The sequence below is a fragment of the Peromyscus eremicus genome, chromosome 11, assembly GCF_949786415.1.
Source record: "Peromyscus eremicus chromosome 11, PerEre_H2_v1, whole genome shotgun sequence".
NCBI lineage: Eukaryota > Metazoa > Chordata > Mammalia > Rodentia > Cricetidae > Peromyscus > Peromyscus eremicus.
This window is the reverse complement of record NC_081427.1, coordinates 72137447-72281625: the sequence shown is the minus strand read 5'-3', so window position 1 is coordinate 72281625 and position 144179 is coordinate 72137447.

Genomic DNA, 144179 nt, shown 5'->3' with positions numbered 1-144179 from the left:
ACTAAAGGCACACACTGTTTCAGTGCTTTTCAAATACTAATTTGTTCCGTTGTCTCTTCCCTTATAAAGTAGGCAGCGTATTCACTATCATCATCATCATCATAGTCACCACCACCACCACCACCATCATCACCACCACCACCACCACCACCACCACCATCATCACCACCACCACCACCACCATCATCATCATCATTCTAAGGAAACTAGCGTATTAAAGAGCACATACAAGGACATTCGGAGAAGGATGTAAGCTCAGGCAGGTAGTTGGCTCCCTTGGTCTAGTTCTTCTAGCCAACTTGTGGCGCTTCCTTTGAACTTGTTTGGTGCACGCTGACACAGCTTCTGTGAGTTTGCATGTGCAGCTTCCCTCTTGTGTCTGCTCTTTCAGCATTCCCTTACTCGATGATTGCTGAGCTCCAGGGGGAGGGCAGGCGATACAGATATCCCACTTAGGCCTTGGAACTCTTCAGTCTTTTTGCTGCACATTGACTAGCTGTGGGCCTCTGTTAGTCACTCAAATGCTGCAAACAAAGTGAAAAGAGCTGGCCCTTCTACAGATGTATCACGTTGGGAAAGACCTTTGCTCCCATCTGTCGATACAGATTGTATCCCTTTTTAAAGTTTGAATGTTTCTGTGTGTTCTGTTTCTCAGTGTGATGGACATAATGGTTTATCACATCTATGCTCAGAGAAGTTGTGAGCACTTACGATCTTTTTCCAGCTTAACATGGTCCTTCTTCGGCTGTGCAGTGTGGATGAAGGGTCTGTGGGCTTTCTGTTGTTCTCCGTCACATTTGTATATCCGTGACAGAACCTGACTCAATAAGCCATTTTTGTATCCAAAGAATCCTATCAGTAGATTTATCACCACTGTAAGGAAGGTTTTAAGACCAGATTCTCACTTTGTTCAGGTTTGCAAATGTAGACTACAAGATTGTTAGCTGATATTTCCAAAATGCACTTAGACGAGTTCTTGGAAGACTTTCAAAAGGCCCCGTGTCGCCCCCTCTCCTGAAGGAGTAGGCTGGCACCTCCTGGTCTGCACACGGACGGGCCTTTATGCTCATTAACTAAATAGGATATAGCTGGTTCAATTCAGAAAGTGAGATGGGTGTTATGACAAACACAGTAGAAGGTGTGATTATCATTGCAGGAACTCAGCTATGGAAGACATGTCACATTTCTTGCTTTGGGCTGACTATGATCCATCACAAAGCCATCTTGAAGGCCTGCTGATAAATTCAGTTCCAAATATAAGGCCCCTCACAAGCCCCTGAAGTACCTCCAGCACTCATTCTGTCAATCGGAATGCTTATTTCTGGTCAGAAGTTTGGTTGCTTCCCTTCTGTGCCAGGAATGTTTGCCAGGCTCTGAGTCCTGTACTTATATCAGCCTTACCCAGCATTCTGATCCCTCTCATGGTTGGACTCCTGCTGCTGCCCGGCTTCTGGACTGGTAACTCCTGACAAGCTTCCTGCCGCAGGGCTGAATTATGTTCCCTTGGAATTTATACATTGAAGTTTAAATCTCCAATAAATCATAAAGCGACTCTATTTGGAGAATGGATCTTTGAACAGGTCATCAGGTTTTAAAGGGGTCGTATGGATGGTCCTAGCCCAATCTGACAGGTGTCCTAAAGGGGTTAGGACAGAGACACACACAAATAAAAACTCAATAAAGACTCAAAAAAGATGACAGACATCCCAAGTACAGAGGATTAAGAATAAAGCCAATGCCATAGACATCTTCATCTCAGATTTCACCTTTCAAGAGTTTGAGAACATCACTTTCTGTTAGTTAGACTAACTAGCCTGGGATACTTTGCTATGGTATCTCTAGCAAATAATACATAGGCATGGCACAGCACATCTGGAGTCTGAGTGAACACGAGGAGATTTCTGGAACTTTCCACCTGTCTTGACTTTCTTCTATTCTCACTTGTTGGGGCATATTTGACCTTTTCTGTTTGGTTGACTTTATTTCTAGACCATCTTTTTATATAAACTTGACTTGAGTCCAGGCATAAAAAGTCCATCAGCATAAAACTTTCCTCCCAAAATTTAATAGTGAATAAGAAATTAAAGAAACTTTTGATTTGGAAAAATCATCAAGGTCAAGGCTTTAGTGGAAATTGCAAAACTGAAACTGTGGTGCAAATGGTAATATCCTATCACAAATAGCAGAGTCATTAATTAGCATAAGTTTCCTACAAATAATATTGGACATTTCATAATAGTGCAAGAACTCACACATTGGCTTCCACCCCTTCATAATTGTTGGTGTATATTCTTCTATTACATCTATTTAAAAACCCACAATAATGTTATTTTGATGTTATTTTTAGAAAATTTTAAATGTTATATGTATATTTATATATACATATATGTATAGTGTATGATAGTAAGTGCCTATGCGTATTTTCATGTTTATGAGTATATATATGTGGTGGTTGTGTGTGCACTTATGGGCAGAGGGCAAAGGTTGATGTCTGGTGTTCCTCAATGACTCTGCACTTCATTTACTGAGGTTATTTCCCTCACTGAACCTGGAGCTCACTGACTCAACTAGTCCAGCTTGCTCAAATCATGTCCTGTCTCCATCTTTTTAGTGCTGAGATTTCAGCTGAGCCACACTCCCACCCTGATTTTTGGCATGGATTCTGGGGGTCTAAATTCTGGTCCTCATGTTTATGTTAACATATATACAAGTATGTGTATATATGTATATGTATATGATGTATATGTATATGTATATGTATATGTATATATAATGTTTAGAGTTAAGGGCTTTGTTTTTCTTCTCCTTTTGAAAATCATTTTTCTCTAGGCTGTATAAGTGTTGGTTGATTTAAAAATCTTTGTTGATGCTTAGGAGCTGTCTCACTTGTTCCCTAGATTTCTAATTTCTGAGTGGAAGAGTATTTATACGGTTCTCAACTGTGTCATTGACTGTCTTTCTCGATGCTTTCGAGATTTAGCTTTGATTTTGATAGTTTGGCCTGTAATTGTTGGATTTCCTTCTTCTCCACTGCAGCTTCCTGAGTGTCCCCCTTTCACCACACTGGAGCATCTATACGGTTTTTGGATCTGTGGCTTGTCACCGTTTATTATTGGGGGCGCTGATTCTTAGCTGCTATCTACAGAGACTTCTCTGTCTTGGTGCCCTCTTTCCTGCTGGGCTTCTGATTATGCTGTGGTAGGTTCTTTGATAGTGCCCCACAGCTTATGGGTCTTTACTGGTAGTTACTCCCCAACTATCATGTATATTATTCCATCTTCAAGTTTACTGCTGTTTTCTCTGCTGGGAACATTTTCCTGATACAAATACTGAAAGTATTTCTTATCTGTATTTCCAAGTGTTTTAATTGAATCTTGAAAAATAATTACCATTTCTTCTGAAAATTTCCTGAATCCATAAAAACTGTCAAGCTTTTCCAATAGATCTTCTAATACGACAGACATCATTTTAAAGTTTTTATCCAGTGGTTCCAGTGTTTGGGTCAACTCTAGGCCTGCTTCTGATTCTTTACTTCATGACGGTGGATTTTTAAATATAAAATGTTTTATTGGTTTATGTTAATTCTATACAACAATGAGTTTCATCATGGTATTTTCACACATCTATATAATGTGTTTAGACATGTGAGTCCTGTTACCCTTCTTGTCCAGGAGGTACAGCTTCTCTTGAACATCTTCCTGCAGTAGCCCATGCTTTTGTCTGGAGCCAAGACAAGGAAGCTGCTGTTCACTAGTGGCTCCTGATGATTTGTGATGATGGCATCTTGTGGGAGCAGTTTCCTGCCTCCCTGGAGACAGACACTTTTTGCTTCTTTCTCTCCATTAGCAACAAAACAAAACAACAAACAAACCAAACCAACCAGAACTGGGAAATGAGCATTTGGGGCCTGTTTTGGAAACAAATAAGGAGCATTAGTCTGGAACCCAAGAGAAGGGAGAATTTCAAGTCTCTTTTCTAGATACTGGTACTTTTGCTTCGCACAGGAGAGAGAGGATTAGTGATGATGGAGATGGTGCCATTCAACACCAGCGACGGCCTCATTTGTTCTCCTGGTTTGTCCTCAATCTCTCTATGAGCACTTGGCATGGGAAGGAATTTCCAAGAGAGTGCAGACTCCTAAACCTTTGCATCAGCTAAAACCATGCCTCTAAACTTTATTAAACTGCTGTTTTCTTTTGACACACTTTTATAGTTGCCACCTCTTCCCCTCATGTTCTGCCAAGGTGTCCTATTTATAGCAACCTGTCACTGTTTGTAAATCCATGATGAGTTTTGTTTTCCACTTCAGCTTTCTAGTGAGAGGTAAACGAGTCAGCTGTGTCTCATTACATAGGAGCAGTAGTCATTTTTCTTGATGGTTTTATGTCCCAACCTAGACTGTGGATTGGAATTTTGAAGACTAAGATCCCTAAGTAGGGACAGGGGAAGGAATTGGAGAGGCATCCCAAATAGGAGAGCAACATATGAAAGTATAGGGAAGCATGGAAATGTCTGTATATGCTTATGCATTCTTCTTTTCTATTCTATTTTGAGAGTCTATAGCAAAGTGGAACTTAATTTATAAATATCTTCCCAATGACTAACTTGACAAGTCCACAACTGTTCTGTCATGGCAAAGAAGGCTACCCAATTTTTACTCAAGAGTCTTTTAGCTTAAACACACCTGAGTTTGATTAATTTAGGGAACTAAGTGATTATGGAGTAATTAACTTGATTTCTGGGTGTGACTTATATAATCAGTCTTGCAGTTCTGAGCATATATATTACACTGTAAAACCATTTCTAAGCTTAATCTGGGGTTTTGGTAAGGCAATTTGCACTCTGAGGCTAAAGTTACAGTATTTAACTATACTCTTTGGTTTAATGAGCTGGTATACTCTTCTGTGGATTAAAACCATTGATTTCTAAGGCACCTTAATCAAACTAAATAAGAGCAGTACCTGAATTCTGTCTTCCATGTGATGTATATTTTGTTCCTATACCGAGGTTTTTCTATGTCCACTGCTGTTATCCTCTATTTTATTGTGAGAATAGAAATTGGCCCCAAAATAGGTACTTCCGATGTTTTAAAACTGTGCAGAAGAATGCTTTTCATATAAAAATTTACTTACACAGTCACAAAATTAAACATTTGCATTAAAGACAGCAAAAATAATCTTTGAACTTCTTCCTATTAAGTGGTAGGTCTATTTCTACCAGCAATGAATGTGGTTGATTTCTCTAACCGTTTTGACTAACAGAGCATGCTGGAAATGATGGCACATCACTCTTTGCATGTAGGGCTTCAACACTGTAAAGTTTACCTTCGGGAGTCTCAAGTTTGGAGGTCTGTTCTAGTGACTAAGGGGTTGGAATACCTTGAGGCTGCTCTGCCGCAAAGAAGTCCGGGTTAGAGCAGGGCGGCGGCAAATCGAGACCGGTGCTGGTCACCGTCTCTTATCTCTTTCAGACTCCATGTGCGAAGAATCCAGACAAGCTCAGCTTCTAGTTGTATGCTCCCATCTGACTTCAGCAAACTCCAGGAACAGAATTGCTCAGGGTGAATCCTGCTTTAATTCCCAGCTCACAAAAACATGAAAAAAATAGTAAAATGGTAAGTTATAGTTCAGTGATCCTTTGCTATATGGCAGTGGATGAAATGAAATCTTAAAGGCTTATTTTCAAAACTATTTAAGATCACAACATTAACTTCTCATAAAGTGTGCAAGCTTCTAACTTAGTAACATACATTTAACATTCTACTTGAATATTTTAAGCTTTCTAAGAAAATTAATTTCTTCAATTATATTAAGAGTAAGTACTGACTTTTTCAATGAAAAGTTATTCATTGATGTCTGTTAGAACATATACTAAATATATTTTAGATAATATATCATTATATTACATTTTCAGTAAAATTAAATGCAATAAGTTTGAATAATAATTGTGTAATATATAACATAGGATTTATGTGGATAGTAAGAAAATGTTACATCTCACTGGTAATGCTCTGGACTCAAAGGGAGTACTTTTTCCATTTTGTATGATCATTTTATAAAGTAAAATATGCAGGCATGTGGAGAAAGTAATTCTCCCTAGATCTTTATCTTGGAATAGAAACATGATGTATTATAAATCAATTGATATCATATGTCTCTGTATCTATAAGTTGTGAATTAAAATTTTGTTCATTATAGAATTGTGATTTCACAAAATACAGAAGAGCTTTGTCATGTGAACTAGAATTTTTCTATATTCTTCATTTGAAAAATTATTCTTAAGCATATGAGAGCTAATGAAACCAAACTGTTTTATAATACACATTCTCTTTCTTCATTTTCTGCTGTCTTATGTCAATGGAAAGACTACCCCCCTCCCCCTCAAAAAAATAAGTGGCTCTCCTTATTGTGTACATGTGATTCCAGGGCATACTTTTGGTCTTAATCACTGAAATTATTTGGTTATCAAAGCCATACACTGGTCATGATTCGATTTTCATCCTTTTTAGACTGAGCCGTGATATTGCTCTGGCCTTGAAAACATTAAAATGGTCTTTGTTTGATATTCAACATGCAGTTTCAGAAAGTCATGTTCATTTAAAAAATTGAATCCAAGTGTTGGAGAGATAGAAGAGTCTTAACAAAGCTTAGGAGTAGAACAGTATTTTCTAAGGGTTGGTGGTGGGGTGAGGATAAAAATGGAATAAACGTTAAAACAGCTAGGGCGCGTGTGTGTGTGTGTGTGTGTGTGTGTGTGTGTGTGTGTGTGTGTGTATGACTGTAGAGGCTTTTTGTGCATGCATGCACATCCAACTCCCTTCTATAGAATGGATATAAAATATTGTTTAAAGCTGAGACTCCTGTTAAAGAAAAATCTTTAGACTCTCATAACAGGCTTTTTCTAAATTTGCTCTATTGGAAGACAATTTTTTTTTCTAATAGACTGTTTCTAATAAAGAGGCATCAGCCCATATGTTCTGTGACAAATCAGACTTGTTTTGGCAATGCAAATTTCAAAATTGAAAGTGTCTGAACACCAGGAGATTAGATGCCACCTGCCCTTACTTAACCTACCCCTCCTGGGTGGAGATATTTTTCTATGCTAAGTCCATATAAGAATAACACAACTATATGTTTTCAAAATAGAGATTAAGTTACCTTGTAATAAGTGTGTCCAGGATCTCATGCTGCTGTCTGACACAGCCAGTGAGTGGACAGTTTTTGTTCAGTTTCTGTAGATAGCTTCTGCTGTCTTTTCTTGCTGTGTATGTTATGAGGCGTGCTGGTTTGTCTTGTGTAGGGTTAGGGGACCACTGGAATGAGATACTAGGACATCATAACTGTAGGTCCTGACAGAGTGTTCCAGTGACCTGTGTTTCAGGAAAGTCTTTTTTTTTTTTTTTTTTTTTTTTTTTTTACATGAAGATGATCCAGATTCACATCACAGGACAGACACCCCATCCTAGAGAGAAGACACATACCTCATCCTAGAGGTTGCCATATAGTTTGTTCTTCACACTAAATATAACTTAAGTCATATGAGAATTATCAAGGCTTTTATTTAGGGGGAGGGGGCTCAGTAAATAATCAACTTAATGTCATTTCAAAGTACAAAATTGATGTTTCATGTGAAAAGTCACCACACACAAAAGTGAAATCATTTATCAACAAAAAAGATTCAATTACGATCACCTTGAACTTTCTTAGAATTATTATTCTGATATAGTTTACTAAAAGCTCTAGTTCTTGAGCATGGAATTCTTTGTTATCAGGTATCTTTAATAAATCAGCGACCATTTTTAATAATTCTGCCCCTGGCTAAGACATTCTTAGAAATCTCTTGTTGATATACCTTTGTGAAGGCCATGGTGAAATTCCTTGAGTTTTAATCATATTACCCCAGCCCACTGCTCTGCCCCCTCTTTGCCTTTTCTCTGATTGTACCCCATAACCTTGTGCTGGCATGATCAACCCTGGCAGCTGTGGACACACAGTCAGACGACTGCTGTCTTTCCAGCCTATGCTGTCAGGAGTTTGCTCCAGGGGCCAGTGACGATGAAGAATTCCGCAGGTCATCACCACTGACCTAGAAAACCAAAGAGGTTCTAGCTTTTGCCTGTGGCTTCAGGCCGTGACACAGCTCTGTTTCACTAAGCTATGTGTCCAGCAGCCTGAGACTTGGTACATCAAGACTGTTAGGATGCATAATCGGTGTTCTTCAATTTTTATATAAGTGACCCAAATAACACACAGCTGTTATTTCCCCCCTCTGCCTTTCAGTAACACAGCCTAAACACTGAGATTATATTGTGGAAATATGCAAGTCAATTTCAAGAATTATTTTCCTGCAGGTAGTATTGAGCCAGTGCCACACACTGCTTAAAGGAACACAGTCACCCAATGTGGTTTCTTGTTTGCCTGTTTCCCACTTCGATCAGAAAAACAACCAAGAAACACGGACAGGTTGGTTCTCTTGTGAGGCTGCTGAGCTGCAATAATGCCTACGATTCTCCACTGAGCTTGCGCTGCAGACATTTTAACGTCTTAAGTGTAAGGACGGGGAAATTACCACTCACTGATTTGTGTTTTTAAATTTGGAGTTTCTAAATTAAGCCTACTTAATGATGCAGGCATGCCCATTTCCAGGACTGGACCTGAAGTGGCTGTACTTGATGAGTAACCTTCAGGGCTTCCTGTGAGGTAATTATCATGCTGGGATGAGCTAATCTCCCATAGAAGAGTACACCTGCCTCATTCTGCTAACAAATAGGCCCGTGCCTTCTCAAGACTGTCTGAGCTGACTTATTATATCTCGCCATCAGCAGAGAGACTCATATCATCACTGGGCCAAAGGTGAATTGCCTAGAGACAAAGTTGGAATGAATTTTTTGCGGTCCCATTTCACTAGGGCTTCAAACCACTTCGTTCTGAAGAGTGGAGACCTTTAGCTCTGTCACATATTTATATATGCTTAGAATGCCAGAGAAGGGACTTACTGTAGATCTGCTCTCTGTGAATGTTTCAAAATAGTATTCCACAATAAGCCGGCTGCCTCTCAGACCTTTGTTTCCCGCTGCTGTCTCTCAGTGACGAGGGGAATACCACACTGCTTTTTAAGTTTACTTGTGTGTTTGGAAGTTGAGGGGGCATTCGTCTGTCATGTAGTAATCAATGAGCATGGGATTCTAAGTCCAAACACGTATAAGATCGAACCAGGGCAGGGGTTAGGGCTACTTGCATGCCTATTTCATCCTAGGTGGGGGGCATTTTTAGCTGATGTCTCTTTTCTGCATAAAATTTGGCTCTTAAAAATAGTTTTTCTTATTCCCTACAGCAAAAGAGGCTAATATTCTTTTAAAACCCAATAACAATTAAAACCCCCAATAACAATTAAAACCTACAATGAACAACTGCTCTGGCTTTGTTTATTGCATGCATAAATAATCATACTTCAATGAACATGTTAGTATCTATGATCTCTTCCCCGATTAGGTTGCCTCGAGACCGCTTGCTTTGGCTACTGTAAATGTGACATGAATTACACTCAGGAAAATGTGTCTAACATGCTGGGTTTGAAGTAAATTATTTTCTTCTAATATACCTACACAACTGTCACAAGGAATTACGCTGCAGATTTAGTGATGTTAAGTGTCAATTGTAATTTGGTGACAGCCATTTTATTGGCTGTGCGCGCTGCTCTGCTAGGCCTGCCTCTCAGTATGGAGGCCACCGTATCATTAAAAACCAGTGATCCTTCACTGATGACATAATTTGACTGGCAGAGAGGAGCGGAGAGGGGCTCGCTTCCACCTGCACAGAATCTGCTGTGTGTCAGAGATGAATTTGCCTTCAAATTAGAAACAGCACTGCAGATGAGGGCTGTGATTTTGCTCGAGTTCTTTTGAGGCGTTTTTCTGGAATGGTTACTGAGCAGCTGATAGAAGTCTCCTTTAATATGTCAAACATATATATTATGCAGCCTGTAAACATTTCAAATATTTTTAGTCATAGCTTACGGTGAGTTATCTACGAGTCACTATCGACCGAAAGGAGCCACATGCTTTTCAGCACATTCATCCACCCGTTCTTTTGTCTGAAACTCTGTCTTTGGCAAAGGGTCCAGAAATATAATTTGTGCAATAAAACGTCAACACGATCACCAAGAACAAAAAAAATCTAGCCATACAAACACACACACACACACACACACACACACACACTCCCCTACCCTTGAAACACCAGCCAAGGCCTGATATGAGCCCAGTGTTTCCCTAGGTAGAATAAATCATCAGAGTTATGTAAAAATTTACAGTAAGAACAGAAGTATACTCATACATTCTGAAAATTTTATAAACTGACAATTCAAGTTATGTGTTTTATGCTAATACACATTGTGGTAGGTTCTAATAAACTACGACTCACTCATAAATAGTAGAAAAGCTGACGGCACTCACACGCCAGCGCATACACAGACTTACACACATTCTGCACTTATGCAGGAAACAGGAAATGGGTTCCAAGACTTGCTTAGTGAATTTAAATCAATATAGCTGCATTCCATTTTCAGTATTTAAATTAACTTTTTTGCTGCAAGGCACTGCAAGTCACAAAGCACAGTACCTTAAAAGAAAGTGTATCACTCATAATTTTAGCTCATTTCACACCTATTTGACACTTCTCTTAGCCAGTTGGTTTCAATGAGAATGCTGACAATGTTTGCCTATTAGAGGTCTGCCTTTATATGTGGATACTACTCCTCTCAGATACACTTTATTACCTTCCAACATGAAACTGTAACCTTCCTTATACTACCAGTATATGCCAGGATTTCCCCCTTTCTTAAACAGCTTTATTTACTTATTAAAGAACCTTCTAGAACAACAAATTGGATAAATTATTCAGCCATACACATCATGGTCAAGCAGGCAAATGACTTATGCCATTTTTTTCCCTAGTGAAAATATTGTGACCATTTTGGTTCACAGTAAAGAGGAGAGTGTTCGTAAAAGCACACCTTTCTGAAGCGAGGTCACAAGTTTGGCAGATGTACTCCTGAGAATATCTAACTGTTGATCTGTTAACAAACTTTCATACGGTGAACTACAGACTTATTTTTGTAGGCTGGTCAGAGTGTCTCCACATTGACTCAAGAAAACGGAAACAGAGTTTGGCATCAGGATCAAGCCAGTCAAACCAGCAGAATGAGAAGCTACTTCCTGTCTCATCCTGTCATTGGTAAAACCTGTCAAGTTTCTGAGACTTAGATTTTTTTTTTTTTAAATCTGATGTGTCCTCTTTTACTGCTTTATTGATAGAAATGGGACTCATAAAAAATGCTTGATTACAGCATGGTAGACTAAAATGTGCCCATAAAAGATTATTTTTTTTTTTTGGTAAGCTTCAAATTAAAATGATTTTCCCCACCCCCAGTAAGGGGACTATAGTCTTAATTCCCTTAATACTTCAACTGTCAACATTTTTCTTTAGTGTCAACAAATTCCTGGATTGTCAATGAATCAAAGTATATCCATTACTACGGACATTAGATATTCAGAACTACCTCAAAACTTAAAAAAAAAAAAAAAATCAGGCCGTGCTCTATTTTGATAGCCATTTACTACAAGGGAAAACATCCTCTTGGTTCAAAGCAGCTGGTATAGTGCTTACTTTTGGACAAGGGAAGACTTGCCACACAGTGAAGACGTTTGGCAGTTTCTTCAGTGAAAACGGTTGTGGCTGAGCAAACAGTAGCTAGTACCTCAACTTGGGCTTGGGTGGGGTGTGTGAGGGAGGGGTGTTGTGCAGTGGGGGGTTCTATAGTTAAAACTGCTGCGAAAGTCGTAGAAAGTAAGCCAGCTAAGAGTGACAGAGGACCCAGGCATTGTGGTCTGGGAGCTCAAAGGAAGGGCAGATGCCTTGAAAGTGTCTGACCTTCCAGGCTTCATTTCTGCCGTGAAGAGTTGAGTCTCAGCAGCCCGGTTTACCCAGGAGTGTCAGTGAAGCCAGAAGGCGGAGCAGGGCCATTTCCCTCCGGGTCTGTTTGCTGCAATAACTTCTGTTCTCTGCCTTGCTTACCTTACAAGCTCTGAGTGAATTGTGGCCCAAACAACTGTAGCTGTGGCCACGTGGCGACATATTCCTTCTGATGTACATGTGGCATTTTGCCATAAAGAGGCACAGCACATGGATCTCCTGAGGAACATGCGTCAAGTTTATTTTCTGACTAGTAAATGAATAAATTTTTCTGACTCAGTTGGGAGTGAAAGAAAATAACCTGCCTTTGGAGCTATCCCATGATATGACTCCTTCGGAGTGGTTCATGTAATTTAACAACAACAACCCGGTCATCAGAGAACTCGGGTATAAGTCTAGAGCCAACTATAAGCTTCAAAGCCCAGGGAACTCTGAGCCTCTTGGGGCTTCGGCAGAAAGGGGAAACTGAGCAGTTCTGAGGGAGAGATCTTAGCTCAGGGAGATGCCAGTCCAATTCCCAGCTCCTGCTCTAGCAGGTTCATTCACTCTAAATTCTAAGTTTTAGGCTGTGAAATTACAATATATTCAGAAATGGTTTCATTATGCTGCTCAGAGGTTTTGGGCACTGGTTGAATCTGTCAACCACATATCCAGTGCTGTCGTAAAAGGATAAGGACTTGTGACGACTCTCCAGAAACCTTGAGAAGAAGCTGAAGTGAAAGGCAAGAGCGCAGGCCTCACACCAGTGTGATGGCAGGATTTCTAGATAAAAGGAAAGCCAAAGCCAATATAGATTTTTTACAATGCTTTTAGGGAATAAATGTCAATCTAAACCCAAATTTTCTTAGACTGAATTGTCATTGCCTACATGTAGAGCTGACCTTGGTCTCAGGGCATTCACAACAACCCCAGTTGGTGTAAGTGGAGCAGGCATAATGCTTAAGAATACTACATTTTCTCCTCAGAAGTATTCTGATCTGGGAGGTAAATTGGTCATCTTAACCATAAGCAAATCTCATTGAAGTGCATACATAGAAAAATAAAGGAAAGTGTGCATGTTTTCACAAGGACTGCATGTCTAGTTTATTAGAGCTGTGAAGTAAGTGGACAGGAACATGGACAAAAGAGCAGACCATGTTCACATGGAGACATGCTCAGACCGTAGATCTTTTCCACAAATTTTATAGTCTTTACTTCCTTTATAATTCCTTACTAGATCTTTGTAGAAGACATTTTGAGATGTTTTCAGTCAGATTATTTAGGATTACATATACAATTCAAAGTTTTTTTTTTTTTTTAAAAAAGCTGTAACATTTTGGAGAAAAGATCCTCCGGGAACTGGATTCCACATAACTTGTTTAAATGAGGGAGTTAGAAAAGCCTTCTAATTTTACTTGACTTCATAATAAGAATTACCTTGGGTAGTATATGAGGATAACTTTGAGTCTTCTGAGAGGAATCTATAATGATTTAGAAGTGAGTATGTCCAATAGAGTGCGTGGTGGGGATCTTGTTCTGTCAAAGTCAAAAGAAGCAGCCAACGAACTAACTTAAGAAGCATGCAACATGGACATGCTTTGTAAACATGGACAGTACTTACTTTAAAATATCTAAGCAAGGTTTTTCATAGCATTGTAGATTTTAGTTAATCATATTACTTACACTAATTTAGAAGTTAAAAATTACACTTCATTTCTTGACAGATTTTTATGATTAAAAAAAGGTCTCAAAAGCACATGCTGGCTAAGGTGAGGTAGATGTGAAGAACTATTATATTTTGGTATTTTTCTTTTCATGGCATGCATGAATTAATTACTTTAAAATGTATACATGAAATGATACGCTCAAGGTCTTTGGGAAAATAGGAAATGGAGAGAATTTCTGTGTTTTGCTAGGAATATTATCTTCTATTTTGATTTACTTATTTTCATGTAACAGAAGTCTAAATTGTTAATTGAGGAAACACCTGTTTTACCTGACTTTCTTAAGTGAACAGAGTGGATATTAGATGCCTTGAAGGAAAACTCTCATTAAACCAAGGATTCTATGATATGGGTTACAATGGCTGTATTATTGTATCCAAGAGACTATTATCCTGAAACTTCACTGCATCAAGGTCCTTGGGGCTTTGCTATAGAATTACTTCTAAATGGAACCATTTTGTAAAAACATCTTTCTGATGCTTCAGAATTTCACAGAAGTAAATGAGAAAAGATACTTTGTTAAAGATAAATGATTCAGAGAAGAAATATATTGGAAACAAAAGACTTTCTTGGAGTGGAAAGAAAGTAAATATACATGAAATAGAGTTGATTTTATTTAATCCCTATAAACTACCCGGAGAAGCAGCTTAAGTGGTAGATATGTTAAAACCGTGTGCTGCCATATTCTTGAGTTACCCAGTGTGGTATACCCCTCTTACACCATCACTGGTGGCTAGCCCAGCCAGAGTGGTTGAGTAGCAGGCTGCAAATGCTCTTTCAGAAGTTTGTACCTCATTTACAGAGAAGGGCATCCCGCGCTTCAAGGGAAGCCAATTTAGCGGAGTCTCGGGCACTGTTAGAATAACGGTCCTGACAGGACTGCCATGCTCATTAAACGAGAGATGACTCAATGGGAGAACCTCAGGGTTTATGATGACTTAAACATACGGGCTTCTGGCCAGTGAAAAGGCAAGCCGGACAGACTCTGCAAAGATTGTTTTTTATAACCTAAGCAAAGAACCTATTGCAACAAGGCCTCAATAAATATTTGCTTTCTTTTTCCATTGCTGTTCAATGTGAAATTCCTGAATATGTCTCCATCCCTTCACAGTTTGACATGAGGGATAATTTTTTTCTGGATTCCATAGCCTAAGAATTTCCTATCTATCTACCAAGGGCCACGGGAAGGCCCATTCTCAATCTTCACACACTATTATGGTCTTTGGGGGAGCAGTACTGCTCTGGCCCATGTCATTACATAGGGTGATTTTACTCAATCACAGAGTATCTGTATATTCCAGCCACTCCTTAGCTAAAGACAGATTTCTTCTGAGGACAACCAGACTCAGGCACACATAGTAGCCTACCCCCAACGCCACAGTAATATTTTCATTTCAACACGTTCTTGCACAGTTGTGTCTCTCTCCCAACATGAGGTAGAACCTGTTTCCTCCTCATGAAGTTCAAGGAACTCCATGACTGTGTTGACTGATAGAGTCTGGCAAAGTGATGTGCTCAACCTTCCTAATTCCGAGACCCTTAGCACAGTTCCTCATGTTGTGGTGATGCTCAACTATAAAATGATTTTTGGTGCTACTTCATAACTGTAATTTTACTACTGTTATGAGTGGGAATGTAAATGTCTGTGTTTTTGATGGTCCTAGGCAACCCCTGTGAAAGGGTCATTTGACCCCCAAATGGGTCATGACCCACAAGTTGAGAACTACTGTTCTGAAGTTTGTAATGCTCAGACAAAAGAAGAGGGATAGTTTCTGTGTAGCTTCTTTTTTGAGGATGTTTCCTGTTAGAACTCTGCTGGAGTGCAAAGTGGAAGTGCAGACAACTGGAGAAGAAATAAGCGCCCTCCCAGCCAATAACCCATTGAAATGAGGCCATGAAACTAAGCTGCTACCAAAAAGTGGAAATGAAGAGTAATGGGGACAGATTTTAGAGTCTCATTTACAACCCAGATCCCACAAAACATAAAACACTAGTTCATCTGTTTGTGGCTCCTAGTGCGGTAGTGAACAGTGGCTCTGGAGGTAAGTCATGGAGATGTGGGTATCTAAATGGTACAGAGCACAAAATCTGGGGGAGGAGAAGTGAACAGAATAGACACAGACCCAATCTTCACAGACAAACGAACACAAGCTACTGTCTTCATCTGTTTCTCTCCACTGTAGTGTGGACAGTTAATGCAGAGCACACAGCATCAACTAGGGCCATTCGTGGTTCCTCTGGTGCCAGCACCTCACTGCGCATTCCGCACTGGATACCAAGGTGTGGGGTTGTTAAGGTCTCAAAAGCACATGGCTAGTGAGTACAGAGCTGAAAGAGGTCCGAAGGCCTAGACTTTTCATCCTGTCCTTTGCTTAGTTGTTGCTGACTCCTTTCTTTTCTCTCCCCGGTTCCACCTGCTAATCCTCTGAGGCCTATTGTAAGCAACCAAGTGAAACAGAACCGAAGATTTTCTTCCTGTGTTGTGGTCAGTGAAGGAAGGGTCAGGAAGGAACCTTGGTTTCCCTTCAGCCAGAACACTGTAATTGAGTCCTCTCTGCACTTGCACAAGTGATTAACTCAGCCTGGAGCTTCCCTGAGCTTGACTTGCCCTCATCTCGCCTCTCCTTCCACAGAAGGAAGGGAAGCTCATTGCCATGGTGTGGCTGGGCTGCTGGAAGTTTCCCCATCCACATGGCTGAGGTAGTTAAGTGCTCTTTCCTCAACTTACCTTGCCTTACAGACCCACGTATTTACTTCTATTCTGAGTTGTAAAATCCTTCAGTTACAGTGAAGGAGACCCACAATAACATCCTTCAGTGCAACAACCTCTGTATCACTTGATGTGTGTTGTTCCTAGTTTGATAAGAATCTTAAAATGTATCCTTTCAGAGTGTTATAGATGTCACCTGGATGTCAGTAATTAACTTTCATTTAATGCATTACAAGTCATGTGACCACATGTTCAAAGTGTTAGCAGCAAATGTAATGAGATAATGGGAGAAAAATGCTTTCTTATTAAAAGTAATATTTGTTGTCGCAAGACGGAAACACATCCAGTTCCATGTTACGTGAAAAGGTGACTAAAGCTACATCATTTTTCTTCTCATCCCGATGATCGGTCTTTATTTCTGTAGTGCTATTTTGGCACCTTCCCACATGGAGATGAAAATAAGAAGAAGGTTGAAGAAGTAGGTTTTTGTTGTTTTATTTCTCTTTATAGCCATTCACTGGAAATAAATAAAGAAAAATGTGCTTGAGAAACATGCAACAAGGACTAAGAACTGTGTCTTTTCTATTGTTTGTTTGACTTTTTCTTATTTTTGAATTAAATCAATAATTTTTCTACTTTGGGCATCAAAACCTTGATTTTAATACTCATTTATATCTCCTAACAGATATCCATATATATCAATGTCAAAAGGGCTGTTAAATTGCATGCTTAGAAAAGAGTCAAAAGCTGAGTCAGATAAACTAGCTCTTAATAATAATACATGTATATACATACACATATGTATACATTGAATATTGAGATTAACTTTTAAATTTTCTCTACTGGAAAACAGTAAATACTTAAGAGATGTACTTTAGAGATTTTTCTCTTATATTAACTTTTTTCCCTAGCTTTATTACTTAAGTTTGTTCAAATAGTAAAACATGCAACCAAATAACTTCTATAAATGCAGTATACTGAGAAGTCAACAGTGAGAGGACCACTGGTTTGACCTTGGATAAATCAGAGAAATTTATTTCTAGAGATAAATTTTTGGTTGAGTCTTAAGAATGTGAAAGTAGCACTGGTTTGGTTCCTTATCTACTGAGAAAACATTGATTGACAGCCTTCCATGCAGGGCATTGTGGCAAATTCTCCTGAATATTGCTAAGACCTTGTATGAAGCATGGATTTTATTAAAGGCTAAAAAAGAAGTCTGAATACTTGGAGATGTAAAGCAAGACTTTCTTGATGTTGAATTACTGGCCTAGGATATTTTACTCCTTGTAGGAACTTGACTAGAACCATGATTTGAAGAAGGGGTACATATAGGATAATGTCTTGGGGGTGATGATGGGATTATAGGCATTCAAAGATAGCTGGGAAGGAAGTGTTTACAAATAAGGAAAAACTGAGTAAATGCAGTAAAAAATTAAAATTAATACAACAATTTTTTGCTGGAGGATTTCAGAAGTTTTATAATTTCACCAGTTTCAGTCTTATAGATATACTTTTTTTGCCCTCTATGTGAGTGTTTTTCTTGGCCTACAATGCACTGATAATAAGTGTACTTATAAATAATCATGCAGAGTACTGCATGAATCTAATGAATATGATAGCTTCATCCAACACTGAAAATGAGAAATTCCCCATGTACAAAGTCAATGTGTGAAATATGAGCTAGGTAAGATTTAAAAAAAATATATTTATTTATTTATTTATTTATCTATCTATCTATCTATCTATCTATCTATTTATTTATTTATTTATTTATTTATTTATTTATTTATTTATTTTATATCCCAGCTGCAGTTACCCCTCCTTATTCTCCTCCCAGTCTCTTCCCCCCACCCCCAGCTCCCCTCTTCCCCCATCTACTCGTCCTCTATTTCTATCCAGAAAAGGGAAGACCTCCCATGGATATCAACAAAATATGGCATGTCAAGTGGCAGGCAGACTAGGCAACTCAGGATGATGTATGGGGTCCCAAAGTCCAGCCAAAGAGTCAGAGACAGCCCTGCTCCCACTGTTAGAAGTCTCATAAGAAGACCAAGCAACACAACTGTCACATATATGCAGGGGTCTAGGTCAGATCCATGCAGGCTCCCTGGTTGTCAGTTCAGTTTCTCTGAGATCCTATAAGTCCAGGTTATTTGATTCTGTGAGTTTTCTTGTGATGTCCTTGACCTCTCAGGCTCCTACAATCCCTCCTTCCTCTCTTCAGCAGGGTTCCCCGAGCTTGGCCTAATATTTGGCTGTGGATTTGTTTACATCTGTTACTGAATAGAGGCTCTCTGATGACAATTGGGGTAGTCACCAATCTATGAGTACAGCAGAATAGTGTTAGGCATCATTATATAGGACATTTCTTTTCTTCCAGCCCTGTTTGGCTCTATCCTATGTCTCTGGGCCATCCAGCCTCTGGGTCCTGGCCCTCCAGGCAGTGTCAGCGATAGACTCACTCTCCTGGCCTTGGTCTCAGGCTGGAACAGTCATTGGTTGGTCACTCCCACAATCTCTGTGTCACCTTTACCTTAGTACATTCTATAGGCAGGACAGATTATAGGTTGAAGGTTATGTGGCTGGTTAGTGTCCCAGTCCCTCCATTAAAGTCTTGCCTGTTACAGGAGGTGGCCAATTCAGGCTATGTATCCCCTGTTGCTAGAAATCTTAGCTTGGGTCATCTTTGTAGATTCCTGGGAGTTTCCCTTGACCAGGTTTCTACCTTACCCTGAAATGACCCCCTTTCCAGTGGTCTCTTTCAGTACTCTCTCCCTTCCCAGATCCTTCATGTTCCCATCCCTACCCACCACCTGTATACCCATGAAATCTCTTCTATTTTGCCTTCCCAGGGATATCCATGTATCCCTCCGCTTGAGTCCTCCTTGTTACCTAGCCTCTCTGGGTCTGTGGATTGTAGCATGGATATCCTTTACTTAGTAGATAATATCCACTTATAAGTGAGTGTATACCATGTTTGTCATTCTGGGTCTGGGTTACCTCACTCAGGATGACTTTTTTTCTAGTTCCATCCTTTGCCTCAAAATTTCATGATGCCATTGTTTTTAAACAGTTGAGTAATACTCCATTATGTAAATGTACCACACATTTTCTTTATTCATTTTTCAGTTGATAGTTATCTAGGTTGTTTACAGCCAGGTTTATAGTCATAATAGCCAGTTTCTGGCTATTTCAAATAAAGCTGCTATGAACAAAGTTGAGCAAGTGTTCTTGAGGTATGATTGAGCACCCTTTGGGTATATGCCCAAGAGTGGTATAGCTGGGTCTTGAGGTAGATTGATTTCCAACTGAGAAACCACCATTTCCAAAGTGGCTGTACAAGTTTTCACTCTCACCGCAATGGAGGAGTGTTCCCCCTTGCTCCACATCCTCTTCCAGCATGAGCTGTCGCTTGTGCTTTTGATCTTAGCCATTCTGACAGGTGTTAAGATGGAATTTCAGTGTTGTTTGGATTTACATTTCCCTGATGTCTAAGGATGCTGAACATTTCTTTATGTGATTCTTGGCCATTTGAGATTCCTCTGCTGAGAATTCTCTGTTTAGATCTATACCTTAATTTTAAATTGGATTGTTTGTTTTTTTGATGTTTAGTTTCTTGAGTTCTTTATATATTTTGGAAATCAACCCTTTGTCAAATGTGGGGTTGATAAAGATTTTTTTTCCCATTCTTTAGGCTGCCTAGGTCAGATTTAAATCATCAAATTTCCATATTGTTGAAGTTTATACTTGAGATATCCCTTAAATACTTCTTAAAGTATTTTTACTGTATTGTATTCTGCAGAAAACACTGACTTATAACCAGGTGAACAGATGCCAAAGTGTAGAAGAATATTATGGGAATAAGTATTTTCATAAATTCTAATATAATTTTAAAATAGAGAAAAAGTCAAGTTCCATTTTCCGTAAGATTTATTTTTTCTAAGTAAATAAAATTAAATTATCCCTCATCGTGTTTGTACTGTTTATTGCTATGCGGCTGAGTGGATCAGAGTGTGAGGAAATATCTGCATTTGTGAGAATACAAAACAACTGACACATAATCACCTAAACTTTGGACAATCTTCTGAAACAGAAGCCAATATAGCAATGAAATCACAATGAAATTATAAATTTATGGAGGAAAAGCTGGGAGGTTAATTTTACCCTTTAAAACCTCAATGAAGCACAAAATTCAGGGGAAAAACTAATAATTATGACTAAGAATTGTAAGATTTGGAACATCAACTCAGCAAATGAAGACATTACCACATGGCAGACATTAGCCAATAAAAGGCATCCAATCACTCCAAAATGAGCCCATCAGGCAAAATGTGAGCACTATGGATTTCCAGAGACATGGTGCATTTATTAAAAGAATTCATTTATTACTTTCTGCTACTGAGCTCACTCAGTCCACATTCAGTGAGCAGAGACAATGCCTTCCACTTGGAGGGAGGCGCTAAAGAAGATTGAAAGCAAATCAGGTATACATCCTGACCTGAACGAGCTTACAGTTCAGTCCAAACGTGTGATGAGAGGACAAAACCCAGATGAATGGATGAACATAGGCGAGTCATCAAAGACTGAAGCCCCGAGATGGCAGAGAGAACAAGAGAGGCGGAGAAGTGGCTGCAGGAAGGAGTACAAACAAAACAAAGCCTTACATTTGCATAATATTCTTTGTGTTTATCTTAAAACCGTTCAGGTATACTCTGTGTCACTGAACTGAAAATGCCACCCCAAACCTTTACCAATTCGATTTCACAGCAATATACCTTATTATGGGACTCAAACAAGCACCTAGCAGTAAAACTTCAATGGATATACATCACATACCACTAGATGTAGACTGTCTTACATTAAAACAAGTACAGATATTTCCCATTTATACAAAATTGACTACAAGTGGCTGTCTCTTTAACGGGTGTTCTCCATGCAGTGACTCAGTGACCCTTTGTCTTAGCTAGGGTTTTTATTGCTGTGAAGAGACACCATGATCATGGCAACTCTTATAAAGGAAAACATTTAATTGGGTTGGCTCCCTTACATTTCAGAGATTCAGTCCATTATCATCACGGTGAGACATAGTGGTGTACAGGGAGATATGATACTGGAGAAGTAGCTAAGGATCCTACATCTTGCAGGTAACAAGAAGTGATCTGAGGTACTGGGTGGTATCTTGAGCATATATGCGACCTCAAAGCCCACCTCCTCAGTGACACACTTCTTCCAACAAGGTCACAACTACTCCAAGAGGGCCACACCTCCTATGGGGCCACCCCCTTTGGGGGCCATTTTTTCTTTCTTCCTTCTTTTTTTTTTTTTTTTAAATCTTCCAACTGTTTATTGGAAAGAATTAAAGAAAGATTTGAAAAAATTCCCACTGCCATGAACATAAATTGAGGTTTTCCAGCCAAGGCATAATTTGGAATCAAAACAAGAAATAAAAAAATCCAATAGTGTATTAACATTTTCCACTCATTTGCCACACTGACAGTGCAAATACAAATCTGGTCTAAAATGTACAGACTCTCAAGCAACAATGTACAGTCAACACCCCCCACCAACCCCCCACTGTACTAATACTGCTTCTTGTGCCAAGACCAGAGTGCTAGAGTGTTCATTGTGACAGTTCAGTGCTCTGACATGGAAATGGTCATGTGACAAGTTGTAGCTGATTAGCACAAATTAGTTGCTTGTCCCTGAGTATTTTGGTGTGTTCAGAAGAGTCCAGCTAGGGGTAGACACAAGTTTGATATGGTAGGGGACGAGGTTGGAAGGTTAGGATTCAATCAGATTTGTAAATACTTTATATGTCTTTACCTTTGTGTTATATGTAGTAGAAAAACAAAGACTTTTAAAAAGGCAAAGATATGATAGGCGATATGTAGAAAACTATCTGATTAAAACAACACACAAATGACAGGGTGTGGATGGCAGAGCCTTCACAAGACTGCTGGGGAAGCGGGACAAGTGAACAGGGTGTGAACCAGTTCTGTCACTGTATGACTGTGAAGGCTGAGGCAGTGTCCAGATTTGTCACATGTAGATGTATGTGGAACTACTTTGTCAGAGAATAAGTAACTATGACTCATCTTTATAGCTTGTTTGACTGGGCAGATGGTGATGCTGGTAATTGGCAAGATAGTATTTGCTTAGAAGCAGAAGTATTAGGGGTATACTTGATTGTGCTACTTAAGAATAAACTTAGGTGATACTGACTGATCAGGTAGAAATATGCACTTGAGTCAAACAAGGCAATCTATAGCTAGACATGACAACTGTAGAACTGTGGGACATCTAGGCATCCCATGGAGTAGAGTTTATTAAGAGGCGTCAGAGGCCATGCTGTTCTCTTCTAAGACTCCATTTATATTTGTTTCCTAGGGTCAATGTAACAAAATACCATGTGGTTTCAACACTGAGTCCCATTGCCTCACAGATCTGGAGGCTAAGTTTATAATCAAGTTGTCATCAGTTTGGTTCCATTTGAGAACTGTGATAGAGAATCTTTCATGAGACTCCAGATTCTGCTGAACTATTGAATTACTGGGAATTATGATATTCTGTGGCATCACTTGCTTGTGTGGTCCTTACTATCTTTCTACTCAAGGTCTTCTCATTAGAGATACTAGTCATATGGGATAGAGCCCACCTTAACCATCTCATTCTACTTTGACTATTTGCAAAGCCCATATTTCCAAACAGCTCTTATTTATAGGCCTCACAGGTTCGAACTCTAGCATATACATTTTGAGTGGAAAATTCAACCCAAAGAAAGTCTCATTGACCCACTGCTCTGATCGTGGTTTGGAAAAAGGCAAAAGAATCAGGCTGCAGTAGGTTAAGAATGAACAGGAGATATGAAAGACAAAGCTGTGTTTGTAGGCTATTTATCTGAAACTGCATCCATCAGGGGTGGGGATGGTGTGAGTGAGGACTCCATAGATGATGTAATTTCAAGAACAAACTACTTTACAGTTTGTCAACGAATCATTCAAAAATCTATGACATCCTAACAGTGCTTGCTTTCTGCAAGATTATTTCTTCAACCTAAAACATATGGGCTGCTTGCTTGGTGAAGAATGGCACACATCCCTGGAACATGAGTAAGTAGTCATTCACTTTGCATCTAGTGTAATGTGCTCTTTTCTGATGAAACTTGGAAGTTTGAGTTTGAAAAATGATGTGTCTAAAGAGTATGGACTAAGCAATTTTAGATATGGCAGAGCAATAAAAAACATTCTTTCCATGGATTCATTGGAGGTGCAAGGACACGGATTAACCTTGGGAGGTGTATTATACCATTTATTTTTTTTCAAAAGAAAGGAATGACTTGGTATTTAAATTCTCACTTTCACTTGGAGAGGGAAAAATATAAATCTAGGGATGTCTAAAAAATATTAAAATGTTCACAGAATTAACCGTCTGATAATATCAAATGTCATATTTCTACTTCATCACATATTGGGAGAAACTGAAATATGTAACCAAATGGTGGTATATCAGGTTTCCCCTTTAAGCATTATGATGTGTTAATTTTCTACCAAACTTTATGGCTATAAATATGTGCATACACTTTTTTATTTGGGTCTTAAATGGGTGATTTATGATTGGCAGTAGAATTAAAAAAAAACTAAGGAACTGTTTTTGGTAACATAATGTCAATAGTATTTATCTTTCAGTTATGGTTGTACTCCTTACATCACTTTTTAAATTTATAAAAACAATATGAGTTGAGAGGGCAGTTAATTGAATATGTTTCCTAAATCTTATACATCAAAATCAGTGATGTTTCCATAACATTCTGATCCAAAAGAGCAGTTACATATTTCAAGATCGTTTATTCTTTTTCTGACAGTATTTACAAGTGATGTGAACAGATATTGAAATTATCTTTACCCTGGTGAAAACTGGAGCATCTGACTATTTATAAATGCAGGCTTTTCATAAATGGACTCAAAGGTGACCACAGTGGCCACAGCCTTTGGGCTGTGTCAGCACTCAGCGCCGCTGCCCTGCTGTGCACGCTCTCCCTTTCTCCTTCCTGACTCCATTGGGGACTTCACCATTGCTTGAAATCTGGTGCCTGGTACTAGGCACTGAGCTCTTTTATTTCTCTGTCTGATGACTAGAACACCTCTTATTTTCCTCACATCTCTCCATTGTTCTGAAGATGAAGGAATAAACCTTGTTTTATGTGAAAACACTAAAAATGTTACCTCAGAATAGCATCTATGAAGTGAACTCTGGACTTGAAACGAGAAAGTAGGAGACTAGATGCTTTCTTTGCCTTGCTTGGCTAACTATAGCTGAATGTGCTTGAGCATGATATTTAATTTCCTTTTTTAAAAGTGTGTGTGTGTGTGTGTGTGTGTGTGTGTGTGTGTGTGTGTGTGTGTGTGTGTTGTGTATATGTGCTGTATATGTATGTGGTATATGTATGGGTGCGTCAGTCCATGGCCCATTGCATTCCTCTTCTCCTGCTAGTGATTAATGGCATCCGGATTCTAGACTGTGCATTTTTCAAACGAAAAGGAATTTGGAAATGAATTCAAGCACATGTGGTACTAGATGGAGTAGGGAAAGAAAGACAAAAGTTTAAATTTTCATTTCCATACATGTTTCAGAATGGTAAAAGCACTTCAGAAATGTGAGAAAGCAAGATTCTAGCAGCATACCTAGTGTTCGTAAATCCAAAGACAAATGTATGAAGAGTGGAGTCAATTATGGTTAGCTGAAATATACGGCAAATATTGAATCATAATAATGTTTCTGAGTTTTTGCTCTAGGATTTTTCTCATGGAGGAATAATTTTGTTAGGCAGTTATGATGGTTAATAAATACTACTCTATAAGTCTAGTTCAAATTCTTTTCTACGTTAGTTAAAAAAAGAATCAACTAATAACACTTCTATATTTATACTTTGTTTAAGTATATTAGAGATCATATGATTGACATATTTTTCCTGTATCAGTCAGGATTTAATCAGACAACAGAACTCACTTGAGGCATTTCAAACAGAGTTAATTTAATATAGTGCATCAGTTTCAAGTACTGGAAGGGCTGGAGATGCGGTTCACCTTGCGTTCCTTCTCTAGACCTCATAGCCACACATATTGGCATCACTGTTGCAGCTGCAACCAAGAGTAAAATCTGGAAAATGGGGCAGTTGTTTCCTCATTTTCCTGTTAGTGTCACCAGCTGGGGACATCTAAGAGAAAGTCACAGGAGTCCGGGAAGCAGGGTTACAGGTCACTGTCTTGGGAGTAGAAAACAATCAAATAAATAAATAAATAAATAAATAAATAAATAAATAAATAAATAACCAAAAAAGAAAAAGAATAGTAAGTGCAAGGGAGAAGCTGAGACAGGGCAGATACTCCATTGTCTTTTCTCACCTAGATAATTGGATTAGTTTTTGATAACCTTTCAATATTATTGATTGATCGAAGGGAGAATGCGCACTGAACTATGGAAAGGGAAGTTGTAAAATGGTACAGCTCATATCAGAGAGAAAGGAAGTTAGCTGAGCTTAAGATGTGGGGCCGCACAAAGGATGCAAATTGCAAGAGGAAGATGTGGTTTTGAATTCATACTTCATGGGATTCAGATCCTTTCAGTGGGATTAAAGTGAATGCAGAAAATCTGACTGAAATTGTGCCATTCATGGATGGAGGATCAAGATCAATCTAGGGCTGTGGAAATTTCAAATTCCTTAAAGAATTCCCCTGTTTATCATGGTATAGCACCAACTTGGCACCACACAATTAGAAATTGTTAGCAGAAACATGTAGTTTCCAAGACAGGGTCAGCAATACTTCTGGCTTCCTATGGTTGTGGCAGTATCTATACATTCTGTAAATTCTTGACTTTCCTACTATGGTGGTTTGAATAAAAATGGCCCCCATATACTCATAGGGAGTGGCCCTATTGGAGATGTGGCCTTGTTGGAGTAGATGTGGCTTTGTGAAGTAAGTGTGTCAAGGAGGTGGGCTTTGAGGTTTCAGAAGTTCAAGTCAGGCCTGGAGACATTCGCTCTTCCTGCTGCCTGGGGATCCAAATGTAGGACTCCCAGCTCCTCTCCAGCATCATGTCTGCCTGTGTGCCACCGTGCTTCCTGCATGCTAATAATGAGCTAAACCTCAGAATTGTAAGGTAGCCTCAGTTAAATGCTTTCCCATAAAGGAGTTGCTGTGGTCATGGTGTCTATTCACAGCAATAAAAACTTAACAGAGACACCTAGTGTGATGGTATTTTGTTTGTGCTCCAGCAAAAAAAAGCTTGCCTGGAGATTAGAGTGGGGAGCTACCCACTAGAAGTAGGGTGGTGGTGGCACACACCTTTAATCCCAGCACTTGGGATCTCATGCGTTTGATCCCAGTACTTGGGAGAAGGAAATAGGAAGTATTATGGCTTGGCGGAGAGAGGAAGTGATAAGGCCGGGTGGAGACAGGAGCTCAGCCCTCTTTCAATCTCAGGATTCCTAGAGGTAAGAAGTCTTTCTAGTGGCTGCTGCTCTGCTTCTCTGATCTTCCAGCTTTTATCCTGATATCTGACTCTGGGTTTTAACTAATTAGACCATTAGAATTCATGCTACACCTAATACCTACTATTAAGAGATCAGTGGAGCATACGAATACTGGGAAAACAGGTGACTGGAGCAGGGTCTGACGATTTGGGTATAGTGGCCAGCATGGCCTTCTGTGCTCCTACTGCAAAGCTCCAGGTGATATAACGTATTAGGTAGCGATGAAAGATATTCAGTAACCTGTCAGTGAGGAACAGAACAGCCAAGGCCAGAAGACTTTTACCCGCCTCATAGAACATACGGTCATCTTCTGATACACAGACAACATCTGGAAACTAAGAGAGGGAGAGAAAGTCTTGCTAGTTTAAATAAGATGATTTCAGCAATTTAAAGTTCTAACTGGAATGTAGCAAGATGGGAGGGAACACATAATAAGGTAAAGTTTGTCCATACAGTATACGCTTTAGAAAAATGTTTAAAATTTCCAAACTATGTAAAGCAAGGTACTCTAGGAAATTAGTTACTTTGGATAGACACTTACTGCTTAGTGGGAAGTAAAATAGTTAGAAAGTTTAAGAATTTTTATCATGACCTTTCTATCATTTATAGTGCTATAGAGAGATGTTGTGCTCTTCCTGTGAATCTATAGAAAGCATCTTCTGTCCATGTATAAGAGGCTTACACCCAAAAGTGATCCATGTATTTGTAGAGATAGGGTTATTGTAGAAGCAAAAGAATCATCTTTATTAGAGTTTATAAGCCAAAGGAAATGAGATTGTTTCAATTCATCCCTATCTTTCCATAATGCTTTTGTAATGGGTACAAATATTAAAATGATCCATTTTTGTCAAAAAGAGTCATAACAGAACACTTGGGTTACCCACCCTCTATAGGACCATGAATCCCAGTGGTGCTCCACCACCTCAAAGCAACTCAAATGCTCATAAATTTGTGGGATATTTTAATCACATTTACTTGAACTATGATATCAAATTGCATTAAATACCCACTTAAGTAAAATAATAATTCAGAAGTGAAATCGCTATATGTCTATGCTTAAATTCTTATGTGAAATCTAAACATGTGGTTCTTCATGTTCATGGGTATGTGATGATGTTGTAATGAGTTACTTTAGTTTTAAGCATTAACTTTTCAGAGTGCTTGACCATCACTTTCTGCCAGCTGTTATATTATCGGGTCACCATGATGCTAAATTGTAGGGCATTTTAGCTGATAATTTCTGAAAAGTGCTTACTTTTGAAACGAAAAGCAAAGCCAAAAATAAATAAATAACATGAAGCCATAATGCTGACTGAAAAAAATATTTATATTTATATTAAACCCCTCAGCTAGATTCTCAGACACATCACTGCTTAAAATGCAGTCACCTGACAAAAACAGTTCTAATTATTACCCCCTTGGGCGAACATTTTTCAGAGTGACTGGCTAAAATGCACTCCAGCTCATAATTTCTGCCTGTGACAGTGGAAGGCATAACCTAGTTTCCTCTAATGCAAACGTCTCTAATCTAGAGGGCACGACCCCGCCGGTAGAACACTGAAGGGAGAAAATGCAATTTGAGCGCAAGGAAATTGCACACATAGTTTGATAGTTCCACCACGCTCAGATTTTTTTCCCTCCTCGGGTTTAAATGTCTGGTTTTATTTTATACTAAATTATGACCTGGCTGAAATTGCTATGTTTTCCTTGTCATATTCTAGAAACCTCTTACCGTAAAAGGGAAGGTTATACTATAGTTTGGTACTTTCATTTTTTTCAGGGGGTGGGAATGTTCGCATTTTGACAGTTCAGCAGTGAAAACATTAAAACTTACTGTGCTTGCTACAGGAATATTTTTCCCCATTGAATAATAGCACTTTTGTCTTGGCAAATGGGGCATATATACCGCATTAGAACAAGGTAATTAAATTGCTTTGGAATGATGAAAGTGGAGATTTTCAACTTGGACTTATCAGTAACAATTTCATTGTTGAATCTGTGAGCGAACAAACTTTATGATTGCTAGGAGAGATGAATTAACCTCACATGGTTCTGGTTCACTTCACAGACGGTGGCTGAGTAACACATTGCCCTGCAACTGATAAGCCAGAAGGCAAAAGAAGTTTCAAGGAAGTTAAGTCAGAAGTCTTTGGAAAGAATGCTGCTATCAGTGTCCATTACTGGGGATTTTCATTAATAGTTTTTCTGTCTGTGAGCTGGAGAGACATCACCTCTTTGCTACTGCTTTTTGCTGACAGCTGCTGCTTAACACCTTCCTTCCAGCTGGGAGGGCAGGGGGGATGGCTGCATATGCAGCTAACACCAGCATGGCTCCTTAGCGAGCATGGGGGCAGCAGCTTCCTCCTGGAAACTGCAAGTGTCACCTTCACGTCTCATGCATCTTCCATCATTTATGTGAATACATCCGGAGACTCTGGTAGAAGGCAGTGGGCTATGAAAGTGTAGCTAACCAGTGACTGAGAACAAAGGCCTCCTTCAGCTAGGAAAGATTCACTACTGGGTAAAGAATACTTCCCTTTTCTCTTGCAAAATGAGTTTGAATCTGAAAAGAATCAATGACTACCTTTCCATACTCAAAAAATAAAAGTGAAAAGAGCATAGAGAGAGAATCATTTTGGTAATTGATTTGCATAGGCATCTGTAAATAATGGAATATGAAGGCTTAACGATGTTACAGGTAAACCTGTAATTTCAGAAGAAGTGTGTGTATACAGTGATTTGGAATTATGACACTGTAACTTGTCACTGAATGAATACAATCACTGAATATGGGTTCAAATTTGGACAAAAGTGGGGTAAATTATTTGAAAGCTGTATAACTATAATTTAACAGGTAATTAAAAATATCGTTTGTGACTCATTAACTGGCTTAATCTGGTTAATAAAGAAATTCTATAGTTCATTTCTAGAAAACTGAAACATTGATCTTATTTTTCAATTATTAGACATCATTAAAATATAGATGTCAACATACTTTAGAAAAGAGTCTGATTTTCATAATACCAGATAGTGTCTGTCTCCAGGGGAAGCAAATCAGAATAACAAATGGGATTGGGAGATAATTTGTCCTTAACTCAGCCTAATTCCATATATCCCAGGCCCATTGAGGAATCAGGTCTCCTTTTACCAAGTAGCAATGAAATGCTGAGTAAGAGTCTAGCTGCCCGTGATATTCATCCTTGGTGTAAGTACACACAAGCTCTAGTGGACTTCAAATGCAAGAAAACACAGTGAAGAACAACCATATACTGAATACAATATTCTGAAAACATTTTGATATTAGATTTATCCTTATTAATACTATTTATAGGACCATGGGACCATATGACATCACAAACTAGTCCCTTTTTCTTTCAATCTCACAGTATTTTCCTTAAAATAATTTTTAAAGCAGTTCTAAAAGAGCTTACTCTTGATGTTTTAGTCAGGCTTGTCATACATTCATTGAAGAGTTTTTAAGTATTTCCAAGTTAGGCTATCCAGCATTAACAGAACAATTCTGGAATACTTTCACCATCACCATATTAACAAGGCCTCTGATATTTTAAAAATATGGCTTTAATGGGTTCTTTTAAGCACATAAACTACTGGATATGGATTAAAAGTTTAACAAAAATGAATATGCTGTCCACTCAGAACCATCCTTCTATAATGCCATTTATTTAAGGTTTATTATGTGCAGAATACTTATCTTCAATGCCACACATACATGCATTATTTCACTTAACCTTTAAAACTATTGAATGGAAAAGTTACTGTTATTCTATTCATTTTTATAGATGAAGAAACTTAGGCAGAGGCAGGATGTATGTTTCAATCAAAAGCATATGTTTATAAGTAGAAGAGTTAGTATCAAACTGAAGGGATCCCCAATACTATGTTCTTTGTCCTTGTATTTCGTTACAATGCCTTCCATTATTTAATACTGATTCAAAGTTATCTTAAGATGTGAGAACAGCTTTTAAGAATATGGGAATATGAAATTCAGTGGTAAGTCAGAAGAAAGCTGTGTCTGTAAACAGTCGTCCGGTCCTCCCAAGCTTGTTAACAATGTGACTACAGTACTGTGCTTTTTCGAAGAGAACTACAAACATGTCAGTTGCATGAGGGCCTAAGTCAGAAGACATAAAATAAAATGCCTCGACAGTTCTATATATAATTGATATTTTTTATTGATGAAAACAAGAGAGTATAATGCAGTTAATTAAAATACTGACCCAATGATATTAAACATAAGATTATCTACAAATTTACAAACATTTTTCTTTTTAGAAATAAAAATCATGACTCCTCTCCTTCTCATTGGAATTTCACATTTTCTTTGTTTATTTGTTGGGGACAGGTCCCATGTAGCCCAGGCTAGCCTTGAACTCATGGTCTCCCTGCCTCCTCCTCTGGGTGCTGGGATTACAGGTATGAGCCATTGAGACCAGCTGGAGTTTCACATTTTGATTAAACTAAAAATAAATTCCTCTGATGAAAATTACTTTCACAAAATTGGATTAGCACATAATTCGAAGAAATATGATTTGTGAGTTTTCCAAGAACAGTTTTATTTTTACTCAGATGATACCCAATAGATCAACTTAAACTTTGATGCATTTTTAGCATAACAGAAGCATGTTGGTCTCTCAGTTGGCATCAGAAAGAAAACACTCTTTGTGAGGAGTTTTATTTAACCCAGTTAGGCTGCAGGCACAGCCGTAGCATGAGGTCTACTTGCTCTACTTCTGATTTTCTCTTATCAGAAAACATTAAAGCAGAAAGAGTATAAATTTCTTTGGAGTGGACTATTTTCATTTACAGAATTTAGAAATGTCAGAAGGTTAGTGTAGAGGCATTCATATCCCTTGAACAGTTTTCTTGATAGTAACATACACAACTAAATAATTGTTAAAATATTTAGCAAAAATAGAAACTAATTGTATTGTTTCTCATGTTTTTGTTTTGCCATTAGAACTTATAAAATGAAATCAATCTCAACAAGATCCTTGCATACAAATATGTGCAAACTAACAAAATGAAATTTTTTGCATGAATGTTCTAATAATGTAAATCATTTACTCACAATTCTAAATTCATATTCTACAGTGAGTTTTGTATTTCTTATCAGATTTAAGGGTTTCCATGTGGGGATGTGTATTTTGTACATATTTCATGCATATACATAACAGAAAACGGTTTGGGGTTTTAATTAACAAATATGACTGAGACAGAAATTACTTTTTCACTCAGAATTTTACTCCTGTCTAGTAGTATTTGTGTTTTTTAACTCACTTCTGTGTAGACCACAGTAAACATTTGGAAGGCATTTTGTGTGGCAAGTTTGTGCCTTGCAATTTTTGAGCAATGCAAACATCCCCCTTAAATAAATGAAAACAGATCTTAGAAGGGGTATGCTTCCAACACATTCCCCTAAGATCTGAGCACCGCTGTGCATTCTTGCTCAATTTAAACAAACTAAACCTCAGCTAGTCTCCCCTCCCCTAATGGGCACCCCCACTGGGAACATTGTTAGGTTACCACCACGGACAAGGCCTCGGTGCAGCTGGATATGTAAACAAGACCGTAATCCGCATGAAAGAACTCTCAGACTTTTGGCAGCACTCACAGTGTTGGTAACATATTGTGCCAAAGCAATAACAAAGCCATCATTTTTAAGTTTGTTCACGGATTTGTATTAATCAAGAAATTTTCCAGAAATTACTTCTAAATGAGGAAACTTCCAGAAAGTTACCATTTGGCAAGAAGGCTTCCAGATGCTTCCCTACCCCCATCCTCTGCCTTTTTTATTTTTCTGCCACATATTCTTTCAAATAAATTACGAGTTTGTGGAAGTTCTATTGAAACAGAAAACACATTGCTGCTGTGTTGGCTGAAGGAGGCTCGCTTCATGCCCTGTTTCATCAAAGCCTGCCCATGAGTGAATCATTTCTTCCTGTTAGCAAAGAGGTGGCCAGGCCAGCTGTCTTGGCATTCTAGAGATAGATGTTAAGTATTGATAGAAATATTAAGTATTGATCAGAAAAGTAATTATTAGATTATTGTTAGAACTGCAAACTAAGCATGCAGGAGAAGATTAGAAGAGAATGTAAATTTAGTTGTCAGTTTTTATTAGCACAGTAAGTGATTAATTCAAATTCATTTATTTTCAATGTAAATCCCATTTTCAAAGGTTTTCCAGAATGTCCTGGGAACTATTGTGACAATTTCTAGGGAAAACAAGGAAGCCATAACAGAGCAATTAGACATCCATGATGGTACAAACCTAAGATTATTTTTTTCATTACTTCATTGCTTAACTATGCACAAAAGCAGTTTTTCATGCAAATTCTATGTCGTTCAAAATATCCTTTTAAAATGTGTTAATATTCGTAATCCAGGCAGGTGGAGGTCTCAGCCATACAAAAAACACATGTGTGGCTCCAGTGTGGCTGCTCCAGGTGGGTTCAGAGATTGAGACATTGGGAGTTGAGGATCCCTAGGTAGTTTTTCCAGGAGGGGTCATGGCAATTATGGGCCACTCAGGATGTTCATGTCAATCAAATAAAAGATGCCTCAAGTCCAGCTTGCCATAGTAATACTAACACTGGTGGTCTGGATGAGTTTCAGGTTGGCCAAGGGGTCTTCAGGCTTTAAGCTGAAAGAAGCCGCTTACTTCACACTAATCATTTACTCATGTCTATGATATCTGCTGAATGGTCTTTATTTTCACTATAATGGAGGAAGCATGCTTGGGTACCACTGGCATTGTTAAATAGGAGACCACTGCTAACTCTTAAGTGAATTTGGAATTCTAGACATATTCCTTGTTTAGTCCTGTGGTGCATTTTGTGAAGTCCCAATATTATATTCTGCCCTGTGTTCTAAGGCAACTCCTGTTCATTTACCCTCTTTTTGAAAAATTTTGTGTTCTTGATTATCTCCTAAAGTACCTAAAAGGATGTACAGCACATTGTAGGCTGCATAAGTGCTTATTTAACTGATTTGGGGATGTTTATTATTTCTCCCCCAAACTGCACATAGCACATTGGAAAGTACTATAAAGTACTTTTACTGAAACTGCCAACATCCTCCTGTGGTAACTATTGTTATAATTGAATTAATTGTACCCAGAAGCTCTCCAGAAGAGTATCTCATGACCTCATGGCAAGATCTACAGTATATGATGAGTAATAAACACTGCAAAGACAAGAACCCGCAGAGTAGCTTAAGGGGAAAAAAGCCTGATGAAATCATTATGGTACTTTTGGGAATCAGCATCCAGAAAACAAGGGCTTGACTTTCCTCAAGGTCCCCTACCATACACTGTTGTTGTTTATCTTTGGCATTTGGTGTTAAACATTTTGATGGATGTATAATTGATTATTTAAGGAGTACGTGTTTGTTCTCTATTTTAAAATTGACTCCTCATTGACTGGTCTATCACCAGAGAAGACTAGACTAATTTATTTAACACTGCAAGAGCATCCTAACCCAAGAACACCTTTGTTTCCAGAGCTGTGAACCTAAGCTGTAGTGGTTTATTTATGTATTAATTTATGTAGCGAGTCTTTCTCTGTCCTGTCAGCCAGCTCCCAAATCATGACCCAAAGACTAATTATTAATTATGAAAGCTTGACTGATAGCTTAGTCTTGTTTCTAACTAGTTCTTCTAACTTAGGTTAACCCATTTCTATTAATCTATGTGCTGCCCTGTGGCTCATTTACCTCATCTACGTACTGTCCATCCCGCTTTCCTGCTTCTTCCGTGTCTCCTTAGGTCTCTGCTCCTTTTCCCAGCATTTTCTGTGCCTGGAAATCCTGCCTAGCTATTGGCCATTCAGCTTTTTATTAAACCAATCAGAGTAACATGTCTTCACCTTGTACAAAAAGATTATTCAACAAAATACTACGTATTTTTATATGAGTCAATGGCTCAATTTATTTACTTGTGAAGCTATATTTGTTTATATCATCCATACTTTTAAAAAATGTGTATAATGTTATGTTTCAGACTTAAAAAATGGATAAGACTGGAGAGATGGCTTGGCATACAAGGGCTTGCAATGAAATCCTGATGACATGAGCTTGTCTCCAGAAGCTATGGTGGAACAATTGAATCAACTCTCAAAAGTTGTCATCTCACCACCAAATGCATTTCTCAGCATGTGAACATCTGCACGCACACACACACACACACACATACACACACACACACACACACACATACACACACACACAACTATATACTCACACTCACATAATACACACATATGTGAAAGCTGTCATCCTCATATTTGGAAAATGGAAGAAGAAATTTCTTCAGGACCAACAGAGAAAAACCACTGAACAGATGGAAGGCTAGCCATGCTAAGAAGGCTGCATTTAATCCTATTCTAGGGGGAAGGAGAGGCGTCTAACTTCACAAATCCAGGTCTATTTTTATGTTGTTCATTTTTTAAACTAATGTGAGAAATTGAAGAGTAATCTAGAGACATGAAGTTAAATTTTAAATGAAATATTTTTATGGTCATTAGCCTAGCTCAAAACCATGGCTATTTAATAAATGGATTAATTTATGCCTACTATGTGCTAGGTACTTTTTGGGGCAATTACTGGCCAACATGAAGAAGGCTTCTTTCTTTTTGGAGTATACAAACTAAACAGGTAAATTATACTTAATTGTAAACTATGGCAAGTGCTAGTTTCATAGTTTCTGATTTACTTCTCATGTCCTGTAATGTATATTGTGCTTATTCTTATGAGTTCCAGCTTCTCTCCACTTATTAACATTTAATTCAGTACTTTGGAACATTATGAGAAGGTGCTATGGACCATGTTTCAATTTAATGGTTAATATTATACATACTTGTATATATATATATATATATATATATATATATATATATTATAGAGTTATGCAGTTACAAAAGACACTGCTAATTAGAGTAAGGGTTGTATTAAAACCTGGGATTTTCAGTCAGTAGATATTTTGCTCTCACCAGCTTTACTACCCCACCTCTCTGTTCAGAGGACAAGACCTAGGATCCAATATGCTAATATTTCTCATTGGTTCCCACTTTGTCATATGTATTTAAATCTATCAACATGCACAAAGAATCAGCCAAGTGAACAAATTTCCCACCCAGGGTCATCCTTTTAGCGCTTTTTCTCATCACACAGCTGGGCTGTTGAATGTTGCTATTGAAAATCACAAAACTATTCTGACTTGATCTGTACAGAGTCATGCTTTCTAATTTTACTGCTGCTCACAATTCTTTTGCTGACTCTCTATCGCATTTCCTACTGCAGCTTTTCCTCCCCATCCTCCATCACAGTAAAGCCTTGACTTCATATTTGACTAAAGATGAATGCTTTTGAGTGAGTACTGTTGAAAGTCCTCTTTCTGGACTTCTTGTCCCCACATTTCCCAGGAATGACGAACAGTATTACGGCACTCTGGTCTCCCTCCCCTACTCTGTGCTCTTACCCTTGAGGATGGTTCTGCCCACTTGGCGTTGTGGAATCTGGCATGCATGTTTTCATACTCTATTGGGCATGTTGAATCTTTCAGTTCACTGTTTCTGTGCCTCAGCTTCATCTGTATGTTTAAGACTAACTTGTTCTCATGGTAATTGCATTTTGTCCTTCACAGGACCATTTATGAAGGCAGGTACATCATCTGTTAGTTCACCAAATATTAACAGTCAATTACATTATAATTACTGGAAGTGTTAGTTCTGCAGCATCTACTGGTCTAGGCTTTGAAGGGAGTGTGAAGTTGTGAAGCACCAATGTTGCCTTCAAAGCTGCCAAATTAAGACCACTTAAAAACAATTGCCAATAAATGTTATGAAACAACATATTTTAAGTGCAATATAAAAAACAAGCTCATATAATTGGAGAGAAGTTGTAATATCAAAGGGAAAGGACACTTTTGAAGGAATAATTAATAGTGCAAATTCTCCATAGTTGAAACACTACAAACTTCATCTTGCACACTAATACTTCTCCATTAGTCTGAGAAATACTGCCTTCATGTTTCAATTAACCTTTAACATATGCTACCATGAGGTATGTTTATGTCTAGTTTATAGATGCAGGCTATCTGGGAAGTTGACATTCTTAGATGTTAAATAATTTGTTCAAAGTCACATGATCAAAAGCCACAATCATTGGAAAGGAAGGATTTTTTGTCTATTTGATGTCCACATTTTTCCCTTTATACCATATTCTTTTCATTAAAATTAAATTTCAAACTAGCTGGTTTAGGATAAGAACTCTGGGTGCAATTGAGGTTGTTGTTAAGGTTTGAATCTAGGATCTAATATGTCCCAGAAAGGTCATCTTACACATTTACTTCTCTACTCTGTTTTTTTTTTTTTTTTTTTACTCTTAAGAGGTGAAGATTAAATTTACTACTGATTTCAGGAACTTTGGTGAAGTTAAAATGAGGTAGTGCATCTGACTGCTAGTGTTGTGAACCACAAGTGAATCCATTGCCTATGTAGTTCTCAACTGAACTCATCACTCTTTCAACAACACAGTCTTGGATTGTGTGCCCTGAATTAGACTTGGAATGAGGAGTGTGAATGACCACATTTATTGAGCAATGGTTTGAGAGAAGCACTAAATAAGAAGGTTGGGCAGCACTGGGTAGGGGAGCATGTGTCTAGAGTCATATAGCTACAGTGAAGTCCTGGCTGATCTCAGTAGCAGCTCTGTGGTGGGATTACACTTCTAAGTTTGTTTTAACTGAGACAAAGAAGCTTTGTTCTCCTCAATAAACTAAGCAGGAGGTATAGATGGCTCCAGGGAAACATTGTAAGCTTGCACAGGGCAAGTTGCTATGGCTGAAGATAATTTTTATTGAGGGTTATAACAGTTGATACTGGCCTGAAAGTCTCCTCCCTGAGGACTAGCTTGTATGGTGCCTTCCAGTACCATATAAGCTTCCAAATATGGGAAACAACCAACAACTTTTCCCAGCTGTGATGCCCATGAACCACAACATGGCACAATGACACTAAGGATGCAGTAGTGTCACATATACCTTGGTGGTAGCCTACAGCTCTATCAGTGGACTTAAAGCCTGCTCAACAAGAGGGAAATTATGCCTGGTACTGGAAACCTAGCCAATGAATTGTTGCTAGTGAAGTAATGATCTCGGAGGATTGTGGGGGATCCACCTCCACTTCTCCTAGGGTACTCTTGAGGAGAGAGGGATGACAGATATTAGGTAGAAAGAAAGACCTAGCAGATGAGAAGAAAGACAGAAACACAGGATAGCTTTAGGAGGACCTGGGTCATTACCCAATAGCCCAGAACTTTATTCAAAAGGGCTTTTATAGCAATGCCAAGCAGTGAGGCAAAAGACATCCCCCTTGTTGGATACAGCCAGGTGCAGACCCTTCCAAACACCTGGTACCCAGACCCATGGTCCAATCATTCTCTTATGCAGCCCTGCTGATAAAGCAAGCTCAGATCTTACTAGGAAACCTGTGTGGGCTCCCACAGGTCCCCATTCTTAATATTGTAAAGGGTTTCCCATTAAGAACTTGCAAGTAGCTGGAACAACCATAGCAATCCATACGGCTGCCGTACCTCCCAGTAAAGGAGTAGAGGATGACCAAGAAGGAATATCCTTTTTGAATGGGTCTAAGATGTCTATAGAAATCTTAGCTGCATCAAGCCCTTTTTTAAATCAATAAACTCCTGATAAAACTGCATCAAATAAATCAATAAACTCCACATGCAATTGCATCAAACTTTAAGACTCCCTTAGCTTTATTAAACATTAACAGGTTAACATAAATCTAACATAAATATTATTATACATAATTACAATTCTCTCAAACTTACATCCAAAAGCAAACTCTTTTTTTAAATTTTATTTTACAATATAATTTAATTCTACATATCAGCCACGGATTCCCTTGTTCTCCGCCCCCCTCCCCTTCCCCCCACCCCCCCCCCCCCATTCCCATCTCCTCCAGGGCAAAGACTCCCCCGAGGATTGAGATCAACCTGGTAGACTCAGTCCAGGCAGGTCCAGTCCCCTCCTCCCAGGCTGAGCCAAGCGTCCCCGCATAAGCCCCAGGTTTCAAACAGCCAACTCATGCACTGAGCACAGGACCCGGTCCCACTGCCTGGATGCCTCCCAAACAGATCAAGCCAATCAACTGTCTCACCTATTCAGAGGGCCTGATTCAGTTGGGGACCCCTCAGCCATTGGTTCATAGTTCATGTGTTTCCATTCGTTTGGCTATTTGTCCCTGTGCTTTATCCAATCTTGGTCTCAACAATTCTCGCTCATATAAACCCTCCTCTTTCTCACCAATTGGACTCCTGGAGCTCCACCCGGGGCCTGGCCGTGGATCTCTGCATCCAGTTCCCTCAGTCATTGGATGGGGTTTCTAGCACGACAATTAGGGTGTTTGGCCATCCTATCACCAGAGTAGGTCAGTTTGGGTTGTCTCTCGACCATTGCCAGCAGTCTGTTGTGGGGGTATCTTTGTGGATTTCTGTGGGCCTCTCTAGCACTTTGCTTCTTCCTATTCTCATGTGGTCTTCATTTACCATGGTCTCCTATTCCTTGTTCTCCCTCTCTGTTCTTGATCCAGCTGGGATCTCCCACTCCCCTAAGCTCTCTTTCCCTTGACCCTCGCCCTTCATTACCCCCACTCACGTCCAGGCTGTTCATGTAGATCTCATCCATTTCTCCATCATTGGGTGATCCCTGTGTCTTTCTTGGGGTCCTGTTTTCCAGGTAGCCTCCCTGGTGTTGTGAGTAGCAGTCCAGTCATCCTTGTTTCACATCTAGTATCCTCCTATGAGTGAGTACATACCATGTTTGTCTTTCTGAGTCTGGGTTACCTCACTCAGGATGATTTTTTCTAGATCCATCCATTTGCCTGCAAACCTCATGATGTCATTGTTTTTCTCTGCTGAGTAGTATTCCATTGTGTATATGTACCACATTTTATTTATCCATTCTTCAGTTGAAGGGCATCTAGGTTGTTTCCAGGTTCTGGCTATTACAAACAATGCTGATATGAACATAGCTGAGCAAGTGCCCTTGTAGTATGATTGAGCATTCCTTAGGTATATGCCCAAGAGTGGTATAGCTGGATCTTGGGGGAGATTGATTCCCAATTTTCTAAGAAAGTGCCATATTGACTTCCAAAGTGGTTGTACAAGCTTGCATTCCCACCAGCAGTGGAAGAGAGTTCCCCTAGCTCCACATCCTCTCCAGCATAAGGTGTCTTCAGTGTTTTTGATCTTAGCCATTCTGACCGGGGTAAGGTGCTATCTCAGAGTTGTTTTGATTTGCATTTCCCTGATAATTAGGGATGTTGAGCAATTCCTTAAATGTCTTTCAGCCATTTGAGTTTTCTCTGTTGAGAATTCTCTGTTTAGTTATATAGCCCATTTCTTAATTGGACTGTTGGGCATTTTGATGTCTAATTTCTTGAGTTCCTTATGTATTCTGGATATCAGTCCTCTGTCAGATGTGGGGTTGGTGAAGACCTTTTCCCATTCTGTAGGCTGTCACTTCAAAAGCACACTCTTAATAGAACCATTAACACTGTAAAAAACTTTAGCAAAAATCCAAAAGCAATTTCTTAATAAAACTCTACACTTTAAAGCAATCTCTTAATAGAATCATTTGCAGTACTTGCTAAAAAAGCATAGGATAAACTTCTGATGCATCTACATCAAACTTAAATACTCCCCTAGCATCCCTAAACGATGGTCCATCGATATCAACAGGTTAACGTAATAATTCTGACATAACTATTACTATACACAATTACAATTCCTACAAACCTACATCCAAAAGCAATACTCTCAATATAACCACTAATACTTTAACAATTTTAACAAAAATCCAAAAGCAATTTCTTATTAGAGCTATACAAAACATAAAGTACATTAACATAAGTTAACATCAATCCACTCAAGGGATAAGAAAATATTTTTTATAATTAAATTAAATAGACTGAGGAATATTAACTCTCCCCTTTCTTTGTAATTTTTTAAACTGCATCTTGAACCTGAGTAAAAAAAAAACTCAAACTTTTCCATTTAAACAGTTCCATTTTTTAACACAAACCAGTTCCATTTTTACATAAACAGTTCCACAAAACAGTTCCATTTTTAACACAAAATGGTTCATAAGTAAAATCTATATGTGTAAGTAGAGTCAAAATTGTCCCATTGTAATTGAATCATTCCTGTCCATCTCATTTCTTAAGTCCAAAAAGTTCAAAAAGAGTTCTGGTATGTCTTAAAATTCTGGAAATCTTTCTGATATTAATCTTAAAATTCCAAATGCAAAGAAACCCACAACCAAAAACTTTTTTTGCCGTTAATAATTCTAGTTCAAACAAGCATCTCTGAAACTTTCATTCTCAGTTACAGCAGCATTTTATGACAGTCTTTCCCTAGGAACCTTGCCTCAGGCAAAAGGTGACTGCCATAGTAACTGAGCCACTTGAGCTCTTCTAAAAAGCTCTCTGCACAGCCAGCAAACAGAAGCTGAGTTACTTTAGCTGCTGGCTGCATTCCATTTCTGCATTTACAATCTCACTCCTGAGGCCTGAGGGCTCTCAACAACCTTGCACCACAGGAGCTCAAGAGAAGAAACCCAGCTGTTGTGAGCTGCAGCTTCCTCTGGTCCCCTTACCTGCTCTGCTGGTGGCCTTTGTGTCCCCTGTGTGCTGCCCCATTTGCATGGCCAAATGCCACCTCAGGCCCCCCAGTGTTCCCAGAACATACTCAGACTTGGAGATCCTGTTCCCTGGTCCTCCTGGTATGTACCTCAAGGCATCTTTGTATGAGGCTTTGTCTTTTGTAAGCTGCCACAGCATCCTGTGCTCTTGCTCTCCAGTTGCTTGCTTGGCTCTCCACCTCTTCCTTGGTGTCTCTGCTGCGCTCTGGCCGTCAGGGACTGTGGCTCCAGGAGACTGACCTGCTCTGGCAGCTGGGATCTGAAGTCTCTGTTGTACTCCAAGCTGCTGCCTAATGTTTGCCTCTCTTGCAGCATGGCATCTCTGTTGCTTGACTTGTCAAGGTTGAGTGTAGTAGCTTCCATCCATATCTCTCGGGCTGGTTGACTGCATTCTCCCGCCATGGCTCTTTCATGGCAGAAAGCACACAGAACCTCACTGCTTGCATTGGCTCTGCTTTAGCTGGCTCTTGGTGTCTGCTGCTTGGGAACCTATGATGCTCCACGGGTATCAGCCACTGATATCTGACTGCTGCCACTTGCGCTGGCTCTGGTGTCCACTGTTGGCTGCTTCTGGAGCTTCTGAAGCCACTCAGACTGCCAAGTTTGCAGTGGCTGTTAGGTCCTGGACACTGCCCTGTGTGCCCCAGGTCCAGTCCATGCTCAGGAAAAAAAAACTACCATAAATTTCTATTATACCTAAGTCTTCACAATATACTTAAGCCTACACAATATCCCTATACCTAAAGCTTATTCTACCCTAATATACCTAAGCCTACATTCTTCAAACTAAACTTCATGAAACTTTTATGACTTACTTATATTACCATTTTTAGACCCAATTTAGTAGATAGAGATTGAGAGAGAGAGAGAGAAAGAAACATAGACAGAGAGATACTTGCTACAGCCTAATCCTTACTATATACAATTTTAGCTCCTGAAGATTAAAATACCACCACCTTTACTTTTAATTAATTACCAGGCATGCCCCCTGCTCCAGGGTGCCTAATGTTGGGTGCCATCTGTGGGGGATCCACCTCCATTTTTCCAGGGTATTTTAAGGAGAGAGGAATAAGAGATATTAAGTAGAAAGAGAGACCTAGCAGATGAGAAGAAAGAAACACATAATAGCTTCAGGAGGACCTGGGTTAATACCCAATGGCCCAGAACTTTATTCAAAAGGGCTTTTTATAGCAAAGCCAAAGGGCAAGGCAAAAGACCTCTCCCTTGCTACATACAGCTAAGTGCAGACCCTTCCAAACACCTGGTACCCAGGCCTGTGTTCCAATCATCCCGTTATGAAGCCCTGCTGAGTAAAGCAAGCTCAGATCTCACTAGGAAACCTCTGTGGGCTCCAACAGAGGAGAACTTACAACTGCCACTTTACTAAGCCAGCAGAATCCCTAACTACCTTCTAAATGTTTTCCATATACACAGAGGTAAGTGTAGTCCTCATCCCCCATCAAGGAAACTCCTCTTTGCAGCAGAGGGAGACCATTACAGAAAGCCACAACCAACCAAGAGGCAAAGGATAGAGGCCAGTCCCAACCATAATCTACAACATAACTACTGTACCTAAGGCTTAGGTTTCATGGCAGAAGAGGGAGAAAGATTCTAAAAATCAGAGGAACAGAAAGTTTGCTGTGAGATTGTTACTCCTAGAAATGTCAGAGAAGCTACACCCATAAAGCCTTATCAACATGGCTGCCAAAACATGACCTGAACAAGGATGACACCAGTAAACATTTTTTCCCTAAGTATTTCAGTCTGAGAGTTTGAATCTAAGAATGTAAAACCAAAAGGTAAAGAGCCAACTATACATACTTAGGACTGTCATATATATATATGTATATATATACATATATATATAATTTTTAATTTGATTTTTCAATGTTGCAAAAGTGAATACATACTTTGAATTTTGATGTTTTTTTCCAGGCTATCACTGCATGGTATAAATACATTTTTGAGAATCTGAGTAGCAGCAGTGAGCCATAGCTCAGAATCAGCCACATAATCATAAAGGTAGTCAGTCAATACTCTCTAGTCTACTACGTGCTAATTTATGATATCATCTAGATTAGGTATGTTAAAGCATATCTACCTATGGCAAGCACAATTTACAATGGTTTTTACTGGAATGCAACCTATCCTAAGTCAAGGAGCATCTAAATTTCATTAGCACTTGAAAAGAATACATGGCATTGAATAGAGTGCTCAGTTGTCATTTAGATTCTGTAAATTGATGATATTGACTATTTCTTTGGCTAAGATCAAGCGTGGTACATCCTTTCTAACTTTCTGCTTTCTTCTATCAGCTGTCTGAGAAGGATGCTGATGTTTCACACTGTATTTCTACATTTGCCTAGCTCCCCTTTCAGTTTCCCGAGTTTTTTGTTTCACATTGTGTATACACAACACACTCTGTGGTTTGTGTATACACATTTAGAATTGCCATGTCTTTGGATGGACTGATTATTTTTTTTAACCTGAAGTCTACTTCATCTGCTATTATGTAGCTACCCCGATCTGCTTTGTTAGTTTATATCCCTTTCCCCCTTTACATTTGGCTTACATAAAGTGTTCTAATTTCAGTGAGCTTCTTTTAGGCAGCAAGTAGTTTGATCATGTTTTAAAATCCATTCTGCTAACACCTATCTTTTATCTGGCCCATGCGGACAGTTTACAGGTTGGAGTGTGCTTCATGGCAGTGTCTGCCTAACATCTGCAAGACAATTTGCATTTGATATAATTATTGACACCTTAGCATTTAAAACTGTTTTGTGTTTTGCTTTGTCGTCTCTTCATGTTTGTGATTTTTACCTCCATTGTCGACCTTAATTTTGAAAGTTCAGCAAGAGAAGATGTATATGTTCTCTCTCGGGCTACTGTTTACTGACTTTTTTTTCCAGGTATGTGAGTATAGATTTTTTTCCTTTGATATTAGACACTCCTTATGCAATGAACTTATTACAAATCTAGTTATATCAGAGCTCTGTTCCACTTATTTCTGGAAGAAAATGAATTCTAATTGTCATATCTAATACAAACAACAAGATCATAAATGTAAAAGGAAAAATTGAGAAAGGGCATTCACAAGAGGTTCAAAGAGCTTTAAGACACACAATTGATGGACTGGTCTCCAATGAGAGCTTGACATTGTCTTGTAACATTAAAACTGCAAAATAAGTCAAGACAGTATTTCCATCTTACACTAGGTTTTATCATGTGATGGGTCTGAATAAAACCCAGCTGATCCTATGCCAGTTCCTAGGCATATTCACAAAGAATTACACAGGGATGAAGAAGAAACATAGTAAATAACTTGAAAACAGACAGGTGCTCCAAATGAGAATGGCTTCCATTTTGAACAAATAGCTAACTACACTTTTGTTACTATACCTCCACATCTCATAATTTTCCAAATTTACATGCTCCAAATGTTATAATCATTGTTCTCTTTTCCCTTTCCTTATTTCTACTCTTTTCAGTGAGTTTCAACATACATTATAAATCTTATTGTTAAAAACACCCTGCTTTTATATAGTAAGGACAAATGAAAAGCAGGTTCTAAATTTGAACAATAATGGATTGTGGTGTTTGATTAGATGGCCTCTTAGGGTTATTCTTCCTCCTGGGCCATTGGTGTGGTGGACTTGCTCTCTCTTTTTGATGGCATACTCATTGACTTACATACTTTTCTCTTATGAAAATGTGAGCCCCTGGAAATTAGAGATAAGCACCACTAATCTTATTTTCTAAACTATCATCAGAAGGAATGTTATAGACAAGTTTTTATTATGGGCAAAAGTTTTCATAAATTATAAATTAAAATAATATTTTTAAAGAAAAACAAATTTGCTAAAATTTGTGGAACTATTGCTTTACTGTCATCTGTAAAGTAGAATGAGCCCAGTATTTGTCCATCTCTTAGCTGGCGTGTGCTTTGATACATAGGTCAGGTTCTGCACACTACTGGTAACTGAGGGGATAGGAAAATAATATAAAACACAGGTATCTCTTCTCAGAAAGTTCAATGTACTTAGAAAGAAAGAGTAATATATGAAGCAATTTAAATACATCTGGGGTTATGTGCAATGAGGGAGTTAAAAAGTGTGCATGAGAGCATATACTTCAGGGCTGCAAGGTCAGGACAGGACACAGAGGACTTAGGAGAAGGTTTCTGCTGCAAATAAGACCCAAGTAAGCTCTTAAACTCGGGGCTACAAGAGGGTGAAGGGAGAATACAAGGGACTTTGGGAGACAAAGGGGGTTTTCTAAAGAGGGGAACTTTTACCCAGAAAACACAACTAAAGTTACAGAACCACTGGGTCTTCAAGATATATACTTCCTCTCCCTTACATTAAGGACAAACTGGGAATCTCAGAGAGATGATTAATAACATAAATAATGAAAGAGACTGCAGAGTAGTTGGTGGTGTGGATAACAGCTGTCCAAGTGGGATATCTGTCTTCTTTCTCATCAACTAGTTAGAACGGCAATGATGAGACTAACAGGAGTAGAGTAATGAGAGACTTCTGAGAGAAGGGAAGGTGAACGGGGTGATTCATGTTACATCTGTATATCAGCAGCATGCTCAAAGTGACCAGGGCAGATCCCCATCTCATCCTTCCTCCTGCTTCTCCCCAGGCTTTTCCCACAACTCCCTCACCATTCCTTCTCTGGAAAGGTAAGGCCTCCCATGGGGAGTCAGCAAAGCCTGGTACATTCAGTTGAGACAGGTCCAAGCCCCTTCCCCAGCATCAAGGCTGAGCAAGGTGTCCCACCATTGGTAATGGGCTCCAAAAAGACAGTTCATGCACCTGGAATAGACCCTCATCCTACTGCCAGGGAACCCCTGAAACAGACCAAGCTACACAACTATCTTGCTTATGCAGAGGAAGCCCAGACTTTTAACCAATGGTTTCAGTAGTAATAGGTCTTGTGCTCACTACTTACTGTTTATCTAATCACCATTGAATTCATAGGCACAGATTTGTATATTTGAACTGGAAAGATTATGCCCATATGTAAATTTAATACATAAGTATTTAATTATGTAAGTCATATATTTTTGGTATTTGTTTTGAATATATGATTTATGAAATGCTGGCTTGCATAAAATTGGCATGTGTATAAATATATTGAAAAAGTTTAGAATTTTTATCAATGTAAATTATATATAAAATATACATTTTATACAGTAAGGAAAAATGAATGTACATTTTATATACCTCAGTAGTGTTATCATTCTAGCATATTTGAAGAGGGAAATCCATTTTTACGACATGGGTCTTAAGAAAAAGTAGAGAAAAAGCATCCATAATACATAATTCTCTAGGTTTCCCTAGAAAAATTCCTCTCTGCTCCATATGTGCCTTGGGTTTTATAATTAAACTCACGCCTGGACCCATGTCATCTGAATTTTAAAGGTTATGTACATAGATTGTCAAAACACCATTTAAAACACATTAGTAGAGTGAAGGATTGGCCAGGATGATTTCCAAAGTTCCTACCACACTCAACACTATCAAGTTCTGTGGCTGACAAGCATCCGAGCTACTATGAGTGGTTCAGTTTGGTTTACACTCTGCCTAACGACTGGGTTGACTGGCTCTCTTTACTGGGTCTCTGGGTTTCTTTGGGGATGCAGACATAAACTTGGATGTGGAGCAGAGCTTTCTGCAATCACAAGTTCTGGAACTCATGGTAGCAGACCAACAAGAGAGCCAGCTGTCCCACGCACTGCTTTTTATCTGCGCAACACATGTTTGCATAAAAAGTTTCAAAAACTTTAAAGTTGGAACTGGCTTTGTCTGTGACTTTTTGAGAACAAGAGCATTTTTATCGCCAAGTTTAGAATGGTCTTGAATTTTATGACTCCTTCGATTTGTATCCAAATTTGAGTCAGCTGGATTAGAGTTTGGTGGTGTTGGCAACACATGAATTTCTGGTACTGAGACAGACTAATTAGAAGGTGCAGAGTCATCAGATTGCTAACTGCACATGTTGGGGAGTTAAGTGTAAATAAATCAAAATCACATGAGCTGAACTTGCTGAAAAATAAACATGAATTTAAAAAAATTAATCAAAAAAATGGTGCCATGGTGACCTGTTTCTTTTCTCCAAACTTCAGACACTCGCAGCATTATTTCCTGGACTGAGAAACCATAGTTGGGTTTGTCATTTCCTATTTGAAGGAAAAGAAATCCAAGGTGGCCAAACACTGGACAAGAACCCAATCTAAAACAAAACACAAAATTCTTGTTTAGAAGTCTGTGCTTCACTTTGATTATGAAAGCCAACACAAGTCTCTAAAGGTCTAGACTTTCCCATCCTCAACCAGGCAGTGTAGTGTCAGGGATGATAGGGCACTGGTACCACACCGAGGCTGGGAACTCTGCCTCTCCTTCCCCCAGCCTCCCCCTCTCTCCCACTTCTCCTCCTCCCTCCCCAATTCTCTCTGCTTCCCTTTCTCTTGCAGTACCTTAGCTGTCTTCTGAAGTTTGCTGTTTTCTTTTTTCTGCTGTTAAACATTTCCTGTGAACCAACAACTTTACTGTCTCAGTGTCTTAATTTTCACACTGTCTCCATTTGAGATGGCTTCCCGTTTACCTTTTTTTCCATTACTAACTGGTTTAGATTTTTTTTTCTAACTGAAATGTTCATCTACGTGGGTCAGTGGGTCTAGCACCCTTTTCTACCAGCTGCTGGCATTAGTGGGAGGGTTAGCACTTGGATTTCCTACTTGTGCTGATACCACATTTGTAGTATTGTGTGAGATGAAGCATGGCTATGCTATGGGGTCTTGAGATGCAGGGCCGAGGAAAGGGCAGATGGGTGACCAACAACTGACACTACTTATACGATCCTCAAACTATTTGAGAAGTGTGTTTCCGTGTCTTCCTATTTAGGTGAATTTCAGGATTTTTTGAATGTTGCTCAGGACACGGTTTTGAGTGTCTTTGTAGTTTCATCATTTTTCTGTACATATTGAGTTGGTTTACATCTTTTATAAGGAGAAGGACATAGTTAAAATATAGTTGATTTGTCCAGTGAATTTTAGGATATCAATTTTTTTCCAGTTAAAATTTAAAAAAATGTGTATGTATGTGTTTGTGTACATGCATATAAATGCAGGTACCTGTGGAAGTCAGAAGGGGTGTTGGACTGTATGGAACTACAGGACATAGGTGCTAGGAAACAAGCTTGGGTCCTCTGTAAAAGCAGTATGTGCTCTTAACAGCCTGGCCATCTCTCCACCCCCACTTACCACATTTTAATACTTTGCTCCAGTTAGCTTCTCACAAAGTTCAATAATGTTTCCTTTCTGAGTCCTTTTCCTGCCCACACTGAGGAAGTTTACTTCCCATTAGCTGAATGTTTGACCCTTCATTCTTTGCCTCAACACATTCACTTGCATTGCTTGGATTTGGGTTTTTTTTTTCTTTTCTTTTTATTTTTAAATTTTATTTTATTTTATTTTATTTTACAATACAATTCAGTTCTACATATCAGCCACGGATTCCTTTGTTCTCCCCCCTCCCGCCCCCTCCCCTTCCCTCCAGCCTACCCCCTATTCCCACCTCCTCCAGGGCAAAGTCTCCCCCAGGACTGAGATCAACCTGGTAGACTTTCTTATAAAAAACTTAGCTTGTTTGTTTGTTTTTCTAAATAAAGTAGTTTTATTTCTTTGGGGAGTCTCATTCTTCCCTGGTTATACAAAGCGTCTAGAGGTCCATAAACAATTGTTGAAGAACCAGATGAGGAAAATCCACTTTGTTAGGGTTTACCTGTCAAATCACTTTATTATGATTCTTAATCAGTTATCATACATATCTTCTTATCAACCTTAGTGATTTTCATCGGGGAATTTGACCTACAGAACCAACACTTTTTTCCTCCTCTGTGTTCTGTGTCACAGAAACAGAAAGCTATACTTTGCAGACCTCACTGATAATTAGCTTCTAGCCAGGTTTGCCAAATGCAGGTATGAAAGTTGAGTTGGAGGAACTGTGAAAGGGAGAATTTAGGATATTTCTTCTTTTTTAACTTGCCTAGAGTGTTGATCTCCAGGCCAAGGAGTCTGCCTTTGTGGGACAGCACCCCAGCTCACAGGGTCAACAACCTGATTTTCAGCCTTTGAGAACAAACTCCCTCCCTTTCCCATTGCAGCCCTGAAGCTGCTGGTCACTTTCTGACTTGCCCATTTCTGAGTTGCCTTACTGCTCCCCTTGTTCCCCCATTGGGCTTCCCAATTCTTCTTATACTCTGCAGCATGTTACCCATACTGGATATGAATTTGTTTGAGTAAATTACTCGTACTAGATGATATTTTCCTAACAGGAGGTGTGTGTGTGTGTGTGTGTGTGTGTGTGTGTGTGTGTGTGTGTATGTGTGTGTGTGTCCTACCTCTCTCTCTCTCTTAATCATTTTTATAAAATAGATTTATTTGATTCTGTATCTCAATTTCTTGTCCTAAAAGAAATACTGAACACATTTATTTCAGTGTTTTCTGTGAGATTTAAAGAAAACAGCTCCTTTACTTAAAATACTTGGAATCAGGTATATTTTGAAAAGGAAATTTTGATATTTGAAAAATCATGAGATTGGGGATGTAGCTCAGTGATGGAGTGCTTGCCTTGTATGTATAGGACCCTCATATGAGACAGACAACCTATATTTATTGTATAAATTACCATATATCATACCATATGCAGCAATTTGTATTTATGTAATATACCATATATTACAGAGAACTCCAGTGGGATCTAGAGAATTAATTAAACAGCACTTTTTTTTCAACTAAAAATTATTTCAGATTTTGCTGTCAAGTGATTTTGGTTAATTTTGTCGCCTATTTAGTTACAAAAACATTGATTTTTCAATTTTTTTTGATTTTAGAGTGATCAGAAATGGACTCAGAACCTAGCATGCAAAACATTTAGAACAATGGCTGCTACATAGTTAGCACAGATCCGTGTCACTGAAAACATCCTTGACCTTAGCACTGACCATCATTTTCTGTCCAACTTGATAAAAATCCATTCCGGAGGAAGTGCCCCAGGCGTTCCAAGGTTAAATAGCTCTAAATAATAGTACAAACCAACCTCCAATTTGTAAAGTCCAGAAAAGCTGCCTGTCTTTTCCACTAATTATTTTAACTCAAGAGAAAATAGCCATAGCTATGGAGATCTGGAACAATTGCTTGCTGAGTAGGTGAAATCTAGTCGTGTTTGTCAGGTAGAGAAACATTTCATACACTGGTTGTCACTAAATACACCAGCCAGTCACTGGGTAACACTAGTGTGAATTATCATCCCATCGTGTGTTTTGTCCCTCAGTAGCAATGGTGATTCCGCAGGAAACTGGGGCTCTTCTCAATCAGTCTTCTGCAGCCATCTTAAAGATCTGCAATTCTCAGTGTACTCAGCCTTGATGGATTCAATAGGCTACATTTGTCTTGGAAATCTGAGTCAAGGTAGAAACAGAATTGATATTTTTGTTATTAATATTTAAGATGAAATGTAAAAAGATACCTCTCAATGATAAAATGAGGGAATCTTTCATAAACTTAAAAATTGAAACTGCCTCTGTTAAAGTTGAATAAGTTAGTACATCATGGATTTCCTTTCTAACCTTTCTTGGCTTGGGCCATCACTTTTCTTGCTGACTAATTTTATTAAAGGCTTTGGAAGAGCTAACAGCATTTATCTGAACTTGCCGCTTCAGCGCAAGAATGCCAAAATCAAAATTCTTTGAGTGAAATCCATGTTTTGTTCTTCGCAAATTTTCTTTTCATTATTTTCTAAGGCTTTGTAGAAATATTTTTCCTGGTGCTGTGCATGGAGACTTGTTCCCCATCTTTACTGACACTAATTGTTCCAGAAGGCACTGATGCCTCTCATCTGAGTCATTTATCTCACCAGGGGGCTTAATTGATTGAGACAAAGCTCGCTAAATCTGAAGCATTTGGGTTTTGCTCTCCCACACCAGCCATGCACTCCACTGTCAGAGCTACCATGATCAGGGGCACAAAAGGCCGTTGTCAAAAGCAGGCTTGGGTCTCCTGTCTATTTTACCACAAGCACGCAGAGGCTGCCCTCCCCCTCCCCCACCGTTTACACCCTGCCTCCCACCTCCTGTTGCTTAGACGCTACCTCACACAGTTTCACAGGGAAGTTTTGGGCAAAAATTATTTGCTCTTCCATTCAGCTGTGTCAGAGTTTTGTAGTCATTACTGATGGTTCCTTGGGTAATTTCTTTCTCTTCAGCTTCTGTTTAGCCCGTATCTGAGGTTTCCACGGAATCTGACCTACTCCTGGGGAAAATTTCTTACTTAAAACCTTTCTTGGTTTATAAAATGCCTTTAGGTATTAGATCTTCTTTTGAACCTCCTTTAATTATTTTATTATTTATGCAATACCAAGTTTTCTTCTCACTTTATAGTACATATATTACTATCTAGATAGAACTATATCAATATGTATATTTATTTTCTTAAGTTTGTTTTCATTCTCGTGTGTGTGTGTGTGTGTGTGTGTGTGTGTGTGTGTGTGTATACATACCACCTGTGTGCAGGTACCCACTAAGGTCAGAGGAGGACATCAGTTCCTCCTGAATTCATTACAAGCAGTTGTGAACAGCCTGGCATAGGGGCTCACAAGGAAGCTCAGGTCCTCTGAGAGTGCAGCTGTATGCTGTATGTCTGTCTGTGTACATTAGCCTCCTGAACTCTGCTTGAGCTGCCATAATGAAATGCCACAGATTGTGTGGCTTCAAAACTTTCTCATAGTTGGAGAGTCTGGAAGCCCAGTATGCAGTATCGTCTGGGTATGGTAAGAACATTTTTCCCAGCTTGACAATGGCTGCCATGTCACTGTGCACAAAACTTACTTTGTGATTTCATGAGATGAGGGTGGGTGTAAGTTGTTTGATGTCTCAAAGAGCAACTCTCTATCTCATGACAAGGTCTCCATATTAGTGAGCTTATCCAAACCTAATTATCTCTAAAGGGTTGTAATTATGTAAAATTTAGAAGGGACACTAATACCAAGTATCGCTCTTTCTCTATCTATACCCACCCCACCCCCACCATTCACTTATATGAATATGTGTGTACAAAGAAACAGATACATATGCATGCACACGTGTGTTTTGAAGCCTGTGCATTCTGTCTCAATTTAAGGCAAAGTGCCAATATATTTACAAGATGATAAACATTCTGTCTTTTAAAAGAAGCTCAGAAAGAACTAAATCTTTCGATAAAGTACCCATTTCTTGTGAAGTAAACAGAAAAAGTTCAAATACCAATTTAAGGTCATTAGAGGAAATGTAATACATAAAAGGTAAATATTAAAACTCAAAAAAGTTCCAAATATTACTTTGAACCAGTTTCAGTTTCTAAAAATCCCCATGGGGAGTTGCCAAGTGAGACAATGGCCATGTGAAACAGTTTTGTAAAGGCGCAAATCTTTGCAGTGTTTTTATTGTTTGTATTGCTGACTCCTGTTATTTTGCTGTTCCATGTGTTGGCCCAGATTCTTATCCCCCAGGGCTAGGAGACCAGATTAACAACAATCTCCAGAGAAAAGTCCTCCAGGGACTCAGTAAATGCGGAGTGAGAGGCCTGGCTGTTGTGGGGAGCTTGGAGGCTGTGGCTGTGAGTTCTTGTTGCTTCTGATTCCCACAGCCCATGGATAGGAAAACTGAACACATCCCATTGGATTAATCCAAACACTTCTTTCTTAAGTGCCCCAGAGAGAAGCAGCTTGAAGACTGCATGCTTGGGAAAACATGTCGTTGGGGAGGGGAGCCTGCAGCCAGGGTGCAAGTCAGAGAACTGAACGTCACCAGCATTTTCAGTGATGTTATTGAAAGCAGAGGGAGATTTACACACCCAGAGGATGTTTATTCTCTTGTTGAAAACTCAACACTATACTAGCCTGATATCTGGCAGTTTTTCAGCGTTATATATTCCTATACACTATTTAACTAGGAATACAGGGAGTGAAACCAGCAAATCCAGATGGAGTGTTGGTTTTATAACTTACTGACTATGTGGTTTTGGGCAAATTAGTTTACATCTCTTGTCATGTTTGTTCTTTTGTAAAGTGGCTAATATTAGTTCACACTATTGATTTAATCAACATTAAATGAAATTATAAGGGAGGGGAAATCACTTAGCACAAATGTGGCACACAGTAAGCTCTCAACAAATACTAGCTGCTTCTGACTTCATGTGATGACTCTTATTATGGGTTTTGATCCTAACTGTGTGACTACATTAAATTTGTTTAACCAAAAAAAAAAAAAAAAAAAAAAAGCTGGGCAATGGTGGCACACACTTTTAATCCCAGCACTCGGGAGGCAGAGCCAGGTGGATCTCTGTGAGTTCCAGGCCAGCCTGGTCTACAGAGCAAGATCCAGGACAGGCACCAAAACTACACAGAGAAACCCTGTCTTTAAAAACCAAAAAAAAAAAAAAAAAAAAAAAAAAAGCTGGTTAACCATCCTCTGTGCCTTAGTTTCCATCTTTGAAATGGATAGAATAACATATATCTCAGAGGCTTATGATGAAAATTAAATAATCTGTAAAGTCCTTGAAAGTATACTTGGCCCACAAATAATAAGTATTCTAGGAAAGTTAAAAAAAAAAAAGAAATCTTTCTCTTTAGCAATGATATATCTTAGGGTTTCTATTGCTGTATTAAAGACCATGACCAAAAGTTACTTGGGGAAGAAAGTGTTCTTCACCTGATTCTTAGGCAATACCTTACCAGTAAGGGAAGTCAGGGCAAGAGTTCAAGGCAAGAACCTGAAGGCAGGGATTGAAGTATAAGCTACAAGAAATGCTGCTTGCTAGTGTCTCCTTGTAGCTTGCTTTGTGTATTTTCTCATACCATGCAAGACCACCTGTCCAGGGGTAGCACTTCCCTAGTGACTTGGGCCCACACACATCAATCTAAGAAAATGTGCTGCAGACTTGCATACAAGCAAATCTTATGATGGCGTTTTGTCCATTGAGGATCCCTCTTCCCAAATGACTTTAGCTTGTACCACATTGACATAAAACTAGCTAAGACAATTGACTCCTTTTCAACTTGACACACAATCAGACCACTATTAAATCATAAACTTTCCTTTACTTTTTGTCTCCAATATCTCATATTAATATCACTGTCTCAATATAAAACACATTCTAATTTCCAAAAGTCCCCCAGTCTTTATGTAAGTGGAAGTTTATGTCCTATCAGCAACTCCCAAATATTTGCAGCCACTTCCAAATTACCACACACAGACTTATATTAATTATAAATGCTCAGCCAGTAGCTCAGGCTTATTACTAACTAGCTTTTACACTTAAATTAACCCATAATTCTTACCTATGTTTAGCCATGTGGCTTGGTCCTTTTTCTCAGCTTGACATTCTCATCTTGGTTCCTCTGCCTCAGGCTGTCAACTCCTGACTCCGCCCTTCCTCTTCCCAGCATTCTTAGCTTGGTTGCCAAGCCTATACTTCACACCTGGCTACTGGCCAATCATCATTTTACTAAACCAATTTGAGTGATAAATCTTTACAGTGTACAAGAGGATTATTCCATAGCACTTTAAACATTCAAATGCTTTCAAAGTTCAAGTTCTTTAAAAGTCCAATGTCTCCTTGAAAGTTTAAAGTCCGTCTAGTACTTCCAAAGTCTAATATTCCAAAGGCTGTAACTGGGCTGCTGTAAAAACAAACAAACAAACAAACAAAATACACATTAAATTCTTTCTTCCTCCAAAGGGCACAGCCAAAGCCAGGCAAACTGATGTCCAACAGTGTAAAGGTCTGTGTCAGACTCTGGCACTCACAGTCCTTTTTGGTTCCAAAAGGTGAAGCTGCTCCACTTCTCCCTCATGCCATCTACATCACACAGAGCTGCACACAGATGCAGAGTGGCCATACTCCATATCTATTGCTATCCTGCGTGGTCACCTCATGGTACTGCTATCTCCAAACTGCTGGGGTTTCTACTGCACCTGAGGTTTCTCCTGGCCTTTCTCTCAGGGACTCTGACCCTGCCACAATGTAGAGTGCCTCAACTTCTCTCCATCATCTCTTCAGCTCTGGATTTTCTACTGTACTTGAGGCTGCACCTTCACCAATGGCCTCTCCTGACCTCTCACGGTCCTGAGCCTCAGCTGCTCTCCTTGACCCCTTCAGACCTTCAAAACCAGTACCACCTTGGAAACTCTTATATATTACCAGGTTCAATAGCCAGCATAATTACAGCTTTGCCCACCTTTGGACCACAGCTTTTTTTGTACTAAGGAAATACTTCCTGGAAGATTTTCTCCATCATGCTGGTCTTTTCTTCATAGCAGCCGATTCTTTAGCCCTGGCTGACCAGGATCAGCTGACCCTGAACAGCGAAGGTTTCCCTTCAGTGCTTCTGGTCAATTGATAATTATAGCTAACTCTTCAGTCACAGCTGACCAGAATCACAATTTCTTAATTAAAAATACCACACAAGTCCTGGGCAGACTCTCCGAAATTTCACAAGCCAGTCCTCCGTTATCTGCCTTGCAGCATTCTTTTCTTACAATATCCCAAAGAGAGCCAACTGAGCTCTAAGAACTCAACAACTTTTCTAGACCGAAGTTCCAAAATCCTTTCATAATCCTCCCCAAAGCAACATGGCCAGATTTGTCACAGCAATAGCCTACTCTCTGGTGCCAATTTCTGCCTCAGGGTTTCTATTGATATGATAAAGAGCATAACCAAAATGGACTTGGGAAGGAAAGGGTTTATTTCATCTTGCAATTCTCAGGTCACATTCTATCAGTGAGAAAAATTAATGTAGGGACTAAAGGCAGGAACCTGGAGGTAGTAACTGAAGCAGAAGCCGTTGGTGGAACACTGTTTGCTCTCCATAGTAGTTTGCTCAGCTTACATTTTCACACCATCTAGTACCACCTGCCCAGGGGGTAGCACTACCTCCAGTGAGCTTGATCCTCCCACAGCCGTCCTTAAATAAGGAAATGTTCTACAGACTTGCCTGTAGGCAAGTCTTACAGTTGTGGTTTCTCAATTAAGAGTTCCTCTTCCCAAAGGACTTTAGCTTGTGTCTGGTTGGCATGAAACTAACCATATACATATACATATACATACTTACATACACACATACATATATATATCCAAAAGAAATAATTTAAATTCTAATTTGAAATATTTTCAAAGTCATAGAAACATCTAGGTAATTTTTACCTGGTTAACTATACTACCTACTCTTAAAAAAACAGATTAGCTTATATATCTTACAATAACTTTAATAATGAAAGATCTTCAGTTCTTAAAAAATAAATTTCTTTATGTATATGAGTGTTTTGTCTGCATGTATGTATGTGCACCACGGATATGCCTGTTGCTTGTGACGTTCGGAAGAGGACATTAGATCCCCTGGAACTGGAATTAGAGAGAATTGCTGGCCAACAGGTAGATGCTGGAAACCAAGCCCTGGTTCTCTGTAAGGGCAACAAGTGCTCTTAACCACTGAGCCATCTCTCTAGCCCTACAGTTTCAGTTTTAAAAACCTTTAAATACTACATTTGTAAAAAATAATTGAGGTTTTCATAAATATTAATCTATGTATTAACATTTCTACTGCTTATAAAGCTTGCTGGTAAACCTTGAGGCAATCAAAAGATTTGCCTCAGCAATATCTAAAATAACAACAAGAAAACAACTTGGGAGACCTGACTATATGCTAAAAACTGAATTATGTAAATTGATATCAAAACTTTAGGAAGAAAGTCACTCTACTATAGATTAGAAACTACGTCTCATTCGTGTGAAGCAAATATGGAACACCGATTAACTGGGGTCTCTACCTTCCTCATGACCAGGTAGGCGGGGCTGGAGGCCAGGGCATTTTATAGAGGTTGACTAGGCAGACTCCTACGGCAGGATGCTCCTCATCTGCATCACTTGCTTCTAGGGTCACATTCATTAATCTGTGATCCATCTCTTCCAGACAAGAGAACTTGCTCTCACCATTTTTTTTTTGTTCAGGGTTATGTAAAGAATTCAAAGATTTCCAGATTCAATAATCTTAGTTAGACAACTTTGAGAAAGCCTAAGTTACCCATCTTGGAGGACTTGACAGTTTGGAATCAGAAAATTAGAATTAGAATTTTCTGGGATGTCTAGAGCATTGTATGTGTGTATGTGTGTATGTGTGTGTGTGTGTGTGTGTGTGTGTGTGTGTGTGTGTGTGTACATGTGTTTGCAAGTGTATGGACACATATGTGTGTGCTATGCATGTACACATGTATATATAGGGTGTATATACGAGTGTGTGTGTGTGTGTGTGTGTGTGTGTGTGTGTGTGTGTAGTTCTGGTGTTTATGTAATATTACTTACAATTGTTCTCCACTTTATTTGTTGAGAATGAGTCTCTCACTGACTCCAGAGCTCATCAATTCTGTCTATCTAGCTGGCCAACTAGCTTTGGGAATGACCTGCATGGCTTTTATAAGGGTTCTGGGCATCTGAACTCCAGTTCTCACAGTTGTGTGGCAAGCCCCCATCACTGAACCATTTCTGAGTCTCTCTCTGGATGCATTTATTCATTCTGTGTAAGTGTCATAAGCTGCTTTTGAATTGTAATATCCTCACTCCTTTGATAACAGGAAGACACTTTTATGGCAGGCAGGAAGTTACATGTGTATATAGAGGCAGTACATGTAGCAGGATAAGATAAATGGGCGTAGTATTAAACTGCCGTTTTAATTCCTGTCTCTAAACCCATAGATTAGTGTAGCTCTCTGACCTCATTAAAGAAATTTCTTAGTGAAGTGGATAATAGTGCAGAAACTCACAACTGGCCAAAATACAGAGAATGAGTATCCGTCGAGAGCGTGGCGGCAAATGGAACATGGGCATATCACCTCTATGTCAAGGCTTAAGTGCTTTTGCAGAAAAGAGGGCGGAAAGTTGATAAGAGCTAGAGATCGGGGATGACTTGTGAAAAACATGTGGACATGGCAGCTTCACTCGGAAACTCATAGCAGCTACAGTTGCCTGCATAAGGCCAGTGCCAGATTAAGCCAGTCAATACTCTAGCATGGGGTGGGAAGGGTTTAAAGCCCCATCCCTAACAGAGGAGATATCGACAGTGACTTGTAGGTGAAGGAATGTCAGTTTTCTTTAAGGCTGTGGTACCCGGTACGTCTACCACGAGCCAGTGGATGGTCCCGCAGACATGAGTACATGGACAGCACAGGTTGAACTTGGTGGGTTATTTAAAACAAGCTGTGGATGTGAAAGGGACATAGAAATGCAGGGGAGGACTGAAGGCGGAATATAATAAAAACACATGGAATGAAATTCTCGAAGAATGAATAAAACTATTACATTAGGAAAAGGAAAGTTCCAAATCAAATGTCGCATTTTTAGGAGCATCAGGACTCCAAACAGTCAACCTTTGAGGACATCTACTCTTATTATCAGGTAGCCATCTAGATCTAGTCTGCCCATCTTTTCCTCTTCTGTTCTTTATTTGTGTGTGTATGTGTGTGTGTGTGTGTGTTGTTTTTATTTCACAGTGGAAATCCTGGTCTATATATTGAGTCTCATAACATTTCTCATGTGTCTTTTGGTGGTGGTATCAGCAAATTCTTGGGCAAGGGAGGAAAGAGACCATTGTATGTAGAGTTTTGGCAGTCTGTACCAGTCAGGAGTAGCCCCTTCCCAGCTCCAGCTCTCTATAGGCTCTGTAACATTGTTTTGACTGTTGGCTTTGTCAGACCTGGAACTGATCCTGACTTTCCTCTGTTGCTGGCCTCTGGATGTATCACCCTTGTTACTGGTGGCTTTAGCTCCGCACATACCTCTGTAAACAGTCCTTCAGTTTGAATGTGCCAACTGCTTCCTCTAGTACCTTGGACGATTATGCCAAACAGTCTGTGCCATGGACTGTGCTATAGCTTCTAATATATGATTTAATATAATATAGATGTAGTTATAGTTACTAATATTGTTTTAAAATATTGATCAAAAGAGATTAAAAAGGAGTAACTTTCAAAAGGAAGTTTTACAGTGTAAATTGCAGAGCCAGTTTTCACACTCAGGCAGTCTGACCTTGAGTCCACCCTCTAAGCATGACATGGTTTACATCTCCGACCAGAGGCAGACTAAGATGAGGTTTGCATCTGTGGGGAAAGAACCTTTAAGATTTACCCTTGTGGGGGAGTGCAAGCAGAGGACTGGGTAGAAGTGAAACTGGTCGATTTCAGATTCTGTTCAGACACACCAAAAACAAAACAAAACAAAACAAAATAAAACAAAAAAAACCCCATGATGTCAGGAGCAGTGAACGCTAGAATGAAGGCCTGGTCTTAGAGGATGCATCTGAGCAGTTCACCCTGGTATCAGGGCACTGCTAGCAGCGCCTATGAGTCCATGAGTCTATTCAATCACATCCAGTCTCTGGAAGTGTCTGTTACACTCTTACACTATTCTCTATCTCTTTCTCTCTCATGTCATGTCACGTCACATCATCATCAATATTTTGTATGGCACAGAAGTAGGAGTTAAACAACCTGGCTTCTAATTCTTGCTTTGCTGTGTGTCAGATGCCTTTGTTCAATTTACTTAATGCTTTTAGATTTCAGATTCCTTCTCATAGTCTGAGAAGCTTTGATTAAGTGGCCTGTGTGGTTACTTTTAGCTGTGAGGTTCTATCACTTAGTTTATTAGCTTTCCAGAAGTCAGCAATAACAGAAATAAACACGTCAGAATGCTTTTTAAGTAATGCTGGAGATTATTTATTTATTTATTTATTTTTGCGAGCTTTAGTGTCTTTCTCAAGCACTGTCAATAAATCATGATGGGACTCATGAACATCCACCCAGATGCCCCTTTTCTCCCTAGAGTGTCTTTGTTTGGTATCACAAAACTTTAGAATACTTGACACTTCTTACTCTTTCTGAGCAAAGCTAATGCATATGATTTCTTTTTGGAACTGTTTGAAATAATGCTTTCAAAGGGTCATTGGTACGATTTGAGAAGACATGATCTTAATTAGAGTAGATATATCTTGATGAAAGTAAAATGGACTGGAAGATGATATCTCTATCTTTTATTAGAGAACTAAAACTGGTTATCATATTATAAAGCCTAAGACAATAAATAAGAAAACAAGAAAAGATACAAGTGAAAAACAGTAACAACAAAGGAAATGGGGGTACTAATGGAATTTTGAAAGTACTGAATATGTATACAATATTGTAAACTTTCATTAAAATTCACATAAATATACTTTAACAACAGACTAAAAATTAAAAAATGGAACCAAGCAAACATAGGAATCTTTTAAGATTTACTTTTCTGAGCTGTGGCAAATGATTCAATAAAAACAGTGAATAACTGTATTGTCAGTCATGTATGGCTTCACCTCTCTGATTTCCCAAAGTAAGCCTTATGGTCGAAGCTGCTTGAACCATAAATAAATAACTAGACATACCTTCACTCCAGCTTCCATACCTGACTCTCGTTAAACCCTATCAGCAACTGTAGAGAGCCAAAGAAGCAATTTCAATAAATATTTCATTACATGGGAGCCCATTTGCTGGTATTTCAAATAAATAAGTACATTTCTCACTGCATGGACACTACAAGGAAAAATTCTCCAGTTCCCATTTTCATGCTTTCTTTTTCTTTCTGAGGAGGTCAGTCATTTTTGTTTTCCAGTGTACAACTAGATTATTTATTGGAAGAAAATGTTTTAAAGCAGGAAAAGAGGGAAAAAACCAACCAAATAATTTATTGAAGATTGTCTCCTGGCAGATTAATCCCTACCACTTGGCCTGGGTTCATTCCAGAGTGAGCGGAGTGCTCAAGCTTAAATCGCGTGTCCGTAAGAAGTTGCATAAATAACTCCAAGCACTGTGATCTTCTTTGCACGTGGCCATCTCCCTGACCTTCAAAGAAAATTTCAGAAAGGTAGTAAGAAAAAATATAGCCCAAGATGCTCTAGTTATGGTATTTCCTAATAAATAACAAGTTTTTGCTTCTTTCATCCAAGCACATTTATCAGTTAGGACACACTAGGTACGGGAGTGGAAGTGCTGTGCTACCCACCACAAATAATCTGGAAATACCATTAGAAGGGTTCCACGTCACAGTTAGGAGTGATCTCCGTAGTCAAGACAGCACCTACTTTGTGTTTTTGTTGTTATTACTCTGAATGCAGCAGCAAACGAGCCCAGTTTCTTAATTGCCCCAACCACTAAGAAGCCATATGTAAAAGTGACTGAAGAGGCAATTTCTAAACATTTCTAGTTCTCATCTGCTTATCCAGTGGCCAGGCCTTAATTTATAGTTAGAGTCACAAGAGCATTCCTAGAAACTTTCTGATGTCACTTTTTGTTGAACAATTTCATTCTAAATCTGAAATGTTATTCTCTGTTAATCCCTTTCTGAAAGTTTAGGCTGGTGACAACACCAATATTCAAATTCCCCGGAGCAGGAATGGTAAAACTATCTTATACCTTTGTTCTAGTTTATTGTAGTAAATACGCTGTGTGCTATTGATTCTTTCTTCATATATATGCCACATCCACAGCTTGTCACTTTTGATGAAATAAGGGATGGATTTAGGAAAAGAGGCCCGGCAGTCTAGTAATACTGTAGTTCTGCTGCTGATACAGGATATAACAATTACTGTAATTTTCCGTTTTTAAGGTACAACATAGTCATATCTGTTTTACTGACCATTTTAGATGTTTTTATCAGGAAAAAAATTCGTGTAAATTTTAGTTGACCCAGTATATGTGGTGTAAGAGGAAGGGGAAACCTAATAAGTCACCACCACTCTGATACCAGCCTGTGAACCCTCTACTCTCAGAGCACCATCTACTCTTACATCCTTGTAAAATGGTCTTAGGACAGGCAGCTTGCTCTTGCTGCCTGGAGAGACCTGTCCCTGACTATCATGTGGACGTAAGCTCTCTGAAGACTGCTGGCCACATTGCTTACCCGAAAGACCAAGGGACAAAGAGAAAAGGCACTGTCTGCCTCCTAATTCTGTTGCTAAGTGGCACTTCCAACATGCATCTACTCATGGTTCAATGTATCCAGAATCTTTTAAGAGACCACAGGGAAGAAATGATTCACATCCCGTATTCCTTGGTAGGCTACTGCACATCTGCTTTGAGAATCCTAGGTCTAAAGTGGACTTAACATTCCCTTCCTTGTGTGTCCCCAGCCCCAGTGATGGCACTGCATCCGCTCAGTCCTCCAAGGCAGCATCTCGGTGGTTTTACCTCTGCCTCTATCAAGACACCAAGCTCCTTGGGGCTGTCTCTACATACTTTATTTCTCTTCGTTCCCCTCGTCTTTAGTGCTGTCTACCCAATTTCAGGCCACACTGTCCTGTTCTTGAATTCTGTCATTGCCTCTTTAGTCATCCACCAGCCTCTGCTCACTGATCTTCTCAGTTATGTCTCTTCATTCCAGGCCAAGGTTATTTTTCTGAAATGCAAATCTGACGATATCATGACCTTGCCTTCAAGATACTGGCCAAATTCCATCAATCCTTGCTAGGGCTTGAATATGGTTTGTGTGGTTTCTCCACTCTGAAACTTGCATTGAAATTGAATCCTTGCTATGAGATGTTAAGAGGAGGGACCAAGAAATGTTAAGAAGTAATTAGCGCTCTGCCCTAATGAATGGGTTAGTACACTTATGTGATTAATAGATTAATAGGCTATCTTGGCAGTGGATCTTCTAAAAAAGAGAAAAAGCCAAACGTTAGTTTGGCTAGGCCCCTTGTGCTCCCTAACTCTTACCATGTGATGCCCTGAACTACACTGGCATTTTGCCATCAAGATGGCTATCCCCAGATGTGGCCTCTTGACCTCACACCAGAACCATGAGCCAAGATAAACCTCTTTTCTTTATAATTTACCCAGTGTGTGGAATTGTGTTAGCAGTGACAGAAAGTGGATTAAAGCAATCCTATAAGGTCAAATTTCTGCCAATGCCTGCAGCTTCCTCTCCGCCTTCCTGTTACGTGTGAACAGCTTATAAACTTGAGCGATTGCTTACAGGTTCCAGAATGTTCGAGAGCACACGTATTATTTGTGACTCCTGCTGGGCCTTCCTGGGTTACCTTTTTTTTTTTCTTTCTTTTTCAACTATCTTGCTAGTTCTTAGTCACTCCTTGGATTTCAGTGTAGAGGCTGCTTCTTCTGGAAACTTCTCTGCTTGACCAAGTTCTGAGAACACTGTGTATGTATGTCTACCCGATGACACTTGGCACATCGTTTGGTACTGGTCTGTGCTCCACCCCCTCCACTCAGTAGCACTCCACAAAAGCAGGGTTATGTCTGCTGGCTTAGTACTCTTTCTAGTGTTTGGCACTGTCCCTAGAACATAGAAAACTCTCAAATGTTTGTTGAATGAATACGTGAAGAAAATGAACAATGACTTTGTTTATTTTCCCAGGAAAACAGAAATATAGTTAAAAAAAATTGTACTGGGTACCAGCAATTCCACACCCCCATCCTTTTTTTCAATTGTGTATGTGATTATGGGGTCACTAACCTTTGTACAGCATGGAATACTGATATCCATCTTATACTGTGTCAGGAGTTGCTTAAATATAAGAAATAGCATTCACTTCCTATAAAGTGTAGAATTGCCAGAAAATAAAAAGATGTCATTATCACAATGGCCTACATTAATTAATTTAGAACTATTGTTTGAATTTTGACACTAAAATTCTTGTCAGATGACAAGCATATTGCTGTTTACATATCTGCAAATTTTAGTAGCTTAAAACAGAACAACAGCCATTTATTTAGATTATGACTCACCAGATTAGACATTTAAGCTGAGCTCAACTGGAGTCTATGGTCTCTGCTGGACTCTGTGGTCAGCTATTGGGTCAGCTGGAGCTGCCAGCTGAGGTTGGTTCAGGTGGATTTACTGGCTCTGCTTTGCGTGCTCTCTCATCTTCCTTAGGTTAACTTGGGCTTGTTCACATGGTGAGGAGGAGGATAGGAAGCCGGATTCTGTGAAACAGAAAAGAATGACATCTTTCTTAAAGTCTAGGATTAGAACTGCCACACTGAAGTCTTGCTGCATTTTGGAAGATAAAGCAAGTCTAAAGTTGGTCCATTTTAAATAAGTAGAAAGTAATTCTATCTCTTTATGGGGCGACCTCCAAATACATTGGGAGGTGTGGGCACTGGAAGGGCTGTTACTGTCTCCATTTGGCGGAGCCCACCCGACTCCCTCAGCGCTTTCTTTTAGTTATTTACTGTTACAAATCTGAACATATTGCTTCTTAATTTAAAATTACTTATTGACTCTTCATTGTGTATAAAATAAAGTCCGTGCTCATAGCAAAAGCCTCTGTGAAGTTCCCACATTGGCCTTATCTACCTGGTCCTTTATGCTCTAGGGGTGGACGTTCTTCTAGTCCCAGGGGACCCACTGTGTTATTTTTGTCCTCTGTTTCATGCTGTTCACTGTCTGGAGAGCTGCTCCTTCTTTTCCTTGCCTGAACAATCTTACACATTCTAATAATAACAACAATCCTACTTACTACATGCCAGGCACTAGCTGCTCTAAGCACTTTATATGGATATAGGTTTTCCCTATGAAGAAGGTACTATTTTTTTCTCCTCACAGATAAGGAAACTGGGGCACTGAGAAGTTGAGCAATTTGTTCAAAGTCACTCAGCTAGAAGTCTGGATCCAGGCTGGAGGTCTGGAATTTGTGCATTTATCCTCCGGGGCCCCCCACCTTTAAGACCTAACTTAGTTTGCTCCATTCTCCTACACATCTTGACATTTAATATATTCATTCAGTGCTCAGTTTCAGTATTGGATGCTTTGAATTATCAGTTTCTTAAGAGCACAGACTATGTCTTCCCTTTGAAATCATCAAATGGAGTACAGGATCATGTCTGTGTTGCATCCTCCAAACTTACCAAGATGTGCCTTTTGCAAGATTAAAAAACTCTGCTTCTTTTTGAAAGAAAAAAAAATTCAGAAAAAAAACCCCAGAGACTATCAGTCTTGACAGCATCTCCAAGAAAGAATCGGCGAGTGGGAGCTCCAGCTCACTTTGCAAACAGGAAATTTAGGCATGTGGAGATGAAATCACCCAGTGCTGTGCCAGGATTCTTTTTTGGGTTTTCCAATTCCTAGTTTTGTGTTCTATCTACCAAAAAGTGGTGTTTGTCTATGAAGTGCCGCTGATGATTGCTTAATTTCTCCTAGAACAAAGCTAAAAACCATAACAATTAAATTAAATCACCCAAGAGGGACATAGCTTTCCCTTGTAAAGTTCTGAGGGAACAAACTTTTGGGGAAACTTTTTTCCTCTGGGGTATACTGCTTTCTTCCCTTTCAGTAGAATATATTGTGTCTGATGGAGCAAAAAATTGTTTTTAAGGAACCCTGCACCAATCTGTCTGCCCCAGCTCAGACACATGCTCACACTGAGAATTAAATTCACAGAAATGAGAGAAAATCAGGGGAAGCAAAGGAGCATGGCTTCTGTTTCTCAGAATCGTTCTCTGGTGTATTTAGTGGCTTGTTGGGTGACAGGGTGATGTGGGGAAAGGCTAGGGATGGAATTAATTTGTCATGCCTCTTTGCTTACTTATATCACCAAAGCACTGAGAAAAGGTAAGCATTCTGCATTTTACCCACTGGTCTTTAATCCACAAGAAGCTTTATTAGAGCCTAGACACTTAAAGCAGGGTTTCTTTTGAGTTTTTTTTTCCAGCTTGAGTTTCATGACTACCATTTCCTTCATTAGCAGCAGTAACTTCTTGAACGTAAAGCTTGCTTGAAATGGTAAGTACTAAGAGTGGAGAGAGACGGAGAAATAAGCGAGGGTTAAGGAACAGTACCAGTCAAACACTCATGGGAAAGAGATTGGACTCTGTGGTGAGAATCATCTCTGTGGCTCTTCAAAATGTTGCTTCTTTATAAGTGTGTGTTGTGTTGTTGTTGTTTTTTGTTTATTTGTTTTGTGTGTATGTTCATGTGTGTATGTTTGGTTTAAATTCTATCTTTTCTTTAATAGTAACCTTTAAATTTCCTCATCATCAGCTGCCCTATCCAAATTATTTTGGTTGTACTTTAATCAGAAATACAAATTTTATATGAAAATTTCAGATCAAGATTTATTTTGTGTTGTTTTGCTTCATAATGACTTCCTAATTTTACAACCTTCCTTGAGTAATAGCTCACTAAACATCATTAGCTAATATAACCGGGTACTTGAGAGAGACTTTGGCATGTCCTGTAAACCACACCCTTAATCAATGCTGGAGGAGGGTAATGAAGACGGTATTGCAGATGCTGACCTTTCTTAGTAATCTGTTTTTCTGGAAATGATTGCATTTGCTCTGTCTCTGTGACTCAAGCGTTTCCGTGCATGTGCGCGTGTGCGTGCGTGCGTGTGTGTGTGTATGTGTGTGTGTGTGTGTGTGTGCCTGCGTGTGTGTATGTGTGTGTGTGTGTGTGTGTGTGTGTGTGTCTGTCTGTCTGTCTGTCTGTCTAGGAGCATGAACATCTTATGGATTTTCCACCAAGGAGTTGAGAATTTGAGGAGCTTGGAGCCAAGCCCCTCTGGTCACCGTGCACAACTGTGAAACTGTAGATGAACTGGCAATTAAAACTCACCAGCTCCTCTCCACTGTCTCGACTTCTTCCGCCCGATCTCTTCTCACCTCTATTCTCAGAATGGCTGGTTTGTTATGAAACTAATTCTTTTCTAGGCCAAGTTTCCTTTGAACAGGGTGCAAAGGCATCTGATCCTGTGGATTAGAAGTGGGTTGTCATCAAAATGATACAGCTCTGTTCTTCTCTGTTCCTTTCTTGGAATGGCTGAGAACAGACTTGCGAAGAGAAAAGCTTGTTGGCGTTTGGGAGCTGCCAGGTTTTAGAGAGCCCAATTATGTCTTTTTTGAACTAGCATTTCTTTAATAGAGTTTAATTTTAAAATGTTATTTTTTTTCATTTTCTGACATTTCTTTTAGTTTTTAATTTGAAAAGATAAAGATATATTTACTCATTGGTGAAATAGAAATGGACTCTGTGAGTAAGCAGGGTCAGCGGCCCATCTGTGTTCAAAGCTAGTGGCGTCCAGGGTTTTTATGTTCTGAGAGATGCCCTGGATGCTGCCGTGTTCCGTCAAGTGAGCGTCTTTCCCGTGCCTTTGCGTGAACTCACTGCAGTCAGAGTGCACCAGCCTTGCCTGTGCATAACGTCTATGCCATCTATCTCTTAGGACACAAGTCTCCTGTGAACATTACGGCACCTGTGCTTTAGAGGTGTTCATCCCCCCAGAGACACAGGACTGTCTAGTTTAGTACCCTGACTGGAGAAGCTGGCTCACATCTGAGCACACAGCATAAAGATGGGCACTTGAAGGATGTAAAAGCACATGTATTTTTTTTTTTTTTTTTAAAAAACCACTGGTCTTTCATAGGAGACTACGGAACATTGGATCTCATTTTCTACTGGAGTTGGAGTAGGAGAATGGGAGGTGTGAGATAACAGACCCTGTAAGTCTAGATTTGAGACAGTTGAATGGGCACCTGAGGGAGGACAGGAATTTGGGAGAGGTAAGATAGAGAGACATCAAAAAGAGGCTGGAGAGATGGCTTAGCATTGAAATGCACTTACTACTCATCCAGAGGACTGGAGTTTGGTTCCTAGAACCTACTCCACAGTCTACAACTGCCTGTCACTCCAGTTCCAGGGGGATCTGACCCTATTTTCTGACCTCTTTGGGCACATACATGTGCATGTACTCACATACAGACAAACATATACATATAAATACAACAATATATGTATTTTTAAACACTGAAAGACATGAAGAAACTGGGCCTTTGGTAATATGCTTTCAACATCGGATCAAAATTCTCCTAACTTCTTGGCCATACAGTACTCAGGATATAGCTTTGTTCATGTTCTATATTTGCATGGTATGATGATATAACTGTCATATATAATGTAACCACATACATGTCATATAACAATATGACTGCATTTTTATAGCCTCTTGATTATCATCTATTTTGACTTAACTCTAAATGACACAGCATTTTTACCGCCAGACTCCCAGGAAAGTAATTGAAACTTATAGGCCTGAATCCCATTTCAACTCCTCCTCCCCGTACCAAATACCATTTCCTCTCTTCCACCTGTGCTGAACCTATGGACACTAACAAAACTCATGTCCAGGATACTCCTTCTTAGAATCATCTTGCCGGACACTCCAAACACGCAAAAATATCTCTTTTTATGCAGCTTGGGTTTACTTGGGACCACCATCTACAGCACAATCCCTACACCCATTTGGTTCTCAGGGAACATTGCTGAAGAGGGGGTGGAAAGATTGTTAAGAGCCAGAGGATCAGATTGTATCTTCTAGCTGTGACAGGAAAGCTGCAGTCCTGAAATCCCAATAACATGGCTGCTTGAACAAGACCTGAACAATAACAACACCAGTTGACATACCAATGTGGCTGGAAAAAATCTAATGGGGCTCCACCCCTAGATGAAGAAGTATAGGTTATTAATGACTGCTGAAGGGAGGAATTAGTCTTCCCCAGGGATGAGACACCTAATTGATTCTCCAATACCAAATGGCTCTAAAAATATATCTGTACAAGCAACACTAAATGTGTGTAACTATGTGTGAATGTGTGCGTAAGTTTGAGTGGAAGTATCAGGAGGGATAGTGGAGGGGTCAGAGGAAGGGGAGGGAAGGAAAGAGATGATGTATTATAATTAATTGTAAAAAACCAACAGAAATAGATAAGTAGAGCAATTTTACTGTGTTTTACTTTTACAAATGTCTGGAAGTTCACCTGTTGGTTTTACTTCAGTCTTCAACAGTTAACCTACGGTTGAGTTAGCCTAGTAAGAGGTAGAAGGGGAGAAGATCAGGGGAGACCATTATCTTCTATTTACTAATCATATTTATGCTTTATTTTTAAATACCCATGAACCCATCATGGTAGTTATTTAAGATCCTATTGTAGACATTTCCTTTGGCTCCTTCTCTATTTCTATGCAAGCCCTCATGCCCAGCTTTTTACATGGATCTGTGTGTTTGAAACTCCAAACTTGACTGAGCCATCTTCCCAGACTAATTTCCTTTAGATCTTCTCTAATCCTGGGCCTATGTAATGAGTCATTTTTTGTCTGGCCAGTGCTGTGGGATGGTCTGTATGTCAAGTGTGTTGCTGATTGGTCAGTAAATAAATAACTGATTGGCCATTGGCTAGGCAGGAAGTATAGGCGGGACAAGGAGAAGAATTCTGGGAAGTGGAAGGCTGAGGGAGAGACACTGCCAGCCGCCACCATGCCAAGCCGCATGTGAAGATCCCGGTAAGCCACGAGCCATGTGGCAAGGTATAGATTTATAGAAATGGATTAATTTAAGCTGTAAGAACAGTTAGCAAGAAGCCTGCCGTGGCCATACAGTTTGTAACCAATATAAGTCCCTGTGTTTACTTGGTTGGGTCTGAGTGGCTGTGGGACTGGCAGGTGAGAGAGATTTGTCCTGACTGTGGGCCAGGCAGGAAAACTCAAGCTACAGGCCAGTCAGCTCCCAAATAATGACCTGGAGACTTATTATTGATTATGAAAACTTGGCCTTTAGCTTAGGCTTGTTTCAACTAGTTCTTATAACTTAAATTAACCCATATTTTTAAATCTATGTTCTGCCATGTGGCGTTACTGTTCTTCCATCTTGTACCTCATGCCTCCTCTCTATGTCTTGCTGGGGACTCCACCTTCCCAGAGTCCTCTCTGTTTCTGGAAGTCCTGCCTAACCTCTTCCTGCCTAGCTATTGGTCATTCAGCTTTTTGTTAAAGAAATCAGAAGGCACCTTGGCAAAGACACATCTTCACAATGTAAACAGATATTTCACAATAGGCCTGGACAGTCTATTTGGATATTGACAGTTCCCCAAGTAAGCCACATCATCTCCCTGAAGTAAGCCACATCATCTCGCTGAAGTAAGCCACATCATCTCGCTGAAGTAAGCCACATCATCTCGCTGAAGTAAGCCACATCATCTCACTGAAGTAAGCCACATCATCTCCCTGAAGTAAGCCACATCATCTCGCTGAAGTAAGTAAGCCACATCATCTCCCTGAAGTAAGCCACATCATCTCGCTGAAGTAAGTAAGCCACATCATCTCCCTGAAGTAAGCCACATCATCTCGCTGAAGTAAGCCACATCATCTCACTGAAGTAAGCCACATCATCTCACTGAAGTAAGCCACATCATCTCACTGAAGTAAGCCACATCATCTCACTGGAGTAAGTAAGCCACATCATCTCACTGAAGTAAGCCACATCATCTCACTGAAGTAAGCCACATCATCTCGCTGGTTTTGATTTGCCTTTCCCCAATGTCTAAGGCCGTTGAGCAGCTTTACATATGGTCTGGTATTCATACATTTTCTTTGGTGAAATATTGATTAGTTATTTTACTTATTTAATTTGGCCACTTGCTTACTTTATTATTTTAAGAATTCTTTACAAATAACACATTATGGGCAAAGACTTTATCAAATATGTGCTTTGAAAACATCTCTACCCAGTCTGTGGCTTGTTTATTCACTTTCTTCCCATGGCATTGCCTTTCAGACGCAGAATTTTTTTATTTCAATCAAATTAAATTTATCTTTAAATAATTTTATGGGCTGTACTTCACTTATACTTTAAGAAATCTTTGCATAACCAAAAGCCGCAAATATTTTCTCCTGTGTTTTCTTCTAGAAGTCTTACAATTTTAGGTTTCATATTTAGTTCTATGATCCATTTATTTTTAATTTTTATATGAGTTAATTTTTATGTATTATACAAGATATGGATTGAAATTTATTTTATTTTTGCATATGGATACCCAAGTGTTCTAGCACCATGTGTTAAAATCGTTCATCTAATTTTAAAAAATGGAGCATATAATTCCAGTGTAGTCCGTAGACTGTTTCAGCATAATCATTCTTAGTGCTTGTTAAAAATGGGTATTCTTAGGTCTCACACCATTCTGTCTAATTCATGTCTGATGAAAAGCATCCTCAGTGGTTCTTGTGAATACCAAACCTTAGGAACAATGGACCCATGCCATCATTATCCATTCATACTCCAAATCAGCAGCATCTCCATCCAAGCTCAGAAAAGATATAACTTAGTAAAAGTTTAGTGTGACAACCTGTTTGGGGGTAACCTTCCAGTAATGAAATTCAAAGAACTAAACAAAGTATGAATAATAGCAATTTTTTAAGTGTCAAATATAAACAATATTTCAATATATGAAAAACTTCTATACACCAAAGCCTCTTAAAAGGCCTAAAATAAGACAGATAGTAATGTCCAACACATTTTTGCAAAGGACAAGTATTTAATTTTACATTGTAAAGATATATAGAATAACCAATTAGTCAAAACTCAAGGCATGCATAAAAAGATAAAAGACAAAAAGCATACCATTAATTGTGTCAAGGGGATATTTCGTTGATATTGTAAGATTGCTCTAAAACTATTTTGACAATGATGAAGAGAGGCTTACATTACAAAAACCATAAATACAAAATTATTGTTTTGAGTGTTTTTAGATGAACAGAATAGATGTTTTAGAAAAATGAGCTAAAAGCAAAATAGGTAAGTGTGTGATGGTCCCTTACTTTGCCGTGGTAGAAAAGAGCATCCGTATAGTAATTCTGTTCCGTTGCATTGCCACATTCAGAGGGTTATAAGAAGCAGCCAACACCTCATGGTCAAGCAGGCTGTAATTTATCCAGATGTAGACTGATGTAAGAGTTCTGAGCATTCTTAATGTAAGCACAGCTAAGCTATGTAAGCTATGATGCTTAGTGGATTATATACAATAAATGCATTTTTTATTTGTTATTTTCAGTATGTGGCAGGTTTACTGGGGTATAACCTCATCCTTCATAAGTTAGTATTCTTGGATGGTATTTTCTAAGTAAACGTGTATACTCTTGATGTAACCTAAGAAAACAAACAGACAAACAGATAAACAAACAAACAAAAAACCACCACCACCACCAACAACAAATAAAACATCAATCTTTAGCAGGGATTCTAAAGAGAGATAGGCCAAAGGAAAGGCACTGGGAAGAGCTAAGACAAGGTTACTTAGGTCAATGCTTTGAATGAAGAGGTGAGGTAAGAGTTTATAGTCAAGCAACTGTTAAAGATTGCTTCCATATGATAGCACAGATTGAGAAGACTGGCGAAAACAGGCAGACTCTACTGTCTGTGTCATGGTCTGTCTTCCTGATCATATTTAAATCTTGCTGAAGTTCAGTCCCTTCCTTAACCCAGAAGGTGCATGGGTGTGGAGGAGTAAGCCAGCATCAGCTCTACCTGGCTTATGAAGTGCCTGTTGGTCATCTACTCCACAGCATTACTCTGCAGTCCACAGTGTAGAAAGCAAGCCCCAAGTGTTTCTCCAGTTTGGAAATGCACTCCTGTCTTCGGGGCTGTGCTCTGAACTGAAGTTGAACTCTGACAGTTTAGTTCTCATGACCTTCAGACAATGCAACGTTTTGTTTTGAAGAACTGCTTTATAAGTCTCTGAAGTGAACTCTGCCTAGTCCTGGGTAACGAGTAGCACTTATAAAGCCCAGAGACTAAATTTTAGTAATTGTGAATAAACAAATGCTAAAAAACAGAAATGTATAAAGTATATACCTCAGATTGCATTCAGATTCAAAAAGAAAAAAATGAATTTGTTTCTTGAAAATCCAGTGCTACAAATTACACTGATAATTGCAAAAGGAGTGTTATAAGACAAAAACCAATTATGATCCAAGAATTCACATAAAACAATCTAAGAAAAGTAAATTATATATGCAAGTGAAACTGGAGAAATTTCAAAAGTATTATAAATTTGATTCGAAGAAATTTTAGCATAAATTTGTTATTTATATGGTTCTATAGTTTTGTCTCAGGTTGTACAGATAAAAACTATCCATGTGGGGCAAACATTAGAACCTGAACTGAATCCTCAGAACTAGTGAAAAGAGGAAGGCAAGGCCATGCTCTGTAATTCTAGCCCTGAAGGCAGGCAGATTTCTGGTACCCACTGTCCAGACTACCTAGTCTATTTGCAAGTTCCACTCCAGTGAAAGACTCATCTGGAAAAAAATAGGTAGATGATGTCTGATGTAGTCAAATTTGTCATCTTCCTCTATTTGGACATGCACACATTTTTATGTATACCTGAATGTACATGTGTGTCACACACACACACACACACCAAAAACTTCTCGCAAAATCTTATTTTTTGATCAGCTGTAAAATAAGTACCATCAAACAGTAATTGACTTTCAAAGTATGAAGAATATATAAAATAAAATAAATTAAAATATATAAATTTATCCAGGAAAAGTTTTTTTTTTCAGGTGTATAAAGACAATCATACAGCATGACTGAAACTGTAAAACCTAAATTAGCCACAGGCAAAGGAATCCAGAGGAAGTTAAAAAATAGTTTTAAAGATTGATCTAAAATGTTACTTTTTTTTTTGCCTCTTTTCAAAATTACTGACATATAGAAATGATGACTATGACCACCTTAAACAAAGAATGGAGTCATCATAAGATGTAAGAATGGGGCCAGATACATATGGACTCATGCACAGTTCAGAGTGTACATTAGATTTCTCTAATGTGAAGAAGTACTCCCACGTGTTTGACTTACTTGTGTGAATTAGTGTGAACTGTGCTAGAAGTGGAACAGAATGATGAAAAGCATGGAATATCAATAAAGAATTTAATTCTTGATCCAAATTAGTGTGCAGAAATAGTTTTCATATCCACATTTCTGGGCCTGAGGGTCTTAATTCTGTCGTGTTTTTCCCACTTAGCTTGTAAATTATTTAATAAATACAGTATCTTAAGAATCATGAATATATAAGCCATACTTTGTAGTGCTCCATTTTTACAGAGCAGTTATCAGCAGAATATATCCTGAGTATTTTCGTCCTGCTTTGAGGGTCTTCTGATCAAGACAAAGGCTCCAGTTTTACAATGATTTGTGTGGATTGAGGATATCCCCTCCTGTTTGTGTGGATCCCAGACATGTTCCTCCTATTTGTGTGGATCCCAAACATGTTCCTCCTATTTGGATGGATCCTGGACATGCCTCTCCCATACCTTATCTAGTTAATTCTGCATCTGCTCAGATTCTATACTGAGATGGATATTATGGCTAAAAATACCTGATTTGATGCCCAAAAGAAAACTGTCCAGCTGACAATGTTAGTTATTATTTTGGAAAATATGAACAAATAAGTTTGATATTTGTTTCCCAAGGCTTGAGAATTACATGGTCTGATTTGTGCTTATTCTCTTATGAATAACCCAAATTATCAATCCTAGATTCATGTATAGAAATTGTTTCAAAGGAAATGTTTTGTTGTCTTTAAACATTCTATTTTGGTGCTGAGGAGCCATGTTTCCAAAGCTTCATGTCTGGTGCTTTATTAGTCACTTGGGGGAAAAGAGAAGATGAGACTAATATGGTTTCCAGTCATGGCTACACTCTTTTATGTTTGGTGGCATGTGATTACATTATTCTGTTTCATCTTTGCTGGGACTCCACAAGACAGACATTATTTCCCCCATTTTCCAGATGATAGAACAGAATCAGAAAGGTTACTTGCCCATACTTTCATTTTTAGTAGGGCCAAGACTATAACCTCAGTGTGTTTTGGCTCCTATACTTTTTTTCTTTTTGTTAACTCAAAAGGGTATTATTTTTTCCTAATGTGTTTCCCCCCAAGAGAAATCAAGTAATTATTTTAATATAAAAGAATCTCTTTAGTTCAAAGTAAAGAATACTTTGTCTGATTTTCACTGGCCATTTTAACACCACAGAAGCAAGAAATCGTTCAGTTCAGGGGAAGATTCATGCACCTGTGGATTCCATCTTTTGTGCAGGATTAATAGGTGAGGTTGGATTTGATTTGCTCCATGACTAAACTTTAAAATTGGGATTTCAAATGGATATGCAGTCTCACTCTGCTTTCACGTCTCCTGTGATGCTGCCTAATGGTTATGCAAGTCTCAGAACCGTACTTAAAGTAACAACACGTCCTTTTATCTGTTAACATCAAACTGGGGCCTTTTTTGTTCACTTTCGCGAGACCTCTAACCTTTAACGGTGAGTCCGGCAGCTGCAGAAAGCCTGATCTTATTTTCTGCCCCTGGCAAGACTTTTTCAAGTTCATCTTTTTTCCCTTCTCTCAAAATCTGATGAAAAATGAAATGTCAGGAAAACAAGCTCTTGGGCTAAAAAAACTTGTGTCTGCCTCTGACAGATGTCACTTTGAAAGGTTTCAGGTCACCTGTCAGAAGTGTGCTGGTGTGATCTGTGCTCACATCGACAGGACCTCACACCAACACTGGGGCTCTGCTCTTTCAAAATCTTTGCAAAAATGTAAACGATTTGAAGTTACTGCCTTTTTTATTTTTTTTCAGTTCTGATTAATTAGACAAAGGAGGTTGAGGAAAGAGGGAGGGAGGGGTAAGGATGGAGAAGGGGAGGGAGGGAGGGAAGGAGGGAGGGAGAGAGAGAGAGAGAGAGAGAGAGAGAGAGAGAGAGAGAGAGAGAGAGAGAGAGAGAGAGAGAGAGGCTTTTTACAAAGGACAGCTTGACCTTTGGCTGACCCTGGCAGTGAACCAATCAGCATTCTTGTAATCCAAACACAGATGCCTGGAGCTAAACAAATCTTATACTTGTGAACAGGAATTCAGTTTGCTGTCAAAATACCATGAGGATCACCACAGTGCAGCTTTAACAAATATCTTCAGTTAAAGGTTTAATGTTTATGATTAATTGACCAAAATAATATTAAACACTATAATGTTTTAAGAGTGGTTCAGTTTAGTAAGAAATGTTTCCAGCAAAACTACTAGATTCGAATTCCAATTTGAATCTAACGCCCTGATACTCCATGTCAGAACCAGCCCTGATACTGTCCAGTAGTTTGTAATGACTAATTTGGATTAGTTATGCAATGTGTGAATTACTTATCACAGTGATTAAATATTTTTTTTCCTTTTACTTTATCATAGCCAAGGTAATTTAAGAATTAAGAAAAAAATACAGATTTAGTCCAATCACTTTGGGAGTAATGTCTTTATTATGGCATATAGGAAGGAAGATAAGATCATACTTTCACAGGCACGTCTGTCAAATTCTACTGTATGAACGAGGTGGCACACTGGGAAGGACTGGATCACCTGATGAACACAAGCCGTGAAGCTTTGAACAGCACCATGGAGAAGGCAGGCCTTTTCTCGGCTTGTTTTGTTTTGTGCTGAGATCAAATCCTGGGCTTGCACTGTGCGTAAGTGCTGAACAATTAAGTATATACCCAGATTTGCTTGACTTAACACACTTTTATACTTTATTCATTTATTTTGTTCATACATGCACATACATGTGAGCGCTTGTGTGTGCGTGTGTGTGTGTGTGTGTGTGTGTGTGTGTGTGTGTGTGTGTGTGTGTGTAGACCTGAACCATGGCCATGGCACCCATGGATAGATCAGAGGGCAGCTGGTGGACGTTGCATCTTTCCTTCCACAGTGTGAGTCCTAGGGATAGAACTCAGTTGCCAGGCTTGATAGCAGGTACCATTTCCGGTCTCTGCTTGACCTGCAAGCATATAGTGCTTTCCTTTATTTAAGGAGACCTCGTCTTGACTTCAAATAAAAGCAAATTTCTTATGTTTGTTGTATCCATGTCTGGAACAAGGCATGCACACAAGTATGTATAGAACATCAGGGGAAGGGGAATTTTGTTGACTTGAAGTGGAGAGTTGATCTCAGCAGCAATTTGTATAAACTTGTAATGTGTTTACCTTTACCCTAGAGCTGTGCTGTGGAGTATTATGTCTCTGGCTTCAGTGCATACACGAGGCACTTGGTCCTTCTCAACATCCGTGTTCATCTGCAGTTCTAGCAGATCCCCCTGTGGAGTGGATGTGGCTGTGCCATACACTGATGATCAAAAGTTTTAGTCAATCAACTGTCTCACCCATTCAGAGGGCCTGATCCAGTTGGTGACCCCTCAGCCATTGGTTCATAGTTCATGTGTTTCCATTTGTTTGTCTATTTGTCTGTGCTTTATCCAAACTTGGTCTCAATTTTCGTTCATATAAACCCTTCTCATTCTCACTAATTGGACTCCCAGAGATCCACCCGGGGCCTAGCCATGGATCTCTGCATCCAGATCCCTCAGTAGTTGGATGGGGTTTCTAGCACGACAATTAGGGTGTTTGGCCATCCCATCACCAGAGTAGGTCAGTTCAGGCTGAATCTCGATCATTGCCAGCAGTCTGTTGTGGGGGTATCTTTGTGGATTTCTGTGGACCTCTCTAGGACTTTGCTTCTTCCTATTCTCATGTGGTCTTCATTTACCATGGTCTCCTATTCCTTGTTCTCCCTCTCTGTTGTTGATCCAGCTGGGATCTCCTGTTCCCCCAAGCTCTCTTTCCCTTGACCCTTGCCCTTCATTACCCCCACTCATATCCAGGCTGTTCATGTAGATCTCTTCCATTTCTCCGTCATTGGGCAATCCCTGTGTCTTTCTTGGAGTCCTGTTTTCCAGGTAGCCTCCCTGGTGATGTGAGTAGCAGTCCAGTCATCCTTGTTCCACATCTAGTATCCTCCTATGAGTGATTGGCTTGATCTGTTTGGGAGGCATCCAGGCAGTGGGAACGGGTCCTGTGCTCATTGCATGAGTCGGCTGTTTGAAACCTGGGGCTTATGCAGGATCGCTTGGCTTGGCCTGGGAGGAGGGGACTGGACCTACCTGGACAGAGTCTACCAGGTTGATCTCAGTCCGCGGGGGAGGCTTTGCCCTGGAGGAGGTGGGAATGGGGGGTGGGCTGGGGGAAGGTGAGGGGGGCGGAAGGGGGGAGAACAAGGGAATCCGTGGCTGATATGTAGAACTGAATTGTATTGCAAAATAAAAATAAAAATTAAAAAAAAAGTTTTAGTCAAATCTTACTTCTCAGCTTTCCCTGAGAGTTTTCCACTTCAAGAATCTCACATAATTTTGAAAGTTCTAAAAGATTATTTTAATTAAAAAATCTCTCTTTGAGATGCGCCCCTTACCCCCACCCCTCACCACTTGCAACAGACTAGAGTGCTGACCCTCCCCCTTTTCAGCAGCAGCACTCAGAAGAACGGCCCCTGTACCTCACCTGGGCAACACAACAGAGCTGATCCTCAGGGAGTGGGTGTGGGAAAGCCAGCCCTGAGGGTGTGAAAGCAGGAGAACCGGCCCCGCCCCCTGCTAATACGGCAAGAGGTGAATTAGCCTGGGCTGGAGGGGCAATGCTGGAGAGCTCACCCTGGTGGTGAGGACAGGGGAGACCAGGTGGGCTGACTCATCCTGCAGCTATCCCAGAACCAGGGTTATGACTTGGCCCATCCCAACATCCACCCCATCTGTGATCTGCTGGAGCATATTAAGGGACTTGACCCACAGACCCAAAGCTGCAGGATCTCCACAACACAGGACAACAGAAGATTCAAGAAGAGTCCCAGTGAGGGCCGAGCATCGATAGTGTAGCAGAAACCAGAGGCCTCGAGCCAGACCAATGACTCTTTGCAGTGAACACTTGCTAGTACAGACATATGAACAAAGGGTAAACTGTGTGACTCACTCGCTCATCTATGATGAGTTTTTTATTTTTTTTCTTTTTCCTCTTAAATTTTGTTTTATGTTTTTTATTTTATTTTTTTTTGTGGGGTGGGGAGTGCAGGGATGAGGGGCAGATGTGAAGGGACAGGGAAATGAATGGGATCAAGATGCATGGAATAAGTAAAAAGAAAGTAAAAAAAACCCTCTCTTCTGACTTATATTTTGACAGTTTTTGATCTTTATCTATATATCGATGACTTAATCTCTTTTGAGTAACTTTCAAATTGTAATATAACTGTAGCTTGACCATCGCAAAATGAACCACCTACACTATGCATAAAGAAGAAAACAATATCAGTTTAGTGATCTCTGCTGTTGAGTTGTTCATTTTCTCTAGACTACAGTCTTGATAACAGTCTGGTATTCTACTAGGTAGTTCCATTAATACAGACCTATCTCTTCCATGCTGTGCAGTAACCAGACTTTTCATAATCAAAAGATTCTAAGTTTTAATAAAAATTTACTTGATTGGGGCTGGAGAGATGGCTCAGCCGTTAAGAGCACAGGCTGCTATTTCAAAGGACTAGGGTTTGATTTCTGGCATGATGTGGTGGCTCATAACTATCTACAATTCCAGTCTTAGGAGATCCAGTGTCCGCTTGTGGCCTCTGAGGACACCAGACATGCATGTGGTACACAGGAATAAATGCAGGCAAGGCAGCAATACACATAAATCAAAATAATAAATTAAGAAAAACTAAAAAAACATGTACTTGCTTTGAGAAGAACCAGGGTACAAAACAGTTGACTATAAAAGCAATCAGAAGCACTGGCAGTGTTTAGCCCCAGATAACTGCACACATCCGGGAAGCTGCTTCATCATGCCTGATTTCCCAGTGAGTCATCTTTACTGCTTAGATGTCAGTTTACTTCTTCTTCTTTAGAAAAAAACAGTTCTTGATCACTCATGCCATGGAGGGAGGAAACAGAATCCTCCATGGAATTCAAGTGCCGGTGTGCTCTTGCAGCTGATCACAGAGATCTGGCTGTTTTCAGTCGCACAGGGTGGTACAGTCTTTTCATACGCATCACGTGTTGGTAATGTGGACATTCTTGTGCCATAGTGTGCAGCTGCTTTTGCAGGAAACCATATCAAACGAGAACATGCAACCTTTCGCTGTACCAAGATAGGATGCATGGTCTTTGATTCTCATTCCACATTCTTTGGATGATAGGTCTACATGGGGTTGGCTTGATTTTCCCATCAGTCTTTTTATAATTGAGCATTCTACTACATTTAACAAAAATCTTTGATATTCTTTATCTCTTTTGTGTCAAATTCTTAGATTATTTTCAAAAGCATAAAATGCTACTTGCTAATTTTCTCCAAAGGCTGGAGACCTCATCCTTTGCTCTCTCTTCTTTCAGAAGAACAAACCTCATGGTTTGTGGTTGATGGTCCCATAAGGTATTAGGACTTCTATATGAGTTTTGTGGCAGGTTTTATTCTGTGTGGCTGACTTCATCTGGTGTGTGTGCTGCAGACCTTGGAGTGTGTGATCTTGAGTAGAAGACGAGATGGGGACTCTGTGACTTCTAGCCCACTGAGCTCTCACCAACATTACTGTTTTCCCTTATGGGAAAACTGCTTCAGCCTTTTGAACAAATATTGGTAGAAAGAGGGAGAAAGGATGTGTCCATTTGGAAACAGACCCTTCTGACTGAAATTAATAATTCTGAGCCGCACAAAAATGAATTACTCTGTGGTTGTAAGTAGGCAGTGGGTTTGTGGTAAATGACAGAGTGTTTACAAATTTTCCTGATGGCTTGATTAGAAAACGCACAAGTGGAGGCGGCAGCCGAGCATGCATTATTTAAGTGGTTGGTGTCTGGCGACAATCTGGAAACCACGATTGTTGTGGATGCCATAGGAAAATTCTCACTTTCCGAGAGAAATTCTTTCACCTTTGTGTGCCCACAGCATGGATCTTTCCTTGTGGCAGCTGTAGGAAACATAGGAACTCTGTGACCTGGAAAATGTGGAACAACTGACACAAGGTGACCCTGGAAGGCTGGGGTAGGCCCAATTAATTTAAAATTTTGCTTGGCCTTGTCTCTTCCAATTTTCTGAATCCTCTGGAAAAATGATTAATGCATACACTGCCAATGCGAAAATATTTTTGACCCTATTAAAGTCGACCAAGGATAAACCAAGTGTAGGCTGGCATTGTATCAAACTGGCTTTATTAAATTTGATTGGAGGCTTGTATGAGGAAGGGACAGACAAGGACATTATTTTGCACAGCCACTCTCTTTTAAATGAAAATATCAAGTGGAATACAAAGTAGCACTATGCCTTGGACAGGAATCATTTTAAATATAAGAAAATAATACAAAGAACTTCATTTAAAGGCTAAACTATTTGCTGGGGAAAATGTGCATATTGCTATACTGGCCGTTTACCAGTTAGGATGTTTTAATTTATGGGAGGTGTGGAAGCCTGGTATTTCCTCACTTATGGGTGAGCTTGTTCAGTCCTGCTTGTCTTCTCTCATCTGCCATTGAAAACTGTACAACTCGGAATTGTTGTGGGCATTTTGAACCTTAGCAGAAGAGGGTTTATTCTAAAAGTGTTTCCCCAATGTAGCTACCTGACAGAGTCATGCAAGTAACTAAGGGATTACCTTTCGTGCTGGACATGTGTTTTTAAATAAAGACGTTATGATTTCAGCACAAGCCCACTGGGTCCTTAAAGTTACAATCCTTAACCTATTGTAATTGTAAAGAAATTTAAACAAATCCCTTTAATTCTCATTAAATAGAGTGAAAATATAATGTGTGTGTGGGTGTGTGTATGTGAGCGTGCATGTGCGTGCTCATCCAATTGTGCATAAATTCATATACATATGCATATGCACTCACATACCTCTCTCCTCCCCTACACATGCATAGCTCAGTCTGGCCTCAATGACCTTCCTGCCTGTGCCTCCTGTGCTCCAGGGTGTGTCACCGCACACAGTTTTTGGAAACTGTGTTTAGATTTCACATTGAACTTTTAAAAATAGTTTTCACAAATATACGGGTTATTTGGGCATATAAATGTTACCAAAAAGAATATACTTTATTCATTTATCATGTGGAAAAAATACAATTTATTATTTTGGTATACTTCTCATAAGGTTGAATGAACCTGTTGAATGAACCGATGATGGAGTTCACCCATCACTATGTACCTATGGAAGGGTTAGAGCTGTAATAGGACTTGAGGTAATATTCATTGTTCAGTGAAGAGCAGAGCACATGAATCATTTTTCAGCTAGTTTTGTTTAGCAATCATAGATGTGGAGAGTAGATGGTTATACTGCAACAACAAAGCATGATGGGATATGCATTGTGCATCAGATTGTGTAGATAAAAGACACAAATGAGTTATCTGTAGGACTTGTCACAGATTGCATCACCCTTTCCTCATAGCCTCCTGCTATCTGGGGTTGTTTTCGCAGTGCCCTTCCCCACCCCTACAGAAAGGGTATGTGCATTTCTGCTCGGAGGTGGCATTTTGATACGGTTTCCGCAACGGGGTACGAGCAGAAACCAGGAGTGTCACTTCTGACCAGAAGGCTCACAAGCCTGGCACAGTTTGCTCAGTCTCTTTTGCCATCTGAATGACAATCAGTGAAGTTCTAGACCAAAATGGCCAAGTTGTGGCTGACTGTGACATGTAACACAGCACGGTGGGACATGTTCTTCCTGTTAACCACTGTGATTTTGGACCATTTATTAGACTTAAAAGAATGTAACAAATCTTGGCTGATATGGACATAAATTATATTCTATCAGCTTGAGGCAACGGACTTGGTGTCTGTCACTTAGGTCGCTCTGGATTTGTGATGAAATTGTCACTGCCCACTGCCATACCCATTTCCATCCTTAGCTCCTGTACCTTTCTTTTTCCCTCCTTAACAAAAGGAACCATCCATAAGCAGTGGGCAAGCCTTTTGCTTGCACCCTTGATCCTATGAAATGCTTAGCATCTTTTTGTTGAGTTTTCCCTCCTTTACTACATCAGCTTCTTTCTTTCACTGAGTCATTCAGTTCAAGAACTGAAAACAATCTTTCCTGGCTCCATGTTCCTTCCAGTTAGTCCCTTCTCAATTGCCTCTCATCTCAACTCCTCTTATGTGTTGTCCTTTTCTTTGGTTTCTAAGCCACTTTGAGGGATTTCTCCTCCCACCAAAAACAGCCCACCGGTCCAGTACAAGGACACTTAGATGTGCTGACTTTACTGTCCCCAGCAGCACTTTCTGGGGTGGCTCTTTGTTGCCTCCTGAAGGTTTCTTTAGTTGGCCTCCAACATACTCTTAAATTCTCTGTGCCTGACACGCTTTCATTCTTAACTCTCCACTAAGTGTGGTGAAAAGCTGAGTACCTATGGGTCAGTTTCCAGTTCTTTTTTTCCCTTCTATTTTATATTGTCTTCCTATATTGAATTTGGTCTTGTTTTTAGAGTTGTCTTTTGAAGTCCCCCTACCTAGAAATAGTATATTTATGCTTCCTTTCTTCTCATGTTTAAGCATTCCTCCTAAAACTTTAGGCTGAAATCATAATTTCCTTATTTTAATTCACTTATTTGAACTAAAACCCTCATCAATTATTAACTATAATATATTTCAGGTGTTATAGTAAGTGATGGAAATATGAAAGCAAATAGAACAAAAATTTTGCTCAGAACTAGTCCTTGGTGGGGAGGAAACTCCAAACACAGTCACGGCAAAATGACGCATTTCTAACAACATGGCAGAAACAAAAAAAAAAGGAAATCTTCACTTTCTAGGATAGCAGGAGAACTCCTGAAGGAAGTTATAGTTGAGCTGAAATTTGGCCAAACAGGAATTTATCAGTGGGAAGAAAAAGGAACTGTCCCTCAAGACAAGGAGATGGGTACAGGTCCACTGTGATCAGGGAATTCAAAATTTTTATCGACAGTGAGGGAGGTCTGAATTTAGGGTAAAATCTGAGGCTGTTCTTGGGGTCTGACCCAGCACAGGAGGGTTTAGTGAAGTTGTCCTTTATGATGTTTTGAGTTGCATTTGTACTCACCCTTGCTGTCTCTGCCTGCCCCAGCCCAGTCCTATAAGTAAGGGCCCGATTTACTAAGGCCAAGGGAAGCATAAGCAGCATTTAAGTTCTCAGTCTTGGAAGTATGCATTCTGCTGCATTTCTAGTTACTTTATTATATCACAAATTTCTGTTTATAGTTTATGTGATCACCTTTTATTACATGCTTACTTCATTTGATTTTGAGAAGTAATTTTCTGGAAAGATGGATGATAAAATTTGAGGTCTGGCTGAACGGTTCATTAGCAACAGCAGTTCCTGTGCAAGTGTGGTGATCTGAGTTCAGTCTTGGATCCCACAATGAAAGGAGAAATCGGACTCTTCAAAATTGTCCTCTGATAACCAGGCATGTACGTGGGCACTTGCACTTGCATACACACACACATACACACACACACACACACACACACACACACAAATGACAAATTTTAACATCTTTGAATATTTTGACAATCACTGCTATTTGTAATAATCTAACTCTAGTTCTTTATCATGACTACTGTAGAGAAACAATAATTCCAAATATCTACTTGCTATTTGAATTTTTAACTTTTTTATTTTAATATGGATAATATGTTTGAGAGTTCAGTATGAGAAGAAATCCTAATTGGCAGTGAGTGATTATAAAATATAGTTTATTTAATGGAACTCATTGGGAGTACAACTCTGAATAACTCAATCTTGTATTAGTAAACATGACAATTTATATAATTTTATTGTAATTATACTCTAAGCCCAAGATTATTGGTAATTATTAGCATGCATTTTATGAATGACATTTATTTTGAAAGGTTAAAAATGTCAAATCTAGTTGATGTACGTGGCTTATCGAACATTTCATATCCACTAGAGCAAGGCAACAAAGAACGTCCTTTGAAAGTATCCCAGGTAAGGCAGTTTTGCTTCTGCATACAATACAAAATATTTTACAAACTTGAATTTTATAATGTAAAGTTCAGTTGAGTCATGTGAAAAATGTTTTGGCTATTTTTATTTTTATATTATTTTTCTGTTTCTACTTCTTAATTTACAAGAGAGACAAATATCTATTTGAAGTCAGTTTACACACAACCTTTGACTTCATGGTGAATCAATAGTCTCAGGGACAAACCTTCACTATGGAGCGCTAGCAGGCACCATTGTCTTACTTGAATTATTTTATAGCTGGAACTGGATGGACTCTGATAACTTCTGCAGTAAATTAGTCACTCTAGTGGACTGCCTACAGCATTTTTGTGAAAGCAGTGGAATCAAGAACAAAGAGACATTAACAGTATAAATCAGATTTTGCCCTGTGACTTCACAAGGAACTTGAGAAAAAAAAAAAAAGGAATGATAGGAAAGTGTGCAATCCTAATTTTCTGAAGATAGAAGCAGTTTATAAAATGTCTCTAAATACTCAGTGATTTCTTATCTGTCAAGCACTAGCCCATTCAAATGCTCATTATAACTTTCTATTAGTATTTGATAGAACAGAGCTAGGTGGGCAGCCATTAACAAATAACTTGGCTTCACTAAAATAGAGACTCATTTATCACTTGGAACTTATACTACTGGGCACAAGGATACTTTCCCAATACCTATTATTCTTCCACTCTTTCAACCAAGTGTTAAAAAATGTGATGTTTTTAAAACTTTTAAGAATAAAGAAATCTATGCTTCAAATGATGTGAGTGACTAAACAATCTATAAAAAGTTTTAAATAGAAAGGTAAGTAATTATGGGTTTCTTGGGTTCCCACTGTGTCTGCATCTCTTCTTAATATGATCTAAGGTGTTAATAGAAGTTTACTGAGGATTTAAGACAGCCAGAGGACCACAAAGACCATGAATTGCTACCATCAACCCACAAATGCATTAACTTGGTCAGTTGGGTTCCGGAGAAGCCTGGTTCTTTTTCGGATCACAAAAGCTCTACTTTGGTGCAATGTCAGCCTTGTGGCCCACAGTTGTGTGGCTCAAAGAAACTAGTGTTAGCTTTTGCAATGGTCCAGGGCTCTACACAATATCCCAATTTGAATTGTGTCATCTAGCATACTGACAAATAACAGTCTATTGGAGGATGGAAAGTCACATGTGCAGAAAGACAGGATTCCTCTTTTAATGAGAAAATAAACAATCACATTTGCCAAATGGGTTAAAATGAAGATAAATACATAAATTTTATTAAACTATCTTTATTTTGTGTTTCTTAAAATTATTTCAAAGACTTAATTCTAGTATTTCAGGTATAATAAAGCTTTCACTTTTTACTATGAAGTGAATGTCAAAGGTTCTAAATTCTAGTACATGTAAGATACTATTCCATAGGCTGTGAAGACTGCATATGTTTATGAATAAGAAGGTGTTTGTTTTCAAGTCTTGGGGTGGTGTCAGGTGACCTCAAACACTTGGGGCTTACAAATGTACAACATAGCAGGAAACGACTCTAACTGCTTGATTTAATGATTGACTATGATCTTTTCCTCTTTCTTTTTCTTTTGTGGTAGCCTATATAAAACAGAGTTGAGAAATCATAAGTTTTTTATATCTTACAGTCTAATAAAAATAACTGAATAGCAGTGTTAGGTGAAATCATGTAAAACCTTGCAACTTATACTTTATGTTTTTCAAGATTGTTTTTTGCCAATAGGGGAATTGAGAAATTCATTGGTTAAGTAATGTCAAAAATCTTTAGAAAATCAGTAATGATTCTCTTCTAGATGTATGATGGGCCATACTCTAGTTAATGCATGCAGACTTCTAATTTTCTCTATGAATGAGCATTTTAAAATGACAGAAATATATAACAACCATATAAAACCAGTGATGGAGGTTGAATATTATGAAATGTTTTTGGAATCTATTGAAGTTATTATATAGTTTTCTTCATTTAATCTACTCTTACTAAGTAATTCAATAAATTTCCAAATATTATATTAGAGGTTCATATTGTATAACAATGTTTAATTTTGTGGCTAGACTTTAAAACACATTTATTAATTCTTGAATTTATATAGTGTTATTAGATTGCAATTTTATTGTATTGTTTTCAGTAGTATTTGATATCAGAATTATGGTGCCTTGAAGAACATGTTGGATAGTCCCTCACCGTCCATCATGCGGGGGAAGACACGCAGACAGGAGTAGGAGGCTGGTTGGTTACGTTACATCAACAGTCGGGAAGGAGAGATGGAGTGGACTTAGCCCAACCGCTCCCCAGATTGTTTCTAGTGATCCACTTCTTCCAGAGAGATTTTAGCCCCCAAATGTTTCCCAATATTCCTAAATGTACCAACAACTGGAGATCAAAGAACTGAACACAGGAGTCTATAGGGCACATTGCTCATCAAAACCACCACATTCCGTTCCTCAAACTCATAGGCTCATGGGTATCTCATTATGCAAAATATACTCATCCAATTTCAAAAGATCCAAATAGTCTTTAAGAGTCTCAACAATTAAAAAAAAATCCAAGTCTCTTCTGAGACTCAAAGAACTTTCTCAACTGTGAGCCCCTGTAATATTAGAACAAACAAACCAGCAAACAAAAAATAATCTACATATTTCCAACATACAATTGAACAGAGTAAACATTCCCATTCCTAAGTAGAAAGATGGAGGCATTGCAATGAATGATTGGACTAAAGTAAGACTAAAACTCCATGCCTGACTTCTAGGATATGTATGGAATCTTATGAGTTCCAAAGGGATTGGGTAGCCCCACTCATCTAACTATGCTGCTCACTGCAAACATTGCCTTTCTCTTGGGTCATCTCCATTCCATACCTAAAGCTTTCCTGGGATGATGTTCCATGGTTCTGGCATCTCCAACATCCTGAGGTCTCCACTGCAACTTCTGGTTTCAGAAAAGTTTAAGGTTAAGAGTCCTCTCACAACCTCCTGGCTACACATTTTCTGGTCACATTTCTAAAAATTTGGAGCAGGATTCCACAATCTCCTCAATTTTGCATCTTTTATGTCTGCAAAACTAATACCATATATGCATGATGTTGATAATGTCTCACAGCTCAAGGTGCATCTGCTCCCTCTGAGCCATGGTTGCACCTGTTTTTATGTGTTGCCCACTAGGAAATACTTCTGTGGGCATGTGCTTTCAAGCATTGATTTTCTTCAGTTTCATTCTCATAGCAACCTCTCTCCTTCTAATGGATATTCATTCTTATAAATTAGGGCCTTCAGTGGGTGGGGTTCATCTTCAGGGTGCCTGCTACTCTGCAACCTTATACATGCTTACTTATAACTATTCCCTTCCAACTTCATGGTTTTTTTTTTCATATCTCTGCTCTCTCTTACTTCAAATCTGAATAAGAAGGGAATAGTAGCCAGGCTACAGATTTCACTTTACACGTCTTGGAGTTTATTTCACAAAAGAAATTTGTTCATTACTTTTAAATGTAGGCCCTTAAGTAAGTTCTCAGGACATGGATATAATGCAGCCAGATTCTGTGTCAGAATATAGAATGAATATTCTCTAGCCCAATTCCCAAATGATTCTTTGTTCTCTGAAAAATTCATGAGCCAGGTTTCCCCTATCTGTTTCTTCTGGCTTTGTGGTCTTCTAACCCCAACCGGAATGGTCCACTAAGCTCTGCTTAATGCATTCTGGGGGTTTTCTAGCCAAAAACTCAACATTTTTACTGTTGTAAACTGTTCCAAAGCCTTTCAGACTACATGCTCAGGATTATAGCATAACCCCACTGCTGGTACCTGAATGTTCTGGATTGTGTTGTCTAATTATTGTGGCAAATACCTGGAAAAAAGCAACTTAAGGGAAAAGAATAAATTTTGGCACATCGTTAAAGGGAATATGGTCTGTCGTGATGGAGAAGTCATGGGGACAGAATCAGGAACTCAGCAGATCACACTGCATCTACACTCAGGAACCACAGAGTGCTAAGAAGTGCTCAAGGCCAGCCTTCAGTGACCCACTTCCTCCAACAAGGCTCGCCACTGCTTCAGTTTTCATAACCATCCCAAACACTACCTCCAGCTTGAGAGCAACTATTCAAATGCATGAGGCTGTGGGGAGCATTTCAAGGTCAGACCACAGCAGAGGGTGACAACAGTAATATTGTTGAATATGTCATTACTTTTCCCTTTGCAACTAATTAAAGCATGTCTGAGTCTGGTGACTACCCTAATTGTTATCATAGAGCCCTCATCCAGTAACTGATGGAAGGAAGCAGATGCAGAGATCCACAGCCAAGCACTGGGCTGAGCTCCAAGAGTCCAGTTGAAGGGAGCATGGGTAGAGGGTGGGGTGGGGGCGATGTCAAGATCATGATGGGGAGACCCACAGAGATAGCTGACCTGAGCTTGAGAGCTCACAGACTCTAGACTAACAGCTAGGGAGCCTGCATAGAACAGACTTAGACCCTCTGTATGTGGGTGACAGTTATGTAGCTTGATCTGTTTGTGGGGCCCCTGGCAGTGGGGCCAGTGCCTGTCCCTGGTGCATAAGCTGGCTTTTTGGAGCCTCTTCCTTATGGTAGGATGCCTTGCTCAGCCTTGATGCAGAGGGGAGGAGCTTGATCCTGCTTCAAGGTGATATGCATGCTTTCTTGACTCCCATGGGAGGCCTTACCCTTTCTGAATGGAGATGGAGGAGGAGTGGATGGAATGGGAGGTAGAAAGGAGGTGGGCGGAAGGAATCAGAAGAGAGGAGGTAAGGGAAACTGTGGTTGATATGTAAAATAAAAAAATTAATACAAAAGTGTATCTGAGTTAATTATTCTAGGTTTCAATAAAAGTCTTTCTGGTTGTTTAAAATCATTGTCCTGCTACATTGTTTTTGTTGAGAAATCTCATTTCTAAGTAGTAAGTTTCCATTCATTGTTGTACATCAATTAGCTTTTCTGTGAAAAGTTTAGGATTTTTCCATTTGTTTAGGGTTTTGATACTTTTTAATAATTTGTCTGGAAGAGTACTGTTTTCTTTTACTCTTTTTGACAGTAGGTGGACCCAATGATGTGTTTTATTTTAAACTACGAAAAATACCTTTTACTTACTATTTTTACAATTATTTTCTTTCTTATACTTGTCTCCTCTACAATTTCAGAGTGTGGGATGTTGAATTTATGTCTTTGTTCTCTCTAGATGTAGATATTTTATATAATGTTATTGCTACTTTGTCCTTTTGTAGAGTCTTTTAGAAATAGTCACTTCTGTGGCTTTTTCTGCCTTTAATTCATTGCTAGGCAAAGTTCTCCTATTAACTTTAACACTTCTGTTTAAGACAATTCTGACAGTAATATTTACAATTTCTGAGTACATGATCCTTTTGAAGATCTCTAATTAAATGAAACATACATATTTTAATCATAATTTTTGTTATGAATACTTTTTATTATAAATTCTAATTTTCATCATTTTAATTGTCTTTATCACAGATATCTGGTGAGGATTGCTCTTCTGCTCATCTTTGTGCTTCTGTATTTCTGTTCAAAATCAGTCTGGGTGGTGTGTGAGTTGTATCCCTGCTGGTGGGCGGACTGCGCAGGAACTTTCTTTCTTAGGAATATGGAGTCTCATTCATCTTGGCCTTTGCTACTGTTCTGGGCCAAACTGCTACCAGTCAAGAGCTAGCTCCTAGTTCACGTGTTTCCACTAGTTTGGCTATTTGTCCCTGTATTTTTTCCAGTCTTGGTCTCAACAATTCTCGCTCATACAATCCCTCCTCTTTCTCGCTGATTGGATTCCTGGAGCTCCACCTGGGGCCTGGCAGTGGATCTCTGCATCCGCTTCCATCAGTCATTGGGTGAGAATTCTATCATGACAGTTAGGGTATTTGGCCATCCAATCACCAGAGTAGGTCAGTTCGGGCTGTCTCTCGACCATTGCCAGTAGTCTATTGTGGAGGTATCTTTGTGGATTTCTGGGAACCTCTCTAGCACTTTGCTTCTTCCTATTCCCATGGGGTCTTTATTTATCATGGTCTCTTTTTCCTTGTTCTCCCTCTCTGTTCTTGATTCAATAGCTGAGGAGTCCCCAACTGGATCAGGCCCTTTGGATAAGTGAGACAGTTGATTAGCTTGAACTGTTTGGGAGGCAACCAGGCAGTGGGACCGGGACCTGTCTTTAGTGCATGAGCTGGCTGTTTGGAACCTGGAAGGACACTTTGCTCAGCCTGGGAGGAAGGGACTGGACCTGCCTGGACGGAATCTACCAAGTTGAGCTGAATTCCTAGGGGAGTCCTTGCCCTGGAAGAGATGGGAATGGGGGGTGGGCTGGGGGGACAGTGGGGGAGGGGGCCGGGAGGAGGGAGGACAGGGGAATCCGTGGCTGATATGTAAAATTAAATCAAATTATAAAATTAAAAAAAAAGAGCTAGCTCCTCTGGTTGCTATATTTTCTAGAGCTTCTGAGCCATCAGTGAAATAATTTCCTAATTATCTACCTGGAGCCTGGAGTATTCCTCGTGTTGCTTTCTTGTCCCATATGGTTGGTTATAGTTTGTGTTTTAGCAGCTCTGGTGAGATTTCAGTTTACCAGTGGTATTTTTCTTGGGGGTGAGGATGTAACTCAGTTGGTAGAGAGCTGGCCTAGTATTCACAAGGCCCTGGGTTTAATCCCCAGCACCAAATAGGATAAAAAGTGTGTTCTAGTTGGTTTTAATTACTATGATGAAGACTATGATCAATGACCTTCTTATCCAGTGATGTTACATGTTAATGGTTTTGAAAAGCAAAGATTTTAAAAGTTTTAAATAATTTCAAAGACATCATCTGGGAGAAATATGTGCATGTACTCATTCTGACACATTGGAGAAATAACTGCCACCATCCTTTTGGACATTTTCTTGTCTTACTATGGCATTACCACCTCCTCACATACCTGCTTAGCATTTTCTTTTACATCTATTAGAGTTGTGACAACCTGGTCAACTGGTGGGAAGAGGTGTCTTGGTGACATCAAAAGACGGAGGCTTTCTTTAGTAGGCTGGTCATGAGTAACTCATTAATAGGAGATAATTAATACAATGTGCAGTGATGACATAAGAAGCTAGAAACTGCCTATAGAATCTGAAGATTCAGAGCACAATCTCTGTAGTATGAGCGAGTTTAGAATAACAGGAAAACTTTGATAAAATTTCATGTTTGTGTTTCCAGTAAGATATATAGTTCATTTATTAGAATCCAAATAAGAATTACAAAGAGATTTGTGTGATACAAATGCACAATTGTAGATGTAAGAAGCTCACTCTTAGTCATGCTGAGATGCTGCAAGAAAGAATACACTGGCTGACAATTTATTTCTCTAATTTCTTTTTGGACCATGTCTAAAACTGCATAAAATACAGTGTTAAATAGAGAATTATAGACAAGGATGTATTAGATTTATTCTATAATACAGGCATGGAAACAGAAAATAGGAGAAATAACATAATTTAACATAAAATAGAATTGTAACACAGGAAGCCTGAAATACAATAGTTTTATATTGATAAAAGTTAATGCCCATGATGCAATTGTGACAGTCATGAACTTATATCCATATATATGCACCTATATATGTAACAACAATTAAAGAAAGAGAGATGATGAATTTGAAAGACGGCTGGGAAGGGATACATGGGAGGGTTTAGAAGGGGGTAAGAGAAAAGAGAAATGATGTGATTATGCTATAATCTCAAAAAATTATTTGGAAAATGTATACAGAGTCTATGATCGGGAAACACGGGGTGAGATTATCAGAGGCACAGCTATAAAGAATGCTATGTCACACAAGGATGTTAGTCTTTGGCAGAGCAAAAACAAAAAGGATAAATTTAGAATGGAAGTCAGGCCTTCTGCAAGAGCAGTATGTGCTGGCAGAGCCATAAGCTGATCTGAAAACACTTTAAGAAATTTTATGAAGTTAGTGAAGATAATATATGAAATTTAAAAATAACATGAAAAACTACAGACTAATCTCACTACAATAATGAAGAGATATAAAAACATCAATAAATATAAGAAAATAAAATATATAAACATTTTAAAATAGCATTTGTGGAGTTAATATACATATAACAAAAACTGTGTTTTAGTTTGAAAGCAATATATTTCATTATTTTAAAATACTAATTTGAGTACTATTTTATAGATTTAAAATAATAGTAATATGATCAATATGAATGGCAATGAGTTATTTTCTTATTGATATAACAAATGAACATAAACTCAGTGTCTTCAAACAATAAAAGTCATTACAGTTTGATAACCAGGCGTTCTAAAGCAAGATGTTGAGATTTCTCTTTGTCTCTGTCTTATTTAGTTTTCTTTCTTTTTTTTGTTCATTTGTTTTTGACATTGTAATTTAATTACAATATTTCTACCCTGCCTTTCCTCCTTCCAAACTATCTCCTCCTATATTTTCTTCCCAACTCTCCTTCAAGTTCATGGCTTCTTTTGCTATTAATTGTTACTGCATGCATATATGTATATAGGTATATATTACTAAACACAACCTGCTCAATCCATATAATGTTTCTTGTTTGTATGTTTTCAGGGCTGAGTATTTGGTACTGGGAAAGTTGCCTGTAGGTCTTTGTGTAGGGTTGAGTCCCCATGGGCTTTTCTCCATCCAGGTTTGCATGTTTATTGGTGCCATCCTTGTTCAGTTCACGTTTGGGCAGTCTTCTTGGTGATACTTTATGGGTATAGTTCCTGATGTTACTAGAAGACAAAATCTGATAGCAAATTCTTTGATTCTTTGACTCTTACCATTTTCTCACACCCTCTTCTGCAATGTTCCCTGAGACTTAGGTTCAGGAATGTTTTGTAGAGGTAGACGTTGGGTCTGGGCTCTGTACCTAGTTACTTTTCTATTGCTGTGATAATACAACACAATCAAGGCAATCTGTAGAAAGAAGAGTTAATTGAGGATTTAGAGTTTCAGAGGGTGGGTCCATGATCATCATGTAGGGGAGCACAGGCATTTCACTAGAGCGGTAGCTTAGAGCTTATATCTTGATCCACAAGCATGAGGCAGAGAGAGATGATTTGGAATGATATGGGCTTTTGAAACCTCATAGCCTCCCCCCAGTGACATGCTTCTCCCAACAAGACCACACCTCCTAATCCTTTCAAAACAGTTCTGTCAATTTAGGACTGAGTATTCAAGTGGGGCCTAGTATTCAAGCTATGAGCTTATGAGGATCATTCTCATTAAAATCACCACATTCCGTTGCCTGCCCTCATAGGCTTATAGCCATATCATAATGCAAAATGCATTTACTCTAACTTCAAAAATCCTCACAGTCTTTCATAATCTCAATACAGTTTAAAAGGCTAAAGTCTAAAGTCTCTCCTGAGAATCAAAGCAATCTATTAATTGTAACTTGTAGTTGTATTTTCTTGTTGGAATTTCTTTGGACCACCAGCCCCCAAATAATGACACAGAGACTTATTATTTGTGGTGATATTTTATTTGAGCTCTAACAAATAAAACTTAGCTGGAAGATCAGAGAAACAGAACAAGCCACAGCCAACCTCACCTTGCCAACTCCTCAGCCTATCCTGTTTCCTCAGACTGAAAGCCTCTGAGTCCTCATCCAAAAATGTCTTAACTGAACTTCTGTTAAAAAGCTTCTAGTTCCTAGTCCTCATGTCTTATATACCTTTCTGCTATCACTTCCTGGGATTAAAGTCATGTGTTCTTCCCAAGCAAAGACATGAGATCTCAAGTCCTGGGATTAAAGGTGTGTGTCACCACTGCCTGGCTCTGTTTCCAGTGTGGCCTTGAATTTACAAAGATCCAGACGGGTCTCTGCTTCCCGTGATAGGTTTAAGGGTGTGTGCCACCAACTGTCTGGCCTCCATGTCTAATCTAGTGGCTGGCTCTGTCCTTTCATCTCCAGAAAGCTTTATTCGAATGCACAAATAAAATATCATCACAATTATTAATTATGAAAGCTTGGCCTTAGGCTTGTTACCAACTAGCTCTGATAACTTAAATTAACCTGTTTGCATTAATCTATGTCTTGCCACATGGCTCTTTACCTCTCCTCCATGACTAACTTCCTCAGTATCTCGCTGGTGGGTAGTGTCTCCTGCATGCCTAGATTCTAACCCTGAGTTCCTCTCTCTCTCTCTGGACATTCCACCTGTTTTCTATTGCCTGGCTTTTGGCTATTCAGCTTTTTATTAAACCAATCAGAATAAAATGGTGGCACATTTTCACACAGTGTGATCAGATATCCCTCAATAGTAACTGTCTGTAAAATCAAAAGCAAATTGCATACTTCCAGCATACATTGTCACAGAATATACATTACCATTCCAAAAGGGGGGGCGTTTAGGATAGTGAGGAAATATTGGACCAAAGTAAGACCAAAACCCAGCAGGAAAAACTTCAAATCCTGTAGCTCTACATCTGATGTCAAAGGGCTTAGACAGCTCCACCCTTCCAGCTCTGCTGACTACAACAGACCCTCTCAGATACTTGAGGCCTCTTACATTTCTTGGCTTGTATATGCTTCTAACTCTTTCTATCATCACCTCTGGACCTTCTGTGTCCCTCTTGTATGGACCCTTGTTCGTAAAAATTGAGTTCATAAGAATAATCCAGAATAATTTGCTTAATTGTTATAACATCTGCAAGATGCCCTTTGTTATGTGAGGTACCATGTTCATATGTTTGGTACATTAGACCTTTGGAGAACTATTATTTTGTGTAACAGAGCCAAAGAGCATTTGATTAAATTATCTTTTCTCAGCAGCTAAATTCTTCTTATCAATTTAGGACCAAAGCATGCTTTGTTAACATCTGAAATATTGTCATTGCGAATTAGCATCTGCTGTCTTATGTTGTGAGAAACACTGGAGATGATAAAGATGAAAATGATTGACATCGTGCAGCTGGTAGCAGAACCCAATGACTCAAACAAGAACAAAGCTTCATCTTAGGATGGACATCCAGTACACAGTGACACCCTTACATGCTGAAGCAGAGAACTGACTGAAAAATAGACAGGATTAACACAAGGGTCAGTAAGTTGGGCACACCCTGTAGGAAGACATTAAAAAACAAATACAAGGAAGTAAATAGCCTTTCCTTGGAGAATGGTTGGGAAAATGTCTGGACCGGGCAAGGAAAAGAGACCCGTTTTCTTCAGTGACAAGATGAAGTCAAGTGAAGGGAAGTGAAGGTGATGGCTTATGTGGGTTCTCAACCTTTTCCGTGTCAGAGTTCCATAATACCGCAATAAAATATTGTATGCAGTGATAGTCACTACACAATAAATGAGAATATTTATTTAGTAATGAAATAGAATATTAATAAAGTAATATATTAAAATATGTGCATTTTATGGAAATGATTACTTTTCAGTCTCTCCTAAATGAAAACTGGCTTTGCTTACTTTTTAAAAATATAAATTAATTTTTATGTAAATTTTTTTAATAGTTTGTATTTTGGTCATTTTCTTTTCCCTCTTTCTAACTCCTCCCAGATCCTCTCTACCCACCCAACTTCATCTTCTTTCTCTCTTCCAACAAATAAACAAAAACAAAAAACAAATTTCTAAACAAAAGAGCAACAAACAAACAAATCCCACACATAAAAAAAAACAAACAACCAAAACAGAACAAAATGCAAAAAAAAAAAAAAAAAAAAAATCACGGAATCAGACAGCTCAGTGCTGGCCAGTGGTCTAGGCCAAGGCGCCTGTCCTGGAGTGTGGTTGATACAGTCAGTGACACTTCACTAGAGAAAATAATTTTTGCCTTTCCCAGCAGGTATGAATTACAAATAACTTCTTGAGTAGGAGTGGGGCTTTGGCATGTGCTAGGTAAGTTCTGTACCACTGAACTGTATCCCCAGGCCCCAAATACTCTTCTGTCAACAGTGGCAGTTTACTGAGGTACAGTCGCAATGAAGAGCCTTCCATGATATCCACAGTCTTCAGTATGACCGCCTTTAAATCCAGTAGCATTTCTTATGCAGTCATAATTTAATTATCAAATACTCTAATGAAGGTTGGGTTAGTGGAGACAAGGATGAGGAGATGAATTCAAGGCACCACATATTTAGGTCCCAGTTATCATCAGTTCTGCAAATGAGTTCAAAGGATTTGAGCAGTGAGTAGATATCTAAAAGAAGAGGAGTCACATGATTCAGAAGTTTTAATTGAAGGAATTAAGTTTACCCTTCCATATATTGCCAAGTAAATTCTGGAATTAAAACTGAGATTGCCTAGGGAGGGGCTGGATGAAAGAGACATGAATTTCACTTGTGATGTGCCAAATATGCAAAGATGATGCGCTGTGGGCAGATGGCATTAGGAGTATCAGCTCAGGTGAAAGCCCCGAGGCTTGTAAATGCTCAAAACGGGACGCCTGATGTGGACCTGCGAAAGCAGACCAAAAACATCCTCCGTGCAGAAATAGGGATGCAGAAAAAGAGACTGAGCTTAGGAAGCATGAAAAGTCCTAGAGATGGAAATGGAGTGAGGCGGGAGAAGAGAGCCAAGCTGCTTCACCATGAAGGCACTGCTCCAGGGCCAGGTGCAGGCAGAGGAGTGATGTCAGTGATGGGCAGACAGAAGAAAGGCCACTATAGTTTTGTTCCTAAGATGCAGAGAGTTTGAGTTCTCTGTGGAAGGCTTTATAGGGACGTTGTAGTAGGAAAACCATTTTAGAGGTAATAATAGAAATTGAAATAGGGATCAGACATCACTCAGAAAAAAAGGTAAAGCAATAATTTTAATAAATCACAAAGGCAAGAGCAAATTTGTTTAAAATGAGTTTTAGTAAGTATCTACAATTTCTGAAGGCCTCCATGCAATCCCATTACTCTATTATGAATAATGACAATAATGAGGAGGAGGAAAAAAGAAAGAAAAGAAAATGAAAAAAAGAGAAAGAAAGAATCTTGATTCCATTTTGTTTACAGGGAAAATACCCAAAGAAAGGCAGAAGGTGTGTGGCTGGCCTTAAAGTCTGATGGTAAAAGCTTAAATTTCTAGTCATCTGTCTTTGGGCAGACAGTCTCTGTGAGCTCTGTACTGGGAACAAGGCTGGCTTAGTTCCTGCAGTAAATCCTGGACGCTCTAGGAGAATCAGGCTGGTTTTGTCTACCACTGTATCACTGACAAAGGGATGTCTCCTCATGTCTCATTGTGAAGGCTCCTTCGGAGCAGTTTCCTCTAAGACTATCTACAGATGAAGGGCATCAGGAAAAGAACTCCAGTTCTTGGCTTCAAGTTTTCCACCACGTGATGGAGCTATGCTTTGTTGTTTATAAGTTAGTTATAGGTTTATTGTTCACTAAAGCTGATTTTTCTTTTACCATTTAAAAAGTTCATGTATTTAGAAATGAAGGCACATATATTTGTTTTATAAACTTGTACCACTAAATAAAACTGTCTCTATTTTGAAACAATTATGACAGGCAATATTGATGAAATTACGTGTTGCTTATCCATTCTTTAGGAAAGTTTCTTTTAACTTATTTATTTTATATGTCAAAATTGGGGCTTTGTGTTTCTTAGGTTAATGATGGAGAGTTGGAACCATTGTGTTAATTTCCTTGATTTTCTTCCTCATCATCATTGTCAACTTGTTAAATCCAGTTTCATGCCAACCTTTCCCCCATTCTGTACTTTTTCACTGGTTAAGAGAGAAACCACACATCTATTGAGTGTAAACTGGGGTCCTAATGATTCACAGTAAACACACACACACACACACACACACACACACACACACACACACACGCATGCGCATGTGCATGTGCGAGCCAGTCTCTCTCTGTCTTTTCATTAAACCTACTTAATAAATATAAAAATAAAACTCATTTTTTTTAAAGTTACTTTTCTGATAACTCAGAGTTTTCTGGAGTGAAAGTTTTTTTTAAAGAAATGTAACTAACATTTATTTTTCTTGTTCTTAACTGCTGATAACATTCTTTCACTTCACAAATGTTTACTGAGTGTCTACCACATGCTGGAACATTCTAGTCATTGGGAATGTAGAAGTGACAATATAAAAGGCCTGCTTTAAAGAGCCATCTTAGAGATAACTAAATATATTCAAGCAGATACGCTGTTGTCATCAAACTTTATGGAGTAAAAACCACAGCATGATAAAGAGTAATGTTATAATAGGGTTTGCTTATAGAGATTGTCTAACAAAGAAAGGAAGAACCACAAACAGAGGAAAAGAGTCGAGATTTAGATTGTATTTTGTTAAGATGGGAAACACAAAAGAAGACTTAGCATTGGTGGAGTTGGTAATATTTGAGTGGAGACTTGGAACAGAATGAACAGGCCATGTGACTAGGGAGAGTGCCTGAGGCTGAGGTAAAAGCACAGAGAAGCTGTAGAGGATAGAGTGTACTTGGCATACTCAGGGGGAAGCCACGGCTGTAAGTGTGATTAGAGTTGAGACAGTGGGGGAGACACTATAAAGAGGAATATCAAGAAGGTGGGTGGTCCTGAAGGTTGGCTTTACTGACTGAGATAGACAGCCACTGGAAGTACAGACGGCTTCTGTGATCTGACTTATGTATTTAAAGGATCACAGAATTGACTGAAGGGTGGGTGTTAGGTCAAAAGCAGGGACGTGAGGCAGGAGGATACATAACTCTTCAGGCAAATGATGAGCACTTGGAGCAGAATGATGGCCGAGGAACTGAAAGTTTAATTCCTGTTTGCGGTTTGTAAACTCAGCAGAGAGTTTGCTGATAAAGCACATGTGAGAAGCCAAAAGTGGAGATGAAGATGGCCACAGGTCTTTGTGTAAGCCATTCTCAGGGATAGTGAAAACTAGGGGAAGCTCTGTCTAATTTGATGGGGAATGAGATGGGTGATTTGATGGCTGTTTTTTTTAAATCAACAATTTAATTGAATCAAAAAGCACACATGCCATTACTGAAGCACATCTTTGGGTGTGTGTGTGTGAGGATGTTGTCTACTGAAAATAGATTCTTTTCTCACATAATCTGATTATAGTTTCCCCTCCTGCTCTTCTCAGTTCCTCCCCACCTTGTAGATGTAACCAACCTTCTTATTAAATAAGAAACACAGAACCAATGCAAAGAAGAAAGCCAAGAGGTCAGAGCTAAGAGCTAAAACCTTACCCTTCCTCCTGCAGTGGTCCTACCTCTCCGAACCAGGACTACCCCTGTGTTAAAGTCTTTATATAGAGTTCCTGTTCTGCTTTCTCATTGGTTGTAAACCCAACCACATGACCACCTCTTCATGGCCTGTCTGTATAGGCCTCCAGGCTTTCCATGCTTGGTATTGAGATTAAAGGCATGTGCATCCAATAATGGCTGTATCCCTGAACACACAGAGACTTACCCAGCTCTGCCTACCAAGTGCTGGGATTACAAGTGTATGCCACCACTGCCCTGCTTTCCTATGGCTTGCTAATAGCTCTGACCCCCAGGGAACTTTATTTATTAACATACAAATAACATTTTAATACAAATAAAATATCACCATACCACCTCCCCTCCCATCTGGCTCTACCCCATTTCTGTCCTTCATTAGAAAACAATCAAGCTTTTATACTAATAAAACATGATAAAATGCAACAATATAAAAAAAACCCAACACATCAGACTGGTCAAATAACAAAACAAAAACAAGAATGAAAAGAGCCCAAGAGAGGGCACAAGAATCAGAGACCCACTTCTTCACACACTCAGGAATCCCATAAAAAAACTAAACTCGAAGCCATAACATACACAAAGGACCTGTAGGGTAAAAAGAGAGAAGAAAAATGTAAATATGTTAGGTCCATTTGGTTTATAATATCAGTTAGCTCCAGCATTTCTCTGTTTAGTTTTTGTCTGAATGGCCTGTCCATTGGTGAGAGTGGAATATTAAAGTCACCCACTATCATTGTGTGGGGTTAATGTGTGGTTTAAGCTGGGTTGTTTTTTTTTTTTAATGAACTTGGGTGCCCTTGTGTTTGGTGCACAGCTGTTAAGAACTGCAATGTCCTCATGGTGGATTTTTTCCTCTGATGAATATGTAATGTCTTTCCCTTTGTCTTCTGTTTAGTTTTGGTTTGAAATCTATTTTGCCAGATATTTAAATGGCTATACCAGCTTGCTTCTTGGGTCTATTTGCTTGGAATACTTTTTTCCATCCTTTAACCTTTGTGGAATTTGTTCTTCCCCTTTCTACCTTTACCTGGGTTTCTGCTGAGCTACATCATTGGCCTAAAATTTTGTTTTGACACATTAAGTTTATTACACTTTTTAGGCACTTTAAAATGTCATGCAGACATCCAAATACATGATTATGGAAAATAAGAGGAGAAGTCACAAGAATGGAGACCATGCATGTGCGAGTCTTCAGGGTGTAGATGGCATCTGCAGCCACAGGAATTGGAGGAGGTCATCTCAAATCCCAGTGCACGAAAGAAGTCAGATGGTTGCATTCTGAGGCTTTCCAGCACTTGGACATCGAGAAAACAGAGACAAATAAACAAGGAGAATGAGAAGGGACAGACAGTGAAGTAGAAAGAAAACCCATAGGCAATGTTGCCCTGGAAGCCAAGTTAAAAACAAACAAAACAAAACAAATCAAAACTTTAAAATATGAAGAGAAGGTCTGTGTTAAAGCTCTGGCTGTTGAAGCTGACTGCTGTACACCGGTGGTGTAGTAGTCACTAATGACCTTCACAAGGGAAGGTTGGGTGAAGAGTTGGGAGTGACGGGTGGTGTAGTAGTCACTAATGACCTTCACAAGGGAAGGTTGGGTGAAGAGTTGGGAGTGACAGCTAAATGGGAGCAAGTTTAAGGAGAATGTCTAAGAAGCGACAAAGAATGATTTCTGCCAAAGGGAGCAGAGAAATGGGTTGTTGGCTTTCTCAGGTAGTTGGGCTGGGGGTTAATAAAGATTAGAACACTCTACCTCACACTTATATCTTACATTGATCCTCTTGAGAAGGGGAGTTTGTTATGAGAGATGAAGAGAAGACAGTTGTTGGGCCAATATCTTACAGCAAGATGGGGAGGCTGTGACCTCATTAGAAGACAGCTCACCCACATACATGGCAGCAATGCTGTAGAAGGTCAGAGAATGTGGCTGTGGAATGTTCCTCTAATTTCTCTGTCTCACAAGGCCCCAGAGAGAACAAGTAAACAATTACAATGAGGAGGCATGGACTGCAAGAAGAGAAACCAAAACATCAGGAAGGAGAGGCACCTTGACAGGATAGGATCAGGCATCTACACCATTAAATGACTCATTCTGACGTAGTATGATTAAGACCCAAAGAAAATTATCATTTGATGGAGTAGATAATATGTTAATCTTAATAATTATACCTGGGTTTATAGATCTAGTCTCAGACAGATTTTTAGTGAAAATCCTGATTATGGAAAAGCAATTAATGAAGGTTGTTTTGATTTTCAGAAATTATTTTGACTGTATGTTGAGTTTTGTCTACTTCAGAAGTTATGCTTGAAATCAGAGAGCTGGTAGATGAAATTTTACAACCTACAGGTTTTCCTGGTTAGTCCCAGCTTTTGCTGCAGTACTGGCATGGAGTAGGTTCTGATGGACTTCATGCAGGTACAGTTGTCAGCCCCCACTGCCCCTGTGTGGTTATCTTGTCCTTCCAGGTGTCAACTGACGATGTATGTGGGACACTGCTTAACCGTCTTTGTGCTTTGGGTCTGTAAACGTCAAACTAGGAAATGTGTATGGAATTTTTCTGGTGGTATTTTAAAATAGAAAGTAGACACTGGGCAAAAAGTTTCTCTATCTTTTGCCTCTCTGGGTAGTTCAGGGAAGTTTTTGTTGTTGCTATCATCATCATCATCATCATCATCATCATCATCATCATCATTTTGAAACAGGGTCTCATTGTGAAATTGTGGCTGGCTTTGAACTTGCAATGTAGATCAGGCTGGCCTCATGCTCTCAGTTATCTACTTGCCTCTTCTTGAGTGCTGGGATTAAGGTGTGCTTCCGCACATCTGCTTTCAGAGAAATCTTCATACAGATCCTAGAAGTAGAAGTAATTAGTTTCTCTTAACATACCCAACTGCAACACATTGTTGCATCCTTGTACCTGTTCCTTTTCTATGCCTTCTGCTCCTCTGGTCTCTAACTTCTGCTCTAGAGATAACTCTTACTGATAAGGTTGTAGGCTGTAAACTCTCCATGACAAACCTTGTCTCTGAGAACTCAGCCTAGGTGAGCATAGTATACTCTGTACCCTGTCAACCCCAAGAAAGGTCTAAAAATTCATTTCAGCCAGTCATCTCTCAGGTGAAGAAATGTAAGAGGCACTTCAAACTTTTAGCTTGAGATTAGAGATTACAATCTTTCTTCCCTAGTGCACATTCTCGTTGATATGTATGATTTATTCCTTAGCTATTGTTTATGAGCCTAAATTCTAATAATACTGCATTTTATGGGATTTTAGACTTGACGTACATGCTTTTCATTCTGATATAAAAAGTATAACAGAAGAAGCAAAGCAATAGAAGCTGGTTAGAGGAGAACTCCAAGGCGTGCACCGACTAGCACAGTCTTAAACCAGGCTTTTACCATCTTTTATTTATTCTGAGTACATGTCCATTTGCCAGAATTTCAGTTTACAAATCCTAACTCTTAGCTGAACAGCAAATTAAGCAAGATCCATTCTCTTTCAATGCTTCTGTCCTTTGGAACCATGATCATAATTCCATCGTTAGTCGGAAGTCTGCATGATTTTCTGAGATAGTTAATCGGCAATAGGAGATGTTTTCAAACGTCATCTAAATAAATTATTTTCTGGTATCATGGTCTCCTTTAACATATTTTTAGCCTCTAAACTTAAGTTGATGTCTCCTGGGACCAAGTGAAAACAATTGTGCTATCAGCTTTAATAAGATTGATTAACTTGTTCAAAGAATTCTAAAATGTAAAATATGTGTTCTATATTTATCTGGCAAAATGTAGTGTTTATTTTTTGACATCTGTACCATGTCCATGTGTTCTCCTGTGTCGCCCTGTGTTATGCCAGTTTACAGGGAGAAGGAACATAACAGGATGTGACATGATGGGAATCCTGCAGTGCCACGTATAATTTACAGACTGCGTTCCTGTTGGAAGCAGACACCTGCAATTAATTCAGATCCTGGGAATTTAACAGGAAACGTGAACAAAAGGAGGAATGTCCATAACCTGATCGATGAAAGGTCTCATCCATTGGCCCCAATCCGTTTCAAGCTACGGGAAGATGTTATCACCAAAGATCTCAGGGCTGAACATGACCCATGTTCAATGTTCTCACTTGGTATTTTCTGAATTTGGTTAACTTCATTGAAAGACAGCCTAAGAAGCAAGAGTCTAAGAGAAGCATTTTTATGTTTTAACCTTTAATAACTTAGCTATTTAAGTTATTTAAATCTCAAAGCAGAATATTTAATTCAAAGCTCCTTCTGCCATATTTATCTGAGTGTCTTATATAAAAAAAATGTACTTTCCCAGGAAAATACCTGTACTTCGTGTTCACTACAGTGATGATGAGTTTCACAAAAACTAAGATGTAGAATCAAGAAGGTGCCTTTCACTGAATGACTGGAAGGGAAACGTGATTTATATATAAAAGAATAAAATCACATCATCTTCAGCGGCATGAGTGGAGCTGGAGGTTATTGTATAAGTAAATAAGCCACACTCAAGCAAGCCAATATTATATGTTCATCTATAGAAAACAGCAATCTTATTTTACAGAAAAAAGTATGAAGGAGGAGGAATTAGTTCAGGTTTTCCATATCAAGGTAGAGTAATTATTGGTGTTGACATTCTGTGACATATTTTAAATGACTGGAAATGTTGAAATCTATGATTTATAGGACATAGAAGTGATTGACACTTGAGGAAATGGAACTGTTTATTACTTTGACCGTATTATCACAGTTGTATCTATGTACTGAATTACTATAATATATGCTATAATGTTACATTAATGATAATGATATATATGAGCATACACACACATATATGACACCTATATACATGTACACAAAAACTATGACTGGAATTCAATTATTTCCAGTCTTGCAAAAGATGAAATTTACATTTTATTTATCTATACTCCAATTTTTTTTAATTTTATATTTTATTTAATTTTTAATCCCTAAAAATTGTTACGTATTTTACAACATAATTTACTGAGCCATTTATCCATGGCCACACAATTCATCTTATTTTGATTACATTCATATAGAGAATAAAATTCTAGTTAATATATATTTTTCTGGATTTGCATTAGTTCTTTGATCTCAGTTTGAGAAAGGAAACTGACTGTGGACATAAGGAACTGTGAGACCTGTGACAGACATTCCCATTGCTCCTCAGGCTGTGATGTTTCTGTCACAGTGCCAATGGCATTGTTGACCCAATTACCTCCCTTGACCTAATCAGAAATTTCTTTCTAAATCTTTGTTCAATTTAAGTAAATTATAAGGATTCTATTGATGACTTTTGTATTTATGAAATTACTAGTAAGGATAAGATATTTTCACTTTTATTATGAATTTACTTTCAAACATTATTAGAAACCCATCAGTAATAAAGGGGGTTGTTATTCCAGAAGAAAGGGAATGAAATAGCATCATGCAATTGTGTGCTATTGTACTGAGCATCCGTATAAAAATTAGCTAGTTTTTAAAAATCATCTTATCTGAACTCTATATGTTAAATTACTATGTCATTGAAAGATATAACTATGACAAAGCTTGTATAAATACTTGTGAGCAGAAACTCAGGCTGGCATGACTCATCCAGGCATGCATTTCTCTACATGTCATGGATTTCAACAAGACTCTTAATGTTACTGAACAATTTTGTCAGTTTTTGTTATTGGGATGGTTTTATGAACTATCCTTATTTAAGCTGGGTTACATGGAATCATAATAGAAATTAGAGTGGCTATATTATTTTAAAATTCTCTTTCAAAAATAATAAATGTGCTACAAAAATATCTGGGTTGTGGTTAAAATCCTTATTCCTTTTCTCTTTGAAAAAAGGAAACAAAATTTAAAGTGTTTTTTAAAGTCTAGAAGCTATAGTTACTGCATATTACCCATTTTTTTTGGTAAGGAAAATGTTTTTAAGCTCTACTTTCCTAAAGTAGTCACAACCTGGGTGTTGTTTCACATTGCTGTTATATTAATAGTTTTTTTTTAAGGGAGAATGACAATACATTTTGCCTAAATATGTTTTCATTGCTGAGGTTTAAAAGCTGTTAGAGCTCTTTAAGGGACTTTCCTTCCACTTCCCACTGCTGTGTCAGGATGCTGTAGTGTGGGTTATAAAAGTGAAAAGTGAATGGCTGATAGATCGATGTGATTGCATAATAGATGTGCACTCTGTGTAGAGAGCGGTGAGGACCTCTGTGGAAATTCTCTGCACATTTTCAGTAGCAACTTCACAAATTACCTTGGGGGAAAAACAAAAAGAATGCGGGAAATCTCCACAAAGACTTTTCTTTCTTTTCTTTTTCTTTTTCTTTTTTTTTTGCTATGAAATGAAAGTATTTCATCATGATGTCCTGCTAAGATTTGTCCTCAATAAATTCAATGTCCTTCTCTTTACTTTCCAAAATTCTGTAAAGTGCTTTGCTATTGATTTTGAAATATATATTTTCTCAAATAATTCTTGCTGAAAGCCGGATTGTGTGATGTTTGCACACTTGCCTATTAGTCATTTTCTGTGTCCTCCCGTTCTGTCACTGCTTTGTTAAGTCAGAACTCCACCCGGCTTGACTACTCACGCTAGTTTTCAGTGATGTCAAGATTACAGCTCCAGCCAACATGTTTTAAGGGCGGCCTTTTTTTTCTCTTCTTTTTCTTCATTTTCTTGTATTAGATGATAATGAAAGAAAACTTTCAGTAAAGTTGCTTTAATAATTACACAATGTGATGCTGTATTAAACTGTCATCTCTCTGCCACTAAACTAACAAAAGGCAACATGCTAATTTTTGTACAGATGCTCAGTGCAATAGCACACAATTGCATGATGCTATTTCATTCCCTTTCTTCTGGAATAACAACCCCCTTTATTACTGATGGGTTTCTAATAATGGTGTCCATGTGGCTTTGGAACAACAGTAGAATGTTAATTTATTCCCCAGTGTTACCTAGAGGCCCCGACTTGGGTCCAGCACTGGTGACGCCCTAATTTAAATACTGGGTAGGACCAGACTGATCAGGTGGCTCTGAGCTAGCACAATAGGCAGTGAGGGGAAGCCCCACTCCCTGATCAGGGCACATCAGGAGGATTCCATGTGTAATTGGCCTCTGGGGAGTGTGCAAGTCACTCTTGTACACCCCCTTCCGACCTCCTTAATGCCTTGCCAGCTGGAAGGAAAAGTACCTTCTTGTATTGCCCACAAAGGAAGTGGGGATTGAGGGGAGAAGAATTGGAGAAACTGAAAAGGAAGAAACAGCTACACAAGTGAGGAGGTGGGTGATGATATTGTGCATCTAGAAGCCTGGGAGTGTGTCGTAAACAAACGGGCTGCAACGGGCAGTAGACAATTGTATCCTGTTACCTCATTTAAAATGCTGACTAATTACACAGAGCAAGAGGAAATTAGCACAGGAACCTCGTTCGTTGCCAAGTCCACATCAAAATGCTCTGAAAGAAAAACATGAAATCAATCTTCCACGGCTTTAGAGAACACATAGTTCCCAAAGCTTAAACATCTGTACAAAGTCCTCCAAAGTTTAGCAAGACTTAAAGTATGTTCAGATCTCAGCGATTAGACTTGTAAAGAGTCCTCTCCCCTAAAGCTGAAGACAAGAAAACGGAAAATACTCCAAATCAAACCACTGGAAGGTTGTCACCTTTTTGTGATCCGACCTCTGAATTTAAAACATTTTCGCCTTACCCTGAGGTCATTTACATCTCTAAAGCCTAATTCTACTTGTTTTATGTCAAATAATGTTTTACTGAAGTGAGAAAGTACTGACTTCAGCAAAACTGTCTCCTGAAATGTCTCTCAGGATGCCTCTGTTTGCCTTATTTCAGGATTTCATTGAACACTTGAAGTTCCTGTTCAGTGAAGTACTGACTGGTGAAGATTGGGGGGTCTCTTGCTAGTGTTCTTTTTTCTTTCATAGTCTTTTTGAGTACATGATTACTGAAAGTCAAATCACTTTCTTTTGATAGACAGTTTAAAAAATGTATCATCACTAAAATAAATAGTTCTCAAAGTAATTAAAGGTATTTTATAAACATTCACTGAAGATTAAAATATTTAAGAAATATGCCAAACTTTTGTTAAAGTAAAATATGTTGGAACTGTGAGTGTAGCTGAATGTTCAGGGCCCTGGGCTTGATTCTCTGTACCGAAAACAGCCACAACAAACAATGAAATAATACAAATATGTTCAATTCTGATGTAGCTGAGAGCCTGGATAATTCCAACCAGTAACATGATGCTGGGCAGTGTCTTTCTCAGTCTGGGCAGGTTGGTCTTCAATGATGGCAGACACAAACACTGTCAGATAGGGTACAGCTTGACTCTGGGTGGTGACTCTTAGTCTGGGCTGGGTGATCTTCAGTGTTGGCAGGTACAGATGCCATCTCATAGGATACAGCTTCTGGGTTCCCCCACCTGTCAACCACAGAGTACCACTTCGTTTTAAATATGTTTGAGGAAAAGAATCATTGTCCTAATGATGTTGGTTTTAAAGCATGTAAATGCTGGATAACATCCTGTTGTCTAAAGGCTTGCAGTTCATCCCTTCACCTACTGAAGGACATTTTGGTTGTTTCCAAGTTTCAGAAATTATGAATAAATCTGCTGTAAATATATGTGTGCAGGTTTTTTTTTGTAGACATATGTTTTGAACTCCTTTGGTAAGTGCCTAGGAATTTAATTTGCTATATCATATGGTAAGAATATGCTTAATTTTGTAAGAAGCCTCTAAATTATCTTCCCAAGTTGGCTGTACTAAAGTGTACAAAAGTGTTTGTGTACATTGAGACAATGGAGTACCATTTGGTGCTTTTAAGAAAAATGAGCTATCAAGCTATGGAAATGGTGTACCAACCTTAGATGTATATTACCAAATGAAAGATGCTAACATGAAAGGCTATGAATTGTGTGATTCCAATTGGGACATTGTAGAAGAGGCTTTAAAACGATGAAGAAAATAAGTCAGCTGTACTCAGAGGTCACAAGGGGAACTGGTGTATAGGTAGGGCTGAGGCAGTCTTTGGGTGGTGAGAATTCTCTGTATGACACGTAAGGGTAGAAGCATATTCTCACCTACAGCCTAAAGCAATAGATTGGACAGTTGTGAATCTGCATGTGAACTATGGACTTTTATATGACAATGATGTGTCAATAAGGTTATTAAATTTTAATAAATACACCATTCTGACTCCATGATAACAGGGAGATCAGTGAATGCATGATGGCAGATGGCACATGGAATATCCACTCAATTTTGCTCTATACTTAAAAGTACTCTAAAAGATTGTCTTAATTATTTTTGGGGGCAGGGGTATAAATGTATATATGTGTTCAAGTATGTGTGCACATGTGTGGGGGTATGCATGCCTGTGTGTACATGCATGTAAACACCAAAGAGTGATGCCAGGTATCTTTCTTTCTCAGTCACTCTACCTTATTTACTTGAGACAAAGACTCTCACTTAAACCCAAAGCTCACTACTAATGGCTAGGTTGTCTGAGTTGCAAGCTTCAGAGCCTTGCTCCCACAGAGCTGGGATCGCAAGTGTGCTAGCATGCCCAGCTTTTAGGAGGGTACTAGGGATCTGAACTCAGGTCTTGGTGCATCTGCAACAAGCACTCTACTGATTGAGATCTCTCCTTGGCCCCGAAATAGTTCTAAACTAGAAATTACTAAACTGTGCTAGCTAGTAGGAGCCAGCTCCGATAGTCTATGGTTATACATAAAATATACTCCTGAAAACTTACGTGACATACAGTAACGTATCTGAAATAGAAATGATTAGATTAGATAAACCAGGTGTTTTATAGTGGTAAACAAAATTTAGGATTTTTCTTCCTGTGATCAAAACAACCAACACTATACAACACAAAATAAAACCAAAGCCCACTGTCTTAGTCCTTGTTCAATTACACTGTTCATGGTGAAGAGACACCATGACCATGGCAACACTTACAAAAGAAAGCATTTAATTGTTCAGAGGGTGAGTCCATTGTCATCATCACAGGGAGCATGGTGGCATGCAGGCAGGCAAGTAGTTGAGAGCTATATCTGGATCTGCAGGCATTTGGCAGAGCAAAGGCCCCAGGACTCGTCATGGGATTTTGAGGCCTCAAGCCTACCCCCAATGACACACTTCCTCCAACAAGGACACACCGCTTACTCTTCCCAAACAGTTCACCAGTTGGCGAAGAAACATGCAACTATATGAGCCCGTGGAGACTATTCTTACTCAAATTGTCATACCAACCACAAAAGTGTTTTCTAGGACATTAATTTGATTGTCCTTTTGAATGGTATCAGTGTAAATATCTTTGTTTTGCTGTTTTAATGAAATTATTGCTGGAAGGGCAGCGGGAGATAATATGAACTGTCAACCTTTCTCATTTTCAAGGTTTCTCCTGTCACATTCTGGCAAAGGCAATGTTGCTACAAGTTCATCATAGCAGTAAAAAAATATAGAAACATGTAAGAATGCTAGTACCAAATTAAGACAACTAAAGAATATAATGACAGTTAATACTTTGGAAGTCCTGCTGATGCTTAGTTACTTAGTATGTCCTCATCCATCAAACCAATAGCATACAGTTACAAGCAGACCCCCTGGGCAGGGAGTGTCTTTTGTACAGCTGAGAGTGGACAACAGCTCTCATTTTACATACTTCTCTTTATGTCAGCTGTGGTGAACACATGCAACAAGTTCCTATCCAGGAAAGTGTGAAGCCAAGATGGGGACATTGTCAAGAGGAAAGAAAATTTAGAGGCAGGAATTGGACTTCAGTGTCCAGGCCAACCCTCTCACCTCAAACAGCTGGAGGGATGGAGGATGGATGACATAGCAGAACTTAGAGGAATTGGAGGGAAGGACTGAGCAGAGGGATGGTCATGCATATGTGGAGCTTAGAATTCAGGAGGAAACATTCTCATAGAAAATCCTAACAACAGGATATGGCTAATGCAGAGCTGCTCTGGCTGGATAGCTTGTTTGGTAGCAAAGCAACCAAGATGTGATCTCAGATCTTCACTATTTAGGACACAGAGCTAAGACTGTCCTCACAGTCACTGAATATGGCCAGAAAAACCGGCAACAGATCCCTGTAGCAAGGCAATTGCCCAAGTTGAATATGAAATGAGAGCTACATCCAGAACTCTTGGGTCATCTACAGACAAGGAGAGCCAAGAAACTGTATGGTCAGTGAGTCCCCGCTGGGAGCTCTCACTGTGCTGAGGGACCACAGTGTTCACTGGCTTGGCTCAGCATTTTGGTTTGTACAGATAACAAGCAGTGGCCCAGAGATGAGGCAGACTTTTCTTTGTTCACTCATACGGGCCTTATAAACTGCCTGATGACTCACAGGTGATGATGAGCACTAGAAAGAGGTCAATTGTGCGACACTTTTCTGGTTTGGTCGCTATAAAGGTATGTGCTGGGAAGGTCCCCAACATAAGCAATCCAAGACAATTGGTGACCATATGTCCCAAGCTAGAAATGGCAAAATTCATAGGAAAATGCTTCTTCATTGGTCAGACATTGCTAACCCGAAGTAAGTGATTTCATTTTCTCGACTATAAAACAAAAGTATAAATCTTGACATTTCCTCAAAACTCGGTATTGCATAAATACTTAGAACAGATTCCCTGTGTGAATCTATAAATGCCTGCTTTTCAGCTTTTCAAGTGAAAGTCCTGCATCAAATGGCTGAGTTGAGGAAAGGTGTTTTCTCTTCCTTTTTCCCCTTCTTTCTAATATGAGACAGTCTTGATTGTACAGTGGCCTGAAACACTGAGTTATGCAGGATGGCCTTGAGTTCCCAATGCCCCTTTTCCAGATTCTCCTTCTACCATGTAGGTCCTGAGGATAGTACTCAAGAAGTAGGTCTTGGCCAAGAACACCATTACCCTCTGAGCCATCTTACAAGCCCAAGACAGTGTATTCTTATTAGAAATTCAGGATGATCTTATTGATATGAGTGGTATTATTCATCTGGATGTTTTAGTGATTGAGTGAGGTAATGTATGGAATACTCTTCTAGTGTGTATGTCACAGAGAAAATGCTCAATAAATGTTAGTTCCTATTATAACATATGGCCTTTTTAGTTGGTTTGAGCATAAGAAAACATGACTACCTATTTATCTCTACTCTTTGGTATATAGTAAGCGTTAAAAAGTTGTTAGCTATAATTGAAGAATGCCTATAGTTTTTTTACAATTCTGTCTGGATTTCTTTCTTTCTTATAAGTTCTCTTTTTTACAGGAGAAATGTAACTAACAAAAATATTCGGAGATTCATTGAGAGGAAGAGTTTAATCATTAAATATAAAAATAGACATATTTGCAGTATCAAATTACTGTCTTTGAGATCATCTGCCATGCGTCCTAAATGTAGGAGGCTGGACTAGCTGAGGTCTGAGGTCCTGTGCAGCCTTAGATTTCAGCAATTCTAGTAGAGAACAAGCAAAGAGGCCCGCAATTAAGTGCTCAGCTGTGCACTGAACAGCACGACAACATCTTTTAAAGACATCACTCCCTTTTCCAACAAGAATCTTTCAAGTGTTAAAGTCTTCTGTTTCATTTCAAAAAAGTCTGTGTTTCCTCCCGGACTAGTCTATGCAATGAAAAATGACAGTGCTTCCATGGAGAAGAACCCCCAGTGTTAGAGCACACCCATGGTGGAGCACTCCCATGGAGATGATCCCCCAGTGTTGGAGCACACCCATGGTGGAGCATTCCCATGGAGAAGTTCCCCCGGTGTTGGAGCACACCCATGGTGGAGCACTCCATGGAGATGATCCCCCAGTGTTGGAGCACACCCATGGTGGAGCACTTCCATGGAGAAGAACCCCCAGTGTTGGAGCACACCCATGGTGGAGCACTCCCATGGAGAAGTTCCTCCAGTGTTGGATCACACCCATTGTGGAGCACTCCCATGGAGAAGTTCCCCTGGTGTTGGAGCACACCTATGGTGTAGCACTCTCATGGAGAAGTTCCCCTAGTGTTGGATCACACCCATGGTGGAGCACTCCCATGGAGAAGTTCCCCTGGTGTTGGAGCACACCTATGGTGTAGCACTCCCACGGAGAAGTTCCCCCAGTGTTGGATCACACCCATGGTGGAGCACTCCCATGGAGAAGATCCCCTAGTGTTGGAGCACACCCACGGTGGAGGCACTGCCATGATTATGGTACTCCATGTGTCAATGAGGAAATAAGATGAATTCCTGCCCAGAAAGTTTATCAGCTGAAGAAGGCTGTAGCAAGCCACTTCGTAATCACAGCCACCCTTGCAGGAGTTCAGAGACATATAATAGACCTGCCTCTATCCCTCAAGCTAACAGAGCAGCATGCCACTTCTCAAAGTGCATAGGAGACTCTCCAGCCCTAATTTGCTAAATGTGGGCAGAAGATCATTTTATTTCCTCAGAGTTCTTCCTTAGCGGTTTCATAAACACCCTTGATAGACTGTAAATTATATCCTAGACTGTACTACCTTTCCTGACAGTACTCCAATGACTAGCTTTCCCAAGTGTCATCACTAAGGTCAGGGAAATATAGGAAGGAAGACAACCTTTGGGTCATGAAAACATCTCTGACGAGAGGCAGGGCTCCATTTATCTTCTTCACTAATATTTTGCTCAGGTACTGCCTTCTGTCACTTAAGCCACACTCTTGAATAAGGATACATAAACGCAAAGGAATGGAATTTGATTCTAGTAGTAGATCTTGTTGCATGAATTCATGAGGGGTGTTCTGGTGTTAGGCAAAGCTACCTCATAGGGAGGATGTAGTAGTACTTGTGTATAGGGATGGCTTGCAATATCTAGTTACACTGTGGGGGATCCTTAGGAACACGGAGGGGAAGAGCCTGAATTGGGTAGGGGACATTCTAAGCATAACAAAAAGAACTTGACTTAAGTCAGATGGCAATAGCCCACAGTTTTGTTTTGTTGTTTTTTTTTTTTTTTTAATGTTATCTTCTTGTTTTTTTAAACCTTTCTCCCATCCTTCAGGTTTTTTTTTTTCTTTTTTTTTTTTTTTTTTTTTTTTTTTGTGTGTGTGTGTGTGTGTGTGTGTGAATTGACAGTCTTTGGAACATTGACTTAGAGTGCCAGAGTGCTCCAGGGGAGCCTGCTTGAGGGAGTGGAGTAGGCAAGGAAGCATACAGAGTTTAATAATCTTTCATGGTTTTATTGGACAGAGGGAGAAGGAAAGAAAATATAATTTTGTTGCATGGCAAATGAGAAAGAGAGGTAGAAAGAAAACATTTCCTATTTGTTAGAGCACTTGTATTCTGTGTTTGCTTGTTTGCTTGCTCATTAAATGCCTGTCTCTCAAGGGCTTAAGCCTCATAAAGCAGATGCTATTTGCTCCATCAATACTGCTTCTAGAATCTAACTCAGTGTCTAGAACATTTCTGATGCTCAATAAATACCCACGGAATGAAAAAGTAACACAAATACCTTTTACCTTGTTCATTGGTTTACGAATGTGTGTTAGTATGTTTGGGGGCTGTGGTAGGAGCAAGACAGGTATAAAGACTGATAAAGGAGGGAGAGAAACAGCAAGTTAATACTGGCTATGATGTTTTTAGTGTCCTAGCAATTTTTCTCATAGCATTTTTAGGCTAAAATAAATATATGACAGTTCAATTAAGTGGATAGGTCTATATAATTTAGTAAATATTTATCTCTTAATAACTCCTGAACATTTAGAAATACATATAAATTGAATCTCTATTTCATTCTTATTGCATGTAAATGAATGGGATATGTCAGCCTACTGGGTATTATTGCAAGCTACTAAAAGTTTGGAATCAGATTAGAACACCACTAGCTTTTCCTCTTTCATGCTCTACATTGATCTACATGTGGTAATTGGTCTTTAAAAATGCTGAAACCCTAGTTTTAGAAAGGCATGCTATAATCAAAAGCAATTTAGCAGTTTGCAGTTGAAACTATGAACATGCTGGAAGTTTGTGGGCATATTTAATAGAAATACGAAATACATCTGTTTCTAAAATTTAAAGATATCCTATGGCAAATTCATCATGAGAATTTTGGTAATATATCTATGCAAAGCATGGAAAATTCATCATTGCATTTATTTATATTTCAAAGACTGAAAAAATTAACTGGGAAAGTAGGTATGGCAATACAAGATTCCTTAGTTAGGGTTTTTGTTGTGCTGGGGAGAAAAGGATTTATCTGGATTATACTTTCATATCATAGTCCATCATTGAAGGCAATCAGGACAGGGACATGAACTCAAACAAGATAGGACTCAGGAGGCAGGAGCTGATGCAGAGGCCATGGAGAAATGCTGCATACTGGCATGTTCATCATGGCTTGCTCAGCCTGTTTTTTTATAGAACCCAGGACCACCAGCCCAGGGATAAAACTACCCACAATGAGGTGAGCTCTCTCCATCCATCACTTAGTAAAAAAAATGCTTTACTGGTGGACCTTAGAGAGGCATTTTTTCAAAACTGACATTGTCTCCTACAGATAACACTAGCTTGTGTTAAGCTTACATAAAACTAGCCACCACACATTTTTAAGTTATATTGTGTATTCCTTTTTAATTTTGGAAAACTACTACTCAGTAGAAGTCACCATTACATGTATCTTGGGTGTACTTTGACTAATTACATTTGCTCAAAAATAAATTACTTACTCAGCCCTAAACAAGAAACTTATATCATCTCCTTTAAGGCTAAGGGAGCATTTTGGAAGAGGGGCAGAAAGAGTGTAAGATTCAAGAGACAGGGAGAAGGACTATAAAATGCTCTCTTCTGGCCAACACACAGTCATTGACATCACAAACTCACAGCACTGATTGCCTGCACTTGCATAAGATAAGTGAGTCATCAGCCAGGCTCTGATGAAGGAGGCAGTCAGGGCTGTTGAACTATTTGTTACTGGTAAAGGTGGAATGGGTTGTTTTCCAACTTGTGACCCCACCAGGCTCCAATGGGTAATTCTGAACCAATGGTCACATAGATGGCTTTGACTAAGCTATATTGGTCACAAAACCAACACAAAAGTCATGGATCCTGGAAAGGGACTTATAGGGAGGAGGAAAGGGTGTTGGTAAGAGGGTGTGAGAAGGGTGCAATCAGAATGCATTATAGACATGTACAAGGATATTAAAAACAAACAGCAATCATTGTCATCATGATTATTATCATCTTACTCTCAAAGCTAAGACTCTAAAGCAGCAAAACTGATCTCTTTTCCTCAGAGATATTTCCCAGAGCACGGAACATGCTTGTCTGGCAGTGGGAGGTGTGTAGTGCTGGCCATGCTCACACTATCAGCATTAAAGGACATGTAGCATCTGCAGCACATCACTGCCTTTGTGTCAGCCTACAAATTATCCTCTGGAACTGAGGAATTTACTTAAAAGGCTTGCAGTGAAATCCTATGACAAATAGGCATAATCTAACATCAGCTTTCTCACTAAATGCTTTATTCTTGGCATTTGTAAATGTTCATTACCGGCATGCATTCTTCAGTAAGTTTGAGCTTTTAAAGATAATTTATAATCCTTATCATTCCTCTTCTGAATGCAGCTAGCTACTAGTATTTCTTAGCTGAAATGTGAGGTCTCAGAGGGTTAAATGAGTTTTGCACCCACAAAAAGTCAACATCCAGTATTTTTTTTAACTGAGGACTCCTTGACAAACACAGCTCTCCAGTTGCAAGGCCCGTGGATTTAAAGTATCTGGTAGTAACAGGCTCTCCTTTGAGATGGACGCTCCTTGTAAAATGGTACCCTGCCAGAGTACCACTGCAGTAAAGCCTGCATTCTACCATGGTGTCAAAGGTACAGTGAACCAAGACTGACAGAAGGCTAATTTGAGAGAACTGCCTGCCTCGGCTTCCTCCACTCTCTTACTGATCAACTCACCCATAAACTAGTGAACTTGTCAACTCTTCCATAGGCAAGAGGAGGACAGAAAAGGAATTAGGTAATTTCTTCCCCCTTTCTCTGTGTACAGAGCTTCCTTGTATCACTCATCTATTGCCGAGTGTGTGGGAGCAAGCCCTAGCTGCTCAAAAATAGATCCTCAAGGTGAAAAACCCACTCAGAGTTAAGGTGCTGTTAAGTATGATGTACAATGTTTCAACAATATGTGGCACCTTTATAAACATCTTTGTGTATACCATACACATCTAGCTCCATCCCTGCCTGCACTAATTGGTGCCTTCCCTGATGATCTGTTTCATGCTTAATTATCTGAAAGGAACTTGCCTTGCTAGGAAAAGTCATGTAACTGGGAGTTTTCTAATGGCTGTTCCTATAGTTACAAGTATTCACAGTTTATCTCATGCATAATACTAGTGCATAAAGTGCCTATGGAATAATACACAAAAAGATTAGTCTACTGTAAGACTCCAGTTATTTTTAATCTTCATTCTCTTTCTCTTCATTCTTGTATTTTACTTATATTACTACCTGAAATATGTGTGAAAGGACAGAAGTGTGTACTGGTGCAAAACGGCTCCAACTATTTAATTTGTAGTAGAATGTAACTCGAGAAGACAAGTACTTAAATAAAGATATCTTACTTGACAAGATGAACTTATGGCAAAACAAATATAGCCCTTAGAGGTTGTAACTCATTGCTTGTAAGACAGATATACCCTAAGAGTTCACTGTGTGGCTTGTAAACTCCTTACAATACATACAAAGTGGTGTATGGCTCACTACCGATGGATTTACTACGTGTGCCCTGGGCATTCCCTTCTTTGTCTTCCTCAGAAGGGAGCTTCAAGGTAAATGTGCCAGTTCCACTCTCTGTATAGCAATGAGCATGGGATTGTACTCATGGTGACTGTAGAATGTTTGGCACCCCAGTGTAGCCCTTTACTTCTCTCTAGTCCTCACGCGGGAGATGTGTGGTAGTACATCATCAGGGACAGCGTTTAAAACAAGCCAAAAATGGAAAAATTGTTACATAAGTGATAGCAGAAGAGGAAGCTGAGTTTCTCAAAAAGGGGTGATAGAGATTCACATACTCATAAGAAATCAAGTTGGTAAGAGGGAAAGTGTGTGTATGTGTGTATGTAAGAGGTGTGTGTGTGTGTGTGTGTGTGTGTGTGTGTGTGTGTGTGCTTGTGTGTATGTGTGCATGTAAGAGAAAGATGTGGGGGGTATGTAAGAGAGAGAGAGGTGTGAGTGTATGTGTATGTGCAGGTATATGAGAGAGAAGTATGTATGTGAGTGTACGTGTGTGTGTGTGTAAGAGAGGTGAGTGTGTGTTTCTGTATATGTGGGTATGTGTATGTAAGAGAGGTGTGTGTGTGTGTGTGTGTGTGTGTGTGTGTGTGTGTATGTGTGGGGGGTATGTAAGAGAAAGAGGTGTGTGTGTGCAAAAGAGAGAGTGAATGCTTTGAAAGAACATGCTCACTCCCTCTCCGTTCATTTGCTCTCTTGTACACTCCTTCCAAGTAGCTATCTTCTCTGTGAAATGATTATTTTTTATGGTAGGTGTGATTTTTCTTCCTCCTAATGCAATTCCTTTGTAATGAATGGTCAACTAGCTATTCTAATCTCATAGAGGACTTCTTATTCTGATTATATTTTAACCTTCCTGTCAGTTCTCACTGTCAGGCTCATAGGCTGTCTTCCTCAAAAGACACCTCATTTCAGTCTCAATCAATGTTTCTCCATGATTTTTCACATAGCTTCCTTCACACTTGTAATTTCACTTTAGAACTGGCATCCTTTCCAGTGTCCCTGGGCTTGCTGTGCTAACATGTTTAAACATGATTAGTCTTTATTAACGTAAAAGAGACAAAGCTCCAGTAACTGCACACCTCTTAATTTGCTCTAGTTCCAAAGGGGGAACCACAACCCTGGAAACTGAAAAGGAATACGCTCCTGGAAATGCAGATTTATTGGGAACTTTGCTGCTATTGGCAAGTTCTTCTTTGTACTGGCAGGAAGAATTTTCTTTAAGTTACATTCCAGTTCAAATCCCTGCTGGAGAAAATGCCATGACGTCTCCAAATAGTCAAAGGAAATGTCCTGATCATAGGTGACGATTAATTTACTTTCATCAATGCTTTTTACACATTGACTTCAGAAAACAAAAGGATCTGTTGTCCACACTCAGAAATGCCAGACTTACGTAAGACTATACACAAGGAAGACAGAACTTTAGAATGCTTCAGCTGTGGTGTACTTTCAGGAAAGTTCTATGTTTTCAAAAGACTCACTACTTTACTAAGTGTACATGTAAATGTATCCAATACTTGAAATAAGCTACTTAGTGTAGAAAGAATTCATGTGAATTTCACATATGAGATAAGACATTAGCATAAGCCTAAAATATTAAGAGCCATGTAAAAGTGTGGAAGAGATCATTGGATCTGAGGTCTAAGCCAAGGATATTTTCTACAATTGCACATTAAATTTAGTTCCTGTGCAGGTCACAAAGGCCAAAAAAGAAATTCTATGAGTCATGTAGTATTCATTTCCTAATAAAAGAATATATAACCATTGGTAAGAAGAAAATGTTCCCGGAAATAAATTCAAACAAAAATGTAACCATGGATTACTATAATAATGGAAAGTATCTTTAATAACAGCCTTCAGAGAAGATGCAGAAAATTTATTCATTTGGTTGTTCTTTGTGCTGACTCTGACTCTCAGTGGCAACCAAGAGAATAATAGTGCTATATTACAACCATTCAGTGTATTCCTATAGGGAATGAAAGCCATAGTCATCATAACCCATGGAATCAGTGTTCTGTTGCAGCTGGAGGTGGCTAGATATGCTGTTCAAATGCCAAGATTTCTCATCTGACCTAATCTAGACAGTCCCTGATTGGACCCCTGCCACTGCTCTATCAGTCCATCCACACTGGTTTGTTCTTCACAAGTTCAGGAAGACCCCTCAGGTTTCCAACCTTTCTCATTACCATGCCCGTGGAACTGTGCACAGGAACCATATGGAACACTTTCTCTTTACCAGTTTATTCCTTAGACTCTTTTATAAATAACCATTTTGGCATTTTGAAGTAACTTGTGGCAAATTTCTTTTTAATCAGCTAATTGGGAAATATCTCAAAATTTAACAACCAGGATGTTTTCTTTTAGTACATTTCCTATTTCCCGTAAGAATGGCACATCTTTCCTTTACTGGACTCCGTTCTGAAGTCTCCTTTCCTGTGGATATTTGTACTATTTTTCTTATTTAGTAGTCTGTGAAGTCCAGGAGGGCAGTGCCATGTGTCCCCTTCCTGTGCTCCATGGCACTTAGCACAGTCCGTCACACTTATTAAATATCTGTTGAACAAATACATGAATGTGAGACATTTACACAGTTTCTCTGGTGGCTATAAAATAAGTGCAAATAGGTGATATACTCTCTGAATTCTTACTTCTGTTGATTTTAATTAGATTGAACACAACTTGGTCCACACTTTGTTATATGGGTAGTTTTCATATTTAATTATAAATGCATAGATTCTTGACAGGGAAAACATTAAGAAACATCAGTGTTACCAGATCCTAAGCCTTGAAGTATTTTCCTTTGAGGTTAAGTAGAAATCTCATTTCAACCCAGGGCATCAACTTAAGATGCTGATGATTGTCTCTTCCAATTTGGTCACAAATAAAATTTCTGTACTAATATATTGCCCAAATCAGGGTTTTTCTGAGGGTGAAAAAAAAGACATTTTATCTTTTTTTTTTTTATTGAAAATAGATTGTTTGCTATGGGATGGTCTGTATGTCAAATGTGTTGCTGATTGGTCAGTAAATAAATCACTGATTGGCCATTGGCTAGGCAGGAAGTATAGGCGGGACAAGGAGAAGAATTCTGGGAAGTGGAAGGCTGAGGGAGAGACACGGCCAGCCGCCATGATGACAAGCCGCATGTGAAGATGCCGGTAAGCCACGAGCCATGTGGCAAGGTATAGATTTATAGAAATGGATTAATTTAAGCTGTAAGAACAGTTAGCAAGAAGCCTGCCACGGCCATATAGTTTGTAAGCAATATAAGTCTCTGTGTTTATTTGGTTGGGTCTGAGTGGCTGTGGGACTGGTGGGTGAGAGAGATTTGTCCTGACTGTGGGCCAGGCAGGAAATCTCTAGCTACAATTGTTTTCTCATAAAACACATCCTGAATACAGTTTTTCCTCCCTCTACTCCTCCTACATCCCCTCCCCTCTTGATCCACTCCCTTCTGTCTCATTAGAAAAGAACAGGCTTCTAAGAGATAACAAATAAATGTGACAAAATAAAATATAATAGGATGAAGGAAAAATTGTCATATTGGAGTTGGACATGGCAACCCAACAGGAGGAAAAGGAGTCTCAAGAGCAGGCACAAGAGTCAAGAACCCACTCATTCTTACAGTCAAGAGTCCCATAAAAATACTAAGCTAAAAGCTGTAATATATATGCTGAGGACCTGATGCAGATCCCTGGAGGCCCTGTGATTTCTGTTTCAGTCTCTGTGTGTTTATAGGTGCCTTACTTAGTTGAATCAGAGGGTCTTGTTCTCCTGGTGTCCCCTCCATCGCCTCTGGTTCTTACAATTTTTCTGCCTCCTCCTTCTCAGGGTCCCTGAGCTCTGAGGGGAAGGATTTCATTGAGACCTCCAATTTAGACTCTCTGTCCTCATAATTTCTGAATGTGTATCTCTGCATCTTTTTCTTTCTGCCGCCAGAGGAAACCTATCTGCTAATGACTGGATAAGGCATTGATCTATGAGTATAGCAGAACATCACTAGGAATCATTTTATTGTTATATTACTTTAGACCAACAATGTTTTGTTTTCCCCTGGGTCTCTGGGCTTCCCAAGCAGTGTTGGGTATGGACTCCTTCTCATGGGCCTTAGGTCAGATGTCGGTGTCTCCTCCCATCAGTTCTGTTCCATCATTGCCTGAGCCTATTTTGTAGTCAGGACAGAAAGTCAACACTTCCAGTAGTTATGTCAGGGCTGCAGGAATTAGTGAAAACTGTCCTGGGACAGAATAGTTTTCTGACAACTGGGCTTTCAATTCCATCAGCTATTAGGCACAACAATGCAGTCATTTTTACATTTCTGTAAATTGCTGTTTTAAAGTATAAACAGACAGGGATCCTTCTTGTACCCTCACCCCACCTCAGAGCACAATTTCAATTTGTAAGCATAAAATAGAATACAAAAATGATAATTCAATTCCTTCTAGAATTCAGAAGCTAAAAATGTTTAGAGGGAAAAATGACTTTTTCAGTAGATGTCTAGAACTTTAAATTGTAAGGTCCAAAATTTAGGAAGAGTTTACCAGAGACAAACTCATTTTCTGTGGAGAACACTTCAGCACATTTTCCTTTATTGGAAAAGATGTTTGATCTCAGAGGAACACAGGCATACACATAATGGCTGATATGAAATGAAGTAGAAGTTTAAACACTTGGGGGCCAATTCTGGCTCTCTAAGAGATCAGTCAGTGCTTACAGTATGTGGTGTCTGGATTTATCATAGTAATATTCTTGTTTGCCTCCTGTAGATCACATTGTTCTCATTATGTGTTTGCTGATGGCCTTGTCATCATGGTAATAATCAGAATTCTTAGACTGATGTTACTCCACAATTTGCAATAATGGAGGATGAAACATAAATAGTATTGGTGGGCAGGGAGGGTGAATGTCTACAGTGACATCTTCTCTCCTCTAATGAGGGACCAACATCTGTCTGATATGATCAGCATGTTTTCTTGGAACATTAATGGGGTGAAGTAAAAGGGCCCTCTCTGGCTTCATAAATCACAGAAGAGTATCCAACCTGCTCATCATCCTGTAATTCGGAATTGAAAGCCTCTTGTGTATGAGCTGCCTTTCTTGAATCTAACAAAATTAATACATAAGAGAAGTGGGGATGGCAGTGTAATTTTTTTCTTCAAACTTTGTTGTTAATTTTAAAAGTGATTATCATGGATTTCTGTTTACCTTATTAGTGCTGTATGGCTGTACCCACTCCTCAGCAAGTTAGGGAGCTAACACTGGAAGCATTGTATCACACAGACTTAGGCTTTCTTCTCCCCAAGATTTGCACACTTACTTAGTAGACCTCTTTTTGCTCACCACATTTTCAAAACATTTATGTCTATTAACTTTTCTCACAGTTATTAGCATTATAAGTCCATTTTATTCTTTATTGTTTTTTTTTAATCCCAGAACCTAATAAATTGAAAGAATGTTATAGAGGTTAGTAGAGATAGACACAAATACATCTAGACTTTTAAAAGTAGGATGCTTCTCTAGAATAAATGAATGTTCTTTAAAAACTTTAAAACTTTAAAATCTTACTAATATACAGGATTATTGAAGAGCTGGTTCCTACATGGGTGGGGCTGTTGGCTGCCTCCCTCTTTTGGAAGCTTGCATGGTGTGTTCCATGAATGCTAGTGCTGTGGGGGGGCACATTCAGGTTTGCTCCAGCTCAGGGGTCTCTGGGCCTGCTTCTGAAGTGTGTAAGGAGGGATCTTCTCTTTGCAACAGATGGAGACCCCTACATAAAACCACAAACAATCAAAATACAGAGTTGTGTAGCCCAGCTCCAATGGATACATTTGCAGAACTCTCCACATCTAAGGCTTGGTGGAAAGATTGTAAGAGCCAGAGGATCAGGGAGTTTGTTGTGAGATTGTGTCTCCTAGTAAGGTCAGAAGCTGTATCCATGCAACATGACTGGTCAAATATGAGCTGAAAATGGATGATATCAATAGACATGCCAAATAGACAGGGGAAAGCCCATGAGGCCTCAACTTTATAAATAACTATAGGCAACTGAGGGAAGCTGGGAATGGGAGAGGTGACTTTCCCCAAGGAAGAGCACAACGATTGGCTGTCAGTGGTGCCAGTCATCCCTGAAAACCTACGTATAAGTCACATCATACAGACTGAGCAGGTTATATTTATGAATATATATATGTGTATATATATTATATATGTGTGGTGTGTATATATGTATGTGTGTATATATGTAACAACTAATGAAAGAAGAAGCCATGGATTTGAAGTAGAACATAGGACAGTATATGGGAGGGTTTGGAGGGAGGAAAGACAAAGGAGAAATGTTGCAATTATATTATAATCTCAAAAAATTTTAAAAAGTAAAATAAACTCCTAAGAAGAAGAAGGAAGAGGAGGAGGAGGAAGGGAGGGAGGGAGGGGGGAGAGAGGGAAGGAGAGAGAGAGAGAGAGAGGACCATCATAGATTTTTGGGATGCAAGAGCAATCTCTGTAGTCAGGTGCTGACAAAAGAACCAGGATGTGAGCCCTTGGAGATTGCTGACAAACAGAAGAGGTGAATGTATTAATGTATTCTGGACATACAACCCAGGTGTAGTATGCTGCTCCAATATCTAAGCAAATAGAGGTTCAGCTGTTTCAGAAGTTCATAGTGTCACGACACAGTCTGTGGCTCCTCCTTTTGAAATAGCAAAATTCAGTTGAGTATGAGGAACAAGATAAAAAAAATACAGAATGTGATGATATGATGGTCACAAGCAATCTTTGAAAAGACCACCAATATTGTGTGAATATGGTGTATGCCCATCAAAATTTTTGTTGAGGTTGGTCACCAATAGAACAATATTGAGAAGTGAGGTAAGAACAGGGGATATGTAAGATTCATTCACTTCCAGGAATGGTTTGTTTTACTTCCTGAAGTGACTTAACTACTGGAGCTGAACTTGTGTTTTCTTTCTTCTCATGCCCATCCACTCTCCTCTTATTGTTATGTTTTTCAGGGAGCATTATGAAGTCCTCAGTAGAATTGAGCAGATGTGGCCTCCCCAACTTCCAGCCTCCAAACTGTGAACTAAATAACTACATTAAAAAAATTACACAGCCTCAGGTGTTCTGTGACAGCAATAGAAAATGAAGCAAGAAGCAATTGTATATTGCATAACACATCCTATAGCTGTATTATATTGGGGCCTGGATTTTTAGTTTAATAAATAATGATGTTTTAAAATCTATACATTTGAAGTGACAGTCATCTAGTCTGAATTTATTTTTTTTAAACATGGAATAGCTGTTGAAAGAGTCATTATTTCATGGGTACGGCATTCAGTGCTTTTGTCTGTTCATTTTAGCACTCTGTCTTTCCTAGGCCACATGACAAGACCACACTTGTGCTCTACCTATTTTTCACATGGGCATTTGATAGCTTGTCCAGCAGCATAGACTGTGTTCATGGGGGCTGTGATTAAGCTGCAAATTTTCCGTCCCCTCTGCTCTACAGCTGCAGTAATCAGACTGCATGCCCTGGGTACCTAACCAGTACCATCAGTTTGCAGGGCTTTGATGGCAGGTTTGCCAAACCACTGTTCGCTGAGAACAAGAGCCTCGTGTTGGCATGCATTGCTCATGAAATATTCGTGGAGTGTTGGAGAAGCTATGTTTGTAGGAATTTTAAAAAACGACGGCTCACGGGCTGGTGAGATGGCTCAGAGACTAAAAGCTCTAGTCTCACAAGCATGATGACCCTACTTCCGTCTCTGGATCCCACCAGGAAAGGGGAAAACAGAAAACTGACTCCCCACATTTATTCTTGGCCCACCACATGAATGCCTTGTGTGCATGCCCATGTGCATGTGTGGGTGCACAAGTATGTACACACATACTAATAACAATAATGAATAATAAATACAATAATAATAATAAACAGATACAACAATAATAATAGAAGTAAGTAAAAATAAAAAACAAAGCAATTCATCATGAAAAATACTACACTCCTGAAGATTTTAAGAGAACATGTCATCCATGTCTGAATTTCAAGTTAGATCACAAAAACATTGCAGAGCTATCGAGGAAACTGTAAATAGAATTTGAGAATTTTACAATAAGCTTCAAATTAAATTTGGGATCATCAGGTAGACAAGAAGTGAAGGATAAAATATAGTTTGGCAAGTCCTAGTTTGAACAAACAACATGCTTCCTTTCTTGTGGAGGGGTTTCTTTGTACCTGACCAAAGTTAGGAGCCCTTTTCTTTATGTCTTGGCATGTGCCACCGGGAGGACAGCAGAACAGAACAGCATTTTACCAGGATGGAAGGATCATGGATGTTTGGCAGACAGACAGACACACAGTGAGATCTTCTCGTGGACACCCAGAAAGGCTCCCTGTGGGTTATCTGATTGATGGCTGATGCAGAAGGACACTCATGTCACATAACTCAGTAAGTCCCTAAATCTTGGGGCACTAATGAAAGTCTCTGCTCCTATGGAAGGAGATCTCCTTCCTGCATTTTCTTTTGCCAATGGATCTTAGACAACATGGCGTCAAGACAAGATCAGAGTTTCAGGAAAAGTGTGAATGATGGGGGATGAAGGGAACAGAAGACGTGTTGGATACTCCTCTGCAGTTTCTAAGAGGCCATTCAACTCATCTGCACTACATGGAATGAACTTCTTCCATCCTTTGACACGGTTGCTGTGCTGTCGTCCCTGGGAAGTCTCTAGTCATCACAATTTACCACAGATGTGTTGTGCCCTCCGTTTATTTCATATCTACAAATTCACCGGGCCAACCCTACACTGTTGGATTTCCTTCTTTGTATTTGTTGCTTCTTATTATTCTAAATTATTCTGGGAACAGTTGGGAGTGCCAATAAATATTTCTTTAACAGACTAATATGACTACACTTTTCTTACTCCATAAATGAGTTTTTTTTTTTACAAATATTGTGTTAATCATAAAAATAAGATTTAGAAAAAAATCCTGGATTTATTTTGTGCAACAGTAGTTTGTTATTAGCAATTTTACATTGTATCAATACAACATTTTTAAGCATTTCCCTTTGGGCCAAGAAAGATATTTACTTTAATTAAATAAAAACACACTGTAAAAAGAGTGAACAAGTGACTTATCTGAGAATGCAAATATATTTTATGGAAAGCTTTTAAGTTTTTGGGATCTTACATATACATTAAAGTAATATGAGGTCAAGTAAATCTTAAGTATTTGTCTCAATAAGGGATTTTCAAAATGCATTTATTTCTGAATTTTAATTTTCTCATTTATAGGTCAGAAAAATACTTTCTTCGTTGACCTCTCAAGTTTATTGTGACAGGCAAATGATGCACTTATTTGGACATCCTTTATGAGATGTCAAGTTCTGTATAGATATTCATGTACAAGAATTCTTCATTTATCCATTTATCCCCTTGATGCACTTCAGCACTTGTGTGTGGACACTGGATCCAAGTATGACAGAAGGCTCAAGGATGCAAAGAGACCTTGCTTTCCCCCTCTTCTGTATGACTTCCATTTAGTGACATCAAGTTTGCTGGCTGAAGTAGTTAATATTACAGAAAAACTGCTCAAATAAGACAACACATCCCCAAACTCACACGGAAATAGGAATATGTCCAAATCCGTTATATGTGTCTCTGGAGGGAGACAGTATTTAGGAAGCTTGGGTGTGATGTAGCTAGCATGCTGAAGACTAGGGCACTGAGGAAGAAACACGACAGTATTCAGTAGATTGTCTTCTGATATTTGAAGGTCTACATTATGTAAAAACCACATTTGAATAATTCTGTGGTTAAGTAGCAGCAAAAAGGGAACTTATAGTGTACATATTTCAGAATACCACAAGAGCGAAATTCTTGATGTGGAAAAATATCATCAGAGTGGGTTGTCTAAGGAGTAATGAGTTGCCTGTCTCTGGAGAAATTCAAGTTCAAATGCACTACTTTTGGCTTGAACTTGGAGACTTGTAACTTAGTTTCTTTTTGAAGCGTCAGCTTCAGTTTCAGCCTCTGGATGTTAGGTGGGCAGGTACGAGCCCCTGGCTTCCATAAGATAATAATAATAATTATTATTTGAAATGCTTGTTACATTCCTTTTGTTTAGTTGGGGTAGGGAATCCACGTGCCACGATGGAGGTGGACATCAGAGGTTAACTACTGGGAGTCAGTTCTCTCCTTCCACCTGGACACCTGGTATATCCTGGGGATTGAAGATCTTCACACTCGGCGGCAGGGGTCTTTGGCTGCTGAGCCCTATCGCTGACATTCATAAGGTAACTTCTAATGCTGACCTTCTGATGCAATGATTCTACTCCTTAAGTTGGTCCCATTAAGCTGTAAGACTTTCCATCCCCACCCTTTCCATTTTTAGACTCTCTTTCCCAGCTTCCTTTTCAGAAGACTTTGGAGTAAAGTGGAAAATCTGGCTCCTATAATAATCCTGCATTAAGTAGGGAGAGTTTCTGCATCATGGTAAACTTTCTTTTTAAGGATAAACCAGGAGTCAAAGACTGTTCTAGTTTCTTTTGCTGCTATGATAAAATACTCTGGCCGAAAGCAACTTGTGGAGGAAAGGTTCATTTGCCTTACCCTTTCAGGCCACCGTTCACTAGTGAGGGAAGTAGCCAGGGCATTAACCCAAAACAGAAATCACAGAGGGGCACTGCATGCTGGCTCCCAGGCTCATCCTTAGCTAGTTTTCTTGTATAGACCGGGACCACCTGCTAGGGCTGTACCACCCACAGTGGTCTGGGCACTCATGTGCCAATTAGCAATCAAGACAATTCCTCTACAAGCATACTCACAGGGCAATCTAGTCTACGCAGTTTTTCAGTTGAGGTCGCCTCTTCCAAGGGGTTTTTAGGCTGTGTGAAGTTGAACTAAACACCACACAGATTCATGATTTTACTTATTGTTCTTTTTATGTTAAATGGAAGCAAAGTCTTTTAAATGGTGCCTTTATTATTCAGCTCATTTTCTAAGCATGCAAGAATGGAATAAGCGTTTGCCTTGATACAGCATCCACCTTCCCTCCTTTGCTCTCAATCAGACAGTTTTAAATTTTGGTGAGGCGTGTAAGCACACTGTGATGGACGACATTAATAAATAAGCAGTACACTGGCTCTGCTTGAGTGGTCCCTCTTCATCTTTATCTTTTTTGTTTAAATCCTGTGGGGTCTCAGAATGCTCTTTATGGAGATCAAGAAGATTAAGCAAAATTAGCTCTCAACTACATAATGGCTTCCCTCTCCTGGCATGTGTCTACCCTCTCTGCACGCGGTGACCCCCCTGATATCAACAGGAGCTTCACAGATGGAGGGAAAAATTATGTTCTGGGAGAGCAGGGTGCAAATGGGGTTTCGGTTTTGTCTTTCATTTCTAGCAGTGTGTGTAATGTGAATTGGAATCCAAACTGAAAAGGATAAGTAAATTGGCTGGTGCTTAAGAATACCTTCAAATCCATCTGCCTTTCAGGGCAAGCTGACCTGTTCAGTTCCAGAGTGAGGGATGTTGTCCTGGTATTGAGAACATCTAAACCACAGCTGCATAAACAGATGACACCTTAAAAGAGGCTACTGGCAGAGAGAACTATGCTTCACTCATGTCACACAGTGAAATTCACGCTGTTTATAAAGTTCTCCAGAGAGAGACTGGCTCACTCATGGGCAGAGTCGGCAGCTGCCTGCATGGAATAATTTGAGGATCAGTGAGAGGCCCCTATGTTTAAAAATCCATCTCCCTCATCCATCTGCAGTGGTGCCTGAAATTTCCAACATTACTGTCATTTCTTAAAAGCTTTTAAGAGGACATATGCCCTATTATCTCGAGGGAGGCAACATTAATTAACTATATAACAGATTAGAATGGATGAATTTTCTTGTTAATAACCCATTACAACCATTGACATCCAGTAAAGATCAGGTCTCTGAAGAAAGAGAAGCAAGGGCAGGTAAGATTTAATGAAGAAGGAGATGGTGATTCACTGTGTGTGTGTAGAGAGAGAGAGAGAGGGTGTGGGGAGCTATTTTTCAGGTCCTATTGGGAATGGGTGCTCTCATTTAGGGACTGTCAATAAAATGAAAGCACTGGTTTAGTTTTTCTCTTTGCAACTAGTGTGATGTGTGTGTCTCCTAAATGTGTAAAATAGAAGACAAAAAGAAATGTTATTCAATAATATTGCTATCCTAGCCCTAAAGAAGTTCGTGATGTTGATTATCAAAATTGAAAAAAGTTAAATAGCCAGTGATCTCATTTAAGGGTAAAGAATGTTTCTTTAGTACCCAGGAAAATGGAAAAATAGTTGTTATGATTTGGATGGTAATGTTTCACTAATTTGGATTTTTTAACTAAATAATCTCATTTCTCCAGAAATATTATTCAAAAATATTTATCTCAACAATAGCATAAAGCATTTATAAGGCTTAACTATAATCAGAGCATTTTAGAGCTTCAGTTATGCTCCAAGATCTCTTGCTTCAATTCCTTTACTTTATGAGTGATGAAAGGGGACCCACAGTCATAAACTGCCTTCATTTTTCCTTAATTTATCTCAAAGTGTTCATATTCAGTGTAGTGTGCTGGTCTTTACGGAGATGCAATGGCAAGCAATACGTATGTGTTCTTCACGGAACCAATACCTTTATGAGAAAACCAAAACCACTAGTTTATCTGATGATCATATAAATAAATGTAAAATAAAAGTTGTGATAAATGCCATTGAGAGTGACTTATGAGAGTGTATCACAGGAAACTTGATTACCATAGGAACAGGATTACAAAAATTTATTTGTGAGGATGGTATTTGAATGTATATGTGAATGTAGAGTAGGGGCTTGTCAGAAAGAGGTGAAGGGAGAAATGGGCATAGATAGCAGGTGGAGCATGTTGATGAGGCATGTTGCAGGAAGACCACAGTGTGGCCAAGGACTTAGAAAAAAGCTTGGGTAAGCAGAGCTCAGAGAGAGTTTGAACACAGTTGTGAGGAGCTGGGAAAGTCAGCAGAGGGTGATTATATAGAATCCTGTTTTAGATCTTGGAGGTTTGGCCTAGGAACAACACATTGAAGGGACTGGAGAAGGATAATGAGGGTTAGATGACAAAGTCATTGAGTCATCTGAGGGCATTAGAAGTAGTTTTCTGAAAGCTAGAAAACTAGCATTACCCATAGGATCCTTGGTTAGTAATATTAGCTTGTGTTATTTTCACTCACAGCAGACCTTAACTGTTTTGTGAACTCTTCCTCATCCATTTGCTCTACATTTGTGAATCTGTCTTCCTACAACTGGTTCTCATACTTTTGGCAGTACTAATTTGATCCTAAGCTGCAAGGACAGCTTGTAACTTGGACTTGACTGCTATGACACCCAGGTTCTCTTGAGACCGTAACAGGTTGCTCAGGAATGGTCATGTGATACAATCATAGCAAACTACATAGCTCAGGACTTTTCCTCTAGCTTGTAATACAGAAAATTAAGACGGCTAGAGAATGTGTGCTATTCCATTTGACCAAGCTGTAGGTAATATAGTCTATAGTAGGAGAAATGGAAGGAAAGGGTATTGGAATTGTAAACAAGACTAGTAAATGTCTGAGTGGAGTGAAGGATAAGAAGGAAAGGGAAGATGATTGAGAAGGTAATCAAGATGTCTGCAGTCAAAAGGAAACTCATGAGGAGGTGCAGGAGCAGTAGCAGTAGCAGAAAGGAGTCGAAGGATGTGCTTGTCTTAAGAATTCCAGTCAGTCAGTTCTTCATGGAATAAGAGCGCTGGGTAAAGTTACTATAACTTATTTTATGTGTATTTTACTTTGAGGTGCTTACTATCTCACTACAGAATAGCCATAATTGTGCTATGATTATATTTGAAAAGTTCTAACTCAAATAAATTGATTTTTCTCCTCTCTACTTATGCTAACTGCCTTCTTCAAGTGAAGAAATGGCCTATTTCCTTCAAAAACTATTTATTCCTGATGTAAGACCTACATATTTCATTTCCTTATGTGCTCTGTTGATCCGCAGAAAAATATCAGCTATAGGATCTCTTTTTGCAGAGACAAAAGCCAATAGTGTATGAAAAAGGTATTATCACCAACATGATATTAAAAATATGAGGCAAACAATGTATTCAACATCACAGAAAGTATACACATACAAATACACATATATCTTTGATGCTGTTATTTCTTCTAATGTTAATATTTCTGAACTCTCACCGGGCAGAGAGTTAACACTCCAAAGACAGTTTTAAGCTATGAACTTAAACTAGCTTAAGTAGTAAGGCCAGTGAGTGACTATTATGAAACTTGTTGTTACATGTTTTCTGAAAAGCCCTTAAGAGTTCAAGGGCTGCCAACCTCTCTTAAAAGACTCCTGTTCATTGCAAGTCTCCCGGTTGAGCAGCTAATACCCACGTCCTGTTGAAACCATTCTTGCTCCACTTACTGCTAGTGCTCCAGGGTACACACACACTTTCCTGCTTGGTTTGGGTGAGACCTCAGGGGTTGTTGATCTCCCAGAGGGGACCCATATTCTGTTATTCTGTGGCTGTGAACTGACTTGGGAAGCACATTCCTCTACCAATTATTCAATATCATGGGGTGAAGCCAGGTTGTATTCTGGAACTTGTATGATTCAGGCCTTTTATAATGACAGTAGGAGGTAGCAATAAATAGAGTCTGGGAAGTTAATTAGTCAACACCTCAATATTCTCTACTGTCCCTTAAAGCTTCCTAATGTTTCTAGATTCTCAGAGGTAACTGCTTCTGCAGTCCTGAAGTTGAAGTACCTAGAAGAGGACTGAGGCAATACAAAAATTTTCAGTCGAGAACTTTCTCACTTTAAAGTATACCATTAATAATTTTGGACAGAAATTTGGGTCTTCAAATGATTTATTTATTGCCTTAAAATACGAACACTCATATCTTCCTAATTATTAGGTGCCCTGTTAGGTAGCTGATAGCGAGGAAGAAGGTAGCTTGAAAAGAGAGATGGATTAGAGTGGCTTATGAAGGCACGCATGGCGTTGGGTTCAGGAGGCATGCGCGTTCAGGAGCTCCTGCTGCTACTTGCATGATTCTCAAGGTGTGTGCTTCCTTAGGTTGCGTATGGTCTGTTTCCTTCCAGGCCACAGTGTCTGTTTCCTTCCAGGCCACAGTCTGCGGGTGATAACAAATTTCTGAAGATAGTATCAAACTTCACAGAATGTGAATTGAAACTTTATGTTTCTCCCTTCTGAGACGCAAAAATAATAACAGGTTTAGGAAGCAAGGATTCTGTTCTCAACCAACAGGGGTGCGTGCAACAGGATCCCTAGAGTTGTAATCAGCAGAACTGACATTTTCAATGAAAATGTATGGGAAAAATATTGGATGGTTTCTAGGCAAAAAATAGTTTCCAAAACCATGTTGAAAAAAGCATGGGAGAGTTATAGGAATATGGTATAAGGAATTATTGACTTTGAGCCATCTATCTATTTGCTGGGAGGTATAGGCTCTGGCTCTCTTCCTCCCATGCCTCACCCTCCTATTGTAGAATATTATTTTAAGATGTGTTACATTTGTTTATGCTGTGGAATATTTGTTTAACAATGCAAAGATTGTTTAATGATGTGTTACATTCTTTTATGTTGCATTTGTTTAACTCTGTGAAGCTGTGTTACTTTGCCTGTCTAAAACACCTGATGTTCTAATAAAGCTCTGAATGGCCAATAGTGAGGCAGGAGAAAGGATAGACAGGGCTGGCAGGCAGAGAGAATAAATAGAAGGAGAAATATGGGAAAAAAAGAAAGGAAAAGAAATAGAAAGAGAACAAGGAGAGGAAGATGCTAGGGGGCCAGTCACACAGCCAGTCATGGAGAAAGAGTGAAAGTGAGATATACAGAAGTAAGAGAAGAAAAAAGCCCAGAAGCAAAGGGTAGGATGGGATAATTTAAAGTTAAGAAAGCTGGCAAGAAACAAGCCACGCTAACGCTGGGCATTTATAATTAAAAATAAATCTCTGTGTGTGATTTATTTGGAAGCTGGGTGGTGTGCCCCACCCAGAGCAAAAACAAACAACAATGCTCCATCTTTCTCCCAGGAGGAGGAAGACAGATGGGAGAAGGGTGTGTAGGAGGAAGGTGTGAGTAGGAAGACCAATAAGAATAACATGTATCAAAATGCCAAATGAAATTCATTAAATGAATACATTAAAAAATAAATGAAAAAACAAGTCTCATTGGCTGACTTTGGGTACACCATTTTCCTGTGGCTGCAGGAGAGTGGATCAATGTGATATATATTTCTACTAAAGAATAGTGAGGAAGAGCTAAGTTCTCAAAATGAATTAGGGGTTCATTTTCCAAAATAGTTTGGATGAATGTTGCAAAATTAGAAAGTAAATATTCACTGTAGTATGAGGATTTCAAATGGTAAAATTAGAGATTCTTGCCCAAATGTTTTGGCATGTCTGGAACACTAAGAGAGGTAAAGAAACCTTTGTGCTTTCAATAACAAGCAAGATTCAACTTCTTCACATAAAATTAAGTAAATCATTTAGATCATTTAGGACATATCAGTACTAATAAACTAACTCTTGTGATTTTTAAAAGTATAACATCAGTAATTTTGGACAGCTATATGAGTCTTCAAATAATTTGTTCATTCACTTAAAACATGAACACTTTTGGTCTAACCAATTATTAGGAGCCCTATAGGTAGTAGATAGTGAAGAATAAAAGTATTGCTTCTGCCCCTATGATGTTTACCATTAGAAGGGCATAGAGTTTATGAATCATCATAGAAATCACCATGTGGCCAAATGTGGTGTCAATGCATTCTCAGAGTGGTTGAGTTTGATAGGGCAATTTAGAAGAGTAGAAACTGGGGGAAACTGGATGATCAGTCACTGTGAGTTGCTCAAGAGCAGGAATTTATGGAAACATTTCATACCAAGAGTTCATAAATGTGGTATGTGCATAAAGCAGCAAAACGAAACAAAACAAAACAAAAATGGCCTTTTGAACCAAGTATAGCATGCTAAAATGCTACATGAATTACAATCACTGGGATCAGAACTTATTTTAATTATTACATTCCCATGCTGAGCAAGTCAGTATTTTTTTATAAGCGCTTTTTAGAAGATCAGTTAGGTGCCTAAAGCCTTTTCATTTTCCTCAATGCTATCAATCTTTTTCTTTAGTTCTCCAGAGTATTTTTAAATATTTTCCTATTCAGACTGAAGGTCCCTTACCATTGTGTTATAAGGGAGTTTGTTGATCATTTATCCTTAATATCTTGTTTTAAAATGTATAAATATTTGACTCCCAGAGAGCTTAGGGATTTTTTTCATGATCATCTATCACTGACATATCCATGAGATAATCACCTAACAGCACACATAACTGAAGAAAGGTAAATGCATCCAGTTGAATAGACTTCATTGAGTATCCAAAGGATGCAGAATACCAGTCTTTGGGTCTCTCTTTGAAAAATAAGCAGTAAAAATGGAGAAAGACAAAATCTGTGCCTTTCTGCCATGTGTGCTTCCGATACATTTTGAATGGTGACTATCTCTCATTTCTATTCCATTATTGGATGGCAGTTCATCCTGGAACTAAAAAACTCAGGCTCTGGAAAGTCCAAATCTGAGCCTGAATCCTGGTTTTGTCACTCACTATCGGTAGATATGGCCAATTTAGTCAACATTTGTAGTCTTCTCTATCTCGTTTTCTCTTTCATCAAATAAAAATCATAATACAGTGTCTGACACACTATAAATATTTGAAAGTGTTGATTGTTAGGAAAAGTACAAGGATTGGATAAAAGTAGAATATTGATTTTGTTTCAATATTAGGGTTCTCCAGAGAAATAGGACCAATAGAAGCAGTCCTATTTTAAAAAACTGGTTTATGTGGTTAGGGAACTAGCAAGATTACAGACTGGGACAGGGTATCCGTGGGCTTCTGCAGACTGGGACAGCGTATTTGTGGGCTTCTGCAGACTGGGACAGCGTATTTGTGGGCTTCTGCAGACTGGAACAGTGTATCTGTGGGCTTCTGCAGACTGGGACAGTGTATCTGTGGGCTTCTGCAGACTGGGACAGGGTATCTGTGGGCTTCTGCAGACTAGGGCAGTGTATCTGTGGGCTTCTGCAGACTGGGACAGCGTATCTGTGGGCTTCTGCAGACTGGGACAGCGTATCTGTGGGCTTCTGCAGACTGGAACAGTGTATCTGTGGGCTTCTGCAGACTGGGACAGTGTATCTGTGGGCTTCTGCAGACTGGGACAGGGTATCTGTGGGCTTCTGCAGACTGGGACAGGGTATCTGTGGGCTTCTGCAGACTGGGACAGGGTATCTGTGGGCTTCTGCAGACTGGGACAGCGTATCTGTGGGCTTCTGCAGACTGGGACAGTGTATCTGTGGGCTTCTGCAGACTGGGACAGTGTATCCGTGGGCTTCTGCAGACTGGGACAGCACATCTGTGGGCTTCTGCTCTGTCCTTCGGCTAACTGGGTAAGGTTCAACTACATATTGAAGGCTACTCTGCTTTACTCAAAGTCTTACTATTTAAAATGGCAAGTTAATAATAATAAATGATAATAATGATAATGATAATAATAATGATGATGATGTGTTACAAAAAAGAATTCCAAATTAAGTGCACGGCCATGTATCTGGCTCAGGACCTCAGCTCAGCACCTTAGCTCAACCAAGTTGAGCCATAAAACTCACTATTACATTTTCTCAGCATCTTGATGGTGTTTTAAAGAAGGTGTTAATATTATTTCTACTAGCAGCAAGCCAATCATTTAAGACACAGAACTCAGGCTGTCTATTATTTTGATGGGAGTTGAGGTAGATCATATTTTTCTCTTTGCTAATAATGGAGCAGTAATGACCTATGGTGGGCTCCTGTGTTGCTTCACAAATGGGTTCCAGCTATGGACATTCATGATCTCTCATACATTCCCTTCTTCCAAACCAATATCTGCTACATTGCTCCCACACTAATTGTGGAGGCACCTATGCAGCCATCGATACTCACAGTTAACTCACTCATATTTCTCTGGAGCAGTGACCTTCCCTTCAGTGACAAGTACTGACCTTTAGTGGTTATTAATATTATTCAGATTTTGGCCATGGAATCTAGATTTGTTTTGGAATGAGCCCAGTGGGAAGCCATCAGCTGGTGTGAAGCTATTTCAATTGGGCTTTAGTGGTTAGGACAGGTCTGAGGAAACTGTAATTTTAGGCTAGCACTGTTCTGTCAGAGGCAGTGCAGAAAGCCGAGGAGCTCCATCAATCTCCTGGCTGACAGGCTGTAGCACAGGGGATACTCTAGTATGAACACTTTGGTTGTTGAAAGTGGCATAATTTGCCTTGTGCTGGTACATGCTATTAAAGCTTCTGTTTAATGTTCTTTTCCAAGGACATCGTCTCTGGTGTTGCTATCATCCAGGGAAATGTGTGGTAGCAGAAATGATCACATTCTTGGTGATTTTCTTTGAAAATGGTAAACTTTTGCAGAGTTTACTCTCTCTTCTATTAGGGCTGATAATGAGAAATTGTGAGGATTATTAAGCACTCCTAGCTTTCAGTAGGAACTTATTTAGCACAGATGTTTCTATAATTGCAGTACACTGGGAAAATTCACAGTGTTCAATGGCCCAAAACTCATTATTACTTATTACTTCTACCTGTGTGTTGCGGCACTAGTAAGCTGGGCTGAAATGTTTCATTTAGCAGGGGCAATAGCGGAGATCTCAGGTACTTCAGAAAGACGACAGAGAAGAAATTGTTTCATGTTCTGCCCAAACTCTTACTAGTTTTTCAGCTATTATTTGGTACCCCAACATTCTTCTATTTTAAGGGTACAGGTCACACCGTCTTGATAAATTTCCCCAGGCAAATCCCTAGCTTACAGCTTAGGAAGAAAAACAAACAAACAACAACAACAAAAAAAACAAACAAATACCCACAAACAACACCCTAGAATTTTAAGAGAGTTTAGAGACAAAACAATATAACTAATCATCGTGTTTCATTGGGATAATAATATGGGATAATAATAATAGCATCATAATAATAATATGGCATTAGTACAACTATATTGCATTTTCTGCCACCTCTTAGTAAACCAGAGCTCCCTTAAGAATCTCAGCAGTATGCTTATATTTTAAGTAAAGGTTGGTAAAAATCTATGAACAGGAAGTCATAAATGTTATAAAAACACTTATAACGGGCCACTTAACAGAACATAGTATTTCTCCTATTATTTCTTTTCTGAATTCTTAAAACCAAAGATATGAAACTTTTCTCCATCATGTCCTTCACTTCCCTAAACAGCAGAGAAACATTTGGGGGCAGTTTACATGTTTGCTGAGGACACACTCATGGACATATCTCTAGAAGTTACCCAAGGTCTTCTCTTTCTGAAGATGACCAAGTATTTCTCAGGATGCTCCTGGCTTTAGATTAAGCACTCACAAATATTGTTCTTCAGAATCTTACTTTTGAGAAAATTGGAGTTGCTGGTCACTCCTGGTTGTTTAGGCTTACGATAGGTTTTTTTATATTAAAGCTACTATCTCAGAAGTTGAAGTGGTTATAGGCATGCAAAAAGATACTTTTACCCTCTGTATCTCAGAGAGCCTAGGATTTACACTAATATTACAAAAGAAATGAGAAAACAAACATGAATTTAGTGGCACTTCTCATACACAAGACTCAATCACAGATGTTGTCATAGTCTCTCTCTCTCTCTCTCTCTCTCTCTCTCTCTCTCTCTCTCTCTCTCTCTCTCTCTCTCACACACACACACACACACACACACACACACACACACACACACACGCTATCAAGTTTGGGATTATGTCTCAAGTATGTAACATATGTAAGAAGGTGTATCAAGGTCAGAGAATTTTGCTGTTTGTGGATATTTATTCATAATAAAATTAATTCAGGTCATTTTTTGAGCAATGGCAAAACAAAGATGGCAATATAATCCACTGGATTTGGACAATTTAGAATTATACCTTTACTAGGATGATCTTATCTTTTAACACAAAGATAAATTCACCTTCATCTTTCATTCCATCATTTTATTGGATGTTGATATACATATATTGTTGATATATATACATATGGAATGAATATATATATATATATATATATATATATATATATATATATATATATATATATATATATATATATATAACAATGAAGAAAGAGACCACAAATTTGAGAACAAGGTGGGTACACAGAAGGGTTTGGAGGGAGGAAAGGGAAGGGTGAAATGATAGAATTATAATATATTCTCAAAAAACGATTGAAAAAGAAGTAACGCAAGTATGCTTTAGTTGTAGGAAATCACACAAATTTGAAGCCGTATTTCAAACTTTCCCACAGAATTTGAGTATATCATATATATGTTGCTGAAGGTATGTTCATGAGCTCAGCTAACTTCTGCATGTTGGTTTATTTCTAACTGTCTCAAGCATTTCAAGGGTAAGGTATTTATGAAAATTGCCTCATTAATATTCAAATATTTGGTTTTCATAGCTTCCTACTGAGATCTAAAATGTCTAATCCACTTGATCATGAAAATAAACTACTAGAAATCAAGAAATCGCCTCTGTATTAGTTGTAGTGTCGGGCATTTAGATGGTACTTGGGAACATAGAGGTTTTTAAAAATGTAAAATCTAATTAAAAGTTTATACCAAGGTTATCTGAACATCCACTTAATGCCATTTTGACTTTTTGCTGGGGAATCTGATTTTTAAAATAGGAGTGTAGAAGGAATTCTGGCCTTAAATTTTGTTTGCGTAGTTCGTCTCTCATTCATCTGCACTGATGTTTCTGAAGCTCGCAATGGAATTCTTCTTAGAGATGGGAAAGAAGTGACAGAAGCAGAGCTGGGCTGGTGACACCCAGATGTGACGCGGTGACGCGCCCGCCTCAGATGCAGTGATCAGCTTTTCTTCTTTACTGTCGGATGCAGAAACTCTTCTTGCCCATTCCTTCCTGGAATTCACCTGGTGAAGAGCCGAAATAATAACTTCTCTGCCAATTAAGGTTTTCTACCTGGGGCCAGTCAGAGCTTAGTTTGGGGACAAGGTCACTTGCTGGGATGGAGTTGTAGTTCCCCAATTACTAGTAGTTCCACTATCTCTTCTAACTTGCCAAATAATGAGGAGACTTTGAAGGCTGAATCCAGCAGTCGCTCCTCGCGGGGTTAATGCAGAGTGAATGACAATGATACCTGAGGAGTGAGACTCTGACAATGTCTGTCAAGCTCAGTTCACAAGGATGATGGAGTTCACTGCTACTCAGTAGTACTTAGGGAAGGGACTGATCTTGATCTCCTCAGTGAGAAAAGACCATAACACTCACTTTGGCAGAAGTTCATTAACTCTTTCACGACACTCGCATGATCTGGGTGTGAACTTTGTTAATGACAGGAGATGAAGGTGCTGTGGCAGGTCAGCCTGTACACAGAACCACGCACGCCACTTCCAGTCTGTGTCTCGTGTCTTTACTTTCTAGTCAGGGCCTCTTCTCCCAAAGATTCTAAACTCTGAGTTTGCTGATGAATAACAGCAGTTATAAAGCAATACATTTGTACTCATTATTAACACAACTGAGAGAATAATAACAAAATTAAACCACCACATGAAAGCCAGGGAGGTTTTACGCCATGATAATTATCAATGCTGACATTATTAGTAAATTATTTAACTGAATGCTGAAACAACAATCACTCAGGACAAAGCCCTATAAAATTTTTCTCTGGTTAGTCATCTGAAATTTGTAGAAAGCTGACTAGATGGCCTGAAAACTAATATCTCCCAATCTAAATTGCATTTTAAAAATGTGAGTTCAACATTGGATATGTAATGCAAAAAAAGACATTTAGCAATCAATTTTTTTTTGCATTTTTTTCTAAGACTAATGCATATTTTCTGAAATTGTGAAGAATATTGCTGTGATCATACTTGGGTCATCCATGTTGAAGATGGAGATGGCAAATGTCATTTTGGTCCTGGGGATATTCTGACTCAGTCCTCCAAATACAGTTAAAGTTGCTTTGGAGAAAGAGATAAAGAGATGCAAATATTTCTTCTTCTTACCTCACAGCTTGTCAGGGGGATATCTCTCTCAACTCTCAAAGTACTCTAAGAACTAGCAGAATTGTGGGTCACATTTCATATCCAGGAAAGTATAGGCTCATTAGTATTATATGAGGTGCACAGTCTCACAGTAATATAGACCAGCATTTCTGTCCTACTCATTGCTGTCGGGGTCTATCCTTTCACTAGCTCGCACCTGTGTTCAAATCATTTATGACACTGCGTTGTCATCCCGCTTTCTCACCCTGACCAGTGAAACTGTATTTTCTCAGGTTGGACTTTGGCTGGACCCCAGCTTTCTACATTTGCTCTCCTTTGATGTGAAGCAACCTTCTTAATGGTCTTAGGGTGCCTACTATCTCTGCAGATGGATTAATTTACTCATATTATTTTATGAAGATAACATAGAAATGGAAAAAATGATACATAATGGAACAATTTCTGAAGAATTAGAATAGATATCTGGATCTATAGCCCTGTGCCTGCATGCATGAATCCCTGGATTTTATTCCTGGTATTTGGGGAAAAACTTGTCAGTGAATTTATTCTAGTATAGAAAGTGTTTTATAATTTTAATATTCCCAGTAAATTGTAAGTCTTTTTCTTCTATGTTACCACCAACTTTTAAGAAAGTAGACAAACATTTAGATTAATACTGGTTAGAATGAGTGATATATGCTTAGAAACTTGGGACATTCAAAAACATTTTACATAACTATTTATGAATATAATTTTTGTCATGAACTGTTTTGCTTCTATATTTTAAACTTACTTAATATGCTATAATATTTTTACTACTTAGTTAACTTTCTTCAATACATCAAAAATAAAAAAAAATAGTTAAAATAGTACCCATGAAAAGTAGAAAAAGGAACATATAACTCATTCTAAATAATCCTAACATAAATCAGACCTGAAACCCCAGCAGCCTATTCAATTTAATATTTATTGCTACCATTTTCTATTGGATGGAAGTGTGCTGGTTAGTCTTTGCCAATGTGACACAAACCGGAGTCACCTGTTTGTGAAGAGAGAACCCCAAATGAGGAGTTGCCTCCATCTTACTGACCTATAGACAAGTCTACCCAATGATTGATGTGGGAGGACCCCGCCCTCTGTAGGCGGTGCCACCCCTGAGCAAGGTTCTACAAGAAAAAGCAAGATAAGCAAACTGTGGGGGAACAAGCCAGTAAGCAACATTCCTCCACGATCTCTGCTCCAATTTCTGCTTATTCAAGGTTTCTGCTTGAGTCTTGCATCAACTTTCCTCAATGATGGACTGTGATGTGGAGGTGTAAGCCAAATAATCCCTTCCATATACAAGGGGCTGTGGTCATGGTGTTTATCACAGCAACAGAAAGCAAACCAATACAGGAAGGATACAAGGAGAGAACAAAATTCATTTTCCTTTTGGGAAGTCAGGTGGGGGGTGGGTTATACAGAGGTTTGCTAATTGGTCTACCGTATCTGTTACTTGGCTTTTTTAAAGAAGAGAACTGTCTTATCAACATGTGCAGTGTTCCTTTATACAAAATAAATTGACTTTTCATTCAAAGAAAAAAGAGTTATGATTAATAGCTAGTTTTTCTTCCTGTTTCCATTTGTAGATTCCCACTAGGTTTATGTATAACAAATAAAATGAAGGAATTTGTCTGCTGCATGAATAATTTCGTAACTGCAAGAGTTAACTCTTAAATATTTTTTAAATTAAGTAAGCATGACACATTTTCATATAACAATAATAACATTATGGTCCACATATGTGATCTAGAAGTGCCATGGTCAAATAAGAAGGGCAAGGAAGTACTTGATACACACACACACACACACACACACACACACACACACACACACATATTTAAAACATAAACTCAATTTTAAGCCTTGTTTCTTAGTATTTGGGGAATTTTTTTCCTGTACAAAGCATGTGCTCCCTCAGAGGCAGGATTATACAATATCTTGTATTATGTGACATGAGAAGTATTTTAATTCTGCTAAGCTTACGTGAACAATACCCGGTAAGAACACACAATAGCTTTTTAATCACCAGACATCTTCTAGTAAAACGTGTTTACTCACAGGGCTTACCTCCTTGAATAACTACCAAATATGTCAGAAATCTTTGAATATTCATGTTGAAAGAAAGTCAACAGTTTTTTTTCTTTTGAAGTACAATGTCAATATTTACATGGTTTAAATAGGCAAAAAAAAAAAAACCAATAAAAGAATGTGCTATTTAAGAAATGAGGAGGTTTGAAATTTAAGGGAACCTTAACTGTGAATATGAAAGATCAACGTATTTTTATTAACTTAAACATGGTTATGTGCTTTTTAAGTTGGCTTTTTAAAAAAGATTTTGTGGGTTGCTGTTGTTTTGTATTATTGAATAAATGTCCACACTTTCATTTACCTTGTCACCATTAGTCAAACTACTGCTTCTGTAGATTTCATAAAATTTGAGCTAGACTGTGTTCTTTCCTTAGAATAGAAAAAGGAACGTGACCTTATTGCCTAAGACAAACTATGGTAAAATATCTAGTATGAAACTTTTAATAAGTAACAAAATTTAGGATTTGCTTAGGTTTAGGGTCCAGCTTAGTCTTAAAAGGTCAAATTTAATCCAAAGCTACTTAAATAAATCCCCCATGAAAGTTAGGCATTTTTTCCTTA